Below are 139,225 nucleotides of genomic sequence, written 5' to 3' on the forward strand. Positions count from 1 at the left end.
AATTCAGAAGCCTCTGCACTCCGCGGACGCCTCTGCGCTCCGCTCCCGCCCCGCGCGCTCCTTGTCTCCCCTTCCTATCTACTCCGACACCTCTGGCCAGGGCTGCTTCAAGGAGGAGCACTTCGTCCCCGTTGCGCCGGTGGATGGAGCAAATCGTTTCTGTGCAAAGCAATCGGACTTAATACTGTACGTTTTGTGTATGAGGGGCGGGTGCGTTGTTACGTGTGGGAGCCTTCAGACTGCCATCGGCCCCGCAGCTCAATCAGCAGGAGATGTCTCCAGCTCACACGGAGGCTGTGAGTTTTTCAAAGCAAAATTCCGCTTTTACGGTTTCCTTACAAACCGTAAATGGAGTGTAAATTCACTCCATGCGCTGTTCTCTCCATCACGCAGCAAACCGGCTTTTCCAAACCCGTTGGTGACGGTGGACTTTTTTACGCTGCTTTTAACGATTGCTTTTAACTTGAAAGCTTCATCATATTGTAGCGGCGATCACGTGCACGTTGGGTCTAATGGCCCCAAAGGATTCTGGGATGCGGCCGGGCATGCGTGTTTCATTTTGTTGAACCATGACTGAAGTGTCTAAGACCTGAAGTCAACTCCATGCTGTTTGGCTGCTTAGAGGTGTGTTGAATATAAATGTCTTGTGCTTGGTGTTAGATAAAGAGTACAAACATTCACTGAGTTCAAAAGTACGTACATGGCGGCCGCTAATTAAATCCATAAATTAGCCGCGTCACTGAATAAGCCGCAGGGCTGTAAGCGCAGGAAAAAAGTAGCGGCTTGTAGTCCGGAAATTACGGTACATTTGGTTCAAATGGTCACATATTTGAATGTGACTATTTTTCTTACAAATTTTGGAATATAAAAGTAGCACTATGACACATGAGTTGAGTTTCTTGATTTCACCAAATTCAATAGTACAGAGTTTTCAGGACAAAAGCAATGGAAGAAATGATAGATCTGCAAGCTTTGAGAAGCAGCCACACAGAGGGGCGCCAGAGTTGCCCGGGAAGCTGTGTGGAGAGAATGAATGATTGCTAAACAGAGCATAGAGAAAAAATGTCTGTCCTCCTGATCAAAGTATGCATGTGGCCGGTGTTGATGCAGCACCCTGAATCTCTCTCTTTTGTCATCCTTTTAGCTGCAACAAGAATGTTTCTTCCGTCATGGCTGGTTTAACAGTGGATACTTAAGGAGCAGCATGAAGATTGGATGGACTATTTAATTGTTGATGTTATGTCTTTTCATCTTATTAACCAGTTATAACTTTTTTAGATATGCATTTTTAAAACAAGTAGCATGACACCTTTTTGCCAATTCTTTGCCTGCAGACAGCCCATATTTACCCATAATGCCAGTTGTGACAAAGGCACAACAGTCTGAAGTCTGAAGTTTTGTTTGCTCACCTTATGCACAACTCTTTCCTGAAAGTGGCTCAACAATAAGCTGGGTTTACTACACAGCTGTTACTGAAGTTAAGAAATGTTCCTGGACGGACTTGCCCACCTTTGGGGATTGGAGTCTTATAAGCATAGGCTTCTTCACGTCATGTGTAAACTTATTTTTTATTTAAAGTAAATGTTGATTTGATTTTAAATAAATTTGACTTAAATGATCTAAAAATAAATTAAGAGTTGGTTCCTTTGAACAGTGACTTTCAGGTTTAACAGTACAACACCCAAGTATTTAAATGTGTCCACAATCTCAATGTCTGAGCCCTGGATATGCACCGGTGAGTGTGATGGTGAGGACCTCCTGAAATCCAAAACCAACTCCTTTTTTCTTCCTGGTGTTTAGCAGCAGGTGGTTACTTTCACACCACCCCACATGAACCAACCATTAACATGACAACATGACAGTTTCATTTTATCTGGGCAAAGCAACAAAATAATAAAGGGATCACATACTTATTTTCTCCACTGTATACTGGCCAATTGTTTACTCAAATAGACGTGTGCTTGAAGACTTAATGAAAAAGCAGCTAATTTGTGCACTATAAATTTACTCTATTATTTTATCATTTTATAAGTTACTCAAACATGTTTTAATTTATTTTAAGACTGCACTTGTCTTTTGCTTATAAGACAAGGACATTGATCAAATGAGTTGGAATTGATGTTTTTTTCTTTTATCTGTACTAAACATCACAGATCATTTACAGTTGGATAATTTTGGATCTTTTTTTAATCTGTTGTCTTCATTATCAGTGTGTTCAGGTACCACATACACATCTTTTACAAGTTCCTGACCCTGCTCTATATTCTGGTCCTCGTCTCTATTAACATCTTTATTATCTGCATCTTGACTGTCTGCAGCTCCTTCCTTTTCTGTGTTTCTGCTGTTCTTTGGTGATCATTCAGTATTATTAGAGTAAGTGATTTCTTACTTTTTAGAGAACTAATCATTAAAGATTTAGAAAACTTAGTTGAATACATTGCAGTATTTCTCCTTCTCCTTATACTCTATGTTCAGTGTGGCACAAACCACCACAAAAACCTATCCATGTTAACTTATTAATCTTAAAAGAAGCAGATTTACAAGCTTAACTGTGAGGATTGTGACCTTTGGGTGTCAGTTTTAGTTCCTTGGTTATCCTCATGTTCTGTATTCAGCTTTTTCCCCTGTCAGTCACACCTATTGTCCCCATATGAGAACTGGGCCGAGTGAAAATGAGATCACCCATAAAAATATGGCTTACCTCCCATTTCAACTCAATTCAATTCAATTGCCATTTTTTCGCAATGTAGACGCCGCCATGTTGGAACCAGAAATAGGTGATTGGTCTGAGGTAACTGCTCTCAACAATCAGAAGTGTGCCTGTTTGAAGTCCACACCCCTACCACTTGGTAGAATCTGTCAATCTAATGTGACAACTGTTTGACGTGAGTCCACCTACTTTCATTGAGACACCTGATTGGCCAGTTTCTAACTTGAATGGCTTGCACTACAAGACATTATAAAACATTATAAATTAAAATTAGGATTAGCAAGAACATCCTAAAATAAATAGGTATCAGAGCATGAATGGTTATACTGACAAATACAATGACTGAGTAACAGCTGTTTATTTCTCTATAGAAGTCTATGGGATTTTGGCTTCTTGGATCCAGCAGGCACTTCCTGTCTGGAAGGCCAGGGGGGAGGAGTCGCTGTACAGTAAATGGTTCATGTTAGAAGTGGATTTTGCTATGGCAGTCTTGCTTTTCCTGAAGATTTAGAGGACCAGCTTTTAGGATAAAGAAGAAAAACCTTTTTGGGGATATTCCTGCATCAAGTGTGCCAAGAAAAAAAAAGTCATCATGCTTTAGAAAATGTATGTAAAGTTCACAGTTCTATAATTCTACAATAATAAAACCTGTATAGGTGATATTTCTAGTTGTTATTCTAAAAGAATTTCACAGAAATGTGTTTTCCAGTTAAAAAGTCTCCTTTTGAAATTTTGAGAAAGGTCTGAATGATTATTTTGTAAAAATATAAAACAATTTCAATTGATAATTGTTTTATGGAGTGTTTTGTGAGGGAAGGCAAAAAGTTCATTGTTCATTTTTTAATCAATATTTTTATTTACGATATTTCTGAAGACATCAGGGGTTTTAAAATAAACAAGTTTAGTAAAAAAAAAAAAATTCATTTAACTAAAAAAAAAACAGTTACAAATTTTTTTAATGGTTCCATGTAAGACTTTAGTTTGCATAATAATTTGGTGAATGAGCAGATATAGCTTCCTCAGTGATGACGTAGCTGTTGCACCTGCAAAAATTACAGCTGTAGTGTGCGTTGCCTTGACCAATAAACAAACAAACAAAAACAATAAAGTAAAGTGTAAGTAAGAACTGCATCTAGGGGTAGCTATGGGCTGTCTGCGGGCAAAAAATTGGCCAAACATTTTTGGGCACACAGTTGATCCACACAAATGACAAGGTCATACAGCACTCACTGAACCATTGAGTACAAATGACCAAGCAACTTTTTGGTGTCTGAGCTACAGGTCATACTAAAACTATTTGTGCAATACACAAGTGAAGGTAAGACTGAACTTGTTGAGACGCTGGCTTGTCGTACGTTTTTTAAATGTTTTCAACCCCTCCAAATCCTGTGGGGTGCACAAGTAGTCTGTTAGTGCTGTTCTCTAGTGTGCAGCGTGACTATTAGAAATGAGGAAATTACACAATGTAGTTTGTGTGGGAATCATACAGGAGTCCTATGAGCACACCTCATGCGTGCAGCATTTGTGCGTTGTCAATAAGGAAGCAGGACTCACACCTTACTACTCACTATAGAGTGTGGTGTAATGGCCCCTCACAACAGAACTCAAACAGGTCAACCCCCGTTTGGGTGCATGTTCTATAAATCTTTGATTATTAAATCTTATGGTCTACTAAAGCCAATGCAGAAGATAAATCCAAATATTGCATATTTTCCTCCTTTGGTAACCTATATATGTCATTGAAAACTCTGTCAAGATGAAAGATAGTTTAGGGCATCTTTGTATCATTCAAATCTTTGTTTTAGTATAGCTGCAAACCACTTTGAGTTGGTTTCTGGTTTTATTAGTAGGAGATCAAATTATTTAGTCTATATACATTACATTTATTCATATGGGTATATGTAAAAGACATTTAAGGTGAACAAAACCAAAGGCTTCTGAGAAATACAGAGATATGATGAGGATTTGGAAAGAAAGAAAAGCAGTTGTTTTCATTTTCATTTGCTGCATTTATTTAAATCTGTAAAGACATGAAGGCTGTTTCACTCAGTCAAGACAGCAACAAATCAAAAACATTGAAGTAGACATGTTTTCTTAATCACTTGTTGATGTATGCTTCCATCCCAGACTTTATCTTCCAGCAATAAGTCGCTGTATGACGAGAGCAAGTATTTGAGTCAGAGTGGAGGTTGAAGCTGTTGTTGCAGTCGTTGTGGCCTTAAAGCAATCAGAAAAACGTCGATCCAAGTAAACCTTCAGGACTTTGTTAGAGCAAGGGTTGCAGTTTTGGACTAATTTATCAGATTTGAAAACACTCACCTCATTTGAGTTGGAGTTTGAGCTCGACCGAGCAACTCTCTGATGCTCCATCTGTTGAAAATTCAAAGTTTTTAGGGTCTATCCTACTCTGCATAGCAAATCATTGGCGTCCAAACATGTGACGATGTGAAACATTCTCACTTACAGGTTGAGCCAGAGTGAGGCTCAAGAGGCATCCAAGGACAAGTGCAAACTTCAGCATGGTTTCACACCTGGAAACAAACATCGAGACTTTATCAACAGATCAAATATGTTAAGCTCAATAATAATAAAAACATCACTGCAGCATCACAAAATATACTGAAACCAATCAATTGTGATTACTGTTGTGTCTTTGCTTCCTCAGCAGAAGATCTGGAACGTTGTGATGCTTCTCTAACTGCTGACCTTCTCTTTTATATGATCAGAAAAACTGAGGTGTTGTGAAACTGTATTCTCTGGTAAATTCTGTGTAAAAAAACACTGATTGCTGATGGAAGCTGCACAGGATTATGGGGATTTGTACGTCCATGTAAACACACTGAAAAACAATGGTGTTGTCAATGATTTTAAACATATAGCTCAGTCACAAGTTACTGAGCAATATATCTTTGCTGTAATTACAGAGTTTAATGTGTGTGAGTTTAATGTTTAATGATATTTAACTAGTTAAGAAATATTTACTATGGACTTTAAAGCTTTTGAGGAACAATTCATTACAGAAAAGAGAAAAGCAACAACAATAAGCTATTATCAGTCAAGCAAGTAAATAAAAAAATACATTAAAAATACACTTACGGCTGCTCGAATGTGCTCCAGATCTACAAATCTATCAACAGAAATATGGTGAAAAGCATCCAAATTGAGTCTCACAAAACTGGCTCTAAAACATTTAGAGTTAATTCTACCAACTCCATCACCATATCAAACATTTTTTAAAGAAACAAGGGGTCGGTGTTGAAAACCCACAAATGTTAACTCCACCTAGAAAATAACCAGGCTGGAGAAACCTGCAGTGACGGGGCCAAATACTGTGCCAGGCTGTTGTTTAGTAAAAACTGATGACAATTCTCCATATTTAGCTATTCTGGTTAAAAAGTCTAGTCATCTGTTTTTTCACGGGTCACAAAATGAGTTATTGGTCACTTCATAAAGCTGCAGAAAAGATTTGATTGGTACCTGCTATTATAGTAAACTAAAATTCATTTATTTCCTGTCAATTTTATAAACCAGTGTCAAATTACTGAGTGAAACAGATATCAGCTCACTTGGTTGTTTGTTTTTTAATTTTTGCCTTCTCAAATGTTAGAAGTGGATATTTCTACAGCAGCATTTGCTTCCACTGAAGTTTTAGAGGACCACCTTTTAGGATAAAGAAGAACCTTTTTTGGGATATTCCTGCATCAAGTGTGCCAAGAAAAAAAATGTCATTATGCTTTAGAAAATGTATGTAAAATTTACAGTTCTATGACAACCTGCATAGATGATATTTCTAGTTGCTCTTCCAAAATAATTTCCCTAAAATGTGTTTTCCTGTCAGGTGTCGGGGTCGTCCTCGCACACCTGCTTGAGGATCCGGTCTCTCACAGCTGTTCAGCATCCAATCAGTGAACCTATTTTAGTCCATCTCGCCCTCGAGCCTTTGTTGGTTCGTCTGCTTTCATGAAGGGCTCACCGATCCGAGCCGAAGCCTACGCCGAAGCCTACACCCACGCCAAAGCCCACGCCAAAGCCCACGCCAAAGTCTCCAGAACCAAAGCCACCAAAAACCAAAGCCTCCAGAACCAAAGTCACCAGAACAGAAGCCACCAGAACCAAAGCCACAAGGACTCACAACCAACCCCAAAGAACAAAACCCAAAGAACCAAGAACCAAAACCAAAAAAACCAAAGCCAACATCAAAGAACACAAAGACCAACGCCAAAGATCCAAAGCCAAACCCCTTTTCATCCTACAATAAAATTCACTAAATCAAACTAAGTCCCTGTCTGCATTTTTGGGTCCAGCGACTCCAAACCAAACATTTCCATTTAAAATTTCCTTTTGGAATTTTGAGAAAGTTCTAAATATTTATGTAAAAATTTAAAACAATTTTAATTGATAACAATTGTTTTATGTTGTGTTTTTTGGGGGTGGCAAAAAACACATTGTTCATTTTCAATCAATATTTTTATTCACGATTTTCCTGAAGACATCAAGGATTTTAAAATTAACAAGTTTAGTAACTTTATTTTTATTTAGTAAAAAAAAAAAACAGTTTTTTTAGTGGTTCCATGTGAGACTTTAGTTTGCATAATTTAGAAGTTGGTGAATGAGCAGATATAGCTTCCTCAGTGATGACGTAGCTGTTGCACCTGCAGAAATTACAGCTGTAGTGGAGGTTGCCTTGAACAACAAAAAAACAAAAACAAAGGAAAGTGTAAGTCAGAACTGCATCTACGGGTGGCTATGGGCTGTCTGCGGGCAAAAAATTGGCCAAACATTTATGGGCACAAATGACAAAGTCATACAGCACTCACTGAACCATTGAGTACAAATAATCAAGCAACTTTTTGTTCTCCGGGCTACAGGTCATACTAAAACTATTTGTGCAATACACAAGTGAAGGTAAGAGTGAACTTGGTGAGACGCTGGTTTGTCGTACGTTTTTTAAATGTTTTCAACACCTCCAAATCCTTTGGAGTGCACAAGTAGTCTGTTAGTGCTGTTCTCTAGTGTGCAGCGTGACTTTTAGAAATGAGGAAATTACACAGAGTGTAGTTTGTGTGGGAATCATACAGGAGTCCTATGAGCATAGATGTTATAAACGCCATAAATGTTGTTGGTTCTTGCTGACACTTTTTACGGGACAACAGAAAAAACTGTGTGATGATACTTCCGTTTTACAAGTACCAGCAAAAGTAAATACTGAACGTTCTTTGGATGCAACTCTGCATTCTTTCTCCTCCAAATATGATGAGTAGAGTTCTTACCAAAAAGTTCTTCTCTGGTTTCATCTGACCAAAGGACATTCCCCTAATCCTGTTCTGGATCAACCAAATGCTCTCTTTAGACGGGCCTACACATGTTCTTGCTTTAGCAGGGGGACACATCTGGCACTGCAGGATTTGAGCCCGTGGTGGCGTAGAGTGTTACTGGTTGGTCTGCTCTCTGTAGATCATTTCCTAGGTCCCCACATGTGGTTCTAGGATTTTTGCTCACTGTTCTTTTCTTCATTTTGACCCCACGGGGTGAGACCTTGCACGGGGCCACAGATCAAGGGAGATTATCAGTGGTCTAGTATGTCTTCCATTTTTTAATAATTGCTCCCACAGATGATTTCTTCACACCCAGATGCTTACCTGTTGCAGATTCAGTCTTCCCAGCCCTGTGCAGGGCAATAATTTGGTTACTTTTGTCCTTAGACAGCTCTCTGGTCTCAGCCATAGTGGAGTTTGGAGTGTCACTGTTTGAGGTTGTGGACAGGTGTCTTTTAGATAAATAACCAGTTCAAACAGGTGCCATTACTACAGGTAACTACTGAAGGACAGAGTATTCTCTTACAGAAGAAGTTTTAGGTCTGTGCGAGCCAGAAATCTTACTTGTTTGCAGGTGACCAAATACTTATTTTCCATAATTTACAAATAAATTCTTTAAAAATCAGACAATGTATTTTTTCTGGATTTTCTTTTCTCCTTTTCTATCTCATAGTTGAAGAATACATATGGTGAAAATTACAGGTTCCTCTCATCTTTTTAAGTGGGAGAACTTGCACAATTGGTGGCTGACTAAATAGTATTTTTTCCCACTGTAAATGTTGTTAAAAAAAACAGTTGTTAAAAACTGGCAGAATGACCCATTAAAGTAAAAAAAAAAAGAAAAGACAATTCAGTTTGCTGATTAACATTTATTATAGTTGTGAGATTTTGAAGACAGCTATAATATCAGATTGATGTTCATTCTGAGCAACAACAAAAAATATTTGTCTCACAGGATTCTCACAAGAGCAAATCTTAGGAGAAGCAATGTCAACAATTCATTGAAAGTCAATTTTCCATGTCAGACTTTATCTTGCTCTGTTGAGAAGTTGCTGGATGAGCAGAATCAGCTGGCTCAGTGATGGTGTAGTTGTTGCTCCTGCAACAGTTGTTGCTCCTGCAACAGTTGTTGCTCCTGCAACAGTTGTTGTTGCAGTAGTGGTGGTTGCCTTGATAAAATCACAAACATTGAAGTTAAACATTAAAACAGACGACTCTCACAGGACTTTGTTACAGGATGTTATTTAAAAGTTTACTCAGAACAGAAAACACTCACCTCATGTGAGTTCGACCCAGAGTGATGATGCCCATGTTTGGAACGAGCAAATCTCTGATGCTCCATCTGTAGAAACATCAAGAAAACAATGTAATTATCTGTCTATTGTCATGAAAAATCCTTTGTTTTATCATAAATTTTAGCTACTTTCCATGAAACAGTTTGAAACAATCAGACTTACAGGTTGAGCCAGAGTGAGACTCAGGAGGCATCCAAGCACCAGAGCTAACTTCAGCATGATTTCCCTCCTGGAAACAAAAGTCAAATCTTTATCATCAGGTTAAATAAAGTCAGTTAATCACTGCTTCAGCGACATCACACAGAAAATACTGAAATGTAGTTACAGTCTAGTCTTTGCAGCTTCAGCAGAAGATCAGGAAAGTTCTTGTGATGCTGTTCTTGATGTTCATGTTTTCTTTTATACCTTCCCTGGATCAGATGTGTTGAGAAACTGTACTCTTTAAGACATCTTTACCTAGAAAGAGGAGTGACTGAGGATTGTGGACACAAGTTGCACAAGCTTTAAAGGATTTGTTGCACCACCAATAAAGATATTATTTCTATAAGATCATACAAATGGATTATTTTCAGTCACTAATGGCTCACACCTTTCCTCATTAATAATATGCTGATGTAGAAGCATAATAATCCAAAAAAAAAACTCAGTTTTAGCATTGCGTATTATATTTTCAAGGAATAATAAAATATTTCTGTCTTAAATAATGCCCAGTTTCCAAGAATTTATCCCTTTATGGAGGAATTTTCTCTCACATTTGGTGTCTATAAAACATTACATTCAACATGACATACTGTTTTTTCATAGATTACATTTGGTTCAAATGTTCACATATTTGAATGTGATTTTTCTTACAAATTTTGGAATATAAAAGTAGCACTATGACACATGAGTTGAGTTTCTTGATTTCACCTAATTCAATAGTACAAAGTAAGAATTTTCCGGACAAAAGCAATGGAAGAAATTTTAGATCTGCAAGCTTTGAGAAGCAGCCACACTGTCATGGTTTGAGTTTGTTTTGTCTTGGTTTTTGCTTTAGTTCCTGTTCTGTCTTGTTTGGTTCTGTTTCCTGCTTTATTTTGTAAGGGTTCCTGTCTTGTGTTGTCTTGAGTTGTACTTCCTTGGTCCCCATCTGCCCTGATCGTGTTCACCTGTGTCTTGTCTGCCCTGTCTGTACATACAGCGGGGAAAATAAGTATTGAACACGTCAACATTTCTCTCAAAAAACATATTTCTAATCGAGCTATTGATACGAAATTTTCACCAGATGTCGGCATCAACCCAAGTAATGCACACATAGAAAGAAATCCAAACATTTATGTCCATAAATGAAGTTATGTGTAATAAAGTGAAATGGCAAAGGGAATAAGTATTGAACACATGAAGAAAAGGAGGGGTAAAAAGGTCTGGCAAACCAAGAAAGCAGCTGGAGTTTGTCAGAATTCAGAAGGTTAACCTGCCCCCTATTAGTGCAAAGTAAGTTGACCAGGAAGCTGTGTGGAGAGAATGAATGACTGGTAAACAGAGCATAGAGAAAAAATGTCTGTCCTTCTAAACAAAGTATGCATGTGGCCGGTGTTGATGCAGCACCCTGAATCTCTCTCTTTTGTCATCCTTTTAGCTGCAACAAGAATGTTTCTTCCGTCATGGCTGGTTTAACAGTGGATACTTAAGGAGCAGCATGAAGATTGGATGGACTATTTAATTGTTGATGTTATGTCTTTTCATCTAATTAACCAGTTACAACTTTTTTAGATTAATATATATTAAATATGCATTTTAAAACAAGTAGCATGACACCTTTTTGCCAATTCTTTGCCTGCAGACAGCCCATATTTACCCATAATGCCAGTTGTGACAAAGGCACAACAGTCTGTGAAGTCTGAAGTTTTGTTTGCTCACCTTATGCACAACTCTTTCCTGAAAGTGGCTCAACAATAAGCTGGGTTTACTACACAGCTGTTGCTGAAGTTAAGAAATGTTCCTGGACGGACTTGCCCACCTTTGGGGATTGGAGTCTTATAAGCATAGGCTTCTTCACGTCATGTGTAGACTTATTTTTTATTTAATGTAAATGTTGATTTGATTTGAAATAAATTTGATTTGAATGACCTGAAAATAAATTAAGAGTTGGCTCCTTTAAACAGTGACTTTCAGGTTTAACAGTACAACACCCAGGTATCTAAATGTGTCCACAATCTCAATGTCTGAGCCCTGGATATTCACCGGTGAGTGTGATGGTGAGGACCTCCTGAAATCCAGAACCAGCTCCTTTTTTCTTCCTGGTGTTTAGCAGCAGGTGGTTACTTTCACACCAGCCCACATTTGATTTTGTTGATTTATTTCAAGCATTGTAGTCAAAGCAATAAAGAATTTAGACATATTCATCAAACTCATTACAGAAATGATGAAATGCATAGATTAAAAAGACAGAAAATAAAACAAAAATGTCACTTAAATAACATTTGCTTAATTAAATACAGTGATCATTAACTGAAGTATAAGTAGAGCTTGATTTATTGCTTGAAGAGGAGTGGGAAGAAGCAAGCTTATATAATCCCACCCCTACTGAGTTCATTCATTTGATAGTTTTACAGTGTTTTAAATCCGGTTGTAGATAGATTCTCTTGAAGTAACAAAATCCGGTACCTAGAAATGATTGATGATCTTCAGAAAACATTCATTCATGACTTCAGTAAACAGTAACGGTACCGATATGTAATAATAATTGATTATCATTAGAACACATGATAACATTAAACCAGAAAATTATTGCTACACATTGCAGATCAAGTAAACAAAATCAATAGCTTATGGATTGTAATTTAAACATTTCAGTAATCATTATTGCACATTACAATGTAAAACCCATTGGTTGTAATTAAACCAACCATTAACAGGACAACATGACAGTTTCATTTTAGCTGGGCAAAGCAACAAAATAAGAAAAGGATCACATACTTATTTGATCAACCCCCACCCCCAAACACTCTCATCACTGCACACCACCCCCATCCACAGCCGTACCATCTCTGCCCCACACCTCCACCCCCCTTTGCCTCACTTCTGATCAGGTGAGGAGGGAACTGAGGCGACTCAAGACCAGGAAAGCTGCAGGTCCAGACGGCATCGGACCTGGACTGCTCAGGGACTGTGCTGACCAGCTCTGTGAGGTGGTCACTTACATCTTCAACTTGAGCCTGAGTCTGGAGACGGTCCCAGCCCTGTGGAAGACCTCCTGTGTGGTTCCGGTTCCTAAGATGGCGCACGCTAAGGAGCCAAACCATTACAGACCAGTAGCCCTGACCTCCCACCTGATGAAGACCATGGAGAGACTCATCCTCAGCCACCTTCGCTCAGTGGTCAGCACCGCAACGGACCCACTGCAGTCTGCCTACAGGCCGAACATCGGGGTGGATGACGCTGTCATCTACCTGCTGCACCGGGCGTTGATCCATCTGGAGGACACCGGAACCGCTGTGAGGGTCATGTTCTTTGACTTCTCCAGCACCTTCAACACCATACGGCCAGCTCTGCTAAGAGAGAAGCTGGAAGGGGCTGGAGTGGACGGACGACTGACTGCATGGACGACCGACTACCTCACCAACAGACCACAGTATGTGAGGCTACACAACTGTGTGTCGGAGGTGGTGGTTTCCAGCACTGGTGCTCCTCAGGGGACGGTGCTCTCACCGTTCCTCTTCACCCTTCATACCTCGGACTTTACCTACAACACCGGCAGTTGTCACCTCCAGAAGTTCTCTGACGACTCGGCCATTGTTGGCTGTGTGTCGGGGGGGAACGAGGTGGAGTACAGGTCAGTCATCAAGGACTGACCTGTACTCTGACTGACCTGTGTGAGCGTAATCACCTGTGCTTGAACACCAGTAAAACAAAGGAGATGGTGATTGATTTCCGGAGGAGAACACCACAATTCACACCGATGAGCATCCAGGGCTCGGACATTGAGGTAGTGGACAGTTTTAAGTACCTGGGTGTTCACCTCAACAAGAAACTGGACTGGACTCAAAACACCGATGCCCTGTATTAGAAGGGCCAAAGTCGCCTCCACCGTTTGAGGAGACTGAGGTCCTTTGGAGTGTGCAGGCCTCTCTTAAGGACATTTTATGACTCTGTGGTGGCCTCTGTTATCCACTACGCCGTGGCCTGTTGGGGAGCAGGCAGCACAGACCGAGACAGGAAGAGACTTAACAAGCTGGTCAGGAGGGTCAGTTTTGTCCTGGGCTGCCCACTGGACTTTGTGGAGGAAGTGGGTGAAAGGAGGATGTTGGCCAAGTTAACATCCATCATGGACAACACCTCTCACCCACTACATCAGACAGTGGAGGCACTAAACAGCTCTTTCAGTGGCAGACTGTTACACCCCCCATGCAGGAAGGAACGGTTCCGCAGGTCATTCATCCCAACAGCTGTGAGATTGTACAATGTCACAGTTTAAATATGCATGTAAAAACCGGTAATCATACATCCTTAGCTCATCTGTATATTCTGTGTTTTTACTTTTTTATTTAATTTTATTATTAGGCATAACATATGTTATGTCGTAATAGTGTACATAAGCTCTTACTTACTTTTTCTATTTTTGCACATTTTTGTATTTGTATACTTGCACATTTTGGAACACCCCTCACTTTTGCACATTGCTGTCACTTTTCTCTGCTTTTTGGAACTGCTGTGACAATTAAATTTCCCCAATGTGGGATCAATAAAGAATATCTTATCTTATCTTATCTTACTACTGACTATAGAGTGTGGTGTAATGGCCCCTCACAACAGAACTCAAACAGGTCAACCCCCGTTTGGGTGCATGTTCTATAAATCTTTGATTATTAAATCTTATGGTCTACTAAAGCCAATGCAGAAGATAAATCCAAATATTGCATATTTTCCTCCTTTGGTAACCTATATATGTCATTGAAAACTCTGTCAAGATGAAAGATAGTTTAGGGCATCTTTGTATCATTCAAATCTTTGTTTTAGTATAGCTGCAAACCACTTTGAGTTGGTTTCTGGTTTTATTAGTAGGAGATCAAATTATTTAGTCTATATACATTACATTTATTCATATGGGTATATGTAAAAGACATTTAAGGTGAACAAAACCAAAGGCTTCTGAGAAATACAGAGATATGATGAGGATTTGAAAAGAAAGAAAAGCAGTTGTTTTCATTTTCATTTGCTGCATTTATTTAAATCTGTAAAGACATGAAGGTTGTTTCACTCAGTCAAGACAGCAACAAGTCAAAAACATTGAAGTAGACATGTTTTCTTAATCACTTGTTGATGTATGCTTCCATCCCAGACTTTATCTTCCAGCAATAAGTCGCTGTATGACGAGAGCAAGTATTTGAGTCAGAGTGGAGGTTGAAGCTGTTGTTGCAGTCGTTGTGGCCTTAAAGCAATCAGAAAAACGTCGATCCAAGTAAACCTTCAGGACTTTGTTAGAGCAAGGGTTGCAGTTTTGGACTAATTTATCAGATTTGAAAACACTCACCTCATTTGAGTTGGAGTTTGAGCTCGACCGAGCAACTCTCTGATGCTCCATCTGTTGAAAATTCAAAGTTTTTAGGGTCTATCCTACTCTGCATACCAAATCATAGCGTCCAGACATGTGACGATGTGAAACATTCTCACTTACAGGTTGAGCCAGAGTGAGGCTCAAGAGGCATCCAAGGACAAGTGCAAACTTCAGCATGGTTTCACACCTGGAAACAAACATCGAGACTTTATCAACAGATCAAAAATGTTAAGTTCAATAATAATAAAAAAATCACTGCAGCATCACAAAATATACTGAAACCAATCAATTGTGATTACTGTTGTGTCTTTGCTTCCTCAGCAGAAGATCTGGAACGTTGTGATGCTTCTCTGACTGCTGACCTTCTCTTTTATATGATCAGAAAAACTGAGGTGTTGTGAAACTGCATTCTCTGGTAAATTCTGTGTAAAAAAACACTGATTGCTGATGGAAGCTGCACAGGATTATGGGGATTTGTACGTGCATGTAAACACACTGAAAAACAACGGTGTTGTCAATGATTTTAAACATATAGCTCAGTCACAAGTTACTGAGCAATATATCTTTGTTTTAATAACAGAATTTAATGTATGTCACAATAGGTTTAGCCTTAACTTATTTAGAAATATGTTGTTATATACTTTATAGTTTTTGAGGAAAAATAAGTCTAAGAAAACAACATCAACATTCTACCCTCAGTCAAGAAATTAAAATAAACAATTGAATAAGAGATTTTAGGCAAATGTTCTGCTTTAAATTGCAAATCATTTGATAAAATATAGTGAAAAGCATCCAAATAAATTAACTCAAAACTGGCTTTTCCACCATCAAACACCCTGTGAAACATTTTTGTCAGACTGTGAGAGGATCCTATTATTAAAAAACCCACACATGCAACAGGAGGAGATGCAAACTCCACTCACAAAGAAAACCATTAGTAAAGAGGAGAAACATCTGTGCCAGCCTGGATGTAAATTCTAATTAGTAACATTGTAACGTAATAACTGTTTATAGTTTAATATTATGAGTGGATTTCTACTTTAGCATCTATTCATATTTATCTGGTTTTATTGCAGCTTTAGAGAACCAACTCTTCTGAAAAAAGAAGGAATATTATATTTAGGATGTTGCTGCATCAAGTGAGTCAAGAAAAAGTTGAGTACGGTAATATAATTTTTACAAAAAATAGGGGAAAAAATTACAATTATGTAAAAACAAAACACAGATAGTTAACATTTATCAGTTTTTCTTTCAATAAATAGGTGTAAAAATGTGTGTTATAAAGTTTATTTTAAATTGGTTAAATGGTAAGTTTTTTGGGGGCAAAATACAACAATTCACTTTTTAAATTAATTTCTGTATTTAGGAATTTCCCTGATATATTAGCGAGAAAAAAATTAACATCACCACAGAAAATACTGAAATAATGTCAAGTCCTTGTAGATTCATAAAAAGATCAGAGAATAACCTGTGATGTTGCTTAGAATCTTGACCTTTTGTTTTTAACCTTTGGAGGAGAAAACTTGTTGAGAAACTGCATTTACTTGGAAATCTTTTTTTACAAAGAGTACTTGTGATTAAAGACAAAAACTGCACAGGATTATAGGATTTACCACCACAATCAAAAACAATTGATTTTGAAATAAAGAAAGAGGAATGAGTAATAATTGTGGTAATTCTGGAGAGAGTCTGTACTGTATTTTTGACACAATTAAAATAATTTGAACAATTTTAATCTGTCTAAATGAGAAGTCAGCATTGTTTTTTTCTCTATTTTTGTGATGTAGTTTCTCAATATACCGGAGTTGATCACATCTGGATTCTTAGGACACATCACTCCTGTGTTTTTAGATGCTACTCTGCAAAAATACCTTGATTTTAATGACTGCATTTAATGATGGGGTTTGTCAGGTGGCTTGAGCAATGCAACATGCAATACTTGTCAGACAATGTTGGCCAGAAAGCTCAGCAAGTAAAACACTGGTACTCCACAAAGGGATTATTGTAGAGGCATATACATGGTGGACCTTTTCAAAACTTCAGCTGTAGAAAAATTCAGTGTGAACAAGGACCAATAAACCGGCTCAGATTACACACTGGTTTAAATTTGACTCCTTTATTCGCCCTCTGATCGGAAGATTGCAGGTTCGATTCCTGCCTTGCCCACCCATGTGTCAAAGTGCCCTTGGGTAAGACACTGAACCCCACTTGTCTCTGGTGGTTATAGGTTGGCACCACTGTTAGGCAGTGGAGCCGCCATCAGGTTGTGAATGTGTCTTTGAATGGGTGAATGAATGGGACTGTGACTGCTTTGGGCCTTTGAGGAAGGTAGAAAAGCGCTATGCACATATACGCTGTTTACTTTAACCATTTTTTAGCCTGTCCATGTACTTCAGAATAGATAGAGTTACACTTTTTAAAATGTTTAATGGGTCTTTCTTCTTACTTATCAGATCTTTTTTTACATCCTTAAGGATGCTTTTACAGTAACTGATGTTGAGGTAAAATTTCATGGCGCAGCATTTTTGTCTTGTTTTCTTTACTTCAACAGCCAGCAGAAGATCCTCAGAGCTGCTTGTCTTTTCTATGCCTTTCAAATTAACTTAAAAATAAACATTTTTATTAGACATTTTGCATATAGCTTTTTATTATTTAAACTGTATTTTTTGTCTTTATTTGTTTAAATGTCATGCGTTTTAATTTTCTATTCCTGTTTTATTTTTCTTCCTGTCATCTTCCAGTGTGTCCTTCAGTCAAAGCATCTGCTTCCACGAGGTTTATGGTGTTTCATCGCTGCCATTAATTGAACGAGCGCAAAGAAAACTGAGCGAGTGTATTCAGGAACAGAGTGAGCGAACCTTACAACCGCGTAAGTGCAATTCTAACCGAGCGACCCCGCATTTTACAACTGCATCGTTGCAATCTTAACTGAGCGGTGATCCTCGCTGGGCTTGCATGCATGCGTTAGCAGGTGTTTTGGTCACTTCTTTGGATGCAACTCTGCATTCTTTCTCCTCCAAATGTGACGAGTAGAGTTCTTACCAAAAAGTTCTTCTTTGGTTTCATCTGACCAAAGGACATTCTCCTAATCCTGTTCTGGATCAACCAAATGCTCTCTTTAGACGGGCCTACACATGTTCTTGCTTTAGCAGGGGGACACGTCTGGCACTTCAGGATTTGAGCCCGTGGTGGCGTAGGGTGTTACTGGTTGGTCTGCTCTCTGTAGATCATTCCCTGGGTCCCCCCATGTGGTTCTGGGATTTTTGCTCACTGTTCTTGTGATCATTTTGACCCCACGGGGTGAGATCTTGCAGGGGGCCCCAGATCAAGGGAGATTATCAGTGGTCTTGTATGTCTTCCATTTCCTAATAATTGCTCTTCCCAGTCTTCCCTGTCTTCCCAGCCCTGTGCAGGTCAGTTACTTTTGTCCTTAGACAGCTCTCTGGTCTCGGCCATTGTGGAGTTTGGAGTGTCACTGTTTGAGGTTGTGGACAGGTGTCTTTTAGATAGATAACCAGTTCAAACAGGTGCCATTACTACAGGTAACGACTGAAGGACAGAGTATTCTCTTACAGAAGTTTTAGGTCTGTGAGCCAGAAATATTGCTTGTTTGTAGGTGACCAAATACGTATTTTCCATAATTTACATATACATATGATGAGAATTACAGGTTCCTCTCATCTTTTTAAGTGGGAGATCTTGCACAGTTGGTGGCTGACTAAATACTGTTTTGTCCCACTGTAAATGTTGTTGAAAAAAACAGTTGTTAAAAACTGGCAGAATGACCCATTAAAGTAAAAAAAAAGACAAGACAGTTCAGTTTGCTGTTTAACATTTATTATAGTTGTGAGATTTTGAAGACAGCTATAATATCAGATTGATGTTCATTCTGAGCAACAACAAAACATGTGTCACAGAATTTTCACAAGAGCAAATCTAAGGAGAAGCAATGTCAACAATTCATTGAAAGTCAATTTTCCATGTCAGACTTTATCTTGCTCTGTTGAGAAGTTGCTGGATGAGCAGAATCAGCTGGCTCAGTGATGGTGTAGTTGTTGCTCCTGCAACAGTTGTTGCTCCTGCAACAGTTGTTGTTGCAGTAGTGGTGGTTGCCTTGATAAAATCACAAACATTGAAGTTAAACATTAAAACAGACGACTCTCACAGGACTTTGTTACAGGATGTCATTTAAAAGTTTACTCAGAACAGAAAACACTCACCTCATGTGAGTTCGACCCAGAGTGATGATGCCCATGTTTGGAACGAGCAAATCTCTGATGCTCCATCTTTAGAAACATCAAAAAAACAGTGAAATTATGTTTCTAATGTCATGAAAAATCCTTTGTTTTATCATCAATTTTAGCTTCTTTCCATGAAACAGTTTGAAACAATCAGACTTACAGGTTGAGCCAGAGTGAGACTCAGGAGGCATCCAAGCACCAGAGCTAACTTCAGCATGATTTCCCTCCTGGAAACAAAAGTCAAATCTTTATCACCAGGTTAAATAAAGTCAGTTAATCACTGCTGCAGCAACATCACACAGAAAATACTAAAATGTAGTTACAGTCTAGTCTTTGCAGCTTCAGCAGAGGATCAGGAAAGTTCTTGTGATGCTGTTCTGGATGTTCATGTTTTCTTTTATACCGTCCCTGGATCAGATATGTTGAGAAACTGTACTCTTTAAGACATCTTTACCTAGAAAGAGGAGTGACTGAGGATTGTGGACACAAGTTGCACAAGTTTTTAAGGATTTGTTGCACCAACAATTAAGATCTTATTTGTAAAATCTTACAGATGGATTATCTTCAGTCACTAATGGCTCACACCTTTCCTCAATAATAATATGCTGATGTAGAAGCATGATAATTTAGAAAACCTCAGTTTTAGGATTGTGTATTATATTTTCAAGGAATAATAAAATATTTCTGTCTTAAATAATGCCAAGAATTTATCCCTTTATGGAGGAATTTTCTTAACAGGTAGAATTTCCTCTCACATTTGGTGTCTATAAACATTACATTTAACATAACCCACCGTTTTTACAAAGACAACATTTGGTTCAAATAGTCACATATTTAAATGTGACTATTTTTCTTGCAAATTTTGGAATCTAAAAGTAGCACTAAGACACATGAATTGAGTTTCTTAATCATTGTAATTTCACCTAAATCCTTAGTACAAAGTAAGGATTTTCAGGACAAAGGTAATTGAAGAAATTATAGATCTGTAAACTTTAATAAACTGCAGTTCTAAGGCCTCTTAATGATGGGGTTGTTCAGGTGTGCTTGAGTAAAGGCAACATGCAATAGTTGTCAGACGATGTTGGTCAGAAAGCTCTGCAAGTAAAACACTGGAACTAAATAAATGGATTATTGCAGAGAGATATACATGTTTGAACTTTTCAAAACTTTACCTGTGGCCAAATTCAGTGTGAACAAGGACCAATAAACAGACTCAGATTACACACTGATTTATATTTGATTCCTTTATTTGGTCTCTGATCAGAAGATTGCAGGTTCGTTTTCCACCCTTCCTGCCGATGTGTCGGGGCATCCTTGAGCAAAACATTGAACCCCATCCTGTGGGAAATTCCTTTATTTATTAGCATTAAGCTACTAGACTTTGGCTTTTGCTGCTGTTTTGCGTTGGATCACTGGAAAAGGAAAGGCATAAAAGATCAATCTCTACTTTTATGGATCGATTACTGATTTAAATTTATATTGATTCAGATCAATTAATCGATTTTATCAACCCAGCCGTAGTTGTTGGTTCTTGCAGACGCCTGTTTCTAAAGCAGACCACTGTCAATTTTTATACAGTAACATCCAACTACTACAATGTGCTTCACAATGTTTTAACATTGACGTCAGACTAAACTGTGCAATATTACATCCGGTTTATATAGGTTTATATAGACCAGCAAAACTGACTACAGAGCGCTATTTAACACTAATCTACGTGAATGGTACATGTTGGTTCTAAATATGTTTGGAGAGTTTTGGTTTCTGTTGGTTTTATTGCTTTTTATTTTTTGCTTGTAAAGCAATCAAAATTGTTTTTTTGCAAAAATTTTAAGTTTTGTCAATACAGAGAAATTGGATCATTGCACATTAAACAGTCAATGATGAAAAAGCATTTTCAATATGACTACACCACTCATAAAAATATAACAAGAGGAAAAATGACTAGCAAAATATAATAATCAATGGACCTCAGTGGAGGTTTGAAAATGTTTTTTTTCAGTATTTTATTAAATACGTGTTCATGGTTTCAGAAAAATAAATAAAAAAATAAAGGTTTATTATAGTAAAAGTTTTAAGAATAGAAATAATGTTTGATTGTATTATAAAAAAACATTTTTTCATTATTCAGTGTATCAAAAATATTTTAGTTTTTGAAGACTCCAATAATTCAAGAAAAAAATATTTTTGCAAGAAAACCTTGATTTTAATTTGTCTTCACAAATTCTGAACAATACAGATCAAGTGCTAAACAATGTCAACAATTCATTATAAGATGATTTTCTATCACTCCTTGATCTCTCGCTCCATGTCACTTTTTTGCATTTTTAAGAAGTTGCTGAAGGAGTAGTAGTAGTCGGTGGTGTGGTTGTTGCAGCTGCAGTGGTAGTAGTTGCAGCTGCAGTGGTAGTAGTTGCAGCTGCAGTGGTAGTAGTTGCAGCTGCAGTGGTAGTACTTGCAGCTGCAGTGGTAGTACTTGCAGCTGCATTGGTAGTACTTGTTGCAGAGGTGGTTGCCTTAAAGAAAAAAGTCAATCAAGAAGCTGAAGACCCTGCATGACTTGTCTATGTTAGAAAGTACCAACCTCATGTGAACTCGACCCAGAGTGGTGTTTGTGTTTGGAATGATGAGAAGGATGATGACCCTCCATCTGTGAAATGTAAAAAAAGAAAATTTAATAAGTGATGTGTTCATCTGCATTTACTCAAAGTACATGTTTTTTTTTGGAAAAAGTAAAAGAGACTGGTGTTTATCCTGGTCTACAAAGAACAAATGAAGGTGAAACAATCCCACTCACAGATTTAGCCAGAGTAAGGCTCAGGAGGCATTCAAGCACAAGTGCTATCTTCAGCATGGTTTCCTTCCTGGAAAAAAAAGGAAATGTTTTGTTCACAAATACTATTAGTTGAGTTAAAATGAGATTCATAGTAACACATACTAAAACCCAGTAAGAACAATGTATTTACAGTTGACTCTTAGCAGGTTCAACAGAAGATCAAGAAGGTAGTTGTGATGCTGCTCTGAACGTTCACTGTCTCTTTTATACCTTTGCAGATGCAACAATGTTGAGAAACTTCTTTCATTGGGAAAGATTTTCCTTGAAAAGGAAGTGACTAATGTAATTGGACAGAAGCTAGACATGATTGCAAAAGCTTTTGACTTAATTAAAACACTTTAAAAATGAGAAATCTGTTGTCAATCCATTTTTATGGAAATGATTTATTATGTAGCTTATCAATATATTATACCAGAGATTCTCATCATTGGTCCTTCAAACCCACCACTGTTAATGTGATTTTTCATGCTACAAAATTTACTTGGTTTTAAAGACTGCTGTCATAAGGTCTCGACATAGTTCAATAATGGGCTAATGGGTTTGTTTGAGCAAGGCAGTGTAGAAAACATGTTGTTATGATTTGCTTGTTTTGTTGATCAGTTTTTCTTCTCTTGGGTTTCTGTACAGGCGGGCTGTGACTCCACCCATTTTCCTGTGAAGCAGTCACAGCTGCCTGCACTTTGCTTATCAGCCACATTGACCGGGTTCCGGAACCGGAACCCGGTTCCGGGTTACAGCAGCAGGACGCGTGGCGTGCCTCTCTGCGATTACAACTATCTTCAAATTACTTAAAAAGTTGATTTTTCTCCAAAAAAGAGAGCTGACCATGCCCCCGAAGAAACCCCAGGAATATGAAGAACTCAAAAAGTCTCTTGACATTATTCAAGAAACGCTGAAAAGTTTTATGGATCAAGTGTCGGCTAAGCTAACACCGCTCTGGGATATGATGGAAGAGTTCCGAAGATTTCGGGCTCAAAACGAGCAGCGAGAAAACCAGGTCGGGATTCTGGAGAAAAGACTGGACGATGTGGAACAGCAAGTAAGGATGAATAATGTCATTCTCACTGGATTACCGATCAAGCCTCAAGCCAGCACTGCTAATGCTAGCGCTAGCGTAGCTGGCAGTGCTAATACGGAGGTCAGTGGAGAGTCTCTGGAACAGCAAATACATTCATTTCTAACATCTAAAGGGATTTCCCTGGATCTCAATACCATCGAGACCTGCCACCTGCTCCCCAGGAGAAAGGAGACGGATAAACCAGCGATCCTCATCAGGTTTGTGAATCACAAACACAAGCTAGCTCTGATGAATCTACGCAAAAACCTCAGAGGATCTACTGTTTATCTGAACGACCATCTGACTAGAAGGAATGCTGAAATCTCAAAACATGCACGGCTTCTCAGGAAGCAGAACCAGATTGAGAACACTTGGGTTAAAGGCTGCAGGATTTATGTCAAACCACTCGGTCCAGAGGACCGGACCAAGGTTCTGGTCGTGAACACCATGAAGGACTTTGAGAAGTGCTTGATTACGGTTGTCTGAAACAACGTGGAGTAATAAACCAAAGAGCCAAATAATTTCAAGAAATATGACACCAGGAATCATCACTTTCTCTGTATGTCTGACGTCACCTGAATAACAGCAGAGTTCTGACCTGCAGACAACTTGACCTCAACTTTCACCGCAGCTGATATCAGCTGAAGAAGGATATGGACCTGAATCTAATGTCTGCAGTCATAACATCGAAGAGAACTATAAACTCTGTTTTGAACCCAGGAGATCAGCTGTTATCAGTAAAAGAAGAAATACCAACCTTGGACAATCGACACTTATGGACCCTTTTTATTTTTCCCCAACAGCATTACTTTATTATAAAAAAAATAAAAAATAAAAATAAAAATATATAAAAAGAGTAAAACAAATGATTAATCACTTTTGAAAATTGTTAAATTGATTGACTTTTGATGATATTACTTCACTAGCTCCTAAAATTGATAAATTGATTCAAAAATCTTTCCTAATGTAGCATAACTTTGCACATGTTTTTAACTTTTGATACTTGATGAAATTTTGTTATGACAACTCCTGAAACAGTGTTGTGTCTATTTTACTGGTATAGTATTATTTTTTAAAGCATATGAATGATTTTTAAAAGTAACATAATTTGTATATATTTCAGATGCTGCATTTGCCATGTTAATTTCTAAAATAGTTATTTTTGACGTAGTACTTAAGTAATTCATCTTTGGCATGTGCCTTATTGATACCTTATGATTCTTAATTCTGTCTGATAAAACCTAGGAACCAGATATTGATAAATCATGTAATAAAATGGTTATAGTATAACGGGGTGGAATTATATAAGTTCGCTTCCTTCCACTCCCTTTCAAGCAATATTTATTAATTATGTCTAATTATCCTAAGTTTGATTAGTTACTGTATGAATGTATAACTGATGTTTATATTGCTTTTGTGTATAACTTCTATTTGATTGCTTGAAATAAACCATTTCAAATCAAATCAAAAATCAAATCAAATTTCATGAACTGTCCCTGAGCCTTCGATATTGGCTTGTTTTGTGAGATATCCAGTTTGCTGTGGTTATGGTCTTATTTTTTGTAAATAAATCCATGGGGATTTTGCTACATCTTTGTGTGTAGTTCTTATGTGCATCAGGGTTCCAACCTGCTTGCCTGACTGTAACACGTGTGGGATTGTGTGGCTCAGAAAAAAGGGCAGAGTGTCCCTTAAGAAGAGAAGATTGTCAAATAAAAACAGCATTTCCCATTTTAAGCTGCTGCAACATTCAGCTGCACAAAAGCATACAAGACCAAGTTTGAGTTGATTCTCTTGGTTCCCTGTACGCTTCAGGTATGCTTTTATCACTTTTTTTTTAGTAAATCCTTGAGTTTTTGAGCAAAAGCTTTTAACAGTCCCTGGAGTTAAGTCAAAAACACATGGTCAGGCATTTTCATAATGTTTTCCTCTGCATTTAGTAATGAAACGCCCAAAGCGCTGTCGATGTGTTAAATATTCATTCACTCCTCATAACCCAGGCATGGCTGCCAGTTTGCACCTACGGTCCCTCTGATCATCAATGGGACATTTATGCACATTCACAGACCAGTATAGCTACAATGGAGGCAGTGTAGATTATAGGGTGCAGTTTCAGTTATGGATGCTTTTTCTGTATTTGACACATACAGGCGCATCGGGTTTTAGGGCGCGGGCACGTTAAAACATCCCGGTAAAACGTTCACGCTACTGTGTGTTTTAAAAAGGCAGCGGGAGCAAAACTGAGTTGGTTGTGATTTATTTTTTATTTTTTCAGTTATAAATCAGCATCCAAAAATCCATCAAAGTCCTCATCTTCTGTATCTGAAATGAACAGCTGGGTTACATTTCTATCAAACAGGTCAGGTTCCCTTTCGTCATTGTCAGAGTCCGCCTCGTTTGTGTGCGGCTCCTCATGAATGATTCAGGCGCGTGTGTGCGCTCCTCCCGTGTTTCATGATTTGCTGTTGTGTTTCGTGATTTTACTGTTGTGTTTCGTGATTTACTGTTGTGTTTCCTGATTTGCTGTTGTGTTTCCTGATTTGCTGTTGTGTTTCCTGATTTGCTGTTATGTTTCCTGATTTACTGTTGTGTTTTGTGCTTTGCTGTTGTGTTTTAGGACTCTGTAATATTTTTCCATAATTTGCTGTTGTGTTTCAGTATTTGTTCATTTGTACAGGGATTTGTTGTTGTTTCTTAAATGTAAACATGTCTTGCACCTCTCGGCCACTGTAACAAAGTAAGGATTTTCAGAACAAAAGCAATGGAAGAAATTATAGACCTGCAAGCTTTTAGAAACTTAAAATGAGTAATACATTCTTTAGCTGTTTATTATGTACATTTTTTTCATTTGGTGGATTTATTTTTATATTTATCTTGTTACAGGTGTCTCAAGTCTGCCGGATGTGTTGCAATGATAATTTGCTGCTGGTCCTTATGTTTCAGTGTGACTTCAGTTCTTTAGGTTATGTGCTGCTTTCTTTTATTTCTTGGATGTTTTGTAGGCCAAAGGTTTGTTTTCCACCACATGTTAATGGTTGCTTTGTACTGGGCGCCGTTGGAAAGGACCCCTTACTACTGCTGAAATGGAGCTCTGAGCAGGTACAGGACTTGGACTGACAGCTCCTGGGACTTACTGTTGGTGGGCTGCGCAAACAGAGAACTGAAGGTGGACAGTGCACCAGAAGACGGGAGGTAGCCAAGAGAGAGCTGAAAGCTGACTGGCAATGCTGAGAACGCAACGCAAGCCTGGTGAAATGGGAGGCAGCAGCCACAAAGAAGGGCACCAGAGTTGACCGGGAAGCTGTGTGGAGAGAATGAATGACTGCTAAACAGAGCATAGAGAAAAATGGTCTGTCCTTCTAAACAAAGTATGCATGTGGCCGGTGTTGATGCAGCACCCTGAAGCTCTCTCTTATGTCATCCTTTTAGCTGCAACAGGAATGTTTTGTTTGCTCACTTTGTGCACAACTCTTTCCTGAACATGGCTCAATAATAAGCTGGCTTTACAACACGGCTGTTGGTTAAGTTAAGAAATGTTGCAGTACGGACTTGCCCACCGAAAAGAAATTAATTGTAGGCTCCTTTGAACAGTGAGAGATAAAAAATCAAGAAATGGACTTTATCAAATTCATATACATTTATTTGCACTTCATTGGGGGAAATAAGTATTTGATCCCATTGTAATAATCAAGAGTTCTGGTTCTTACAGACTAGTTAGACTCTCCCTGTAACCTGAGTTAAAGACAGCTGTTTGAACTAATCCCCAGTATAAAAGACAACTGTTCACAGAATCAGTCAATTAGTCAGACTTCAAACTCTCCAACATGAGAAAGAGCTTTCATTGGATTTCATGGAGACCATTATAAACCTATAGATAAAAGACAAGAATGAACTAAAAAAAACATCAGAAAGACGCTGAGGGTTAGGGTGAAAACTATTGGTGGAATTGTCCATGACCATCAATCGACCTATCGGTCTAGGGCTCCAAAAAAGATCTCACCCGGTGGGGTTTCCATGAGCTTGAGAACAGTGAGAAATAGCCCTAAAATGACATGGCTGGAGTTAGTTGATCCCTAAGCCAGCGGAGACCACAGTCACCAAGAAAACCATTGGTAGTACTTTGCACTGCAATGGATTAATTCCTACAGTGCTCCCAAAGTACCCCCTGCTTCAGAGGGCACATGTGCAGGCCCGCCTGGAGTTTGCCAGTGAACACTTTTATGATTGAGAAAGATTGGAAGAAGGGGCTGCAGTCAGATGAGACCAAAATTGAACTCTTTAGCATCAACTCAACCCATTGTGTTTGGAGGAAATACAAAGCACAGAGGTGGAACCATCATACCTCAGAGGGTTTTTCTGCACAAGGCCACTTCACCATGTCGATGTCAGGATGGACCAGATTTTATGTACCTTCAAATCCCTATAGTGAGAACCTCCTACTTCCACCAGGAAGCTTAAAATAGATGGTGGATGGATCTTCCAACATGATAATGACCCAAAACATACAGCCAAGGCAAACAAAGAATGGTTTAAAAAAAAGCACATAAAGGTCATGAAGTGGGCCAGCCAGTCTACGGACCTCAATCATTTAGAGAACCAATGCAGAGGCTCTAGCTGAGCATCAGCCACCAAATCTGACAATTTAGAAGTCATTTGCAAAGAAGAGTGAACCAAAATTCCTTCTGATATGAGCAGAAATCTGGTCATCAGCTACAAGAAGCATCTGGCCTCTGTACTTGCTAATTAGGATTTAACCAAAAAATAGAAAGTCTTCTGGCAGAAGGGTTCAAATACTTGTTACCTTCAGTGAAAGGCATACGACATCAAATAAATGATATAAAGTTGATTTCTTAATTTACTCTGTAATTTTATATCGCTCACAGTTCAAATGAACCAACCATTAACATGACAGACTGTTAATGACTGTTAAATAAGAAAGGGATCACATACTTAATACTCCACTGTATCCAGGGCAATTGTTCACTCAAATATGCTTGTGCTTGAAGACTTAATAAATTAGCAGCTAATTTGTGCACTATAAATATACTCAATTCTTTAATCATTTAATAAGTTACTCAAACATGTTTTAATTCATTTTAAGACTGCATTTGTCTTTTGCTTATAACACAATGACTTTGATCAAATGAGTGGGAATTGATGTTTTTTCTTTTATCTGTACTAAACATGACAGATTATTTACATTTGGATAATTTCTTTTTTTAATCTGTTGTCTTCATTATGAGTGTGTTCAGGTACCACGTACACATATTTTACAAGTTCCTGACTCTGCTTTATATTCCGGTCCTCGTCTCTATCAAAATCTTTATTATCTGCATCTTGACTGTCTCCAGCTCCTTCCTTTTCAGTTTCTGTGTTTCTACTGTTCTTTGGTGATCATTAAGTATTATTAGAGTAAGTGATTTCTTACTTTTTAGAGAATTAATCATTAAAAATTAAGAAAACTTAGTTGAATACATTGCAGTTTTTCTCCTTCACCTTAAAGTCTATGTTCAGTGTGGCACAAACCTCCACAAAAACCTATCCATGTTAACTTATCAACCTTAACAGAACCAGAATTACAAGCTTAAATGTGAGGATTGTGACCTTTGCGTGTCAGTTTTATTTCATTGGTTATCCTCATGTTCTGTAGTCAGCTTTTTCCCCTGTCAATCACACCTATTGTCCCGATTGAGACATCTGATTGGCCAGCTTATAAGTTGAATAACTTGCACTACAAGACATTATAAATAAAAATTAGGATTAGCAAGAACATCCTAAAATAAATAGGTATCAGATCAAGAATGCTTATACTGACAAATACAATGACTGAGTAACAGCTGTTTATTTCACTATAGAAGTCTATGGGATTTTGGCTTCTTGGAGCCAGCAGGCACTTCCTGTCGCGAACACCAGGGGGAGGAGTCACTGTACAGTAAATTGACACAAAAGGTTTAGGTTGTCAGATATTCACTGCTGTCTTGATTTGTTTTGTGGTCCCCAGAGAATTCAAGCGTCTGGTTTTCAATTCTTCGTTCTTAGATCATCTGTTTTCTCCTCTATTTCATGGTTTTTGTCAACTTTATTTAATTTGTATGTGTCCGACACTAAACCTGATCTCCTGCATTTGGGGTCCTACACCACCAGTTCCTGACATTGAAGACACCAGTTATGTTTGAAAACACAGATTGGTGTAACATGTTGCATGTATTTTCAAAATCATTTCTGAGAGGAGCTTTACTGCTGTAAAAAACTGTTTAATCATTTTGTTTTTTGAAAATATTCTGCTAAACAAAACGTAAAACACATTTTCTTTATTAATTTGTTATTATACCTTGTCTTTTTTAACATTTGTGAGTTTCAGTCTGTTTTTTAATCTACTGTTTTATCTAGTGTTTCTCACTTGTAAAGTAATACAGTCAGTTTGTTGACTTGTTCAATTCAATTAGTTGACTTTTTAAATTCTTTCAAACAATAAATTAGTTTCTCTTGATTTAATGATGAGATGTTTGACCAAATTTCTTTTATGATAAAGCCACAAAACAATACCACCAAATGAAGGATTAAAGATGAATTTTATTTTTATTGTTTAAAGACAAGCAAAAAACAATTGAGGCCTGGTCAGAAGGAAGGCCATACCAAATTAAATGTTTTTTAAGCATTTGCTTAATTCTGACTCCATGACAGACTTAATTTCGCCCCAGTAGGGCCAGCAGTTGAGCAATAATCTGGACTAATGATAGTGCAGTTGTTGTTGTTGTTGCTCCTGCAACTGTAGTTGTTGCAGTGGTGGTTCCCTTAAAAGAAAAGAAAAAGGTAAGACAAAATAAAATTTATATAAATGATTTGTAAGTTGTCAGGATAACAAAACACTTACCTCATTGGAGTTAGACCCAGAGTTGGAGTCCGAGCTGGAACGAGCCAATCTCTGCTGCTCCATCTGTAAAAAAAAAAAAAAAAAAATGTGTGATTTGAAGCTTGAGGTGTCTTTCCTGTTTCCCACAATCTAAGTATCGCTCCCTAGACATTTAATAACAAGACACAATCACACTTACAGGCTGAGCCAGAGTGAGGCTCAGGAGACATCCAAGCACAAGTGCTAACTTCAGCATGGTTTCACACCTAGAAACAAATTTCAAGTCTTTATCAGCAAGTTAAATTAGCATCATCTCAGAAAATACTGGAAGCAAGTGGAAATATGATTACAGTCAAGTTTTTGCAGCTTCAGAAGAAGATCAGGAAAATTTTTGTGATGCTGCTCTGAATGCTGACCTTCTCTTTTATACCTTTTACAGGAGCAGTTATTGAGAAACTCTCTGTCAGAAAGAACAGTGACTAATGTGAGTCAAAAGCTGCATAAGAATTGTAATCACGTGTTACACCTTCAAAACTCTTACGTAAAAATTATTATTTATTTGAAAACTTTAGGTGTTTGTGGCCTAATTATTAAAGAATCCTTATGATGACATGGATTAACTCAATGGTGTTTTTTAATTTACTTTATTTGTCGCGAAAGTGTAGAGTTTAACATTATCTAATGAGGTATTGAAAACCCTTTAAATACCCGCCGTACATCGTAAATGACTATTTTGATTCTCACTGGTAAAGCTAAATTCATTGCAGTTCCTCTATTACCAATGAAATGCTTTAGTCTCTGTAATAAAATAATGAGATACCTTTGTGTCAAATGCAGCACATAGAGTCATGAGGAAACATTCAGTCTTGAATAGATCATTTCTGTTCAGGTGGTCAGAGGCTTTTCCTAACATATACATGCCTATACAGTAAACCCTTGTTTTTCGCGGGTGTTACGTTCCAGAAAGAACCCGTGATAGGCAAAATCCGTGAAGTAGAAACTTCTATTTTTTTAACAATTAATATACAATTAAATACTCTATTATACATTGAAAAGAAAGAACAAACCATTTTACAGGCTCAAGCATTTGTTTCACAAATCAAAGTACTTTAAAAACGTTTTTTTTTCAACAAATATCTTCTGTACTGTACTGTCAAATAATAATTTGAATCATCAATGTGAACAGAAGGCTTCAAATCGCGGAGATTAGCCCCGCCCACCGCGAACCGAGAGTAATTGAATTAAACGGGAGAAAATTTAAAATGATCATGAAAAAAATACAAAGTACAAACGGACAAATAGTGGCTCAGGTGTATTTCAATGCTCTTCAGTCTGAGAAGCTGCAGTGTTTTCTCCTTCTCAAGGCAAGCCCGCGGTGCAGCTGTGTTTGTTCAGGAGAAGAAACATAGTGATTGACAGTTGTTGTCGCTCTTTTTCTATGGGTTTTAGAGAAACTTGAAATTGCAAGATGATTTGCATGTACGTAATTTGGAAAGCTGATTTACGTACGTGTACATATTAAACTGCAACATTATTGACGCGCAGGTAGAGAAGAAGCGGGGTGACTTTTTTAGCCAATCAGAATGCAGAACACAATGCACGATGCAAATCCGTGAAGTAGCGAAACCGTGAAAAGTAAACCGTGTTATAGCGAGGGATCACTGTACATGATATTTCTTTAGCGCATTTCTGCTTTTGAGTATTTTGAACAAATCATTTGAACCAATATTCTTTTTATAGGCATGGGCGTGGGTTTATAGCCAAAACGTGTGGAGGGTGTGCAGGTGATACATAAGTGCTCGTAAGATGCCTGTAGGATGCCCACACAAATTGTGCTCTGATTGGTTAAGTTCCCCATTTCTAACGGCCAGTCTGCACATAAAGTGCACACTTATCACTTGAACAGCGCTATTGGCGGTCAAAAAAAAAAAAGACAAATCTATACAACATACCTCCGTCTCACCTACCTCCTCCTTACTTACCTTGCCTACGTGTTCACACCAACCTGACCCCTGCATCATGCCCATTGACAAAAATGGACATGAACATTTTCGTATTTCATTAAAAATCTGTGCCCCCCCACCCCGCATAGATTTGCCCATCTTTCACCTGTAGACAGTCCATAATAACCCATAGAGGCAGTTGTGACTAAGGCTTAAGTCTTTGCAGCTTCAGTAGTAGATCAGAAAAGTTCTTTTGATCCTGCTCTGAATGTTGACCTTCTCAATTATACTTTTAAATGAAAAAACTGTTAATAAACTAAATTGTTGAAGTCATCTCATAATAGAAGGAGCAGTGCCTAAAGTCACTAAAACAGAAGCTGCATAGGATTGTGACAGTATACAAGACGGAATATTACACTAGATTTTGAAACTCCAGTTTTTTTTTTAAACCTTAAGTTGCTGGATTTTTATATCACAATGGTCTCTTTCTTGTAGCCCATATTTACAGTATTTCTCAGTCGCTTTAGTACAATTCTCAGATCAGAATGAAATTCCCAAAACTATTTGTTCAATCTTCACATCATGATGTCACTTGTGCACATCATATAAGCAGTTTCTCACTTCTTTGAACAAGTTGCAATTGCTTTGGTACATCCATGCAAATGATTATGTACAATTCTCTGCTCTACATTATCAATTGTTTGTCATGTTGATCAAAATGTATTATATAGTTCAGTGTGCAATAGTCTTACTCCTCAAAACACCTAGTTCATCGTATAAGTCATTAACTGCAAAATGGTTGACCAAGTTGTCATAATGTGACAAACATATTTCGCTGCATTGCAAGAGAGGATATTCGCTGTGATGTGGATGAGAATTTGTGTCCTAACATACAGGAACGACAAGAGGTGTAGGAAGACCACACCAATTCCTACTGCACTGCCTGTACTGTTGTACAGAATAATGTCCTATCTCCCTTTGTGTTACTGTTTGCAGTGGGTTTTTTCTATGTTGGTATGACATGGTCTGTCAACAAATTACAAAATGAACAATAAAAGTGTAAATGTGAATCTTGTCCAGTTTCTTGCAACCAAACAAAAAAGGTGTAACTTACATTTTACAATAATTGTCATCCAAACTTTAGCCATAGTTTACATCAGAACCTCCCTCTAAAGTACACAGTCATATTGACAACATGACTAAGTAATTTGACTGTCTTGTTCGTAGACAATGACACAAGGACTTGACATTCTGATGGCACTGACACGTTCAATGACATAAAGACTTAGTTTTGAGAGATGAACTAAATATTTTGAGTAAGTTACAGGCTTTTGCAAGAAATCCATAGTGTTTTGCTGTTTGTACAAATTGTTTTGAAAAATGCACACACGTTTTTGCAACTTCAATTCTGATCTGAGAATTGTACTAAAGCGACTGACAAAAAATGTAACCAAATAATTAAGTATTACCAGACTGAAAAACATAATCATAACATAGTCTCAGTCTTAGAAATCAAAAGGTTTTGCAGTTTGAAAACACCCAGAGAGGCATGCAGAACTCCCAAACCTGCCTTAAATTTTTTAAATTATGATGTCCTCCTGTGGCCTCAGCTCTCTAAATACATTCAAAGGGTCTTTCATTTATAACAACAACATATTCTTAATAGACATTTATTGCCAATTTTGTCAACAACCTGTACGTCACATCACCCCCAAGCATTAAGAGGTGAAGGGCTAAATTTCATTTTATTTCTTAACGTATTTGTTGTTGAATTTGCTTCAATGTTTTTCATTTTTGTTTTAGCCCTATAACCTCAATATGACACTTTTAGGGCTTTCTAAAATCATTTCAGTCAAACCTCGGAATAAAGCTGGTTTCTCCCAATACTGTACATTTTAAGTCTAAGAAGCTATCATTGTGCACGGAACATCTCTGCTTTGACTTTTCAAATGAAGAGCTATTGCTGTCAAAAGGCTTAGTGTCAGGACACCAAAGGGAAAATATCTGTATTCTTTGATCAACAGAACATTTTCTAAGCTGCAAGAATTGTCCAAATTTTAAATTCAGTAAAAATAATATTATTGTTTTTTTCAAAAGGGATTCATATAAAACATGCTTACCATTGAACAGTGGTGCATGATCTTACAAAACCTTTAAGCCAGAGTCAGTTAGGGCTCTCCTTGATCTAATGTGTTTCTGTCAGACTGCGCAACCTTACCAGTGTGTAGCCACCCACCCTAAAGAGGTGTGTGAGTTTGATCATGTCTTAATAAAAGGAAAGGCAAACGATTGTCTGACTGATGACCACAGACTTGAACCGCATCTTCTTTGGAGGCTGATGATAATGCAAAGTCATGAGATAAGATGAACATCAAAAGCAAATTGCATGTGTTGCTGCTCACGCACACACGCCACACAGTATCCACACAGCAGCTTACAAGTATTAAGTGTATCTATACTAAACTTACGGTGCTTAGAGGACTTATGTCACAGATCGACGTATATTTCCTCATGCGCACAGACAGACAGACATAGGATTACATATCCAATGTTCTTGGAGACAGGTCTATAAAAAAAACATTCACCATGCCTGTGTTCGTATAAATTGAATGATAACATTGAATGAATTGAATGATAACATGGATAACATGAAATCCTCTTCACCTTTATCCACCTTTGTTATAGTAGGGAGAACACGTCAATGTAAGGGTGGGGTCACCTAAGATAGCACAAGGGTTACGTGGCCATTACTATGATAACAGCTTTAGTTTTGTTCAAAGTGAACACTTCAAATCTGTTTTGGCAGAGAAAGACATTTTCAAAAGAAAAGTGCGTTTTATGTGTGATGAACTTAGGTTTATCAGCAATAGTTGCCAAAAACTGTCTACAGTTTAATCTGCAACTTTCACACTGACCCCCTGAGACTTGACTTTTCTGTGGGAGCCTTTTTGTTTTGTTCTAATGCTTGGTCAATTTTGTAATAAGGTTCATTTCATACTGTCAGTCTCAGTGTCAGTCTTTGATTTAGTGAAACCTCCACAAACCGCAGCTATTTTCTGATATTTTACTTTTTTTGCTCTTTTCCATTTAATTTTTTTTATTTGTTTTTGGAGGCGGCAGTCACTATTTTCCACGCTGTGTGGTGGCTGCTGAGGTTTTAAGAAAAAGTTAAATTTTAGAGAGACCGAACGATTTTTTGACATCAGTTAGTGGCCGCCCATTTCGAAGTCACGCAGGGCAGTCCAGTTTCCATTTCGAAGTCACGCAGGGCAGTCCAGTAACAGGCAGGTGACAGGAAGACCACAGCGTGATAATTGACTGATCTCCAACATCCCCAAAATCGTCTGATGTTCAACAGATTTCAGATTTCAGCCGTCTGGCCCACGAATCAGAAGGTAGCTGAGCGGGAACCCGACGAGGGCTGTCGACATGGGTCAGGGGCCCGGCGATGACCAGATGTCAGTCTGACAATCCGGAGCGCTGTGGGTCCAAATGTGGAGACGGCACTGATACTGCACAAAACTCTTCATGGCATTATTCATGGCACCACAACGACTCTGAAACCTGCGTGTTGAGGAATTGCAGTTGATGCTGAGAAGAATACGAAGACAGAACATTGTGCTTTCTTCAAAATTTGTAAACTGCCAAGATTATAATGTGTGCTCAAAATCTGTAATTGTAGCTATAAGGCCTGCATGCTTGTTAGATCTATATTTTAAAAACTGGTCTTGGTGCCTAATGTCATTGTTCAAAAAAGTATGAAATGCTAATATTTTATGTAAGACTTTTGTTTTGAAAACTGTCAAATATTGGGCTCTTTGGTAGGAAGTATAAACACTGCTGTGCTTGTGTTAAAACTTTAAAAATCTTGTGAAATTCCAAATTTAAAAAAATGTTTGAACAAAACACTTATCAGAATCAGAATCACTTTATTTGCCAAGTACAGCGCACGTACAGGGAATTTGACTTGGTTACTTGTGCTCTCGTGCAAACTAGCAAGGTAAAAAAGAATAAATAATAAAAGATAGATAATAAAAAGAAGGTAGTTGTAAGGTAGCTGTATGAATAAATAAACATAACTAAATAAAGGAATGTGATTGTACAGTGTCCCTGAGTAGTCCGGAGTCAGGAGTTCATAAGAGTGACAGCTCGGGGGAAGTAGCTGTCTTTGTAGCGAGTGGTTTTGGTTCGCATTGTCCTAAAGGAGGCTGAAAAGGCGGTGTCCAGGATGAGAGGGGTCTTTTACGATCCTGCCAGCCCGCTTCCTGGCTCTAGATCGGTACAGATCCTGAATGGGGAAAGGCTGGAACCAATAATCCTCTCAGCAGATCTAATTATTCTCTGTAGTCTGTTCCTGTCATGTCTGGTAGCTGAACCAAACCAGACCGTGATGGATGTGGACAGGACAGACTGGATTATTGCAGTGTAGAAGATGGTCAGCAGCTCCTGAAGCAGGTTGAACTTCCTGAGTTGTCGCAGGAAGTACAACCTCTACTGAGCCTTTTTCCGGACCAAGTCAATGTGAGCGGTCCACTTAAGGTCCCGTGAGATGGTGGACCCCAGGAACCCGTGTGAGTCTGTTGAGGGGACAGTGCCGTTGAGAATTGTGAGTGGGGGGGGAGTGGTGGTGGGGTTCCTCCTGAAATCCACTGTCATCTCCACTGTTTTAAGTGGGTTCAGCTCCAGGTGGTTCTGGCTGCTCCAGAGGACTAGCTGCTCCACTTCTCCTCTATATGCAGTCTCATCACCGTCACCATGAGCCCAATGACTGTGGTGTCGTCTGCAAACTTCAAGAGTTTCACAGGGGGTTCCTGATCTGCAGTAAGTGAAGCGACCCAGTTTCACCTGCTGCCTCCTATCCGTGAGGAAACTTGTGATCCACTGACAGGTGGGAAGAGGCACGGCAAGCTGGGACAGCTTGTGGTGGAGGAGCTCTGGGACGATCGTGTTAAATGCAGAGCTAAAGTCCACAAATAGAACCCGTACGTAGGTGTCTGCAGAGTCCAGGTGGTGCAGGATGTAGTGGAGAGCCATGTTGACTGCGTCATCCCCTGCCCTGTCTGCTCTATAGGCAAACTGCAGGGGGTCTAGCAGAGGCTCTGTGATGACCTTCAGGTGGTTCTGCACCAGTCGTTCAAAGGATTTCATGACTACCGAGGTCAGGGCGACTGGTCTGTAGTCATTTAGTCCTGTGACTGGGGACTTCTTGGGGACTGGAATGATGGTGGAGAGTTTGAGACAAGCAGGGACCACACACATCTCCAGGGAGCTGTTGAAGATCCTGGTGAAGATGGGAGCTAGGTGGTCAGCACAGACTTTCAGGCAGGAGGGAGAGACTCCATCGGGTCCTGGAGCCTTCCTGATCTTCTGCTTCTGGAACTGTTGACGCACATCTCGTTCACAGATCATCAGTGCGGATGAGGGGGCAGGTGTGGGGGAGGTTGGGATTGCAGGTGGCTCCTGTGTGATGGAAATGGTGGCTGAGGGGGAAGGTGAAGGTGATATTCTTTCAAACCTTGAGTAGAAGTCGTTAAGCTCCTCAGCCAGGTGGTAACTGTCTGAGGGGCGGGGGGATGGTCTCCGGTAGTTGGTGATGGTCTGCTTATGATAAATATTTTTCGTTTTCATGATTTAAAGTAATTTTCAGTTAAGTGTTTTCATATTTTTTTGATTTGAAATGGTTTATTTCAAGCAATTAAGTAGAAATAATACACCAAAGCAATATAATCATCAGTTGTACATTCATAAAGTAACTAATCAAATGTATGATAATTAGACATATTAATAAATATTGCTTGAAAGGGAGTGGAAGAAAGCGAACTTATATAATCCCACCCCGTTATACTATAACCATTTTATTACATGATTTATCAATATCCGGTTCCCAGTTTTTATCAGACAGAATTAAAAATCATAAAGTATCGATAAAGCGCTTTTTGATCGTAGCTTGAATATCATCAAGGGTCTTTTTGAGGTCTTCGTATTCCTGGGTTTTCTTAGAGGCCATGGTCAGGTCTCTTTTTTGGAGGCAGAGAGACACGCCACGCGCCCTGCCCGTAACCCGGAACATATTTGAACCATGTAGGCATTATTTTGGTGAGCGTCAGTGCAAGCTTTTTGACTTGTTGTTCTAACTGTCAAACCATCACCTAATTGAAATTTTCATGCATTTTTTTACATCAATGTTGTTTAAAAGCAGGAAAAAATACTTCATTCACAGTATTTTGCATTGATATTTTTTATTTGATCATAAATCCATAAAACAGCAACTTGATTTTATGTTCAATGAAGTAGAATGAAGAGTGTTGAGGCACTTTGGTGGAAAAAAGCTCCATCTTCATTCTTTAGTAGATATTTCCATTTTATGTTGCTGCCCTTGGAGTCGTGGTTGTTGCAGTGGTCGTAGTTGCAGTTGTAGTTGTTTGTTGCAGGAGAGCAAGGATGAGCTGGAGCAACACGTTATTTATGGAAGACGTGTTGGAGGACTTCATGTGGACGGAGACATTAACAGACAGAAAGAAAGAAAAGATTCACATGAACTGATGTTCATGAGCTCAAACTGAAGTGGACAAAGAAAACACTCACCTCATTAGAGTTGGAACCAGAGCTTGAGCGGGCAAACCGCTGATGCTCCACCTATTAAAATAAACCAGATTTCATGTTTCACTTTAGTGTGACATGTAGATTATAATAGTAAAAGAAAGATTTCTGCAAACACAATCAAGTGCAGTGATAATAAGTTGGTCAAACTTACAGGTTCAGCCAGAATGAGGCTCAGGAGGCATCCAAGCACAATTGCTACCTTCAGCATGGTTGATTTAATGATCACACCTGTTGAAAGAATTGATAATAAAAATTAGGTCTGAAATACACTTTCAGCATTATACTCTGTAAAGTCAGGTCCTCACAGCTTCAACAGATGGTCAGAGAAGATCCTGGAGGTTTCTGCAGTGCTGAACTGACTGGTAGACCTCTCTTATATACACGAGCAGAGCTGTTAGGAAACTGTTACCATTGCCAAATCCTCCAGTGTCACACCCGGCACTAATAGTTAGACAAACAATGATACACCTTCCACGCAGTATTGCACGGATGTGTTTAACAAATTATGCATAAACACTGTTGCTGCAAACATTTGTTTGGACTTAGAAGGCATTTGTAGATTTTGTCTTCTCTTTTTGGAATTGTTAATCAGACAAAAGCTCACAAATGCCAGATGCAATGATTACAATATGTGAAGTAATTTGAAGACAACACCCAGTTTCCATGCAGAGGAAACTTTTAATAGCTACAATAAACCAAAATTTTTTTGCATGTGCTAATGGTTCATTGTCTTTCTTTTTTTATTTTAGATTAGTTCCACAAGAAAACTCAGAATTGAGATATTCCATCATCTTTCCGTAATGTGTGACACGATGGTAATTTCTTTTTTCCAGAAAAAGTAAACACTTTTCTGAATGAATACAAAAGTGTAACTTTTCAACTAAACACACACAAGACTTTAAAAAAAAATCATCTTTACCCAATAGATAGAAGAAGAAAAAAACGACACAGAAAGAAATGCGTTAATAGTCACATAAGGCTAAAAACAGAGGTAACCATAGACTCTTTGATAATAGAATATAATGTATACTGTCTAAACCAGACCAGTAAGTAAGGATGAAGTTGGTGAGACGCAGGTACGTCGTACGAATTTTTCATTTTTTCATCCCCACCAACCATGTTTATTGATGAAGGGGCCTGTCAGTGCAGTTTAGGTGAAAAGTGTAGTCTCCTTGCCCACCCTTGTGTGCCTGTTGTGAGCTTCTTGTACGCAGCCTAATGTTAGAAATGAGGAATTTAGATAATCAGACTGTAGTTTCTATGGGCCTCTGACGTATCACCTCCACACAGCATTTACGTGTGATCAGTAAGGAGCCAGTACACCCTGCAAACGACTACAGTGTAATTTAAGGGCACCTGTACGTCATGAGTGCACGCAACTTACACTATTTAAACAAATACGTCACAATACACTTAACACACGCATGATAATCGCATGTTCCATTTTCATGAGTTCCCTTCAGATGGCCGCACAAGCCTAAAGGGAACTTTAAGACAAAAATGACGGGTGAATAAACTTCTGACAGTTGAAAAAAACATTAAAGACCCACTCTAATGGAAATCTTTTGGTGTTTTTAACATGTTTTGGTAGCATTTTATTTTTATGATGGAGAACGTATATAAAGATAATAAGATTAAAACTGTGTCTCTGAGTATTTCTTTATTCAAATTGTTGTGAATCAGGAGCAGACAAAAAATGCTGCATAAAAAAGCTTAAAGTTGTTTAGTATAAAATACAATGGGCAGGCCAAAAGCTCCCTGCCCCGCTCTATTCTGATGCATCCGTTTGCAGTCGACTGGATACATGTACGTCTTTGATCTCCTCGTCTGAGCTGGTGTCTGGCTCAAAACTGTACAGCTGAAGGGCTCTGATGTTGTTTGCCATTTTTGTTGCACTGTTAATTTTAGGTAGAGGCTTTTAGGGGCTGTAAGTGTGTAAACAAACGGAAGATGGGAAGTCAGGCAGTTATTCTGTGCCAACACCCACAAGTAAGAGGTGAGTTTCTACTGAACTCCTGCCACTTTGCAGAATCTGTCTTAGTTGATGGCAGGGGTTTTCCATGAGCTAAAAATGGCATAATGATCATTAGAGACCACTGGGATTCCATAAAAAATAGATTAAACGATGATTGGAGAGGGACTCAAAGGATAACTTAAGTGTGACTGTAACAAATGTTTCAGGCATTTTAAGTAAATGATTTCTTACATTTGTACATATAACAAAAAAGCAATGCTATTGCAGCAAGAGTGTGGAAAGCATTTAAACTTAATGTTGTGAATCATATTTTGTCAGAACATCTTACTTTAATTAAATTCAATTAAATTCAATTTTATTTGTATAGCCCAAATTCACAACGACAGCCGTCTCGGAGGGCTTTCAATTCAATAAACTTTTATTTAAAATGAGTCTAAAGAGTATTTAGTCAGCCACCAATTGTCCAAGTTTTCTCACTCTAAAAGATGAGAGAGGCATGTAATTTTCATCATAGGTGTACCCCAACTATGTGAGACAAAATGAGAAAATAAAATAGAGAAAATTACATTGTCTGATTTTAAAGAATTTATTTGTAAATTGTGGCAGGAAAATAAGTATTTGCTGCGACAGACTGGCAATCTGTCCAGGATGTTCCCTGCCTTCGCCCACCATTCTCTGGGGCTGGTTTTCAGCAAAGGAACCAGGACGACTGATCCGTGAACAGATAAGAATGTGTTAGAGTGTGACAAATGTCACTATATGCTTTGTTTGGGAACTATTTTATTCAGTGCAAAGTTACGTGTCAGTATAAATAAAGGCAGAGCCTCCTGCCCCTTGTTCTTCATGGGTGTCTTAATGGCTTCTGGAAAAGTGTCTGCAGTCTCGTTTTTCACTGGGTAACCTGTAATATTCTGTGAAGATGTCTGTACCAGAGAGCACATGTGAAGGTTTGCGTGCAGCTCCAGAGCGGTCCGCTGCAGAAGAATCAACACAATGAATGGGGCAGAGTATCGTCAGATTTTGAGTGAAAACCTCCTTCCATCAGCAATGGCATTGAAGATGAAACGTGGCCAGGTCTTTGAGGACATCAACAATCCCAAACACACTGCCCGGGTAACAAAGGAGTGGTTTCGTAAGAAGCATTTCAGGGTCCTGGAGCCAGTCTCCAGATCTGAACCCCCTAGAAAAATCTTCGGAGGGAGTTGAAAGTCTGTGTTGCCCGGCGATAGCCCCAAAATATCACTGCTCCAGTGGAGATCTCCATGGCGGAATGGACCAAATTATGAGCAACAGTTTGTGAAAACCTTGTGAAGACTTACAGAAAATGTTTGACTGATGTCATTGCTAACAAACGGTATAAAACAAAGTATTGAGCTGAACTTTTGTTGCTGACCAAACACTTATTTTCCACCTTTATTTACCAATAATTGTTTTAAATATCAGACAATGTGATTTTCTGGATTTTTTTTCTCATTTTCTCTCTCATAGTTGAGGTATATCTTCTATGGGCTTCACTAATTGTACAAGACATAAAATCAGTTATAAAGTATGTTGGATGCTTGCTTAACTAAACTAAAAATAACAGTCATTTAAATTTCATCTACACAACATGAACTATTGTAGGAATGATTTAGTCCAGGTCTCAGGCTCATATCAAACCACTGACACATTTGAAATGTTGTAGTGTTGGTGGGTTTATTTTTATAGCAACATGGTTTTAAAAAGAGGGGGGGGGGAGACTTAATTCAGAGTATTTTGCATCAGTGTTTTTATTTGACAAGAAAAATCCATAAAACATTGACTGTGGTGGAGAAAAAAGACTTGATCTTCATTTGTCAGACCATTTTACGTGCTTGGAGCTGGTGTGGCTACAGTCGTAGTTGCTGCAGCGGTTGTGGCTGCAGCCATTTGTTGTAGGAGAGCAAGAATCTGGAGCAACACCTCATAGATAGAAGATGTGTTGATGGACTTCACGTGGACGGAGACATTATCACCTCATTTGAGTTGGAACCAGAGTCAGAGCTGGAGCGGGCAAACCGCTGATGCTCCACCTATTAGAATACACCAGATTTCATGTCTTGGGTTTGTCTAAACTTAACTTTACTACAACAACAGAAAGCGTTGTGCAAAACTTAAACTTAACCTTAAAACCTAGCTCAGCCAGAATCAGGCTCAGTGTGCATCGATGCACAATTGCTACCTTCAGCAAGATCTTACCTGTTGAAAGAATTAATAAAAAAAATTAGGTCTGAAATCATGTCAGAAAAAATAAAATCGGTATAGTCAAGTCCTCACAGATGGTCAGAGAAGATCCTGGAGGTTTCTGCAGTGCTGAGCTGTTAGACTTCTCTCATAAACAAGAGCAGAGCAGTTAGGAAACTGCAACCATTGCAAAATCTTCCAGTGTAACACCCGGAACTAATAGTTAGACAAACAATGATACACCTTCCACACAGTATTGCACGGATGTGTTTAACAAATTATGCAAAAACACTGTTGTTGCAAACATTGATTAAAATATGTGAAAAATGCCACTAAGTCTTTGGTTTATTTGGGATTCTCAGCTCTGCCTTACAAGCCCATTAACCCTTATGTGGTGTTCATTTTTGTGTGTTTTCATTTTTTATCAAAAGAAAAATGATACAATTGATTAAGTTTTCAAACTCAGACTCACTGGCCTTGGCTCATTTTCTGTGAAGAACATATATCAGAATACATTTTTAATGACCACACACCGTATTGCCCCCCAACACATTTCTATATAAGATGTTCGGGTCCACTGGACCCGGGGCTAATAGAAGTGTGGAAATTGATGTTTTATGTACCTACACTCTGTCCTCCACCTGTCTGGGCCTGCTGTGTGTGTGTGGGTGTGTGTGTGTGTGTGTGTGTGTGTGTGGGTGTGTGTGACCAGTGAGAAAGACAGAGAGAGTGGCAGAGAGAGAAAGATTCACTGTAAATGTGAGTTCTGTTTTTGCACCTGCGGTTCCCGCACAAGGTTGCAACATTGTTAGAATAATTCAAGCATCAACTCTGTTTGCTCTCGTTCTCCCGCACATTTGACCATTTGACTTTCTTGCGGGAATCTTTAATATCTTGCTCTTTATCTGCTACAAATTGGAGGCGGGACACGTTAAATATAGCTTTGTCAGTGTGGTTTCTTATCACAACTGATCAAAATGGCCAAAAGACTTTCTGCGCAGAGGGTCCTGGAATTGATTTTAGAAGAGAGAGACTTTTTTGATGATGATGTAGAGGGAGACGATTCAGAAGAGGAGGTTTCAGAATTAGAGGATCACATTTCTGAAAATTCAGAGTCTGACAGTGACTCTGAAGAAAATGATTAGATTGGGGTGGCCGTGGAGCAGCGGTAGGGCGGTCGACCCATGATCGTAAGATTGCAGGTTCAATTCCCGCCTTGCACGCCCATGAGTCAAAGTGTCCTTGGGCAAGACACTGAACCCCACCTTGCCTCTGGTGGTGGGCGGGCGCCTGTGTTTGGCAGCGGAGCCACCACCAGGGTCTGAATGTGTGAGTGAATGTGTGTGTGACTGGGTGAATGGGTCTGTGACTATAAAGCGCTTTGTCCTTGTAGGAAGAAAGGCGCTATATAAGTATACGCCATTTACCATTTAGATTGAGCATCAGCCAGTTTCAAAACGAAGCCATCAGCACCCAGCCACAGGACCAGGCCGTCAGCAGCCAGGACCATGTGTTGTATAGACTAGTGGCTAGAAGGCCATGTGTTCAATGGGGCTGATGGGTTGTCTTGACTAATAGGTTTACTCTGTGTTCAGCTTGTGTTGTGCACCTGAATGGGTTCAGTTTCTGTGTTCAAATAAATAAAAGTCAGTAGTTTTGAAAACCCTTGCTTCACTTGAAAATTTGTTTCCACTCATATCTTGATTTTAAGTGATTTTCTTTATCACGTTTTAAATAATGAGTTATGAATGTGATCTAACAAAGGTAAAGGGCAAATATTAACCATATATACTGATTGTAGTTGGATGAGGTAAACATCTGTCGAGTATTTTAACATCAAAGTGTTTGATTGTGAGGCATTAAAAACCACAACATGCAACGGGTCCACCAGACCCACGAACACTGGCTGAGTAACAAAAATATGAACACCACACAAGGGTTAAAGAAGACTTTGGTAGCTTCTTCCCCAATTCTTCAAATTGAGAAAATACACATCTAATATATATTTTTGCAGTTGAAGAGATTCATAAGAGTTTAAGGGTTTTTTGTATTTTATTCTACATTTTACACACCATTGACAATAGGACCCTTCAGAATGTTGTTTTGCTCCATATTTTGCCTCGATTGTAGATCAGCTAAGGTAATACTGTTTTCCAAATGATCTACTGTTTTTACTGTTGAGTATTTTCTTATAGCTACACATTGTACTTCAGATTTTTTTTAGTTTGCAGCTCAATTTTTGTGGCTGTTCTGTGCATGTCTGGATTCTTTTTCTAACTTTTAAAATACTTTGAAGACTCACACCAATAAAAACTGTGGTTTTGATGTTTAAACATGTTCGTGTGGCATTTTTATCACAATTTAATTCAATTCAATTTTATTTGTATAGCCCAAAATCACAACAACAGTCGTCTCAATGGGCTTCGAAGTAAAACATGAACTTAAATGGATCATGAATACAAAGAGTTCAATAGGAAAATACTAAAATTAACTAACAAACTGACTAAGCTATGCTGGCATCCCTGCCCTTAGACCCCCCTTCGCGGTAAGGAAAAACTCCTAAAAAAACGGATTCCGGAAAAAACGAAGAAACCTCAGGGGTGCCCACATGAAGGAGGGATCCTCCCCCAGGACGGACAGGCGATTTACCAGAACTCTGAGAGAAGAATTAACTTATCTAACGCTACAACTACTACCACAATGGAGGACATGTATAAAAAATGCTTTTCTGGGTTTGCTTTTCAGATTTTTCTATAGAAATTCATTTTCTATATTTTGCATCTGTAGACTTTGTGCCATTTTAATTCTTGAAGCATTTACAGAGCCTTTTGTAAGAAAAAGGTTTTACATGATCAACTCATGGTTAAGGTTTTGGAAAAAACAGGTATACAGTACACCTTTTTCAAGAAAGAAGGGTGTTTAACTATAGTTGGCTTTTATTCATAAGTTTTAGCTTTTTATTTATTCATTTACTCTTTTGCATTTTATTCAACATTTTACCCATGAAAACGTATAGAGTGTCTGATTGTTTATCTTACTTACTTTGAGGGTGACTTAGCGTGATATGACTGCCACTGGCATTGCCAAAAAGAAATTTGCAGAGACAGAGACACTTGATTGGTTAGAATCTGGCCCAATCAGCAGCTGTTTGATGGCAGCTTGTCACGTCAAACCGAAACTTAACTCAGCAAAGATAGTAAAAAAGTGAGATGACACACAACGCATGCCAATTTCCTTTTTGGCGATGCCAGTGGCAGTCATACCACGCTAAGTCACCCTCAAAGTAGTCAGCAAAATCAAAGATAAAACAAAAGCGAGATTTGACACAGCGCACGCAAAAAAATGTGTTTTGCAAATGCAAAAAACTTTTTTGAAAGCAAAAAAAAAGTTGTTGAAAGCAAAAAAAATATATCAAAGCATAATAATAAATTATTGAAAAGCAAATATTTAATATTTTCACCTGCAACTTAGAAAGTTTTGTGTGCAACTTAGAAAGTTTTGTGTGCAACGTGGTGGCAGAAATATCACTCCATAGGTTTCTGTTCATCTTTGTCGGGTCATCTGCTCTGTTGTGTCACCAGTTTGGTTCTCCCCATAGTTTTGTCATGTTTCAGTTTGTTTATTTAATTTTTATTTCCTTTCACCAAGCCCGGGCCCCTGCATTTTGGGTCCTCCACCACCAGTTCTTGACAAAATGTATGCAAACATAATTCATATAAATAAAGTTTAGCCTCAAATACAAAATGGGTTTATACAATTATACACAACTTGTGTCTGATTCAAAACCTCAAAAGCATTCAAGTTGCATTGTCATTGATCATGAGCATTTTACAATAAATACATTTTATTAATTTAATTTTTCTTGAATCCACCAATCCCTGAGTGTATTTTTTCTATATGGACCTAATCCATTCTTTTTATGGTGTTTTGTTGTTATATCTGCATATACCTTTGTGGTTACTAAGTTATCAGGTCTAATGTTACATTCAAGCCTAAATAGAACAGTGTTGTAGCTGAAATAGAAGAATCAGCAAATTAACTCCTTTATATGTATACATTTCATTACATTACTGCTTCTTAATTGGATTTTTTTAATTTCTTTGAGGAAAAAGGTGAGCTTGGGTTCATTGAATGCAATGAACAGGCACAGTATTAAACACCTACCCCTGGACTGTTGAATGACAAAGACCCCCTTTGTCTTGTTTTTATAACTTTGTTAATTAAAAAGGACGTTTTTGGCTGTAGTTGGAGCTCCGTTCTGCTGTGCTCTTTTCATACATTTTTATATGTTACAACTTTTTTTTTTTAAGACAACCCAGCAGTTCCTTTAAAAGTATTTGTTTTGTTTCTTTGGTGTACTGTTGCTTAATGTTAAATCAATTATTTACATTTACAGTAATAGTTTTCCTATTTTCAAAATATAAAGATGTAGATGTTTTTTAAAGTATTTTTTATAGGAAACAAAAATGCACCAAATTACCAGACAAAACATGCTTTGCATTGAAATTATTTATTTGACAAATGACCAAAAAACTGTGACATTTTTCCAATCAAATGAAGATGAACAAAGAGTGCTCAATCTCTCTTAAAGGAACAGAATGATAATCATTTTAGAAAGAAATCACAGATTTCCATTTTATGCAGTGGTGGCTGTGGTTGCAGTCGTGGCTGTAGTTGCAGTAGTGGCTGTAGTTGCAGTCGTGGCCGTGGTTGCAGTCGTAGTTGTTGCAGCGGTCGTAGCTGTAGCATACTGTTGCAGCAGGTTGAGGAGGAGCTGAAGGAATGTGCTATCCAATGCTGGTCTAGTTGATGTAGTTGGTCTAGGAGCCTTCATATAGTGGACAACATTAGCAAACATGGATCAGGAAAACAATTCACATTGACGGATATTTTGAAGCTTTTTTTTAAAAGAGGAATAACTCACCTCTCCAGATTGTGAACCGCCCCTGTTTGGATGGGACACCCCGTGGCCTCTCTGTAAAAACACAACCGTTTTTATGTTTTCATATTAGATTAGCCTAAATTATTTAACAACAATGACAGAAAGAAATGTACAACTAAATTCTGCTGCAATAATAATAAGTTTTTTCAAACTTACAGCCTGAGTGAGGCTCAAGAGGCATCCAAGCACAAGTGCTACCTTTAGCATTGTTGATTTAATGATGACACCTGTCAAACAAATGAGAAATTTTAGGAAGATAAAAAACATATTAAAATGTTTACATAATGAAAGTCAAGTCCTCACAGTTTGAACAAATGGTTAGAGAAGATCCTGGAAGTTTCTGCAGTGCTGAAGTGGCTGTTAGACCTCTCTTATATACAAGAGCAGAGCTGTTGAAAAAAGTACAACCATTATGAAATGTTCCAGCCCCATACTAAAGCTTCTAATAGTTCAACAAATCTCTGTCATCTACTTACATCAGCCGCAGAAGACATGTTGAAATCACAAGCATTTGATTGGAAATCAAATTCAGTTCTTGAATAGGAAGCAACACCCACTAAGTTGAAGAGAAAATCCTTACATCAGAAGATGTGGAATTCATAACTCCGTAAGAAATTATCTATAACATATATTTTATAAAATGAAGTCAGGCTGGCTATGAGGAAAAAAATCAATAATAGTAACATTTCCTAACAATTTTCCTGACCATAACAAATATCGTAACCTTTTAACAACCCAACTAAGACAAAATCATTACAAATAAATGTTTTTGCCTTGGGGGAGTAATACAATCAATGTTTTTATTAATAGGTTTTCTGAATGTGCTTTCCTGTTTACCTGAGAAGGTATGTAAAGGGTTAAAATAGTTCATGCTAAGTTTAACTATTTAAACTAAGAGGGTTTCCTTCCGATGAAGCACCAAATCCAAAACTCTACAATCACAACAGAAACAAAAGAATTTCACGCGAGAGATCATTGTATAAAAAAGACGCTGCTATGCATCCAGAGATAGGTCTCTTTTGGATGCATGGTATGTTTTTTAGTACATTATTGTGATGGGAAGCTTGTGTTCATTTTCCATTTTTCCATTTTTCATTTATTTGGTTTGCTCTCATTAGTTTGTTTCTTTTTACAATTAATTGAGTTTGTATTTGTGTTTGTTTTTGTTAATGCTCACACGCTGTAGGGATTTTACAAGCTGGTTCATTCCATGTTAAATTTGGCACAAAAATTGTAATTTGGGAAATGCTTATATCTCTTCCTGACCTCACCTTGACTTTCTCACTGATGACACCTGCACCTTTAAATCTTGTCTTTTAACAAATATTAAAGGTTTGTGAAAATTTGAAATCCAAATCTTTGTTTTATTATATTTATTGTTTTATCTATTTACAATTGTGCAAGTTTTCCCACCTACAAAGATTAGACAGATGTGTACATTTCAGGTATTTAGGTAAACCTCAACCATGAGAGACAAAATGAGAAAAGAAAATCCAGATAATCCCATCGTCTGATTTCTAAAGAACTTATTTGTAAATTATGTGGGGAAATGAGTATTTGGTCACCTAGAAACAGGCAAGGTGTCTAGCTCTCACAGACCTGTAACTTCTCTGTATATGAACTTCTGTCTTCCACTCATTACCTGTAGAAATGGCACCTGTTTGAACTAGTTATCTATATAAAACCTCAAATAGTCACACTCCAGACACTCCAGTGAAGATGAAACGTGACTGGGTCTTTCAGCATGACAACGATCCCAAACACACTGCCTGGGTAACGAAGGAGTTGCTTCATAAAAAGCGTTTCAAGGTGAATTTGAAGAGTTTGGGATTTCTGTGTGTGAATTTGCCCATAAATCTGCTTCAGACGGTTGGTAAAAATGTATAAATGAATAAAATAATTATTTAAATGTTTAATCATAGCTCAAAGTTACTGCAAGAAAACCTATCAGTAAAAACTGCATCACAAAACTGCATCAAGTCTATAGAAATGAGAAAATCCAATCCATTTAAGTACTTTCTTTGGTGATGATTAAATAGAAATTTAAATAGGAATTGCCCAACTGCTTTTGCAGATTCTGTTTATGCTCTTTGTTTCAATAATTTTTCCAATTACCGTGCTGACCAGAGAGTTGTTTTTTTTTTGTTTTTTTTTTAGAACTGTCACAGTTTCTTTAAAGTCGTCATATAATGTTGGTCAAACAACAGATCATAAATGACCAAGAGAACTTCATCTGACAGAAATGTCTGTGAAAAATCCCCAAACTGTGATGAAATTTAATAAACTAATGTGTCTGCCACGTCTGCTCATGGAACCAAAGTCTCAATATTATTTAACACCCGACAGCTTATGTGTCATTAAAACAGTTGCAATACTGTGTGGGACTGATACATTGAGACATAAGCTAAAACAACTGCAATAGTTAATCACTAGAATAACTAACGCCTCGCTTGCCACGATGGATTCTGAAGTTTTGGTTTTGTCAAGCAGCTGTTAGTTTGCTGCAAATAAATAAGCGAACGAGTTCGCCTTTCAGGAAGGCAGACTCTGCAGTATTTTGCTTCGGTCCCCCCCCCCCCTCCCACCCCCAGGGCGGGTAGTTAATTAACTCACCTGTTCAGCGTCCTATTTAAGTCCAGGTGTGCAGCCGTTCATTCTCTTCCTTACCGCAGCGCTGCATTCGTCGCCCCACCCTCCTCCCTGGCTACCACCTGTAGGGTCCGTTCGGGGTTATCACCCAAAGGTTTTATGGAAAAATTATCTCATGGAATTGTACGGAGCCTTATGCCAAATGAAAAGATTGTGAATGCCAACTAAGAATGTGAAACTAAGGATGTGAAAATAAATATTTTACTGCATGAGTTTGTCTGACTGAAAGATAAAAAACTGAAAGAGGGTCACATTTTGAGAATTTATAGTACTGCATGAACATAACACATAATCAAATGGCTGTCCAGGCTGGACCAGATTACCTAAACAACATTCCACAAGTAACCCATAGCCAGGGCAAGGCAACATATAGAAATGAAAACTTGTCAAAGACAAAATAAATTAAAAAAAAAACAATCAAATAGGAAAATGTAAATCAATAGTTTTAATTAAAGGAAAGTACAATGATCAACCAACTGTCTAACTTCAGAATACTTCATTCATCTGCTTTAGCTTTCAGCTGTTCTCTTTAGAGGTCGCCGTGGCAAATCATTCATCTCCATCTATTATGTTATGCCTGTAAAATGTCAGTATGAGGAATATATGTTATATATGTTTGTGTGTGTTTTGAACAGTTTGGAAGATAAAAAACAGATATTAAGATAACTAACTATGTTGTTTCCCTTTCGGCTTTTCCCATCAGGGGTCGCCACAGCGAACAAGTCGCATGGTAAACTTGGCAATGTTTTACGCCGGATGCCCTTCCTGACGCAACCCTCTCAAAGCATCCGGGCTTGGGACCGGCACAGAGGTAGAGAAGGGAACAGGGAGCAGCCCGGAGTCGAACCCTGGTTTCACGGACGGAAGGTGCCGCAAACCAGCATGAGCTAAACCGGCCGCAAGATAACTAACTATAATACACTGTAAAGATACTTTAACTATTAACTGAAAAAATCATAAAATTAAACAGTTTTTTTATTTGTTTTTATAAGAAAAGAAAGAATTCAGAGGTGGACATGGGTTGTGTTTCCTGTGAGATATTTTTCCCTAATTTAAAAAGCTTCATAATGTGCTGCTTGGATGGCATTTTATATTATCCAATGTGTAGCCAGTGATGATAGGTCTTAATTTGAATTATGCAGAGTTACACTTTAGTATTACCTTAAATAGAAAGGTCTTTAAGTTTTTTCTGTCATCTGGAGATAAATCAAGCAGCATTTAGACTGAAAGGGAAAAAAAACGTTTGGGGAAACATTAAGATTCAAGATTTGTTTGTTGTCATTTCACTCATTGTATTTGCAGAGGAATACACACAATACACAGGTGAGTTGTTGTTCCTCAATATTATGACAGTACAAAAAAAGAAAGCAATAAAATAGAATAAAAGCAGAGAAAAATAGCAATCAACTAGAATAAAACAGCAATAAAATAAAGGCCAGCATTCAGTATTAAAGCCAGTCTTCAATCAATACAGTGAGTATGTACATTCAGCAGCAGTCTTTTATGAGAGGGTTGGTTGTGAGGGTCCATAGGCATATATTGTGTATCTGGGTGGTGTGGATGGTGGGGTAATCTAATGGGTCTTATTGCGGTGTGGAGTTTGTGAGAGCATGTATGAATGAGGACAACAGTAGCTGTAGCAGCCTCACAGCTTGTGGAATGACGCTTTTTAACATCCTGCTAGATCTGCAGCTGATACTCCTTAACTTCTCCCCTGATGGCATGAGGGGGAACAGTACACGAGACGGGTGCTGAGGGTCCGTAAGGATGGAGGTTGCTCTGCGTATGCAGCGCTGCTCGTATAACTCCCCCAGGAACAGGAGAGGTGCACCAACAATGTTGCCCGCAGACTTAACAATCTTGCTGAGCCGTTGTTTGTCCTGAACCTAGTAGCTGCCAAACCAGGATGTAAAGCTCTGTGTCAGAATGTTTTCAATGGCGCCCTTGTAGATGGTGATGAGTCTCTGGAGGAGATGGAGGGGCTTTTGTTTTTTCCTGATGACCATTGTGGAGTTGGTTGAGAAGAAAGACAAGCCATTAGTGAGTTGCACCCCTAGAAACTTGACACTGTTGACCTTCTCCACTTCTCAACAGCAGCTCCTTTTATGGTCAGATATGTGTTGTGGTGATTGCCAGATGCCCTGAAGTTGATCAACATTTCTTTTGTTTTGTCCACGTTGATCCGGAGGTTATGGGATTTACACCTCACTGCTAGCTGCTCCACCTCCATTCTTTATGCAGACTTATCATTGTTGTTTATGAGACCGATCACTGTTGTGTCATCTGCAAACTTAACAATGCAGTTGGGGCTGAATCACAATCGTGCGTGAGCAGACTGAGCTGCAGTGGGCTTAGGACACACCCTTGTGTTGAGCCTGTGCTCACTGAGATGGGCCTTGATGTGTGTCTTGAATGTCTTCAGCCGGTCTGTCCGAAAGCTCAGTGTGCAAATTGTAGATTGCGATTTCCACACTAAGTAGCCTCAGCTTCTCCACCAGCTGCTGTAGAATAATCATGTTAAAAGCCTGGCTGAAATCGATGAAGAGGACTCTAGCACAGGTTCTTTTCCTCTCCAGATGTGACCAGATGAGAGTGGTGGAGATGGCATCTTCCGTGGATTGATTAGCTTTACATGCAAATTGTAAAGGGGTCCTTATTGATTGAGAGAATGTTCTTGATGTGCTTTAGGACCAAGTGCTGTAGACATTTGGTCACAACTTGTGTGAGGGACACGGGGTGAAAGTCATTTGGGCAGGCTGGATTTGACTTCTTTGGGACTGGAGTAATAACAGCAGTTTTCAGACAGGTGGGCACAAATGCCTGCCTGAGTGATGCGTTAAAGATATTGGTGGGGACATCTTTCAGTTGCTCCATGCAACCTCACAGAACCTGTCCAGGGAGTTTGCTTCTGTGTGGATTGACAGTGGAGAAAGCCTTCCTCACCTCAGCAGTCAGCAGCTGCAATGCTGTGTCGCTGGATGACAGCGGGAGCATATGTGTTGTTTACCTCAAACTGGGCGTAGAAGTTCCTCCAGTAGAGTGAGATTATTCTGGTATATTGTTTTTGTGTATACAGCTTCCTCACCTCTCTAATCCCCCGTGACAGGTTTTTCCTTGCCAGACTATATGCTGCTGCATCTCCTGATTTAAATGCCTTGCCCCGGACTCTCAACAAGGAACGTACTTCTCCTGTTAGCCATGGTTTGTAATTTGATTTCTTCCTGGTGGTCTTGACCACTGTCACGTTATCCACACATTTCTTAAGCTAGTCAGTGGCAAACACCGTGTATTCCTACAGGTCAGTGATATCATCACCAACCGCATTATTGAAAGCCTTGTGTTTTAAAGGTGCTATTCAAATAAACTTTGATTTAAGTTGATTTGATTATCGTAAGTTGCTGCTTTCCTGAAAATGTCCCATTGTGTTGTCTCAAAGCAGTCCTGCAGTGCTGAACTAAAAGTTTTGGTTTGGAGTTGCTATTAATTAACTAAAGACAATCAAATATCTAAGATGTCTTGAAGTTGAGTCATAAAAGCTGGATTTAATGTTTTCCCTCCTTGCAATATTTTGCTACTCATCCAGGCAACATGGATGAAAGTAACAGATGTCATGGCTCAAATTCAAGACAGTGTCACCTGGATAACTGAGAATCTTTATTGACATCTTGGCAAGATAGATTTTCTTTCTGGTAATTTTTGGCTAAGCACGTTTTGGTCCAAATAGCAGCAAAACTCACCTATATAAATATGTTGATAAGGATGCTGCAAGGAATTTACATGGCTGCATCTTTTTTATGTGTTCATGTTATTAGCTACATTATGAAAACAAATGTTATCCCTACAAGAAAGTATAATACTCACACACTATTTTTTTTAAACAAAGTCAAAAAGGAACTCTATTGTTGTTGTTTTCAGCCACCAGCAACAATTTCAAAACACAACAGGTACTTGAAGGGCAGACTGTCATGTTACTCATGGCAGCAACCAAACAAAACCTAACTTTACTCATTTCAGCCATTCTTATCGTTTAAATGTACTAAGGAAACGCAGTCTACATTTTCATGTACTTGTTATGTTATTATGTTTTGCTGCAACTCAAAAACATCCATAAGATCATTTTTTATAGTTTACTCTGCTTTTTATATAAAAAAAAAGACAGAAACATAAATTGGTCTGGAAGATGTCAGTGAAGGGTTTTAAATTCTACCAAACAATTTTGGTTGATGAGTTTCCTGTACCTGTTCTCAATATTCAATCTAAAACTGGTTGTGGACTCTGTCATTTGTAATGTCTGCGCAGATGAGGCGCATGCTCTGGCACTCCCCACCTCTCACTGTTTGAGATCCAAGATGTAAATGGCGCCCCCTTGTGAGATTTTTTCAGCTCCACACTTCATACTTTCCATTCTTCGATTTTTCTATACTATCTACAGTATTCCAGCTGATATCTAAAAAATAACCAATGCTTTTGGTAAGTAAAAAAAGTAACAAATTTTGGCTAATTTGACAACATTCATAAAACTGTGAGCTCCTTTGGGAGAACTGAGGAGGAGCAAAAATTCAACAGAATTGTAGAAAAGTAGCAGGCTCGAGTTTTTACTGTGGGGATTGTAACAAGAACTGCCAGGAAGGATTAGCCTTAAACTTTAGTAGCAAACCTAAAAGGGTTAAAGGGCCAAATAGGAACACAGATTTCCAACTTGCAGTAGTCACCAGTCAACCTAACAGGACAAGTTTTGAAAAGAGGTGGTAAGCAGGGAAAACTCATACATGCATAGAGAGAGAACATAAACCTCGGTGTCCCCAGGTGGGATTTGAGGCAAAATGAGACTGCTTGCAAAAATCTGTGCTATCCTTAATGAGCAGAGTTAGATTGTTGGGTTGCACTGCTGTGACTGCTGCTCACTCTGCCAGGCGACAGTTCAAACACTGAGAACAGGATTCCCACACCCACACAAAAAAGGTGAAACGTTGTTATAATTTGAATTTATGTCAACACAGATATTATGATTCATTTTGTTGTAAAAGTAAAGTAAATAAAAGTCTCTTAACTATTAAGACAATAACTGAGAAAGTGGAATAAATTTGTTTTGTTGTGTTTTTCTTATGTATCCAGCTTGGGGACGAAGCAGCCTACAGGAGGGAGGTGGCCAGTCTGGTGACATGGTGTGAGGACAACAACCTCACCCTCAACACAGACAAGACAAAGGAGATGATAGTGGACATGAGGAAGGAGATAAAGAACCTTCATCAGCCGCTTCTTATCCAGGGTCTGGAAGTGGAGAGGGTGAGCAGCTTCAAATATCTGGGGGTCCACCTCAGCCAGGACCTCACCTGGACACTAAACACGTCACAGCTGGTGAAGAAAGCTCATCAGCGGCTTTACTTTCTGAGGAGGCTGAGGAGGTTCGGCATGTCCCCAAAGATCCTCAGCAACTTCTACAGCTGCATGGTTGAGTCCATTCTGACCAGCTGCATCACAGTGTGGTACGGCAGCTCTACCGCCATGGACGGCAAACGCCTGCAGAGAGTGGTGAAGACTGCATCCAAGATCATCAGGACTCCTCTTCCATCGCTGCAGAGCATATACAAACGTGGGGTCTGCAGGAGAGCTGCCTCCATAGTCAAGGACCCCACCCACCCGCAACAAGGTCTGTTCACTCTCCTCCCCTCAGGACGGAGGTACAGGAGTGTGAAGTGCAGGACCACCAGACTCAAGAACTCTTTATTTCCCTCTGCCATCAGATTCCTTAACAGCTGACAGGAGTCTGAAACAACAAACTGCACCTTGCACACCCTTGCACATCCTCACCGTTCGCTACTGTTATTATCACATTTGCACATTTGCAGTTTTAGAATTTGCCACTCGACATCTTGTGTTTTTGTGTGTATGTTGTGCATGAATTTTCCTCTATACTTTTTGGCATTCAGAGCAGACAGCAAAGAAAGAATTTCATTGTGCAGGGAAACCCGTTTCTTACTGTGCATATGACAATCAACCCTTTAAATCTTGAATCTTTGAATCTTGAAGAAATGCCTAACATTTTGGTTTATAATTTTATGATTATAAAAAAAAATACTGCACACACCATCATATTTGATGACATTCTTTATTATATATATTAAAAGCATGCAGTTTCCAGTAAGTCTCAGTCAGGTTTCAGCATTTGCTTTATGCTTCACTTGTTTAGCAGGTTTCCTTTATGGCTCAAACAGGAAGGGGAAGTTGACATTGCCCTGGTGAGGGGAAAAAAGACAGCTAAGTCAAAAAAAAGGAAATACCTTCAGAAAAAGAATGAGACTTTTTTTCTGTGCGAATATACCTCATCAGTCCCAGGACCAGTTGCGTCACCTCGAGGATCAGGAGGAACTGTAGAGGACTCTTTTTGTGTCCCGGCGGGCCATGTCTGACAATGAAATAGAATTTAACCATGTTGTAAAATAGCAGGATAGTCAAACTGATAAACATTCTTGAGTTTTAAACTGTCCATCAGTTGGTTGGTTTGAATTACAACGCAAGTTCAGTCAAAAACTCACCCTTTCCGTCTGTAGCTTTGGCTTGGAACCCTGCTAAAATTTATGAGATGCAAGAAAATATATGAAAAACAAACACATACAGTCAGATGCAGACACAGCACTGATGCATTTTAAATGTTGATGTTACTACTATTTCTGAAACTCTTCACATTCGCCAAATTGTCTTTTGGTTCAGTGATAAAAGCAAAATTTCCAAACTGTTGGAATTTCCAAAAAAAAAAACATGTTGACAGGCTCCGGTAGCCTCATGACCCCAAAAGGAATACAGCCACTTCATAAAATGAATGTAGGGAGGAAAATTTTGAATGCGCGAAAACTCAAATGACAAGGATGCTTCAAAAGTAAAGTAAACTAACGATCCAGACCAATAAAGATTTCAGCTATGATATGCAAAAATATTATAATGTAAATATAACTAGAGCCAGTCTGAGAAAATAGGATTGAATGTATTGTTAAAGTTAAAAAAAAAAGTTTAGTAAGCATAATTTATCACTGTCAAAAATCCAGGAGCACCACAGAAACCCATGTTGGTGTTGTTATAATAAAGAACTGCCATTGCCATCACTGCTTTATGAGTCAATGTCCACAATTACAGAGTATTACTATCCCGTGGTCAACAATTTGACTCATCATCGTGTTCAGAAACTCCAAAACATGAATTAGGTCAAAGTCAATGTACTATTTTATTTGACCCTTTTCATCACTAATATCTGTATGTTGATTAAAAGGACAAAAAAAAACATTGAAATCTTTGATTTTCAAACATTCATGGTCTCCTTTATGTCTGACCTGCAGGGGGAGCTGAGGTCTCTGGGTGGTTCTGTCCAGGTTCTGCTGTCCGTTGTTGGGTTGGAGCATGGCAGGATTCCTCTGCTGCGGATAACCGTAAGATGGAACAAAATAGCGAAAGCCCTGCGAATGAAAGGGACCAACATCAGTGATGAACTCTCTCAAGATTAATTTTTGTATCCCCACTTAGTGTGTAATTTACCTGCTGTCTGGGAAACTGAGGGAACCCAAAAGATGGGTACTGAAATGATGGGTACATCTGAGAACATGTCAAATTAATTTTGGTTAGCTTCAAAGCTCCAGTCACAGTGTAGGTACAAGGTATTGTTTTACAATCATGGAATTTATTACCTGCACTGGGTTCTGGGCTTGCTGAGGGATGTTGGGATTATTGGGATCCTGCTGAGGTCCAAGTTGCTCCTGCTGACCGTTTGGAACAAACACGGATGTCACCTGCCCGCCCTGGTTCGGGAGCAGCAGCTGTGGACCCTGGGGACCAAATGGACCTGCTATCTGGGGGTTTAGATTCAGCATCTGATGGGTCAGCAACAAATCAGGCTGCTGGAGAACAAGTTGGGGTAACAGGGATGATGCCTGAAAGAGGAGCACACAGGTGAGTTCTAAGATCTGAGAGAAGGCATCATGCAGAGAAAGCATGCAGTCTCATACCTGAGCTTGTCCAAGAGCTGCAAGGGTTAATCCATTGAGTCTCAATATCTGAACACACAAATGGTTTAGATAAGAAAAGGGAATCTGACTTTTTTGTATGCACATAGTTAGAAACGAGGGCTTTAATAGTGATAGATACTTTAAAAATTACCTCATTGCTATTGCTGGCAATAAGTACCTTGAATAAACATCAACAAGTTAGTCGATCTGTACAATGACATGTCAAAATATGCACATGCATTACGTAGAAATATAACTTACAGGCAAAGGAAGGCTTGCTCTGAAAAGGCAGATCAACAGAAGGGCAGCGTGCAGCTTCATGATGTCCTTGAGAAAGTTGAAATAAGAAACTTGTTTCAAACAAATACTATGAAAATTCTTATCCAAACTGCAGAGAAAAAGATGCTTTCTCTTGCTCTATGAGTGTTAACGAACCTATCTTAGGGTTGCTCTGGCTCTTCTTTCCTATTCTCTCTGCCTCCTCATCTCGCCTGGATGGCTTTTAAATTCTCTACACGACAGCCACTCAAGTTCACCAACAACTCATCCAGACAATGTGCGGTCAGAGTGACAGACAGTCCTTAAAGCAGCAGACTCAGACACTTACAACACAGGACAGGTAAGTATGTTATTATGCATAAGTCATGTCTCCAAACATCAAGTCATGCTCTGGGCCAAGTTATTCCCAACTCTGCTGAAAGACTTTAAACTTGTTTCCAGTGTTGGTGAAATTAACAGATTAGCATTGTCCTTTTACCAGCCCACTTAGTGCAATAACTAAAGGTTGTAGACATGTTTCCATGTGTTCTCCTCTTAGCAACAATCAGTTTTGCATTTCTAACAATTCAGCATGTAATTATAGCCATTAGAAATGTTGACATGTCATGAGAAAAACAGGAGCAAACTTGTGATCAGACACTTGTCACTGCTTTTTCATCATACTTAGACTGATGTTGAAATCTAATTGGACTGAATTGATGCAAATGATGATAGTTGTCCTAAGCAGCTTTGCACCTTGCTTCAGCTTCAGTGTGGGGTTTTTGTTACACTGCGTTTTGTGACGTTTGACTTATCGTTCAGCTTTTTTTAAAACAGATTTGTGAAAAAATGCTATCTGCTACGCACAAGTGACTGAAAGTAAGACGTTTTTGTTTCAAATGTCAAAAGTAGAACATTAAAACACAGATACATTTTTTTAAATACTTTAATTTTATTTCCCTGTACATTCAAGATATTATACACAAGAGTCCATAAAGGCTGACGCCTTAAAGGCTGAATCAGGACATGTTGGATCTCAAAGTAAGACGATGCAGGAGAAGTCTCCCAGCATTTAAGCAGTGAAGCTGTACTTTAGAAAAAGTAACTTAAAATGCTTTTTGTGAGTTTGGCTGACTACATAGGCAAAGAGTGTGGTTTAGTGTTCTACAACCAGAGCAAATATTTGTCTATCAGGTCCTGCATGATGGAAAAGTTAGAAAGAAGTCATATCTCATCAAAAAAATGTATACAATCTTATTTATAAAAATGACCTGCATTCCAACTGTGGGTGAGCCTGGTCATGCAAGTTTTCTATGCTTCTCGGGGACCACCACCTGTCTTAGGTGTCCACCTCATGGGCAGAGGTGGACGGTCCCTGCCTTGCTCTCTTCCCGACCTCCCATGAAGTGGGAGGGTGGTTGCCTGGAGCCTGGGGCGGGTCTCCTGTGGATCGTTAAGGGGGGGATTGCCCGGAGCTTCGGGGTGGTGGTGGGCTGCTCGTCTGGGGTCGGGGTCCCATTCTGGCCCCTCTGGCGGGGCTGAGGGATGTCCTCCTGGCTGGGCTGGGACCTGCACTCTTCGTGCTCCTGTGCCTCCCTGCTCTTTGGCATTGGGGCCCTTTGTGGTGGTCCTGCTGGCCCTGGTCCGGGGTCCAGGTTCCCTCTATCTGGTAAACCAGGGCTACCTGGCTGCCTCTACCGCTTTAGCGGGGGTCTTGGTGTGGGGACTGCTGGGCGCTCTCCCTCTTTTTGCATTCTATCATCCACCTCAGCAGAACATAAACACCCACCTGAGCAGAGGCGTCAGCTCACCTTATATAAATAGTATATGTGACAGATTGAACTGCTTTACATGTGTTGGTTTGTATGTACATGTTCGTGTGAACCTTAGTTTGGTTAAGTACATGTTGACATGTTTGTATGCGAAGGTTTATGGAGCAAGCAGGTATGCTTGTAACACTTGAGTATATACGTGGACAGACCCCGCCCCTTTTGACTTACACTTACACCAGACAGTAATGATGATAATCCTCCAGCATATTGCTGCTTTATGATTTTACCCTCCCCACCACCACCTCTGTAATCATCGTACAGACTTCCTTTTCAGCCTTTTCTCCCTTTCTTCTGTGCCCTTACCCCCTGTTTTCAATATCCCTCCCTTTTTTCCTCTTTTTATTTTCCCGTCCGGTCCAACAACAAAAAATGGAAACAAATGTAATCAATATAAATAAAGTTTAGCCTAAATCACAAAAGGGGTTTATACAAATACACACCAGTGTGTTAGAAGATCCAGAACCGCCTGTTGTAACAGTAAAATATGTCCAACACAACAGTCCTTCAGCTGCTATCCGTGTGCTCAGCTTTTGGACAGGACAAGTTAAAAAAAGGAAAATGAGCTGCATTAATATGTACATGAACCACCAGGAAAAAAGAGTAATTTCGGGTGACACCTGAATGTGTCTTTGCTAACTATTTTGTTTATTTAAAAATATATCATTTTATTTTATTTTTCATGTTTTAATTTATTATACTGTATTCATCCCACATTGGGAAATTCGTGCTCTGCATTTTAGACTGTAAGGCACTGACTGCCTGATGGGTCTAATAATATGTTAGGCATTTGATCTCTCAGTTTTAAATTTCAGTCAATTTGTTTCTGTTTTAACATTTTATTTGTGTTATACTTTAGATGATTGGACAGAGAGACATACATTTATCAATCTTTTAAACCTGCTTGATTCCTTTGGGGGTCACTGGGTTGCTGGAACCTATCTTGGCCGTTGTTGAGTGAAAGACTGAGGGTGACAAACATTGCGGATTCAATCATAGAAGTGCAAAGATCTTTTTACTTGTTCAAGCCAAAATTAACTTATTTGTCTTGAGGAAAATTAGAACTCCACTGCACATCTTTAGACCCACAATAGTTCTAGCAGCACTCCACTGGCTCTGGGTTAATTTCAGATTTCCTTTTAAAAAATGTGTTTTCTGGAAAACCTGCGGGATCCCTGGAGTTTGACACCCCTGTCATAACCCTTGTGCTATCCTAGGCACTTTGACATTGAGAGGTGGGTCATCTAGACCCACTAGACAGTGCACTGAACTTTTTTTCTTCAATGATTTGTGATCTTCACTGGTGTCCATGGATTACATGAAATCTTTCCACCTTTATCCACCTTTGTCATGGTAGAGAGAACACGTCAAGGGTCATCTTGACCCCATAGGATAGCACAAGGGTTAAAACCTCTGGTCAAGTTTTATTAGTTGTCCTCCACACACATTTTAAAAATAGACAAATGCATTTCATGGAACCCATTTGTCCTAATCCTCAGTTGATTTAGTCGAGGTTTTTAAAACACAACTAAAGACCTTTTGAATACAGCAAATGTTGGTTTTATATTGACAAGATTTTATGATTTCAGGTTTTTATATTTACCGGGTAATAGGTTTTTTTTCTTGTTTTATCCTGTTTTTGATGTTGTTTTAACCTGTTATGTTTAGCACTTTGTGATTCTTTCTGGGAAAAGTGCCATATAGATACACTTTTCTTACTTGCTTAACCCTTGTGCTATCCTAGGCACTTTAACATTGGGAGGTGGGTCAGCTAGACCCACTAGACAGTGCGCTGAACCTTTTTTCTTCAATGATTTGTGATCTTCACTGGTGTCCATGGATTACATGAAATCTTTCCACCTTTATCCACCTTTGTCATGGTAGGGAGAACACGTCAATGGTCATCTTGACCCCATAGGATAGCATAAGGGTTACAATTATTATCTGGGATGATCTTGAGTGAGTATTTTTGAGTTCTCGTGTTCATGTCTATCATGATTTGTTGTGACAATTTGTCTTGTTTCCTCGCTGTCCTGTAGGTGGCAGCAGATATCAAATTTGGAGTGCATTTAGTTCAATGAGACTGTTCTGAGCATCAAATCAGAGAAATCCCAATTTTTTAATTAGATTACTAATTATACAATAAGCAGAAGACATGGTGCAATCAGAATTTTTATTATGCCCAAAAAATCCATAAGCATTGAAAGTACATAAAGAAAGTCATAAAAAAATGCTTCCTTGTGATGTGTTGAAGAAGCAATTCTAGTTCATTGCACGTTTTTCTTCAACACAGGGTGGTGCTGTGGCCGTTGACTCAGCGGGAACCTCAATCTGAGATAAAGAAAGAAGTCAGTAGTTATTTGTCAATAGAGGTCCAATAAACGCACTTTAACCTCACTCACTTGATCTCTGCACGTGTTTTTCAGTCTTACCTGAGGATCCACGGTGGATCTCAGACTATTTTGAGGTTTGAAAGTCTGACGCTGGAAACAGACAGGAACACTTAGATTGTATTTGTGGCACATGCAGACTGTCAATTTTTCAGATTCATCACTTCTTACCCTGAATCTTCTCAGTGGATCAGGCTGAAGGGGAAGCTGCTGCTGGGCGGCACCGCCTCCCATTACCTAAACGAACAAAACAAGAGAACGAGTCTGTCTAACAATTGTAAAATCTCTAACTAGTTATAAATGTTGTGACAGAATAGGTACCATCTGAGGCTGCTGAGGTGGGTTCATTTGGGCCATTTGACCCATTTGAGGCATTTGGGCCATTTGACCCATTTGAGGCATTTGGGCCATTTGACCCATTTGAGGCATTTGGGCCATTTGACCCATTTGAGGCATTTGGGCCATTTGACCTATTTGAGGCATTTGGGCCATTTGAGGAACACCCATGAAAGGAACCTGGTAGATAACAAAAAAGGCATGAAGATTATTTTCAGTTATTACTTTTCTGAGACAGTTACACCATTACAAGTGACATGGATGGAAGTAATTTCTATTAAAGACCCCATTGACTGCTGCAGGGAACAGATTAGGCACAGGACCACGGAGGGCAAAGGTGGGGAGTCCAGGAACAAACTGAGGAGACAAATTGTTGCAAATGTGTTCTTATTTGATTTATACATCAAGAATCTGTTTTCCTGTTTGAGTTCAGATGACAACATCTCACACTCACCTGAGCGAACTGGGGCTGTCCAATGAATCCCACTCCACCGCCGGCCACCAAAGGGGGGTTCAGACCTCCTGCCATCATGTTATTGAGCATTCCTGCATTCATGGCTGCCAAGAGTCTTGCCGTCTGGACAGACCAAAGAAAAAAGTATGTTTTTCACATGAAATCATTTAAAATCCTGGGCAAAATATAAATACATTCACATTGATCTCACCTTGCCTGCATTAACCTGCAATAAAAAAGGAAATAAAACAAATTATACCATCAGCAAGCGAGGATGTAAAGAAACGCAAATACTAATATGTAAATTATACTTACATAGCTGATGGTTGCTATGAATGCAGCAAAGAGAAGAAACTTCATTCTGCCACTTGGGATCAGTCAAATGTGCTCTCGCTTCAAACTTTTGAAAGAACACGGTAACTCTCTGTATTCGGAACAGCTTTTTATCTGTGCAAGAGATTATTACGAGCCAATTAGAAAGAGCCTTTTGGGACAGTGTGTTTGTCACCTGCATGTCAGAGGAATTTTGTTAGGTGACATCTTAATTTTTAACAATAAGAGCATTAAAGGACTATAGGAGTGTAAGCTGTCTTTTACCTCATAGAGATAAAGGACTTCTCCACATCTTACACTAATCTTTACTCAGCGAAGAGACCACAACTAAATGACTGAGTGAGTCAGTGTCTTGAGATTTGTGGTTAGAGGGATATGTGAAACTTACTAACCAAAAACCTACAAGAAGCCTTAAAACGGTGTGGATTGTGGTCATGAATGGCTAGAAGCTGACATCATTATTATTAGGTGCTTTCTGCTAATGACACAATGAAAGGCAAAGGGCCAACTGCTTGTGACATTTCATAATATTATTTTTATTCATGTCTGCAATGCAAGAAGCAGGTTGACCCTTCGCTAACTACAGTAGAGATTAATTTTAATCTTATTCAAGAAATTAGTCATTTAAAAAAAACATTTATTAAGAAACATTTTTACTTGATTATTAACCCTTGTGCTATCCTAGGGACTGTAACATTGGGAGTTGGGTCATCTAGACCCACTAGACAGTGCTCTGAACCTTTTTTCTTCAATGATTTGTGATCCTCACTGGTGTCCATGGATTACATGAAATCTTTCCACCTTTATTCACCTTTGTCATGGTAGGGAGAACATGTCAATGTAAGGGTGGGGTCATCTAAGATAGCACAAGGGTTAAGTACAGATGTTTGAATGAAAAACAAGTGAATTAAGAAACATTTATACTTAGAATAAAACCAGACTATGTTCATGTAATAGAAACTTCCTGGATTGATCAGTTTTTGGAATTTTATTAAGTGTAATTGTGTTAACAATGTAAGTAACACAGGGGAACATAAATTACATTTTAAAGCCTTACTTAAGATAAGATAAGATAAGATAAGATAAGATAAGATAAGATAAGATAAGATAAGATAAGATAAGATAAGATAAGATAAGATAAGATAAGACTTTTTTTCAGCCCACAATGGGGAAATTATTTTGTCTGCAAAGTGACAATAAATAGTACAACAGTACAGAAGAACATCTTTAACTTACACCACAATTAAATTGAATTAAAATTAAAATAATGACCAAACAACAACACCAGTTTTTGATACCAGAAAACACAATAATCTTTATTAGCTTTATTTTCTGGTATTAAATTTTGATTTTGGCTTCTAAAAGTCTGAGAACCACAAGAGTTTCACAAAGTCACCAGATAGAAAAACAAGCCTGCCAGCAGGTAAAAATCATCACTAAACAACACTAAAATATTTATAGCAAAGAAAAAAACACAGGGTAATATAGAGGTGACCATGGATGAGAAACCTGATGTGTTTTTATAAGGAAGTGCAAATGGGTTTAATGACTGATCCCACCAAACACTGAGGTTAAATTTAAGCAAAAATTAAATGATTCATTGACTTCCAAATACATATAATAGTTGTTTCTGTTAAAAAGGCACAGAAGCTACTTTCATACAGATCCAAGAGGTTTTTGTCAAGTTGAGGGTGGTTTGCCGAGGAGAAAATTACAGGAAAATTAAAGAGTAATGAGGAAACGTGATTTAACACCGTGAATGTTCTGAAACATGACTAATAATCTATGTACCTTCCATGCCCACTTAGTCCTGTGCAGTGTCAGCTGCAGGAGTCTATCCCTTCTGGGCGAAGATGGGTTACACCCTGGACAGTTAACCAGAACATCACGAGACGCACACAGTCACACCACCAAAGGACGCCATTTGAGTTCCCAATCAGCCCATGAAGCATGTTTTTGGACCGTGGGAGGAAGCCAGGGTGCTGACAAAGCCTATCCTTGCTAATGGACAATACTGTAGAAAACCTCCACAGAAAGAACCCACCTGTGATTTGAATCAGGGGCTTTTGCTATGAGATGAGAGTGCTAACCACATCCTGAATCATGACAACAAGAACAAAAGTAGGAGAAAATAAGATTTAAAACCAGATCCACAGAAAATAAAGAAACAAACTCATTAACAAAATTAGAAGGAGCTGCTGAGATTGACAAATCAAACCAGTTCTAACCAAGACAAAAAAGCAGAGTGAAACTAAAGTCTGATTAATAATCTAAACTTAAAAAAAATAAACGTGAAACAGTCTGATGAATAAAACCAAAGAGAAGAGAAATGAAAGCGTTTACACTTTTTGTGTTAAGAAATTATACCTGACATAGAGTATGAGCAGACATCATGATTTCTTAGTCTGTGTATCTACCTTGACTCATATTTTGAGCATAAGTGTCGAGGCTGATGTTTGAATTTTGAATGTCAAAGTTAAAAACAATATGATTTATGTTAAAAGTCCCACCAGTTGCAGATACATCTTTATCTTTAAGGGTTTTGATAGAAACAGTAGTTTTTCAAAGGAGCTGATTATTCTAAAAGCTTTAATGAAAGTTTGCTTATTTTCCTAATAGCTGGTGACCTGTCCGGAGAATGTGAGGTGTTTCCAGCCATACACGTCCTATCAACAGGTTTTGAAACACTCTGAGTGGTTGTCTCATTATTTGGTCTGTGGAATGGTTTTTCAGCTGCTGACTGAGCAGCCCACAGCCAGGCAGGTAAACACTACGTGGGAAGTCTGGTCTGGAGCTTTAATTGTACACTGTCATGCTGTTCCAATTAGGAATCCCATTTTTTTCCTGTAGAAATCACACCTTTTTATTTCCTTTTTCTGTGCTTCATAATACAGAGATAACGATTTGTTATTCATTTTTTGTTATTCACAAGCTCTAATAAAAACCCTTTATTTGCTAGAGAAAGCGAGGAAGTCTTATGTAAACATGCTGCAAGGTGGCACTGAGCTGTACGTAGAGGCTTGTGCGTCTTTTCTCTCCTCCATCCAAAATAACTGCAATCTTTGGGGCTGAACCCTCAGTGGGGAGGGATTTTATTTAAGATTACATGGTTTATCCTTCTTAGATAGATATAATTTTAGTGACAAATGGTGTATATGTTCAGACTGAAAGAATAAACAAGCAGTTTTAAACTGAAATCATCAATTTATTTATTTATTTCTTGTGTCGATGACAGTAATTTCCATGTAGTTTACGAACAGCACAGACAAAACTCATGGGACACTTCTTGGAGTTGTGTGGTCTAGATTCAGATGCTTCTCCTCTGGGTCCATCCCAGAGCTTTCTTCTTCATCGTCTTTTTCTTCTTCGGTGGCTGCTGTCTTCATCAGTGGAGACTGCGTCCTCCTGAGACGGGTTGCCACCGAACGTTGGAATCTCAATCTTCCTAACGGTTGCCCAGCAGCAGCCGCACCCCCTGGAAGTTGCTGGTTCCCTGGCAAAGCCACTGGAATCATCTGCATTTGCCGAGGGTCTATTCCAGCATTGTTCTGTGGCAGCACACCAAACACCATCACAGGTCCCCCGCCAGGTTGTCCAGCCATCTGCCCCTGTAGATTTCCATTGGCCCCACCTTGCTGGAGAGCTGTAAGGGGAATTAGCTGCTGCAGAGGAGCCTGGCCTCCGGGGTTTCCGACTGGCTGGATGAACAGAGACCCGCCAAGTTGGAGAAGGCGAGCAATGGTTTCACCAATGAGAGGAGCCCCATTCTGAGCGTTGACACCATTGCCAGCGGCTGCTGCTCCCACAGCTCCTCCATTGTTTTTGGCTGCTGCTTTCGCAAGAGCCTCAGCACTCCCTGAGGATACATCGGCCTGCACCACAACGACAAGAATCTGGAAAATAATCCACAGTATGCAGTACATGTTTGAGCTTTGTGACAGCACACTACCAACAGGTGATCTTCTGCTTCTTTCCTCACTTATATAGAAAACAGGTGAGTCAGTGATCCACCAAAGGTATCCAATCAGAACAGCAACAAATCCGAGTAATCTCTCTGACCAAGCTTGGAGATATTTTTTGCTTTGCAGCTTTACAGAGCGCCATTATCCATTATGAAGTGGCAAACCGACACCACATATGAATGACTTGCATTTTCAAACCCATGATTGCAGATTGCATTCATATCATGGAGGCATTCAGAAACGACCTATGACAATAAAGCATTTTAACAAACCAGGTGGATTTTTCAGTGAGCATTTTGAAACACAAATCTATTATTAGACAAGCTTTTGTTTTCCATGAAACTTTTAATGTCAACTACAGTAAACAAGATCACATCAGCGTTTAATGAAGCAGCACCATTTTTGAATCACAGAAGTAGAGAAAACACAGATTTAAAATTAAACTAATCTGTCAGGAGTTACAGGGTAATTCTGCATGTAATACAACAATCCTAGCAACTCAAGTCAGGGTACAGATAACCGAGGTAAATGTCTAAGCTTAACCTAACCCACAACCATAATAATTATTTGTATATCAGGAGGTGCAGTCATGTTTTTCGTCTGAATTTGTGTGTTGTGACATGACAAGAACAAGATGATTCATCCAGCAGCTATACAGTTTTATGAGGGGCAACAGGTCCAGAATCCATTTTTAGAAAAGTAAGTTGGGATCCATATCATCTGCAAAAAAGAAAAGGGGGTTGAGGACAGAGAAGATAGTTTACATCAACATGTAAGCGAAAAAATATTGTTGTGACGACCAATGAAGGTATATTCTGAAAGGTGAACAACAACAAACAGCTGACATAACACCAATCATGAAGAGGTGCTCAAGAAGCACTGAGATCCTTACCATTCCTCCAAAATGCACATGTCAAATGACTGAGCAAAATGATAGTAACAGGTTTGATCTACTGTCAGAGTGGTTTACTCTGTCTGGTCGCTGTAAAGAGACAACGTTCTCAATGTGTAATTGCAAATAAATCCATTGAATCAAGATACTATTTGACACATGTATTTTATTTTGGAAGGAGCACGTGTGTCCTGCTGTCAATAGTAATATAATAGAAATGCAACACTTTTATAACTCAATTATTTCAAATATTCATCAGCCATATTTTACAAATGAAAAGCTTAATGGCAGCAAAAAAATTTTTAAACTGTGAGGTGGGACTTTGCAGTTCTTGCTGCTTTTTGATCAGCAAGAAGCTGGACCAAATGGCTCATCCAGCATTAAAGGTTGCAGACCCCTGCCGTAGTGGCACATTAGTTAATTAGAAAGTCCCGTTATTTGCTACTCACCATTTTTGATACCAAAGCAGGAGGTCCACTCTTTGAAGGAAACCTGTTTATCTTTGTCAGCATCACACTTCTGGAAGAAGTGCGAGGTGCAGTGCTCCATTGGTACCAGCGGGACCCTGAGTGGTGCCAACTCTGAGTGGGTCAGAACCCTGTGTTGTTTAAGCAAAAAGAGAGTCACGATTAATCTAGCTACATCCCAAGAAAATTGTTATCATGAATCAGGATTGACTTTGTATTACATGAACTCATTTAAAACGTAGTAGGAGTTGTTAAAATGTATTTTTAACTTTTTTAGATTAATTTCTTTGATTACCAATCTCATTAAGGTCTCAGTTTCAAGGAAATATACTCTTTAATACTATTATTTTCAAGTACAGGATTTAAATACCTTAAAGATTCTTAAAGATTTTTTTTTAAAGCACTTTCTATATGTAAAAAAGCAAAGACTTTAGATTATAACGTCTGCTGTGGTTCTTTAATTTGAAGTTGGTGACCCAGCTTTCCTAGATAAACAAGTATTTTGGTGTGTGAGCACTTGTGTCCAAGACCAACACTTTTGCAAACCTACAGCGGAGAGTTACAAAAAAGGAAAAGAAATGTCAGCCTAAACACAGACGAACAAATGTACCTGTCTGAAGGGTGCTGGTCCAGCTGAGCAAACTGCCAGTGGACAGGATAAATGTACATGTTGTAGTTTTTCTCAAAGTCCTGTGCAAGCAGCTGTACAGTGTGGTTACCAGGATGAAGGCGTCGCTCATTCTCAAAGATTTTCTTGACCTGCAAAATCAAGAGTTTGTTTTGACCTTTTAAAGTTGTAAATCAAGTAGAACGTTACATGGTTTCGCAAAACTTGGAATTTGAAAAACCTTTTTTTAAATGTTCAATACAAATCAAAAAACATCTGGTACTTTAAGGTGTTTTATATGATTATTTCTCAAATAACCCTTGTGCTATCTTAGATGACCCCACCCTTACTTTGACATGTTCTTCCTACCATGACAAAGGTGGATAAAGGTGGAAGATTTCATGTTATCCCTGGACACCAGTGAAGATCACAAATCATTGAAGAAAAAAGGTTCAGAGCACTGTCTAGTGGGTCTAGATGACCCAACTCCCAACATTAAAGTGCCTAGGATAGCACAAGGGTTCAGACCAACCTTCAGGAGGTAATGTAATATTTGCAGATCAACAAGTTACTTAGTCAAATAACTTTGGATTTCTATTTTGATTTCTTTTTTAGGTTCAGTCATTAAAATCCCATTAAAAATTCATTTTTGTTTACTCAAACCAAACTGAGAGAGCCTCTCTCTCAGTTTGAGAGCCTCATTTCTTTGTTTTTATATGAAAAAGGCTCTTGATTTTTTTTTTTTTCAGATTTATTAGGTGGATTGCTGTATCCCAGGGTGAAAAAATGATATCTACTTACAAGTACTGGACCAAACAGGAGAGTGTGGTGTACTTTCATAACACAAAAAATGTGTGTCATGAGTCTTACTTTGAAACGCTGTTTTGGGGTGAGGTAGCCAGGTGACATGGAGTCAAGCTCATACAACTGCAGAAGCACGTTTTTCAGCCAGTCCCTCATTCTCAGCGGAAACTGGGAAAGTTCATTCTCCAAACATGGAGGTATCACTGAGGGACAGCAGGACAAACAGACAGAGCAGTGTGAAAGGTTGATCCTGAACAATGAGGTTAGTCAGTGAAACAGCTGGGTCTCACGTTTGCATGGACCACTATAGTCCAAATGGAGCCTGTGGCCCGTCTTAGTCCCATCCAAGTTACATTTAGTAGCAAAGAGATGGCATGATGTATCGTAAGTTCTGTTGTCCGTTCCACAAACCTGAAAGGAGTGGAATAGATATAAGCAAAATTCTGAAGTTCAGTCACTGGCACTTTTCTAAATACTCACATTATCAAATGTATTAGTGCTGGCTGGACATTCTGCCGGTTCTTGGCAGGCACAATGTGGCTTGTTGTCTGCATCAAGCTTACAGGTTTTTCCACGCTTGCAACGGAAATTATAACATGGATCTAAAAGAAAAATAATAATAATAAAAAGGACTTTAACTCTGACATTGTTACATTACAGCATTACATTAGAAAAATGAAAGTTTTTTTCACTGGTTGTTTTATTCCCTTGAGTGACCATGATTTATGAACGCTCCACATCATCTTCCACATTCCTCTGTTGGAGCTAGTGCGGTGTTTAAATTCAGCATGATCTCCCTTATTCACTCCTTAAGCCTGCAGAGCTGTGTTTTGGTAGTGACTGTAAAGCAAAGCGGGCACTACTCATGCGGAAGTTTTAGCAAAATAACCTTGTCAGCAAATTCCCTTGTGGGACTGTTGGGATAGTGTATTAGTGGTCAAAACTGCTGACCAGACTCTACTGAAGAACCTTCTATTATTACAAAACCCAAAAGAATAACCCAAAATACACAAACACATTGAAATCTGAGGTATTTGATAGTATTTGTAAATGTTAATTCGATAATTTACTAAGTTCTGGTGATAAAAATTGGTGTCGTTCACTTATATTGTTATTATAAGAGGAGCTTGTTATCACAGCAATTTTCATTTATTTTTATTTTTAAAGTTTCTATCAAAAAAGTCAAAAAGATAACAAATGTGTCAATTAAAATCAATAAAATCAGATTTTTTCCATCAACTTTCAATTCTAACCAGTAAGGCTTTCTTCAACGTATATGTCTCCTGTGACGGATGGCTTTGACTGAGGGTGCAGATTCACTGAAGATCTGATCTGCACTGGATTCAGTCCCACCAAATGACCCTGAAGAAGAAGAAGAGAAACACATTTTTGTTTCTAAAAGCAATACTTTTTGTTGTTTTTTTAACATTTGGACAGTCACACATCCATGATATTTAGAGACAAGTTAATATAAGAAATACTTTCAGCCAGACTAATACATTTACTTGACTTTGGCAACTCCAGAGTTTTTCCATTGTCTTCATTAAAGACTCAGTGGGTCAGTTTGAAAAAAAAAGTTTAATTCTTTAAATGTTTAAGGGGCAGCTGTGGTTCAGTGATTGAACGGTCAACATCTGATTGAAGGATCATTGGTTTGGTTTCCTCCTTGCCAGTCCATGTGTCAAAAGTGTCATTGGCCAAGACACTGAACTCCAAATTGCTCTTAATGGTTACAGGTTGGTGCCAGTTTTGGACAGTGGAGTGTGTGATCAGTGTGATCAGTGTGTGCATGGGTGGCTGTGACAGTAAAGCACTTTGGGCCTTAAAGCAATGTGGAAAAGTGCTTTTCAAGTAACCGCTGTTTTTTCTATAGCTATCAAAACCATAACAAAAGTTAGATTATGGAAAATATCTGTTTAAGAAAACTGACAATTATCTTGAACAATTTGACTCTTGCACAGCTGCATCATGTTAAACACACTCCTTGTCCTAAGTTCACCTTGCCTTCAGCTGAACAAAGCTGGAGTTGGCTCCTGTGACCTCGAGGAACCCATAAAGGAAACAGCAAGTTCAGAAACGGATGGGTGGATTAAATATTTACCCATTTTTCTGCCCTTCTCCGCTTTGCTTTGTTAAGTCCGCCTCTGGTGCCGGGTTCCTGAGACTCCTGTGGCTCTTGTTCGCTCTGTGTTTGCTCAGGATGCCCCTCATCCTTCTGTGGAGAATGCTTTCTTGCTCGCTGGTTTCTCCTCTGCATCCTTGTCTTTGCCTTGGTTTGAGCTTTGCTGTCATCCTTGACTGCCTCTTCCTCTTTCCCAGGGTCGATATTTGATTGAGGTTCTTCCTGCTTGGTGCTTTTTTCTTCAGATTTGGCTGCAGTGTCGTCATCGTGCACATCATCGCTGGTGGTTTGCATGTCTTGCTGGAACTCTGCCTCATGATCTTCTTTATTTTGATCATCGGATGCATCTTTTTTTGCAATGGACTGGATTTCATGAGCAGAGGTGATAACTTCAGCTGATACAGTTTGCAAAGGTCGGACTACTCCACTGTCAGCAGCATAATCAAGATCTGCTATGATCTCTGATTCTGTGCTGCTCTCTGTTTCCTCTGGTGAGGCCACCTTCTCTTCTCTGCCAGCAGGATTTTCCACTTTTTTCTCAAGAAGCATCTCCTTGACCCCCTCCTTCTCTTTCTCTTCCATGCCCTCATCCCTCACTTCCTCTTCATCCTTTACCTCTGTGCTTTCCTCTGAGATTTTCTTCTCACCTTTACCCTTGGTTTTCTTCAGCACCTTGCTAGTATCTGCCTCTTCATCCTCTAACTCTTTCACTTCTCCATCTTCCTCTTCTTCTTCTGACTCTTTCTTCAGGAGATCAACTAGTTCCTCCTCACTCATCAGGACTGCCGTGCTCTGGTCTGTCTTTCCATTCACTTCCTTGATCTTCTGTGCACTGGTGTTACTATCTGAGCTTGGTTCTCCATCTTCCTTCTCCATGCTGCTGACGTCAAAGGGGACTAAGGTGGGGGACACTTGTGGGTTATTATCTTCCTCCGTGATCCCATCCTTAACAGGAGAGGGAAAACATTGATTTAATCATGTGGAATTTTACCAATGTACGTCTGATTTAGTGACAAAATAGCTACTTTCCACAATGTTTTTGACAACATAGTTTGGTTACATTTTTTTGCATACCTTTTCCTTGATTGAAGTCTTTTGTAATCCCCTGTGTCTTCCATGATGTTTGCCCTTCACCTAAAACACAACAGCAATCAATGAAAAATCCCCTTAAACTCAAAAACCTTTTGTTTTTGTAGGTTTCAATTGTCAATCTTGACACTCACAGACATGGCAAAGGTTGCTACCAGGAAGCAAATGAACACCAAGCAGGTCCTCATGCCTGCTTACAGAGAAATACAGAAGGCATTTTTTAAATACATGACACTCAAAGCCAAAAATTGTTGTTTCTGTATGCTTCCAGCACATTCATAAGAAAAAGCAGAGCTGTGATAGTAGCTTGTTATCGGGGTTACAGACCTCAGAGATGTGTCCCTCTCTGAAAAGTCACAATCAGGGCTAAAATCAACAACTGAAGTTACCAGACTGGAAAAAGTTGGCTATGTCCACAAACGTGTCGCTACTCTGGACAAAAACAATACAGACAGTGGGGTTCTGTCCAGCAGAATAATCACTAAACAAAACAGCAAAATGCATATTTTATGGGAATGGGTATCCAAAAGTTACCTTAATGTCACAGTCAGACATCCATCTTTGAACTTTTGTAAAATATTGGTGCTTAAAAAAGCACGCATATCATGTGACAGCTGAAATGCATGTTTTTCTTTCTTAATTTTCAAAAATGACATTTTTGCTCTCTTTAGTTATAGGTATCAAAGTCTTGTTTCATGTAAGAATACAAAACAAAAGTAAACAAATGCAGTTAAAACCATAAACAGTCTATTAGCTATGTCATAACATATAAAAAAATAATATTATGTGATATTTACTGTAGCGACCCCTAAAGAGAATAACCCATTAAACAGCAAAGTAGAATATAAATGTACATAACTATATATGTCAAGAGCAGTTTCAAAGACTGCAGTTTCTCGCAGATTTGTATGCGCAAATATTACAAAGTAGAAAGATTTAAAAAAAAAAAACTACACCAGAAAACATTTTAAAAGTTTGATTAGTCAGTCTTTACCTGCAGTTGGCAGTCACAGGAAAAGAAAAGAGATTCCTTACAAACACCAATGTGTGCCAGTGTTGCACCTGTGAGGATGAGCTTTTGTATTCAAGGCCAGACAAGCACTCCACACAAACTGGCTTCTGAACACACAGGGTCTGCGATGTCACTGCTAACTTTGGGAGGGTCTTTGGGGTAAGGCATAGACGTAGAGACGTATTTCAAACCCCTGTTGGTTTTCAGTTGAATTCAGTTTAATTTGAATCAATGAAAACATTTTTTATTTTTAGAATAATATATTTTTTTATGAAACGAGAGAAAAAGGAAAGAAAAAAAAACAAGAATCATCCCTAAATTCACAAAATACTATTCAACTAACTTTTTGCTTCTTGAAGATATTAAAATGTCTTTTGGCCGTTACCGGCTGCATCCTGCCTCTTCAAACAAAGCGATAAAAACGACACTGTTGTGGCCATTAGATGTCACTCCATCCAATGGAGTAATAACAGGCCTCTGTCAATGTAAAAATCGTAATTGCTGTACCTAAGATTCTAAGTGTTTCTACTGACAGTATTAGATGGTTCTGACTTGTAACATTGTCATTTAAAAACAGAATTTTGTACCAAAAGGCCAATGGAATAGGATATAAAACAGAAGTTTTTTTCTATTATAAATAGTATTTCGTCTCATATGATGTTATGCTTTAACATGATCTCCAATCTGGACATATTGTGAAATAAATTTTGTGTCTTTGGCCTGTGTGTTAGAACTTGACTGCTGGCTGCCTCGTCTTTATCGTTTGCTGGCATAGCCTGTAAATCCCCCACCACAGTAGCCATCTAGACACATTTAGAACAGAATGGGTTTCTGCTTTAGACTAAATAAGTTTGGTTTGGTCACTGATGGTCTCTGTAACAGACAAAAGAAAACTCCATAAAAGCACAGACTGACCCTTTCAACTGTGGTTTGTGGCTTTCTGCAGTGGAATAAATAAAGGTTTAGAAAATAATGTTTTTAATCAGCCAAGTTTTGAAAAGTGCTTGTCATGGAAAGGGCAGTTTTGGTTTGAGAGTAAAGTTTACATCAGCATCTGTGACAACATTTTTTTGTTTTTTCTTCTGAGCAATAAAACATTTGACCCAAAGAAAACCTTTGTGTGACCTCTTCTGCAATTAGAATTTGATTTATCTGAATAGATTTGATTTATTCATTTATTTCAAGCATTGAGAATATAATAATGCAATAAAGAAGATACATCAAATCGATTTCAAACATTGAGTCATACATTGATTGGAAAATAAAGAAAATATACAAAGATATTTGATGATAATACCATCTTCTTGGCTGTAATTACTCACAAGCATAAATATAGTACACACAAGTCACAATGTAATAACTAAATACAAGTATTGTCAAATAGACTTTGATTTGTAGCTTGAAACAGAGGGGGAAGTAGCAAATTTATGTAATCGCAACTCTATTGTAAAGCGTTTCTAAAAACCGTACGTAACTCAAATATCTGAGAATCTGAGAACAGTGTTGGGATATTTTTAAAGGATCTGCTTTAATTGAGAAGGTAAAAAAGGATAAGCATTTCCCCTCCAGTGTTATCTGTGAAAAGGCATCAATCCATCTAAGTTTGTTCATTTTCTTTCTGATTGTTGACTATTTTTTGTTAAGAATCGTGTGTGCATCCTCTCAGATTTAGTGATTCAAGGCCTGACCTGGGATCCGTGTTTCCACTCTCTTCTGTTTGTGACATTTAATGTAGAGAAACAGAAAGGAAAACTCCTCATCCAAAAACAAAAACAGGTAATCTGCCGTCCGGCTGAAGGGTTCAGTTTAAAGTTAAAACTTGAGTCACTTTGGAGTGAATGTGCAGACACAGTGTTCCCCAGCCAACATCCATCATCCTTCCCTTACTCCTCCCATGTGGTTTTGGTGGATACCTCTGGACTGGCGAACATCCAGACTAATTACAAGTTTGTTCTGCTTTGTGGAGATCCAGCGTGGGATTAAACAAGAAATTCTGTCATCTTATTTTGGGTTTGACCAAATATGGACATCCAGGAAGCAATTATAAGCATCGGGGAGGGAAACTGGAAGTCTTCAGTTAGGATTTTTACTGTATATGGTTTTTCCTTCACTAAGGAATGAGGCTTATTTACAATAACAACTTCCTTGCTAAACCCAGTGGAAAACAAAATAAGTTCTGCACAGATTTTAATTGTAATTTTGTTAAACTTTGCATAATGATCAGACAGAAGGAGGTTCCCATAAGTTGTTTTATTTTATTTAAAGAATTTTGTTGTGTTTGTGTGCTTTGTAATTTATTTTTGAATGATGCTGAACAGAAATAAAAGGAAAAAATAATATGTTTAATCATTAACTTTACACAACAGCCGTGTGCTTTTCTTGACCTGAGTATCTCTCGCTTTCTCTCCAAGTGGGTGAGTTTGTTTTTTCAAGAGGCCACAAACCCTATGGTTTAGTAAGCGAAGCTATGTTTCCCCTAAGGCTTGAGAGGGGTGGAGAAAATATATGTGAGAGTGAATGGAACTGTGGGTGTTTGTGTGTGCCTTCAATCATCATCGTGCCAGTGTCAGTTTGTTTAAAAGCAGACTTTCAGGGAAAAAATACACCTTCATGTGTTGGCAGGAGACAGACATCCAAAAGGAAATGATGCAATTATCTTAGCTGAGGTCACTTACGTATGTATATATAGAAGTATTTATACCTATATATACATATGTAAACTAGTCGCTGAGGTATTGTGCAGCATTGCTCTTCCACTGTTTTAAAAGTTTGGATTCTAGTCTGGCAGCAGACAACATCGTGAGACTTCTTCAACAGGAGCTGTGATCCTTACAAGGTAACTGCTCTTGTGCTTTATTTTGTTTATCTCATTTTTTTACACAATAACATCAGATGTTATGTATATGTAACAGCTGTATCTAACATCCAAACAGAATGATCAATTCTGTGTTTCATGTTTAACTCCACATGACTGCATGATGGGATTCAGAACAGTGTCTGAAACAACACACTTGTTGCATTTTGGTTCTTTTTTTTTAAATTAATTCATAGTGATGCAATTTAACAAATAATCTGAAATAGTCAAATTGACCTTATTTAAATATTTGTGTACTTTGTGTTACAGAATGAAGACTGTCATTATAACAATTTGCCTGATTGGTTCAGTTTTTGCAAACCCAGTAAGTATACTTTTAAAAAACAACATAGTTTTGTAAGTGAATACTGAAAGCAAATGGGTTTCCCCAGGCACAATATAGCAGAATAATAATATCGATGTGGTTTTTTTTTGTTTGTGTATTTATACTTTTGTTTTATATCACGTTCAACAAGTTAAAAAGTATGTGGATTTTAATGTGTTCACCATTTTTCTGTCCTTTCTGACAGATTTTGCACAATGTGTTGGTTTCAAATGAGCAGGATTCCAATTCAGTAAGTACAATCACATTTTATATATCAAAAAATTCTCCATCAATGCATTAGTTATTTCATTGGCAATGCAGCAGTAGAGTCAGCAAAAAAACAGTAATAAAAAAAAGTGGTGTGGTATAAAACGCAAAACATCTCCTAGACTATTGTTTGCCCTACTGTATGTTATCTCCACACATCTTTGGAGAAAGTACATTCACCCAAGCCTGACTTGACATAAAAACATCTTAAATGGATGTTGTGGGTATAATTAAATCGACTGTGCTGTGTGCTTAATTTGGGGTTTTTTTGCAGACAGAAAGTCTGTCTGTTTCACAATCTTCTGAAAACACTTCGGAGCTTCAGGTAATTTCTCTGCAGTATCTGTTTATCCCAGCACATTAAGAAAGACATTTTGTTTCTAACTTGTGATTCCTTTTGTGCTGATGTTTACCAGTCATGGGCAAATGTTTCCTGTTTTTATGTTTCAGAGCTCTGAGGAAGTTGCCTCCACACAAGTAAGTTAAAATACACAAATTGCTGTTGAAAATTGAAGACGAGTGCAACTCTGTCAATAATGCATTCATTATTATTTGTTGAAGAGTACAGAGTCTGAATCGTCTGAATCTGCTTCAGAGGACAAGGTGGGATATATAAATACAGGCTGTTCTACAATGCAGTTTGTGTAATAATTATGCTTAACTTATATTGATTTTAAAGTTTTTTTTCCTTTCTGTGAAAACAAAAAGACCTCAGAGGAGAGTGATAGCCAGTCAGATGAGATAATCGAGGTAAGATAGATAAATCCATTTATTTGAACTTTTTTTTTTAAATTGCTCCATCAAATTAAATAGTTCTTTATAGTATGGTTCCTTTGGCTCATATGCTTCACAAATATTTGCACAGATTGACACTATGCTTGAAACCAAAGATGACAGCATGGGCAGCGAAGAGAACGTCCGCAAAGTGGTGAGTTGCTGCACACTCTTTGACCGGTGGCCTGCTTTAGCTGGAGCTAGCCCTAACTAATGCTGTTTGTTTCCCCGCAGCAGAGTTGGGTAAGGGTGTTTTCCAGCGTTGGTCATGTCTCAAGCACTGAGGACAATACCAGCAGGGAGGTCGAAGGTCATTCAGAAGGTGTGAGCAAGGAGCTTACTCACATCTCAGTGACTGCTGGCAGTCGTGCAAACCTTCCCCTGCTGGAAAAATCCATAGACAGCAGCAGCGACAGCACAGATCTTGCAGCTGCCAACAGCAACAGCACTGAGAGCGATAGTAGTGAAAGCCAGGAGAGCGAAGAGACCAGCGACAGCAGCGATGCCAGCAAGAGTTCAAAGGAAAGTGATGAAAGTGACGGAAGTGACAGCGCTGAGTCTGAGCAGTTCAAAGCCAAAGACTGTGTGAATGGTACACAGAGCTGTGAAAGTGAAGAGTACTTTGTCCAGAGCGTAGGAGATGATGCACATTTCTCTGTCCACGGACTGATGACGCCAGATGAGGAAAACATGGAGTTAAGACTGAGGAGATGATTGTTTTTCTTTGTGAACAAATTTATTTTCTAAACCTCAGCACTAATTGGAGACGGCATTTTTTTTTATTACATCCAAACAGTAGTTTTGGCTTAATGCAACTTTCAGTAATACAAAGTTAGATATTTACCATTGTAAAATAAATAAATTATGTACTTTTTCTATTAAAAACTGAGCTTCAAAAAGTATAACAAAGCAGGAATGTTGTTAATAATTGATTTTTATAAGATATTTATGCAATTTTGCACAAATTCAATAAACAAGTGACCGTGACAATACACATATGTGTATTATTATGTATTTTCACTATAACGCCGTCAAGTGGCCGGTTAGCTCAGTTGGTTAGAGCGTGGTGCTAATAACGCCAAGGTCGCGGGTTCGATCCCCGTACGGGCCATCAACCTTTTAACGAGTTCGTTAATAGCATTTAGACACCAGTTCCACTATTTACAGCAAAAACTTTCTTGGAACCGCGCTTGTGCTTTCGCCCTTGTGCTATCTTAGCTGACCCCACCCTTAGATTGACGTGTTCTCCCAATACCATGATAAAGGTGGAAACATTTCATACTGTAATCCATGGACACCAGTGAAGATCACAAATCATTAAAGAAAAAAGGTTCAGCGCACTGTCTACTAGTGGGTCTAGAAACTGTAAAAGTGCCCAGGACAGCACAAGGGTTACAGTGGCGCCACCAGGGGGTGGCCAGGGGTGGCCATGGCCACCCCTCTCCGACACCTGGCCACCCCAGTGGCCACCCCAGTAGCCACTATAAGCTGTGGTAGCATCAGTTGTGCGTTTCATCCCAAATGCACAGCCAGCAAGCGGGCAAGTCGCTCTGATCACCTAAACCGGCCCTCACCCCCTCCCCTCCCTGCTGCCTTTGAGTGCGCAGACATCTACAGAGGAGCCGCTGGACGCAGAATGAATAAGACGCGTGGTTCACTTCCGCGTTCGAACCCTCAGATCCTCTGGGCCGGTCAGACAAAAGAACCAGTCTCAGTCACTAAAGATGAACTTTCTTTATTACTGTTTCCTTAAGTCCAAAACGGGCGACTGACCGCGCGTGTATGCGCTCCACACCCTCACACGCGCTCTCCCCCCTCTCTTCCTGCATCGCGCGAGCACCGGTTTCAGCACGCACACACACGCGTGCGCGCGAGAGCGCACGCACGCAAACACAATCACACATCCCAAAATGCTACGTTTCTTTTCCTGTTAAATATTTTCCGTGGGTCTTTAACAATCTGTTTACTGTACTTTAGATCTGGATAGATAGATAGATAGATAGATAGATAGATAATAGATAGATAGATAGATAATAGATAGATAGATAGATAGATAGATAGATAGATAGATAGATAGATAGATAGATAAGATAGATAGATAGATAGATAGATAGATAGATAGATAGATAGATAGATAGATAGATAGATAGATAGATAGATAGATAGATAGATAGATAGATAGATAGATAGATAGATAGATAGATAGATAGATAGATAGATAGATAGATAGATAGATAGATAGATAGATAGATGACTTTATTAATCCCACAATGGGGAAATTTCATTTATCTTGGCAGCAACACGACATTCAGAAATAATCTATATAATATAACATCAATAAAGGACATCACAAATGACATTTATATTAAATAATTAAAAATATCACAGAAAATTATTATGAAAAATTATTATCAAAAATTAGATTCTTATTAAATAAAGAAATAAATATTAAATATTAAATAAATACAGCTGCAAAGGTGTAAAAAACATGCGGTCTGCAAAACATGTAAACCCAGTGTGCAAATACTTGGTGCAAATACGCCACATCATCAGCGGCGGTGGATGTGTCATTACTTCTTATTAATAAGTAAAAAAAGGATGTCCCTGTCACAAGCCACTCATTTTCATGGCACTATTTAAGCACTGGTTGTTGTGTTACCGCAACATTTTGATGTGTTTTTGTTTCCACAGAGTTACCTATAGTCATTAGTTGATGCTTGTGTCTGTCCATTTTCAGAGAATGAAGAGAAATTCAACATATATTCTTATTTTAAGAATAAAAGTGCAGCAGAAGGAGTGAAAGAGATGGTAGGGGAGCAACAGAGGAGTAGTGAGGAGGAGGAAGATGAGACAGAGCAGCATGAATGACAGAAGAGAATAAGGAAGACAAAGATGAGACGGCATCAGAGGAGGGACAGTCAGCATCATTGGTCAGAGAAACAAGGCAGAACTCAGCATAAGCAGGGGCTCCACCTGTTCCTGGACCAACTGGTGAAGTTAGAATTATGTTACCCTAATAATAAAAATGTTTCATGATTATAAGTCTGAATAGAAATGTCTACAGATATAATTAATAATTAGAAGGATATTTTTATTATTATTTCAGAACAACAGATTTCATTTTTTGTTTATTGTAGATATCTCTCAGTCAAGAGCCGAACAGCCCAAGCAGACACACCTAAGCATTGAATATAAACAAAAAATATATATATATATATCAGTAGTAGTATCTACTAATGGTATCTACTAGTATCTATTAGTTATTATACTAGTAGTATCTACTATAAATTCATGTTCTACAAAATATCAGTAGGCATTTATCTTTCTATTGGTTTTCTAAAGGTTGTTTTACTACGTTTGGTAGAATGAATTTTAAAAATATAGCTCATGGTTTTTGTGTGCCACCCCAAGATTTAATGTGGCCCCCCACTGGCCACCCCCATGAAAAATTTCTGGAGGCGCCACTGAAGGGTTACCAAAATACATACGGTTTAAACCTTCTCTTACCCTTATAACTTAATTCTTCTGATTGAACACTAGATGGTGACAGAGTTATTCCATTGACACGTCTTTTGGTTCAGTACAGTTTATTCACTAATATATATTATTTGCTGAAAATCACTTAAGTCTTTCAAACTCAAAACGGTTGTTTGTTCACACAAAACCATAAAAAATGCTTCACAGTCAACACTAACCAAACAATAAAGTCAAAATGCTTAAAAGCTAAATTTGGAAAAAGGAGAACTACGTATTTAGATAACAATTATTGCAACATGTAGAGTTTTTTTATTAGGCAACTCTAAAGAATGTTGTGACATGTGATGGATAACAAGTATTTCTGAAGAATATCTGGGTATTTTGACTTCAAACTCCAACAGACAGAAACCCTGAAAAAATAATGTTCCCGCTCTGAATTTTCTAGAAAATGAGCTAACTTAGAGCAAAACAGCCCAGAATAAAAAAGTCCCACGGTTATTTAGAGAGGTGGTGCTTCAGGTGCTCTTTCAGGGCAGGAATGGTGGGACACTCTTTGTGACACACGTGACATTGGAGAGGCAATTTCAACAGCTCACTAGTCCCATCCTTCACAGAGACGCTCCCATCCTTTTCAAGCATCTGAATGACATCTAAAAAAAGAAAACGCTTGATTTTACACACAGCACATCTAAATCAATCAATAACATAAAGTCTGCTCTTACTTTCAGAATCTATGAAGTAATCTGTGGTAAAGGAATTCCAATGCTTCTTGTTCTTCAAACAAGGAGAGTCAAAGTCTTGACTGATCACGTGGAGGTGGATGTGACTGAAGAGTGTAAACAGAACGGTTCATTAGTGGGAAAATGTCAAATTCAGCCGAGATGTCCTCGTGTAACACTACTCTGATGATTTATTGTGCTCTGAAAACAAACCCACAATGAGCACATTTAAAGCAGTAATACCTTTATTTATCCAGGTAGTGATGCTTCAGCACAAGCTCTCAGGGGAATCGTTGCATCCCTACTGCATATGTTTGCATATGTTTATGTTGAAAGTAACAAATACGAGCATTGTGCTAAATTTAATATAGTTTTATCACATTACACCAGGGTCATTATAAGCAAACTAAAGGGCTTTGTTTACTGTTACTTGCTTTCTAGATAATAATAAATAAATAAAAACCAATTTTTTTTTTATTATTATTTTGTTATACACATGTATCAAAGTGAAACAACACTGTGACCTGAAAAACCAGAAAGTGAATTGTTGCATCTCTTCATTATTCTTTATTAATTTTCAACAGTATGGGGAAATTTGAGGCTGGACGGTGGGGTAGTGGTTAGCGCTCTCGCCCCACACTGAGAAGGCCCTGGTTTGATTCCCAGCAGGGCCCTTTCTCTGCTGAGTTTGAACGTTCTCCCGATGGGTTTTCTCCAGGGCACTCTGGCCTTCCTCCAAAAGCATGCATCATAGGTTTACTAGGTGACTCTAAATTGCCCCGAGGTGTGCATGTGTTTGTGTGGCCCTGCAAAAGACTGGCAACCTGTACAGGGTGTTAACCGCTTTTCCTCAGCAGTAGCTGGGACAGGCTCCAGCAACCCCGAAAGGGATACAGCGGGTTAAGAAAATGGATGGATGGTGTACTTTAAGGAGTAACAGCCCAATAAACACACATAATAAAGACTTACCTCATGCTTGGGATGGCGTGATAACCAGTCCGGAAGCTAAGTGAGCTGGATTCTGGACATTGCTTAATCATGCGCTCAGCCACCTTCTGCATGTGTTTCAGCAGATCGCAGTGTTCTGCCTTCAAAGCCTTCAGGCTGGGAATCGACTGCCATGGAAGAACCAGCCAGTGGTAACGAGCTTTGGGATACTTGTCTTTGATCACTACAACTGTATCGTCCTTGTATATCTAAAAAAAAAAAAAAAAGATCAATTAAAACAGAAACAAAACCTAAATTTAGTTTCAATTTAGACGTACGTTTATCAGTAAGTAATGTTGAGTTATAGCTACCTGCATTTTGGGGTCTTGCATTGAAGTTTTCAAGCCTTGACTCCAATGCCCAGAAATTCCCTACAAAATGTCAGTTAACATGAATTATGAGAATGAATATTTAAATAAAAACTCTCCAGGTCTGCAACAATAATTTGTATATTAGGCATAAATCACAGATTGTAGATTTCTTTGTTTCTCCTCACACTAGTTTTTGTGGCTTCTCCTGGAATGACAGCTGCAGCGACTTTTTCTGTGAGTTGTCCAGCTTTCAGGCAGTCTGTCTCTCTTTGGCTTCCTCCATTCTCTTTGACTGGCTCTGGTGGTCTTTTGGTGGCGCCCTGGCTCCCGGTGGTGTCCTCTTTGAACTGCACGGTGTATGGATAAAGGCTGTTGACCACGAGCAGCTGCTCTCCAGGCTTCATTTTGACCTCATTGCCTTTACCCACCACCAAGGAGCCGACAGAGGTGGGGTTTAACCCCAGCTTAGGGAGGGGAGAAAAAAAACAGGTAAAAAAAATAGAACAATAAAAATAATACAAAATGTACAGCAATAAGGCTTTTTATTTTGTTTATACCACTGATCATTCTTGTGAGCATGTTACCTGCTTCACTTTGACATAACCTTTGTTGCATTCAGCTTTCAGTTCAACTGATGGGAAAGTCAGGAACATTTAGACAGGTTAAAACTTTGCATTTCGTTTTACAAACATGAATGAAAATAACTTGATGCTCAAGTCATTCAATTCCTGCTGTTTTCTTAAATGTATTATCCCTGAAATCACTAAAACAATAACAGATTATTTTCCTAACATTCTTACTGAACTCACAGGAAATCTAGAGACTGTTTTTGTAGGTAACATCGTTACCTTGATGCCGGGAGCATTTTTTGTCTTTGATAGTAGTTTCTGGGCCTCGACCCACGACAACTGTCTGTAAATGAGGCAGGTGAATGGGTTTGTGATTCCCCTCTTCACTAATGAGCCAGCAAATGGGCATTTTCTCATTTCGTTACGCTTTTCTCCCTAATATTTAGCAGCGGGACACGTTTGAATGTTTGTTCAACTTGTCGCGGAGTGATGACGAACGAGGGTGCGACCGAGGAACAAGGTGGGGTGGGAAGTTCTGTCTCCTCCCAGAGTTCTTCACTTTGCGAGAGCGCGCAACAACAGCAAAATTGTGAACGACATAAAAACGTGTTTTCTTGTATAAAAATGATATCTTGTAAAACAACTTTTTATTTTTTTTTATTTTTTAGTTGTTGCTTTTTAATTTTTTGGTCTTTTTTCTTCTTCTTGGTTGGTTGGTTTGTCAATGAATGGACATTAAATCATAGCAGTTTCAGAAAATTCAACAAGGCTTGGCTCTTTTTAAATAATATTTAAAATATCACTTTTTTGTATCTAAAACTTTTATTATGACTGACTTTCTGAAACGTGATTGTGCTGAAGTTAGATTCGTTCTTTTTTTCATTTAGGTTTAAATTTGTGGGTTTCAGTCATGTTAATATTGATATCTTTTGGGAGAAAGAACATAACTCGACATGGTGCGGTCACAAGTACCAACAGTCGGGTTTAGCTGTCGACGCGCGTTCCCGCGAGGTGGACGTAGATGTCTGCGCTGCGCGCAGACAAAACTCGACACCACACCAGCAGTCGGCAGAAAGAGGGCTGCAGGAAGATTCTGGAAGAGCCGTTGTGAGCTGCAGTCTTGTGAGGGTGCTAAGCGTGGTCTTCGTTTAAGGTTGGAAAACCACTAATTCTCGAAACATGTTATTAACAACAGCCCACACGTGATTTGTTGGCTAAAAAAATTGGCAAAAAAGCCACCATGTTGATGACATACATAGCTACGACATGAGTAGCTAAATTAGCTACAAAGGCCGAATCATTGTGCCCCTCTACGCAGAGAAATCTAACTTTATCCACAGATAATGGAACAGTAGTAAGCAGAACACCAATGTTAGTCGACATGATGAGCCTGTCGGACTGCATTATATTTTCGGTGTTTTTCTAAATCCCTAGAAGCTTTCAGCTATGATATTGACCAAATGAACAGACTCTAGCAAATAACCCGTTTGCTGCTAGAGCTTCTCGGGTAAAACTGACCTGAGGAACAAAAAGTCTCAGCATTGTTTATTTGTTTTTTTCTATTAGAACAATCTGTCCTAACACACACAGCTACCGTCTCTGTTTTCTCACACAAAACAACAGAAAATTTCTAAGCCAAAAACTCCCATCATGCTCATTTACATGCCTGAAAAAATGTTTTTTTAAACAGCAATGCTCAGATCTGACGTTGTTTAAATATTTTAGTACATAATCAGATTGCTTTGTTAGCAAGTAAAGACTTAAGACTCTTTCTGTTGTTGCTTTTTTCAGCGTCTGGTTGCTTATTGGTCACATTTTAGTCAATCTTAGAATTGGGCAACACACAAGTAAGAAAATTGGACCTCATTCACCTTTGTTTATCATTTCTGAGAAAAAGTTGGCTTTTCTGCTGTAAGCTTCATCCCTTCTTTTTTTCCCTTTCACTCTTGCAGTAACTGCTATTTATTTTGTTTTTCTTATTTAGGTGTTTGTTAAAGTTCCCAATTTTGTTAACTGTCATTAACAGATAAGGACCATCAGATTAACCAGATGAGGATCAGATTTGTTTAGTGTGTGTGTGTTAACACACTGTTATTGTTTTTTCTTTAGGACTGGCCTATAAAAACCTATCATGGTCAAGGAAATGGGATTTTATGACACTTTGGGCGTTCAGGCTAACGCAACACTTGACGAGCTGAAAAAGGCCTATCGCAAGCTCGCCCTGAAATATCACCCTGACAAAAATCCTACAGAAGGAGAGAAGGTACCACATAACGCAGCTGCCACAAACGTCCTTGTTTTTCTTTTCTTTTCTTAAACGATTTGTCTTTAAAGTTCAAGCAGATCTCACAGGCGTATGAAGTGCTGTCAGACCCCCAGAAGAGAGAAATCTATGACAGGGGAGGCGAAAAGGCATTAAAGGAAGGGGGAACTGGTGGCGGCGGCGGTGGCGGTGGCTTTGCATCACCCATGGACATCTTTGACTTTTTCTTTGGTGGAGGTAGTCGGATGCAAAGAGAGCGAAAAGGTAAAATAAATAATGAGAATACAACAAACACACTCTGGGTTTTGTTTTGAAGTATATAGTTTATGGTTCCTCTGTATGTTCCCCCGGTCCGGACTGTACCAAGTCCAACACTGACAAGCAAATGTATTTTTTATGCTCTGAATGAGTTAAAGTGTCGTCGTGTAGGATTTAAACATCACTAACAGTATTTTTAGTTATGTTTCTATAGATGTTAATCATAATATTGTATGATTCTTGAAAAAAAGTTGTCTTTTTGTTCATTCACAGGAAAGAATATGGTGCACCAGATCACTGTATCTTTAGAGGAACTTTATAACGGAGCAACGAGAAAACTAGCCGTGCAGAAGAACTGTATATGTGAGAGGTGTGAGGGTAAGTCTTTCGCCGCTCAGTTTTTTTGAGAATCTTCTGTGCCGCAAAGACACTACTTCTACGTTTCTGCAGAAATAAATAGATGGGTTTAGTACTTTCAAAATCAAATGTGCTAAATATTTACCAAGAATTCCCGATGTTCACAGCAGCAGGAATTCTTTTTGTCCCAAATATTTTTAATATCCACTCTGATAAAAATGCGTTTTTGTTGTCTTTAACATGTTCTAGTGGCATTTTTCTGATGATGGATGGCATATATTAGGGGGAAAAGCTTAAAATTGCATTTCTAAATATTTATTTATTTCAAATTGTTGAAAAAGTGTAGTTGTGATAAAGAAAATATACTGGACGGGTTAGACTGTTTAGTTTAGCCATTACCTATTAATTTTTATAACTTTATGTTCTTTATGATTTCATGTTTACTATACAATTACCGGTATGAAGCCCATTGAGACGACCATTGTTGTAATATTGGGCTATACAAATAAAATTCAATTGAATTTTTTAAAACTTTGTTTAACCCTGGAACTCTTTCGCTATCAAAAGTTACACACCATCACTTTTGTCGGGTAATTTTTACCCGGAATAATATACCCAACAAAAAGTACTTGTCAAAAAAAATAGATCAAAACACGACAACACATAATAAATTAAAGTTTTTTTTTTCAACTGTAGTATGTGTAACAAAATGAAAAACATAGGAAGTTCCTAAAAACATGCTAAAAAAATTACTGAAAAATTAGGAATTTGAAAACAAAAAATTCATTAAAAAAATTACTAAAATGACACTAGAAAGTTGGTCTTTGGTCCATCCATACCTGGGACACGTGAGACTTCCCTGTGAAGGCACGGACGGCTTGACACGCCACATTGAAATTCATGTAAATAGTTTGGCTCAGGTGAAAATCCCCCGGCGACAGTGCTCCAGAGTTTACTGCAGTAGCTCAAGGTAGAGATGTTCCTAGAAATGTTTTCTATCCGTCTTCTCAAGTAATGACTGGGAGATTCTAAATTCATTTCTACAATTTGTGTTTTCCAAATAAAACGTTGAAACCAGAGTCATCAGTAGTATTATTACTGGAACAGATCAGGGTAACGCATCGCTGAGTTGCATATTTACAGATGAAAGCGATTAAAGTTTCTGTTTAGTATTTGGTTGATAGTGAAGCGTTCAATGAATTTCATGCTTTTTTGTTTTGTTTTTTAAGCATGAAGTAGAGCTGGCCTTAAGGTAGAACTAAGACTTTCCCTAAAAGCACAGGTTGTCAGATTGAGTTACTGTTCTTTTATCTTTCCTCACATTGTTGAGTGTTAATGTGACTGAATGAAGGTTTAGTTCTAGACCTGCATGTTCGTTTTGTTCACACCCACATTCCAAAACATCCTCCAGTCCTTTAAGGGGCTTTACTTAAAAAGCTTCATAATCCAACTCGTATAAGAGTCAGGATCAAGTTAAAGCAGAAGATCAAATCAGATTTAAAAAACCCTTTGATTCCTTTTTCCCCTTTAGCCTGGAAAACTAAAGCTGGCAGTGTGATGCCAGAGCTCCCCCAATAGGCAGCACTACACAACTGTAGTGCGAACACAAAAAAATGTATGCAAACACAATGTATGTATCATATTTAGAGTCTAAGCTCCGACACAGTCAGGTGTCAAAGTTGTTTCGTTTTCCAGTAGCATCCTTTTAGGACAGGAAAGTGCAAACAAGCCAGACAATGATTTTGTCCAACAATCAAATCTAAGGATCAGGTTCAAGTGTTTTTAAACCAAGATGTGCAGACCGAATGAAACCTAAAATCAGCTCTTTTCTTTACATTTTACAGTCATGATGTAAGGTTAGAAAACATTTGAAAATGTTTAATTGGATCTTTTTTCATTTGTCTCATCTGTTGTTGTACGGTGAATTGCTTCTGAATCTGTGAATGTTCTTAAATCTAATTTAAGGTTCCCTGAAATCCCCGGTGCCTGACTTTTATTACAATAACACGATCTTGCATTTTTATAAAATATGGTTTAAATTTTGTTTTATAGAATAGCTCTGAACTCAGGAAGTCACATATTTCAGTTCACAACACTGTTCTTGGTTTTGAGGTCACTTCTTTTTTTTAGCGTGATATTTTTTATCGCTTTGGAGTCAGATCTGTTTAGTTTGCACCACTGCAAGACATGTGAAACCTGAGAAAAGACTCCAAGAACCAGTCAGTCACTTACACATGTTAAAGAAATGATTTTAAAATTGGTCTGCATTTAGGAAAAGACCCGATCATCTCTGTTGTCCCACCTCAGCAGTAACTAGTGTGTCGCTCTGATTTCATTTGTTGCTCTGTTGTCCACCGTTCTGAGGTCTCTGTTCTCTTGCAGGTCGTGGAAGTCGTAAAGGAGCGGCACAGGTGTGCATGTCTTGCCATGGAACGGGAATGCAGGTCCGGGTTCACCAGCTGCTCCCAGGTATGGTTCAGCAAGTGTCCACTGTGTGCTCCAGCTGCCAGGGACAAGGACAGAGAATCAGCCACAAGGACCGCTGCAAAGCATGTGGAGGCCGGAAGATTCTGCGGCAAAAGAAGATCTTGGAGGTCCACATCGACAAAGGTGAGACTAAAGGGAGAACTACCACAAGTCTTTTTGTCAATGTGTAGGAACGGCCACTATTTTTAACCTTTGAACGATTGTGTCCAGGAATGAAAGATGGTCAGAAGATAGTTTTCCACGGGGAGGGAGACCAAGAGCCCGGTCTAGAACCAGGTGATATTATCATTGTTCTGGACCTGCGTGAACATTCGCTTTTCACAAGGTGAGAACAACAGTTCGTCTTTTGTGGAAATGTTGGCACAAGAGCAAGAATTTGTACTTTACATATGACAAGATTAATTGTGATTGCATGTAAGGAGGGAAATAGTTCAACTTAAAATGTCTAAGCCACTGAATCCTTTCATTATATTCTTTTGTTTTATTTGGAAAATGCTGCTGTTTTTTTAGATTATGCTTCAAAGTTGTCTTTGCTTTTCTTCCTTTAAACCTGTTCAGGAGAGGAAGTGACCTGGTGATGTCCATGGAGTTGCAGCTGGTTGAGGCTTTATGTGGTTTCAAGAGGCCCGTCCAGACGCTGGACAACAGAACTCTGTTCGTCACATCACATCCAGGTACCTCGGCTCAAAATGCAGCTATAGTGGGTCTTTTAAAGACCAACTCCAGTCCTCTTCTGATCTATTGTCAGAGTTCTTTTAATCATGATTTAGCCGTGTTTAACCAAAAAAACAGTCGTTTTCTAGGACGTAGTTTCTACAGAGTGGCGGTGGTTCATTTAAAGCCTGGGCTGAGTTGTAGGTTTGTCTGGATTCCACAGAGAATTAATGAGAAACATTTCCTCACAAGCTTCTGATCTTGTGAAATATTATCAGCTCAGTGATTTTGACATTTTCAGTAAACGTCCTTTGAAGCAGGCAGACATGTTTTCATTTTGTTTGGTTTTTGGTCGATTATTAGTTCTCCACCTTATACGGAGGTTAATAGATTCATATAAAATCACACTTAAAGCACGCCTACCTGCTGTGTTTAAAACACTGTTGTAATAATAATCAGTTTATGTTGTTTAAAATATTCATTTTTTATTCACAATTTAAGAATTTGTTGCTAAAGGCCTATTTATTATCAAAGCATTGCTTCTTTTTATGTAAGCTGAAACATTTTCACAGCAGAGATAATTTTGTCATCAATCAAGCTTGAAGATTTTCGAATGAATAGATGCTTGAATTTGGTTTATTATCTTTTGTATGAAGATGTTATAAACCGTTCAAAACTCCAGTTATTTGGTTTTGACTTGATTCCATTTACATAATAAAACACTTTGACTGCTGGCTGTAAACCTGTCAAAACTGGATTTAAATACTTTTAGGTTTTTTCTTTGTTGCATCATATTGGCTTTAGTTTTTATTAAAAAATTAAAAATCTGTTAACGTCTATTAATTTGAATGATTTTCAGTTTTGTGCTGCTTAAAAATAACTAAAGATTGTAAATGCGTATGCTGAGTTTGAATAAATTGCCTTAAACATGGACAATATTTCAGCTCATTTAGTTTTACCTAACGTAAATCGGGAAGGTAAACAGGATCTAATTGATTGTGCATTTGTGAAATATTAGTATGTTTGCTATGATACAAACATTTCAATTGTAACACTGTAGCCTGTCTAATTGTTTTATTTTTTACTCTTTTCTAACCACAGGAGAATTAATAAAGCCTGAAGACACCAAATGTATCCTCAATGAAGGGATGCCCATTTACCGCCGACCCTTTGAGAAGGGACTTCTGGTCATTCACTTCTCAGTAAGTACTTCAAAGAAAGACTTTTCCATCCTTTGCAGTAGTGTGGAGCTATAGACGTACACAAAACGGCTGCTTCCTCTGTTCAACACACGCGTCTCCATCAGGTGGTGTTCCCGCCCGCCAATTTCCTTCCTAAGAACAGACTGAAGGACTTGAAGCGCTACCTCCCAGAAAAAACTGCAGCGGAGGAGCCGGAGAGCATGGACGAAGACCTCTACATCTACGCCGAGCTGGAGGACTGCGACTTGGAGAGCCGGAGGCGGCACCGACGTCAGTATTACTACATGGAGGAGGAGGACTACGCCAGCACAGGCGGCGTGCAATGCCAGACATCCTAATGAACTGTTTCCCAGAATCCTCCTTTCTCATGACTTGACCTTTTTTTTTTTAGGTTTCTTTGCCTAAAAACATTTCACAGTAAGTTTCTAATTTATTTCACAGATTTAGATCGATGAGCAGCGTTTGTCACACGTTTAGGACTTGCAGGACTTAATGTAACCACTGGGACCAACTTTGATGGTTTTCTTTTTGTTGTTGTTTTTTTTAGCGATCACACTGTGATTACACAGATTAGCATCAATCACTAGAGTCTCAGAGAAAAGAACTCTTCCTCTATTTTTAGTGCAATGACTTGGATTCAAATTTACCTGAAAACAAATGTCTTTGGTGTTTTCCTAATGCAATTTCTAAAGGCTTCCATGTGAATCGTGAACGTTCTTAAAGTTTAGACGTGAGCATGAAGAAATGCACATAAAAACGTATGTATGATATCAAAACATCTAGGCAGGGTTTCCCTTTTAAGGGCTATTTTCTAAACATCGCCAGATCCTTTTGAACAGAGTGACCCGACCCAGGAAGCATTTAGGCTCAGGCCGCCAAACTACACATTCAGAAAGGTCATTTTTGACTTTAGCTTGAAATTTTACTGCTTTGTACTCGTCAAATGTAAAGAAAGTGTGTTCCACGTTTGAGAAATATGGATTTCCCTTTTTTTTTGTAAGTGTAATAAACTCCAAAGCACCTGGATGATACTTGGCTTCTGTACACCTTAAAAGATTTAAGAAGTGCTGTTATCTAACCCATCTTATACTGTGCCAAACTGTATTTAAATTCTATCAAGAGGAAAAGCAGAAAAAAAGGTATTTGTATAATATTTAAATTGATTAAGAAAGGTTAAAGATGGACAGTTTTAATACCCTGTTGAAGTGTTTACCTTTTTTCAAAGCTTGATCATGACTTAAATATTCCTTTCTGTTGCCTTGGACTTTCTTTGGATGTTGCAACACATGGAATCACAGAAGAAAGTGCTGATTTTATTTTAAACAATGTGCATTTCTTAGTCTTCAGACTGTCAGAGGACTGAGCTACAAACGAAAGGATCTCAAGGTCTAAACTGAACTTTTGTTTTTTGGTTTGTTTTTTGACCAAGATTGTCTGTGCTCATGTTTTTCTTAATAAATAAAAATGTCCTAATTTATAAGATTACTTTAATTTTTTTTCCTTGTATTAGCAACAAGACCATTAAGGCTATTCTTGAGGTTTTCCTTGAAAGCTGAAACATTTTTCTCAAGTGGAAACTTTCCGTTAGCAGAAATTGACATCTTTTGACAGAAAACTGATAAAACTTTTTTAAATCTGAGCTTGTATTTATCTACAACCATAACTTGTCTGGGCTTTTTTTATTATGTCTTAATGTACAAAAATATTTAAAAAAAAATATTTTTTTTAATCTAATCTCATTTTCAGACTTTGTACTTTAAACTTTACCTTTATAAAAAAACTGACAATTTGAGATTTTTTTTTTATAATTTAAATTTTCACAGATTATATACTATAGTGAACATTTACTTTGCTTTGAAATATACCACAACACCAGATAGTGCAATACAATTTTTTATTTTTCATCTGCAGGCATGTTTATCCACAAAAAACACCAATGTGTATAAAAAAAAATAATAGCACAAGCCACAGTTATGAAAGCACACAAAAAAAAGAAGTTTAATCCCCATGCATATACTAGAAATTGTATACGTCAGCATTCAGGGAATTGAAATAACATGCAGAGAACACTCAGAAATCAGTAAATTAAAAAGAATTTGGACCAGAAAAGGTATAAATTTAAGATAGTAACTATTTAAATATATGTCTTTTGAAAAAAGATGAATTTGGAGGGAAATGGCACCACTGAGATTGGATGTACAGTATGTGGAAGACTGCATAAAGCATGGAAGACTGCGACGCCACTCAAAACGGCATAATATCCTCAAAATGTGTTGTAATATAAGCCAAAAACAGTTTCAAGTTCCTAAATGGATACATTTTATGGAATTTCATTGGATAAAAAAGAGAAAGATAAAACATATCAAAGGCAAATGTCTGTCATTTACCATAAAATATGATTTAATAAGATTATGGCTACAGATTATAAGTGATGTTCCTCAACAGTTTGCGATCAAGTGGTTTGTTGTTGTGTTTGTTTATACGTTGTTCTAAAAAAACTCCGTTTAAAAACATTCTTTCCCACAGATGCAGCTGCCATAAGCTACTGCCTCCCATCCTTAAGGCTTCCATAGCCTGAGCAGGCCGTCCCCGCCGTACGTGGCGAGCAGGTTCTCGTGTGGGTGGTGAGCAACGCCGATGACATCTTTCTCGTGAACCTGTGAATGCACAACAACAAATGTTGACATTTTCCCATCAGCCTCTCTGTCCCCAGCCTGGCAGCTGACTAAGTGAACAGGCAGGACCAATGGTTGCTGCTTCCTAAAGATAACAGTTCTTCATCAGCGGCGGGGCTTACAGTCAGCGTTTTCTCCAGCCTTCCTGTTGAGTATTTGAAGCAGTACAGCACGCAGTCCTCGCCCACACAGTAGATCCACTCCCCCCGGGGTGACGTGGTGCAACACACAAAGTTTACTGTCTGTGACCGGTCAGGAGTGAAGGTCTTCACAGTCTGAGGAGGAAGAGGGAAACACTGTGAGCTTTCAGTTACTGTTTCTGCCCTCAAGGGTCACGTATGCATGTAACCTTGGGTGTATCACACTTATAATTTCAGAAAAACTGCCTAAACATGTAACACTTTCACTTTCATTTGTGAAATGAAAGGGTGAATGAAATGAAATAATTGACACCTGTCCAATCAGACCAACCCAATTACTGAGCTACATAGACTTTAACAAAAAAGAAAAAACCTTTCTTCAAGTGCATTTTTGCCTCTTTAATAAAATTCTAATAAAACCTGATGATCCTATTTCCAGTTCAGAAGCTTTAGGTTTGAGCTTTGTATTCAGCAAACAAGGCTTGAAAAGAAGACATATTTTAACACGTTTTAATTGTATTTCTTAGCGTTTAGCCAGTTTTAATGAAGACAGAAGTGATGGAAGATTTTCTTCAGCAGAAACAATTCAATTAGTTCTTAACTTCTTTTTAAGCCAGTGAGTTGAATTAACACATTAATGACCTGCAAGATTTTCCAAATATGTGTTAATTTGTATGTTTTTTAATAGATAAATATTTCAAAGCTTTTTTGAGGAACAGTAATTTCCAAGACAATCTTAATGTTACAAAAATCCACTTTTTGCACTTTTAGGAGTAAATCAAATAAGTCATTTAAATGCTTTACAACTTTCTGGCATTTTTTAAGACAAAATCGTTCTCACTTGGAGTTACTGGCTGCAGGAGACTTACCTGACCGAGCATGCTCATGACTGCCACTGTGCTGGACTGGTTACAAACCACAAAGTGCTGGGGATTTTGGGGCAGAGGAATCACGTTGTTCACAGGAATACTTGGCGCTGCTGACAGATTACTAATGCATTCACAGGACTTTATGTTCCAAATCTGAAAAAAAAAGAAAAAAAGATACCTCTAAAATACAATACCTAAAACCTTAAATCTAGTACTTTTTGTCTGTACATGTAATCTAAGATTTTACAACAGGAGCAAATGGAATTTCTTCACAAAATGAGTTTTAATTGAGATAAAATCATAAAAAACAACGGATAATTACTTTTCCTGGTGATTAACTTATCATTTTTAGGTAGTTATCAGTAAATTTTACAGGAGATGTTACTGCGTAAGACTCCTGTGTGAATTGTACCTTCACGCTGCCATCAGATGAAGCGCTGATGATGTGAGATCCATCTCTGATGAAGGCTGCATCATTTACAAATGATGAATGACCATTTAGTTCCTTGAGTGTCTTCCCCGACCTCAGTTCATGAATTCTGCAAATGACATGGTTGAAAAATGGGTGACACGGAGAAGGTTTGAAAAAAACACAAAAGAAAATGGTTCTCTGGAAGAGAAGAATTCTCTCGAGATCAGACAGACCCCGCTGTTATTTTTAGCTGGTGGTGTGTTTGGGTGCAGATTGGCTAATCCGTGACAAAACGCCTCACAGATTCAATACATCTGTGCGCAGACGATTTGCTGTTTGTGCAGGAATTCTGACTCTAGAGGAACACGTTGCAGCTTTGTGCCTGAGCACATGGTGTCTGAGCTGCACCCACACAGCACATGTGCCTCTGACGGAGCAGCCCGCACCCCCAGGAGTCAGAAACAACATTTCAGGTGAAGGAGATGCACTGTGTGTGCACACGAGAAAACATAAAGATGTATTCTTGTACTCATCAGGTTTGACCAAAAAAAGATGCAAACGGAAGACAATGGATGTTAATAAGCTTCATAAATGACAGGTTGTGCTATGAGGAGGAAATCAATGTAAAAAATATATTTAAAAGGACTTCAAAGGGACATTATGACTTCTTTTATCAGGCATCCCATTCTTTATTTTTTAAATGTAATATTTAAATCTCTCTTTTTCTACTCTTTTAATACAAAAAAACTTAGGTTCCAGAAAAAGAGGGATCCTCAAACATTTACAAAATTACCCACAAAAAATTAAATTTTCCCCAAAACAAGCAGATGTTTTTAAACTATTTTTGAAGTCATTTAAACATGGAACACTGAGAATAAGCTGAGTCAAAAATTATAGTTACGTTTGAAAATGTAAAAAGAACACATCGAAGTGAAATCCTTGGAGAAACAGAAAATCCAGAAAACTGTAGTATACCAAATTATATATTTGTTTATTATAAATTATATATATATATATGATATATTTATAATATATATATATATATATATAAATATATATATATATAATATAATATAATATATATATAATATATTATATATATATATAATATATATATTAATATCAGGTTTTACTTCTGTGTGGTGGGAAATAGATCTATGAACAGCTTCCTATCAGCTGTGAGTCACAGCAGGGATCTGTATATCTCCTGTCCTCCCACATGCCTTCTTATACAAGTAAAAAATACTTTTTGTTGTCATTTTCCTTTACTCGCTTTACTTCTTTTTTTTTTTATTACATGATCATTAAAATCATCCTTCATAGTATTTTTATAAGAACCAAAATCTTACTTTTTTGTTTTAAGTTCTCCATGTGTATAAAGTTCATACATGTTTCCAAACACCTTCCCAGTAACAAATTGCTGAGACGGATCTTGAATAACTAGCCATGCAGCTGCAGTCTATGTCATTTCCTTCATGGTGTCTCACCTGAGGGTCTGGTCGAAGGAACCACTGAGGATCTGACTGTTGTCCTTGGAGAAGCTCAGACAAGTCACACCTTTGTTGTGAGCGTGCTCAAACCTACGCAGGCACAGACCACTTTGGATTTTCCACACCTACTCAGTCAACCAACACACACACGCACGCAGACACGGGAAATTATTTCAAATGAGCACTTTTTTCTGTAATATCTTTTACACTGTATTTCTTTTTTTAGCAATGTTTGGAAGAAAACAAAGGCACATCAGAGTAAACTAACCTTTATTTTGCCGTTCTGAGCTCCAGTGGCCAGCATGTCTGTATCTTGACTGAAGCACATGCAAAGCACGGCGTCGTCCATCATCATGAAGCTGTCCTGGGCCTGATATTTCAGGTCCTACAATTACATCCGCAACAAGAAATTGGTGAAATAATATCTTCCATCATTTGAAGATATATATACTTCATAGACTGACAACTAAATTTACCTTGTTAATTTTTCCTGTGTTGAAATTCCAGACCTCAATAAAGCCATCCACTGATCCTGTTATCAAGTACCGTCCATCAGGTGAGAAACGGGCACATCTCACATGTGAGTGGCGCCCAAACTGTGCAGACAGAACACATTTGGAAATTAGTTTTTAGAGGAAAATTTTGAAATATTTGTCAATTCAAGAAAACATCAAGCAACGTCAGAGAAACAAAGGTCATCAGTCGGCCTCTGCAAGTGGGGTGACCATTACTCTTCATCAGTTTTGGCACAGAGAAGACATAAGGAGTAATTGTGGCTCCATCCAGAGGAAAATGACTAAAGCACAGCAGAAGTGGGTTCTTCAGGTGAATAAAGCAATTCGTTTTCAGTGTTTGTGTCTGGCAAAAGTCCAAGAAAATACAAACCAACAAATTAGCACATTCAATTAAATGACTGCTACCCTAAAGCTTTGATTTTGTCCAAATACTAGTTAATTTTTATGTTTCACAGACTGTGTTTTCACCTTTATGTGTCTGTACAGCTGCGTTGGAAAACTGTCTTTCTCCACATGTTGCTCCTTCTTCCCCGAAGAGTCGACGATCATGTCGGCAGAGATACAACCCGGATTCTGCTGCCGTGTCATGCACTGTAACACAGATTAGTAACAATCGTCACACACTCCCCTCAATCAAGTCAGAAATCGCCTCACAAACTCTATTTTCACTTCTCATGCTATCAGTTTTGACTGCCAAGTCAATAACTCAAATGTATTTAAACATTGTCTTGAAATGTTATTTATTAATTTTCCATGTATTAATATGGATTTGAGTTCATTAACTTGAACTCAACTTGTTTTCTTTTGCTGAAAATGCTTGAAATAAACCAATCAATTTATCAAAATTATTTTCTCAAATAGAAAGTTGCAGCTAACATGAAAAGAGTTTTCTGCAGACATTTATTAATTTTTAAATTTTGCCTCTGACTTAAAAGCAGGAAAAAAAATGGAATGAACGATTGGAACCAGAGAATTCCCAAAAATTCAGACTTTTTAAAAGTGAAGCATGAATGGATTGTAAAATGTGAAAAAAAAGACTTAATGCTCCAGTAAACAAGGATAATTGCAATTTCTGGTTGCTCTTTTTAAGTAGTTAGTAAAATCTTCCACATCTGATTGTGCTTTAGTTATTCCAGCTGAAAGTAAAGATACCTAACTAACTGAAAGCTATTATAATTTGCAAGCTTATATTTGATTATAGATTATAGAATGCAGTAATTCAGTATTGGCTGCAGCTTTGTATTTGCAGTGAGTATTAAGAAACTGAGAAACTTCTTCCCACTTTATCTCCATACTCACAGTGACTTGTTCCAAAAGCCCGATGAGGCGAGAAGGTGGCACCACGCAGACCTCCCTCATTAGAGCTTCAGCCAGAGCTCTGCGCCGCTTTTCCTTGCTGCTGCCTTTAGGGTACGCCTGTGGTTTAAAAGAGAGCGACTTGTAAAAACACCCCCACCTATAGAGCATTGTCAGGACCCACAAACAAGTGGTTTTCTCACCTCCCGGGGGTCAAAGTAAGGCTGAGTGAGCAGCTTCTCCAGACGTGAGTACTTCTCAGGCTGGGTCTGCTTCAGCATGATCATGGGATCAGTCTGTCTGAGGAGAGCGCGAGCGGCTCCCACCTCCCTCATTTCTATGAGCTCCATCACCACCTGTTGAGGACATTTGAGCTGAACGGAGGTTTCTGGACGAAGATCAACGCTGAGATACGCCTCTCCAGAAGAACCAGGCAAACACTGACCTGCTCATAGAGGTCAGTGAGTATGTTGTCAGGCAGCTTGAGGGACTCGATGGCCAACAAGACAGAGTCCCAGTGACCCCTGTTGATGTCTGCAATGAAGCTTTCAAAGCTTTCCACTGTGTTGAGTGAGACGGTGGTTTCTTCTTGCAAGGTGCTCAGCGTGCGGTAGAGGTTGTTTTCCTTCAGGTACTGCATTATGAGGCGGATCACACTGTAGAAGTCAGAGCTAACTGTTAATGACGTTTGGTTTTTTTTTTACGTTGTCACACATAAATTTGCGCACCAATGTTGCCCCAATGTGGCTTCCTTCTGGGACTGACAACATTAACTTAGGGGCTTCAAGAAAGCAATGAAAAAACAGAATCTCATCCTTGGCACCAGCTGGATGAGCGTGCTCAGTGCAACAAGCACAAGAAATTGAACATCTTGTGTAAGGTAATAGAAAACACAGCTTGGAAAAAATGCCATTTTCCATAACAACCCACAGTATTCTTAAAATAGCACATCAGAGGAAAGCTGCAACCAGAAGGCTCCATAATAATTATTCATTCCAAATAGTAGTTTGAAAATTATGCCCAAAATGTGTGCAGCAGAGCCACTTCTTCAAGACAAGGTCCAGCATTTAATGCTCTCTCCAATGATGTCATTTCTTCAATCAATGCCAACCAATCTAAAAGACAAAAGTTGGGATTTTTCTGCCTCTGCAAAGTGATCATGGAGAAAATCAGGAAAATCTGAGTTTGCACTTACTCCGTGGGCTCCATCTCCACAGCCATGGTATAGTGATGTTGCGTGCTGCTGTTGCCGCACCGGACTGACGTTGTGGCAGCTGGAAACGGGGCTCTGTGTTTGCTGGGGCCACGTGAAAGCCATGTGCAGGGGACCACCCACTACACGTGCCTCTTTCTGTGACTCGCACATGAGGGTCTCATGTGCGCCTCATCCCTGACGCACACCGAGTTGACGCTTCGCAGCACGTTGCGCGCCGCGGAGGCGGGCTGCTGCGGCTGCAGTCTCCGCCACAGCCGCAACATCAGCACCACAGACATCACACCCCGTGTAGCAGAGCGTGCGCAACTGTAGGAGCCCCGTGCAGGAGGGGAAGCATTATTATTCTAATGGACCTCTGGCGAAATGTTGGTGCGTCAGAATGAAAAGCAGACACAGGATGCGTCTGAGCCACATCTGCAGACATACCAGTTCATGCCTTAATCCATAATGTTACTGCTTTCTTTGGTTTACTGCCTTTTATTTGCTTATTTTTGATTGGAATGAACCTCTGTTTAGGCATAAACCTGTCTTGTGCTGCAAATTGGTTTCAGAAAAATGAAGCCCAGCAAAGAAAAAACATTTTATGACAAGATTATTTTATTACAATCAAACCACAAATGGCATAAATAACAGTAAGAACCTCTGTGATAAATCATAGATATATACGTTTAACTGGAACAGTCTATTATATTTAACAGCAGAAAAAAAATCAAGATACAGATTAAAGTCGTGTGGGAATTACAACTAATGTTAAGATGATCGAAATATTTACTTATACCTAATCATTCAATATTAAACTAGTAAGGATTTAACTGAACAGCAAATAATATTAATAGAATTCTCTTTGCCATATATATACAGTCTTTCTTGGCCCAATCTTGTTGATTTAAGCGTGGCCAAAAAATATTGTTTAGTCGCTTTTGAGATTTGTAGCCTATAATATTCTAAACGTGTCAAAACTCGTCCTTCTTTAAAAGCTGTTGTGCTGATTTGGCCTCAGGTGAGCGCTAATTGATCAGCTGCCTCATCCGGGTATTTGGGCGGGGCCTCACCTGTGAGGCGGCTTGTTTTGCCCCACGCCTTGATGGTTTCTTCGTGGGTCTTTTCCCGAGCAGGTTAAGACAAAACTTTTGGCTGCAAGACTTCTATTTTTATGTTCCAGAGTGCGCAAAAGATGCCCTCAAACAACAATAAGGTGAGTGCAATGCAGTAAAAAATAAGTTTATTTGCTTCTTTGTTGGACCCAATTCTTAAGATTTAAAATTCAGACCACGTTTTATTTTTATGTTTTTAATCGTCAGGAAGCAGTGAGTGCAGCTGCCAGGATGGCCAAGCTGCCTGCAGTTCGCTCTGCTTGTGCAGCTCTGTCCATTCTGTACAAGGACGTAAAGGGCAGCAGCCCCGGTGTGAGGGTCCTGTGTGAGGCGCTAGAGAGCAGGGTGGGCGCTCTGAGCACCGAGGCCTGCAGCCGAGCCTCACCGCTCATGGACAAACTGGAGAACCAGAGTGAGTACTTTTATTTTGAAAGGGTTCTTCCGGTAGGGATGGACACTTTGCCTAATCACAAAATAAGTTTCCAATGTCAGTTTTGGGTTGTAAAACACATTTTTCTCCCTTAAAACTTTGGTATTTTTAGTTTTAAATCTATAAATTTATTGTGAAAGGATTATTTTCAAATTGATAAAACCCCATTTCTCCAGTTTCCCTTGCAAATAATGTTGCATGCAAAAGTTTGGATTGGCTTGAAGCATCTTTCCCCATCATTCAGTCGCCCACTGATCAGGTAACATCCCACCTTCAAACCTCTCAAGACAATCAGACCAAGCAGGTTAACGCCTCCTCGTGTCACAGGTTGTGGCCTCGGCCAAAACCAAGATCCATGAGATCCGGGGAAAGGTGAGCATCGCAGCGTCTGGAACTGTGGAGTGTCTCCAGCACACAGTGTCCTGGATTGTGACCAGGATGCTTCCGGCTGATGGAACGACCCAGTCTGTGGCAGAACGGGCGCTCTCCCTGGCAAATATGGGCCTGGACTTTTCTGAGGCTCTGCTGGACCACGTGTTGCCTCCAACTGAAGAGGAGAACGGTAAGAGGATCTGGACGTCTCCCGTGAGGCAGCTTGGAGTCAGTTTAAATGCAGACTTTGTTCTCCTCCTAGAAGCAAAAGCCCACTTGGTTGAGGGGTTTGAAGGCGGGAGTGGCAGGGAAAGATCCCGGATCGTTTCCCTTTCTGTTAAACTGTATAGGAGAACGTACCACGTTGTCATCTGCAAGGTCCAGTCTTTTCAGGTGTGTTCAGTTCTGCTGCACATGGTAGAATGTCTCACATGCAGCATTTGTGCTAAAGAACTTGTCAGAATTCTCTAACAAAGCTTTCACACTTCTAATCCATTAAGATATGAAGCCGGAATAGCAGATGTTGCCTATTTTTAAATTTTCTTCCAATTTTCAAATGTTTCCAAAAAACAGAATTTCCTCCTTGGTTCAAACTAGCTGAAGTTCACCTTGGAGGCGGGAGTTGCCATAAACCACCCACCCCCCTGTAAAAAAAAAAAATTAAAACTGCATCTGCATTGACCTACATCTTTGCTTTTAAACATGCTTAGGTAAGCATTTTCCATGAAATGTTTCCAACTTTTTGCAGGATCTTCAAACCACCTGGAAACTTCAAGAACTGCAAAAATACATGCAGCACCTGGCCGTCAGCGCATTTTTCTTCATCACTCAGATGTACAATTTAGGCCATCTGTCCCCTGAACGGAAGCAGTCTCAAAGCAGAGGTCATCCTATGGTCCTGTCCAAACCCTACAAGAATACCTGCTGGAAGACCACACCTGCTCTCCGGCTGAGACCTGCCCGAACTTCCGCGCTGCACAACGGCTGCTGAGAAAATGTGACTCGCTGTTGACTACTTGTTCCTAGAAAACTGTCTAATAAAAGATTCAGATTTATCAGTGGTTCCTGCTTATTGCTCAACATAACTGCTTGCTGATTTTCCTAAAGGCATGCATTAAGCAGAAGTGTTCAGTCCTTTGAGGATCAGGCTTTGTTGAGGTTTTCCCAACAATAAAAGCCTTAAGCTGTGTGCATTCTTGAATGTTTAGCCCATGTTTACACGGGACTGTCGCTATCCATTACTAATGTACGTTCGTCGCCTAGTTACTTTGACTAGTTGGAAGACTGGAGTGAAATGTCAAAGTGGGTAAAATGTCATGAATCTTGCTCCAGGTGTTTCAACTATTCATGTAGAATACTTGAGTCGTAATTCTGGCTAGTTTACCAATTCTTGGCACTATTAAAAAAGGTCATCCATTTGTCACCAAATCGGACCGATTGGTCAAAGTTGAACCTGGTTTACCTTCCAATGTGCGTCCAATGGTCATGTCTTGTACGTAGAGCCTGAAAAGTCAGAACTTGTGCGGCTGTTTGTGGAAGCTTGGAATGTGCATTTAGACTTCATAGAAAATGGCCTTTTAAAAACGTTGAGGGCGGTGTGAATGTAGCATAAGCATTAGGAATAATAGTGAAGCAGCCACAAGTTTAAGCTGCAGTTCCAGTGTTTCCTTCCTTTGAGTCTTGTGACAGTTGCTGGCATAAAGCTGCTTTTGAGCTTCAGAATGTGCTGGAATTCCATTAAGGTACCGTAATGGTAAAGTTACAGTAAGTCAAAGAGCACATGGTTTTTGCTGTTATGACAGCTCAGACATTAAATAGCAGGCTACCCTCCCCCACCACAAAGAACAACATAGGTGTTCATTTCAATTCTTTATTGTGACATGTGTTCACTTCTGGCTGGACTCTGACTTGGATGTAGATGCTCTTAGAGAAGAGAGGCGACGTCTCTTGGCAATCTGTTCCTGCCGCTTCTCCTTGGCCTCCTGTGAAAAAGTAGGACATGTTCAAGGAAATCAAGGGTCTGCATTTGTTGCTAAACGAATTGAATATTTTTTTAAATATGTTTCAACATTTATAAACCTAGAGTTAATGTCTACAGTTAACAGTGAAATGTGACATTTTGTGCATGCATGTGAGATTAAAAGAGCATGACAGCAGGTCAGCAATACTGATTTTCAATAACCAGCTTAAAAGACAAACCTTCATCCTCTTTGCCAGCAACTTGGCATACTCTGAGGCCTCCTCCTTGTTCTTCTGGGTGCGCTGCTTCTTCAGAGCAATGCGGCGGCGTTTGTGCTGCAGCACACGTGGTGTCACCAGTCTCTGGATCTTGGGAGCCTTAGTCCTGGGCTTCTTGCCTACCAGAATGGAGGAGAGATGCTGTCACACAGAAGCAAACAACCCACTACCAATTGGTACGCTGGTTTAGAAAAACCTTGAGGGTTTTACCCCCTATGGTCACCCTAAATAACATAAAGGGTGGCTGCACCCGTACTTATCAAGAGCAGTAACCGTCTGCTGAACTTTGCTTAAAAGAACCAAGAAAGAATAGAACATTAATCAAAGATTTCTTGGTGAAAAAGTCAATGAGAGATTCTTTTTACCAAAATCTGTATTGAAACACTTAATGGAATTTTGTAGGGGATCCAATTTGGCAAAGACTTTTTTTCTAAAACAGACCAGAGTGCACTCCAGTACAGTCTAACAGTAAAAAACAAACAATTACTTTCCAAGGGATGACCCAAGGTTTCTGGTTAGACTTATTGAACTCGAGTTTCAAATTAGAATTAACTATAAGATTTGTATTTAAAATGAAACAGTACTCGTCTCGACGTGCTTAAAATAGATGTTTACCTCCCCATCTTTTTTCCACAGCAATATAACTTTAAAAACATTCAAATGTGATCAAATCATACACTGTTTTAGTTAATCATCAGGTTTGTAGCGATCGCACAGTGTTTAATCTTACTGATCATGCTGAAGAGCTATATGTTAAAGATTCATGCACCGGCTCAGCGATAAGGAAGAAGAGCTTTTTTTGTTCACCAGTTACATGCATTGGTCTTGTTGGTTTGCCACATTTTCAATCGTACACTTTATTCCATCAACTGCGCAAATACCAGCTGCTGCATTTTTTCCTCTTTACAAGGGTTAAAAAAAACCTAGACGGATTTCAGCGTGTCCTTGTTTTTGTAGCAGCGCGTCACAGATATTAATCCGAACCACCGGCTCCTCAATCAACAATAAGTTGGTGCCTAATTATAGCATTTTTACGATGACCGTCTTAGCAGCAGTGTCTCCATTCCTCTGGAACTCCCTTTCTCAGATCTGTAAACATGGCGTTTTCTTTAAAAACAGCTTAAAAAAATCTCTTTAAAAGGCCTTCTCCTGATTCTATTTTTACTCAGTGTTTTACTTTGTTTTTTTGTGAAGCACCTTGTGATTTCCATCTTAAAATCTGCAATGTAAGGACAATTTATTATGTATCATAATTTAGAGACAAACCACATTTCAAATTATGGAAAAGTTAAAAAACTGAATTCTATGCAACATAAAATTCTACTTTAGTCCTAAAAAGCAAAAAACTTAAAGAAGTGCATTAAAACAAAACACCTGGATAAATGGAAGAAATTACATTAAAATAACCTTAAATTTGCTTGAAGCACTAGATGATCTGTAACCAATGAATCACTGAACTGTAAACACACCTCACTCCTTCAGTTTCACCTTTTTTTTAACAATAACCCTCCACACACACTTTCAGCAATAATCCAACAGAAATAGAAAATCCTTCAGGAAGAAGAAGGATGATTACATAACTTGGATGTGTACTGGAAGAGAGTTCAAGCTCCAAACTAACCTTCTTTAGTCAGGGGTCTCCGCACAACATACTGCCTCACATCGTCCTCCTTTGCCAAGTTGAACAGCTTGCGGATCTTGCTGGCCCTCTTAGGACCAAGGCGGCGAGGAACAGTGCTGTCTGTCAGTCCAGGAATATCCTTCTCACCTTGAAGGTTTTTTTAGGAAAGGAGGAAGGAAAAAAATTTATAATTTACTATTAGTTTTCTTACTTTACTTAGTGTAAAAATTAATAAACATTTGTTTGAAAACAGAACATCATTTAAAATGTAGATGAATAAAAAATGGGAGAGCAATGCAGTTCAACCATCCACTTTATCAAGACTGGTCGCATCTGGAAAGCAGCTCTGCAGTTACTGTAGCACATACTGTCCCCCCTTTTTGACTACGAAACAATCAAAAGGGTTCCTAATGTGCTTTCACAGAAACCTGGAGAAATCACATTCAAATCTTTTAATCCTCCGTTAAAACATGCAGCCCAATAAATGAAAGTAAGTCACACGTCATCTATACCAATGCCCGTAGAAATCATGATCACCAAGTTACCTTTCTTGATGATGACCAAGTTGAGAACGCTGAGGTTGGCGTCAACAATGCACCCACGGACAGACTTGCGCTTGCGCTCACCAGTCCTGCGGGGACGGTAGCAGGAGTGACCCTTGCTTAGAAGCAGACGCACACGGCCTTGAGTTAGAACGCCCTGCTTCATGGGAAATCCTTGCTTGTCGTTACCTCCGCTGATGCGCACCACATAACCCTTGGAAAAAGAAAGAATACAATTTATTTCAACACCGTTTGTGCGTGAGGTAATTTAAACAAGCTGTCATATCCAGTCTTGAGCCAATTAAGTTCATTTAAATATCAAACATCCTTCAAATAAAAATCATAGACAACGGCTTCTTGTCACAAAAATAATTTGATAGTTGCCCTTGATACGTTCTGATCTTTAAATTACACATGCATATACAGCAAGTCAGCAGGGAGAAATGAGAGAGCACTTCTGTTTCAACCAGCCATGGTCACATGGGCTGGTCGCATCTGGTAGGATGCTCTGCAGTTGTTTTGGCACCAATGTCTCCCCTTAGCAACTACCAGTCAAGTTTACCAGGGTCGAATGTAGGTGCAACAGCCATTTCAGAAATGCCCCCCCAACTAGAAGACAAAAAGAGTATAACTAAGGAATCATTTACCTTCCACTCATCACCCAGAGGGTCAGCAGCCACCTCAGTGGCCATACGCTTCTCATAGAAGGTGCGCAGCTTCCTTTCATCATCAACTTCTATCAATTTCTGGCAGCCAGTAGCGGGAAATGAGATGTTCAGCTACAGGAGGGAAAAAGAAGGAGGGTGTATATTAAACAAAACAATGCATTTGTCTGATCGAAATGTCCTTTGTGTGTAGTAAAGTTGACTAAAAGAGTTAGCTAGTCCACTTCTGCAAGCTAGCTACTTCACACCGTGAAGGCTAACAGGCCCCTGCCGGCTCCAACATTCAAACTTAGCCAAGACGGTAGTAAACGACTTCTGGCTTTTAAAACGATGGTTAAAAAAGGTGTAATAACAAAAACGAGGAATTAAACCTCAACATACATTTAAAAGTATTTACAGTAGCACAAGTATTTCTCGCTGTGCATATTTCGCGAAGGCTTCACTCCCGATACTGCAAGCACTCAATCACACCTCATCCGCAGCATGTAATCCACATTTTAGTCTTAAACTACACAAACTAATAAGTGACCATCATGGCGTACTTTATGTGATTATATTAAAAAGAAATTCGATTAGATAACAAATATAATCCCAAAATCTGTATACCTTCATTGTGCTAAACCGACCAAACGGCTGGTCCACCACGGGGAAAGAGGCTGAACTTCCGCTACGTAGTCTCAGATATTACGCGCAATTCTCGCGATATCTTTTTTTTTTTTTAAATCATGAATTACATGTCGGTACAGTCGTAAAATAATGAAACAAGACTTACAAGTAAAGCCAGTCATAAAACTCTACAGGAATAGTATGGAACAAAACATCATCAAATAAATACATGACAGTATGTAGTCGAGGGCGGACTAACCATAGGACAAAAATAGGTGGTTAACTGGGACGCTGAGTTTCTGAGGGCCCCATAAGTAACTTTCATACACTCATGATTAATACACTCATATTTTAATACACTCACTTATTTGTGGCAATAGTTATGTCTAGGACCAAAATCGTCTCGCTAAAATTTAATGGAAGCACATTTCTTATCGTAGTATGTGTGGGTCTCTCCACCCTTTTTTATTCATAATATTGAAACAGTCCATCTTACTGCGCATGTGCAGAATCGATCCAGGAAGACAGTTGCAAAACGCAAACAAGCTGCACGTAAAAGGAGGTTCCCCAGAAGAGAAAAGAAAACACAGAATTTTTTTTTTAAAAGCTAGTTTAAGAGAAGGATACAATAAGAATAAAAAGGATCAAGCAGGGAAAAAAAGTTAAAAAAAACGTGGCAAGTTTCTGCGCTGCACCCGCGGCAGCAGCAACCCACAACCTGCAAGGAATATCATAAGGGAAAGCAATTCAATTCAATTTTATTTTATTTGTATAGCCCAGAATCACAACAACAGTCGTCTCGATGGGTTTTGTGCAGATAGAAGTAGGGTAAAACATAAAATCAAAATGATCATGAACACACACAATTCAATAGAAAGATTCTAAACTGAACTTACTAAACTCTGAGCATTAACTTTACAGATTTATGTTTAATGGTGCGGTGGGGAAGCTTGCTTTCTCCATGCTCCTGTAACCCCCTGCTCTCTGGCATTGGGGGACCCCTGTGGCAGACGGAACTGCCACAGGGGTCGCCCGGTGGGCAGATTTCCTCCTTCTGCTAACATGTGTGGGTGGCTGGGGACCCCGGGTACCAATTCAATTGAATTTTAATTTATATAGCAAATTCACAACAACAACCGTCTTAGTGGGCTTCATACCGGTAATTGGAAGGTAAACATACAATCAAAAAGGATCTTAAATGCATAGAATTCAATAGGATAATACCAAAACTTTAATAAACAGACTAAACTGGCATCCCTGCTCTTAGACCCCCCAATCAATCAAAGACCACAGAAAAAGACAGGAAGAGAAAAATTAGAAAATAATAAATGGAGAGTAAGGTAATGAGTAAAATGGTCTGGAAGTAAAAAGGGAGAACGGCATGTTAAAATGGGACAGGAAGAGATGCACAACAAGTAAAAACAAAGTATATCTTTAATGTTTAAAATGCATCTGTATAATTGACTTGTTGTTTTGTTTCTTCTACTTTCAGCAGCACAGCTTCTACTGGTTTGCTGCTAAGTTGCTATTCGAACCCAAATTTGAGCTGTGTAAAGGTAAACCTTCTCCGTCACTTGTACAGTCTAGAAATTACAATTTATCTGGTGAAATCAGTAGCTCAAGAAGTAGAATTGGTCGTCCGATAATCAACGATTTTGCGGGTTGAATCCCGTTGTCTCAATTCGTAGTGTCCTTGGACCAAAAAATCAATTCAACATTTGTGATCCATCCAAAGTATTCTATCAGAGAACCCTATAGTAAAAATGATGCATGTATATCATGTTAATTTGTATATATCTGTACAATTGACTTGTTGTTTTGTGTGTTGTCTTTTCACTTCATGCCTGTCTTGGCCTCTGGGCCTTAAATTTCTTAAATTAGCTACAGGTCCAGGCTGGTCCTTCAGGATTAAATCCTGGTCAACATTCATGCTTAGGGGTTTTCCGTTAGCTTCAGATTTTTAACAGCTCATTCCGCTACACCTCCGCCTTGAGGAAACACTGGGCACAGTGATTATACTCTTTTGAAATGGTTGTAAACTGTATTTTTGGTTTTAGTTTTGTTTTTTTATTTTTCTTTGTTTATTAATTAAACTCCTCAATATATGCTCGGCGATCGGCGCGCACCGTCCTTTTTACTGTCTTATTGGCTTCTCTGTACTGCTGCTTGTGTTTTGTTTGGAGTCTCTCTGAACGGGTGTTAAGAAGCTGATTCTTAAGATTTCGTCTGTCTTCAATGGCGTTCCATGTTCTCTGCTCAATCCATTCCTTAGACCCTTTCTTGGTTCTAAATCCAAGACATTCTTTTGCGCTCTGCTGGTAACCAGTCTTGATGTGTTCATATGTTGAGTTGATCATGTCAACACTGACTTCTGTGTCCAAATCTTGAAGTGCTTGGAATCTGTTCTTGACTTGTAGAACAAAACTACGTCTTATCCAAGGGTCTTGTAATTTCTGAACATTGAATTTTGTTGGAGCATGGGCCATTTTTTGAGATTTCCTCAGTTTCAGTTTTATCATTGCCGTAACAAGTTGATAGTCGCTTCCAACATCTGCTCCCCGCTTGACCCTAACATCTATTAATGATCTTCTCCACATCCCGTTGATCATCATGTGGTCTATTTGGTTTTTGTCTCTGTCATTTGGTGAGTACCATGTCAGCTTGTGGATATCACGATGTGGGAACAATGTGCCCCCCACCACAAGATTGTTGGTATTATAGAAGTCAATCAGCCTCTCCATTCTCGTTCATTGTCCCACATCCATGCTTGCCCATTGCTCTCTCGTTGTTACTGTTGTCTTTTCCAACTTTTGCATTTAAATCTCCCATGATGATCAAAACATCATATCTTGGTGTGAGCTTAACTTCTGTATCTAGCTGTTCATAGAAAGAGTCCTTTGCTTCTTCCTCACTGTCATTGGTAGGACTGTAGCACTGAATTATGGTCATGTTCGTATGTCTCCCTCTCATCCTGATTTTAATCAATCTACTGTTGACAGGTTTCCATTCAATTAGACTTTTCTCTGCTCATTTCTTTAAAATGATGGCAACTCCTTCTTGATGCTTACTATCCTCTCTGCCTGAATACAGTAATGTTTCTCCTGTTGATGTTATGACTTTGCCGGATCCTATCCATCTGGTTTCACTAACACCTAAAATATGAAGATTATATCGACGCATCTCTGATGTCACTTGTGCCAATTTTCCTGTTTGGTACATTGTTCGTACATTCCAGAATCCTAATCTGGTCTTGGTTTTAGTGCTCAAGACTTCCATCCTCCTGTCAGTGGGTTCCAAGGTTTGGCTTTTACCATTGTCATTCATACAAGTCTCTTGTTGTGACTCTGGAGGCCCCTTGCACTTTAGAGTGGTTTTTGATCTTGTTGCTGTTTCCGTAACCATCTTAGTTTTATAGGGCCGGGTGGTTAGCCCTGTGCCAAACCCCCAACCTGGAAGGCCAGTGGACTTATACTCTTTTGAAATGGTTGTAAACTGTAGTTTTGTTTTTTGTTTTGTTTTTTAATTTTTCTTTGTTTATTAATTATTTTTATAATGTATGTTGTATCTGTCTGCTTTTATCAACCGCATCTGAGTCTGAAATAAAGTGAATTATTATTATTATAATAACCATTTCAGCTAATTTCAAAGCAGTTTTTACTTTTCTCATATACTTCATTACAGAAAACAAAATACAGAGTTTCTTATGGTGAAACAACAAAATTTGGTGTACATTTTAAAAATCCATTCTTGTGAATAAAACACGTTTCCTAGAATCATCATTGAATAAATTGGCATGTCATACTGAGCATAGGTCTCTTTACAATAAAACCTAACCATTCATTGTTTAATTTTATTGCTGGAACTAGCATCCATTTGGATAACCAGTTTTATATATTGTCCCAAAATGTTGTGCCATACATACTCCAAAAAATGTTTTTGGGTGTATCAACACATTCTTAACCAAAGAAAAAGTTATTGTTTTGAAAACCAAATCGATTACAAAGGAAATCAGCTGAGGGATCTATGTCATTAAGAATCCTACAATAAATCTTTGAAGTTATGCAACTTCTGCTTACATGAAACATTGCTAATAGACATAGTTCTTTGTTAAATAAGCTTAGAATAATAGGGTTTTTAAAACTAGATTTTATGAGACCATAACCACTTACCGTAGGCAATGTAAAAACATGGCTGTAAGTTAGTTTTGCATAAATTAGATGCCATTTGTATTACTGCTGGAGGTATGGACTTAACTACTAAGTTGTATTGCTTTTTTTTGATTAGTTATGTTGAATTTAGACCATAATTACAGACCATATGCCCTTTTCTAACAAGTTTAAGAGTATAGATTCACGTTTATAATACATATCGAAAGTTTATTATTGGGGTGCTGTGAGGACTGATATTGGGTTTGTAAAGCATGTTCCAACATAATAATATCTGTTAATGAAATGAGGAAAGTTTTAGGGGAACCTTCTTCAGATCCAATTCATTTCTAAGTAACAATTCAATTCCACAGAATGTTATACAAAAGTTATTTTGTTCTATAAAACCAGATTTTATTTTGTATTTTTAAAAAATGCCTTAGCCAATTAATTTTCAATATGCCATTTTGACATTTAAAATCTATTGACTTTACACCCCCTTCTTCATACGCTTCTATAATAGTGTATTTTTAATGTAATATGTTTTCCCTTTCCAGGTGAAGTTATATTGCTTTGATTGTATCTTTGGATATGGATAAGGTGTAAAGTGGATAAAAAATTGCACTCCATTCTCACCAGGAAAATTCAACCAAGATATTTGTTTGAACCCAAGAGTTTTGGTGTGGTTTCTTGTAGGTCGTTTCTAATATTCACTTTACTTAGTTAGTTCAAAGTTATGTGCATTACTACACTAATTGTATTATTCATAGTATGTTATTTTAATAGATATGTTGTGAATAGCTGACAGATCAATAATAGTTACTAAGACTTAAGGAGGAAATTGATTGACAATAGTCAACAGCCAACCAGGATGCATTGCAGTGAAATAAAAAAGAAGTATCTTCTTTCTCTTTCGGCTTTTCCCATCAGGGGTCGCCACAGCGAATCATCCTTTTCCACCTCACTCTATCATGAACATCTTCTACCCTAACATTAGCCAACTTCATGTCCTCTGTTAAGACATCCATGTATCTCCTCTTTGGCCGTCCTCTTGCCCTCCTGCCAGGCAGCTCCATCTCCAACATCCTTCTACCAATATATCCACTATCCCTCCTCTGAACATGTCCAAACCATCTCAGTCTGGCTTCTCTGACTTTGTCCCTAACACAGGCAACATGAGCCGTCCCTCTGATGTACTCGTTCCTTATCCTGTCTAACCTGGTCACTCCTAAAGAGAACCTCAACATCTTCATCTCCGCCACCTCCATCTCAGCCTCTTGTCTCTGTCTCACTGCTACCGTCTCTAACCCATAGAGCAGAGCTGGTCTCACCACTGTCTTGTACACCTTTCCTTTGAGTCTTGCTGACACTCTTCTGTCACACAACACTCCTGACACTTTCCTCCACCCGCTCCAACCTGCCTGCACTCGCCTCTTCACCTCTTTTCCACACGTCCCATCACACTGAACTGTTGACCCCAAGTACTTAAACTCCTGCACCTTCTTCACCTCAGCCCCCTGTAACCTAACGCTTCTACCTTGATCCCTCTCGTTCAGACACATGTATTCTGTCTTACTACGACTGACCTTCATGCCTCTTCTTTCCAGAGCAAACCTCCACCTCTCTAGCTGTTCCTCCACCTGCTCTCTACTCTCACTGCAAATTACAATGTCATCCGCAAACATCATTGTCCAGGGAGATTCCTGTCTTACCTCGTCTGTCAGCCTGTCCATCAGCATAGCAAACAAAAAAGGACTCAAAGCTGATCCTTGGTGTAGTCCCACCTCCACCTTGAACTCCTCTGTCTGACCTACAGCACATCTCACCACCGTCATACTTCTCTCATACATGTCCTGAACTACTCTGACATACTTCTCTGCCACTCCAGACGACCTCATACAGTACCACAGCTCCTCCCTCGGCACCCTGTCTTACGCCTTCTCTAAATCTACAAACACACAATGCAGCTCCTTCTGACCTTCTCTGTACTTTTCCATCAACATTCTCAAAGCAAAAATGGCATCAGTGGTGCTCTTACGGGGCATGAAACCATACTGCTGCTCACAAATCTCCACCTTCTTCCTAAGCCTGGCTTCCACTACTCTTTCCCACAGCTTCATTGTGTGGCTCATCAACTTTATTCCTCTATAGTTGCTGCAGTTCTGCGTGTCACCCTTGTTCTTAAAGATCGGAACCAGAACGCTTCTCCTCCATTCCTCGGGCATCTTCTCACTCTCTAAAATCCTATTGAACAACCTCGTTAGAAATTCCACTGCTGTCTCTCCTAAGCACTTCCATACCTCCACAGGTACGTCATCAGGACCAACGGCCTTTCCGCTCTTCATCCTTTTCAGAGCCTTCCTAACCTCATCCTTTCCAATCTCTGCTACTTCCTGCTCCACAACAACCACATCTTCCTCCCTTCTTTCCCTGTCATTTTCCACGTTCATCAGCTCCTCAAAATACTCCTTCCATCTTTTCTGTACACTCTCCTGGGTTGTTAGCACCTTTCCATCTCTGTCCTTTATCACTCTTACCTGTTGCACGTCCTTCCCATCTCTGTCTCTCTGTCTGGCTAGTCTGTACAAGTCCTTCTCTCCTTCCTTTGTGTCTAACCTGTCATATAGCTCATCATAAGCTTTCTGTTTGGCCTTTGCCACCTCTCTCTTCACTCTACGCTGCGCTTCCTTGTACTCCTGTCTACCTTCCTCAGTCCTTTCTACATCCCACTTCTTTTTAGCCAACCTCTTCCTCTGGACGCATTCCTGTACTTCCTCATTCCACCACCAAGTCTCTTTACCGTCTTTCCTCTTTCCAGATGACACACCTAGCACCTTCCTACCTGTTTCCCTGATAATCTTTGCTGTAGTTTCCCAGTCCTCTGGAAGCTCATCCTGACCACCCAGGACCTGTCTCAACTTCTGCCTAAATTCCTCACAAGTTTCTTCATTCTGTAGCTTCCACCACTTGGTCTTCTTTTCTGTTTTCCCTCTCTTCTTCTTCCTGACCTCCAGAGTCATCTTACACACCACCATGCGGTGCTGTCTGGCTACACTCTCTCCTACTACCACTTTGCAGTCATTAACCTCTCTCAAATGACCTCGTCTGCATAGGATGTAGTCCACCTGAGTACTCCTACCTCCACTTCTGTATGTCACTCTATGTTCCTCTCTCTTCTGGAAGTAAGTGTTGACTACAGCCATTTCCATCCTCTTCGCAAAGTCCACCACCATCTGTCCTTCCAGATTCCTTTCCTTCACACCAAACCTGCCCATCACCTCCTCATCACCTCTGTTGCCCTCACCAACATGCCCATTAAAGTCTGCTCCAATAACAACTCTCTCTCCTCTGGGAAAACTCTCTATGACCTCATCCAACTCACTCCAGAATCTCTCCTTCACTTCTAACTCACAGCCAACCTGTGGCGCATACCCACTGACTACATTCACCATCACCCCTTCAATTTCCAACTTTAGGCTCATCATCCTGTCTGAGACTCTTTTCACCTCTAGAACCCTGTTTACAAACTCCCCCTTCAGAATCACTCCTACCCCGTTTCTCTTCCTATCAACACCATGATAGAACAGTTTGTATCCTCCTCCAATACTACGTGCCTTGCTGCCCTTCCACCTTGTCTCCTGCACACACAGTACATCTACCTTCCTTCTCTCCATCATGTCTGCCAGCTCTCTGCCTTTCCCTGTCATTGTGCCAACGTTAAGAGTCCCTATTCTCAAACCTATGTTCCTGCCTTTTCCCTTCTCTCTCTGGCCACGGACCCTTCTGCCTCCTCTGCCTCCTCTCTTTCTTCGACCAAAAAAAAATAAAAAAGAAGTATGCACTAAAAAAAATTAAAGAACATGTGTGACCAGGACAGGTAAATAGCAGTATAGCAAGGGACCAATATATGTGTTATAGTTGTTGAGCAAAGTGATTGATCTTCATGTGTCAATTGGTTTTGGATTCTTACTGGGTTTAAGGATTGTGGTAAATACCCCTTGTTTTATTGTGTTTGGTAAAATGAGTGCTGTAGAAATTTTATTTTAACATATCGTACATTAAATCTTTCAGATAGCCCAGTAGTAGAGGCTACTCGTTCTGAGTCTAACTTTATTTACTTTATGATTTGAATTTCAGTCTAAATCCTATTAGAAACTATTTAATTTGGAGAATTTGTTCTTTCATAGAGTCAAAGAGAGTTTGAGTTGTTGTTAACTTGGGCCATGGCAGATCCAGTATGGAAGATCTGATTAGAATTCTCATATTTCATTAAATTTTACATCAGATGGCCTTTCTAACTGCCCGCTAGATTGTGGCCCTTTGTGTCTGCATTAATACGGTCAGACTTGTTCATAAGTAATGCATTTAATTGGCTTTATGCGTAAATACCTAACAGAACACTGTGGCTCAGACACATTCAGAAATAGTTCTGATTGAGAGAGATGTAATGTTTGACGTTCTACTAATAAAGTTAGGGAAAAAATAAAAATAAATAAAGAGTCAGCAGCGCTAAGCATAAATGTAGATTTTAATACTAAAAATATATAAATGAATGAAAATAAGAAAGTGATTATTCAGCCGAAAAGAAGTTGAGAAAAAGAGTTCACTTCCGGGATAAACCGGAAATGCAAATTAGAGCGAATCATCTTGGCAGTGCAGTCTTTGACGGCCGAGCAGCTGTGAGAGGAGGAGGAGGCTTAGCGTCATGACTAGAAGGAGGCTTTGTCGAAGAGAGGACGGTCAGAAAATGCAGTCCATCAGCTGTTTCGGACACCAGCTCAGGCGTACAAAGCGCGTGGGGTCTCAGACACGGAATTCGATCGTTTAGTCACCGAGTTGATATCTTTGAATCCCTTATTTTTATGTGCCAAACCGCGCCGGAGGAGAGGAGTGCTGTATTTATCTGTCTGTTGTGGACACTCCATCAACAGAACTAGCCCAGACATGGGTAGTGTGAATGTGGTTTTCTGGGACCAGTTGCAGGCTGGCAGCTCCGAAGTGGACTGGTGTGAAGGCAATTACCTTATTTACCCCGGCATCGCAGAATTTTACAACACGGTCAGTTACAGTGAAAGTCTCACACCGAGACAACAATGATGCAATCTTGTTTACATCTTCTTCTTCATGATATTGTTCCGCCGTCTTGAAACTTTTCCATCCCACCTCAGTTGAAACTAACGTTGTTTTGCAGCTGTTTACGATCATTTTCACAGGCCCAGTCCCCCCCCCATCCCCCGCATGACTGCACAGAATCAACACGTTTGCTGTCCTCTCCTCGCGCGCCGCTAGCGCGAGCTCTCCTCATGGCTCTTCTTTGTTTGTCATTCCAGATCAGCAACATACTGTTTTTCGTTTTGCCGCCGATCTTGATGTGCTTGTTCCGCCAATACGCCACGCATTTCAACAGTGGGATCTACCTCATCTGGATCCTACTGGTCGTTGTCGGTGGGTGACACTGACTAAATGAATGTCTTTACTGTCATCCAACACTAGTTAAAGGAGAAGTTGACATGTACGTTGACTTGTTGAAGGAGTCCAATATAGAGTCATGGTTGATGCTCAGTTTTCACATTGATTGATCTGGCAATTTACTAAACAACTAGTCAATCAACATCTATGGGTTCCTTCCTTTTTCGGGGTTAAATTGTGGTGGCCAGTGTTGACTTCAACACTGTGAGTGGCTGTCCTTCACAGTTGTTAACAAGTGATTATGTAACAATCTAACTGGCCCACTTGGAAACCTGCCTGTTTGGATGCAGAGGTTTGTCACACATTTTCTGCCTCTGGCACAGTTCTATGCTATCTGGATTCAGTGAATTCTGTTAAAAACCACTGGGTTTTAGTGGTTTTTACCCTGTATTTATGGAGAATTGCATTGTTCTAAGTAAATTCAAGTAGGTTACTTTAGTTTTTAAATCTGAAAGTCCCACTGCTGTCCTCTTTTGATCTATTGTAAAAGGATTCCCAGTGGTATTTTAATTATGTTTGTCGTTTTCTCCAAAATAGTTTCTGCAGAGCAGCAGTTAGAAATTCACCTCCGTTGTTGTGGCCGGTACTGTTGGCCAAGCCTTCCACCACGATTTGAATGAAAAAATACTCAGAAATGTCTATCATGACAAAAATGCCACAAGAACACCAAATGTGGGTCGTTAAACTTTCGTTCACTGAAAGTTAACCGTAGTAGGTCGACCTTGATTAAAGAACATGCTTGTAACTGTCTTTTTCACCTGATAATTATTTTGTCAAAATGATCAATTATCCGTCTCCTTTCTAAAATGCCTTATTCTCTACCGTGAAGTGTGGTTGCACACTTCTCAAAGTTCTAAGGACCCTCCAGTTTTGTTGATAGAAGTCACGACTTCCTTTTCAGTCTTTAGATGACATTTCCACTGACTTTAACAGTAGTCTATACTAAGAAGATGTACTTTCGAATAACTATTTTACTGTATTCATTTAGTTTTCTGATTTATTTTTTAATCATATTTTAAAAATCTAATTTCTGGCTCCTATTGAATCAGACTCACAAGATGTAAACATGAGTTGCTGCTACAAGTACTGGATAGACAATTGGTTATAAAGTATACAGGGGGGGGGTACTTTCTTTTAATTATCAGTTAATGTTATGGTATTCTCAAAAATCTGTGGATGCACAATTAAGTTTTTTTTTTTGAGTAAGAGATGTGGTATAGGTTTAAAGAACACGAAAACATGTTTATTTCACCTTCTGACAGTTAAAAAAAAATAGGCGTGAGACAAAAAAAAACCCACAGATTATTTGCTTATTTAAACATTTTTGTCTAACTAATGGTAAATTAACATAGGAAAGTGAAGGAAATTCCTTTAACGCCTGTTAAAATGACAACAGATGATGCTGATACTTCATGTCTGCTGGACATTGATAACAGTGGGGCACTGACTGATCCATCCTGTGTCTGCGTTTGAGTACATCTCGTCTCTCCCTTAAGAGGCTGTGGTGCCTAAACTTCTGATGAACAGAAACAGATTAGATTCCGCCGTTCTTTCACAGAGATTAACAGACTGGTTTGGTTAAAGAAGATACTCTATCATTCTAAAACTTTTTACACAGAGTTTAATTGTCGAGACTTGTGCGGTAGATAAAGCATCGGCACAACATACTAAAGAGTTATTTCATGCAACCACAACTTTGAAGCTTGTAAAAGTTGCCTAAATCAGTTGATGCAATGTTTCAAAAGTGTTAGACTGTAGAAAATGGCACAAAAGAACAGTCTGGCTTCTTTATCATCACAGCGAATAAGCTCATTGGTCTCATTGGTTAGAAGATACAATACAACTTTGTCCCAGTTGTTCTCAAGCATGAGTAGAAAACCCTTTTTAGAGACAACATGGCTGCAGATGCATGCATAATAAACACCTGAAAAACCCAATTAAAGCCAAAAAAAGGTCAGGGATGTTGACGTTTGGTGACTGTTTTGAGTCCTTTGACTTTTTTTTTCATAATTGAAAAAGCTGTTCACTTCTTTTGTTCCTAATAAATATTCATGGAGGCTAAGGATTCTTCCTGTCTTTCACTGCAGAACTTTAAAATTGTTAGCTGTCTGACAGTTTTGTTTTTACTTTTGTTTTCTTTTAATCTGAAATTCAAAGGAAAAAAATCCACAGACAATACTTTTGTCATTTTTTTAAGTTATTTACACTTCTTTCCAGCCCAGATCCAAAACCTAATTGTCCTGTGGTTAAAAAAATATAAGTTGTGGCCTTTAAAAGACATTGACTTTCTCTTGTTTTGTAGCAGATAGTTCCTGATCATATTTTGATCAAACACGTTTCTGATCTCACAGACTAAAGCTCCAGTGTCTCTCTTTCTCCCAGGAATAGGATCCACTTATTTCCACGCCACCCTCAGCTTCCTCGGTCAGATGCTGGACGAGCTGGCCATTTTATGGGTGCTCATGTGTGCCATCGCCATGTGGTTTCCTAAAAGATACCTGCCAAGGATCTTCAGGAGAGATCGGTATGCACACTTAAGTGATCTTTCCTCATAATTAGTTGGGAGCCAAAAGATTTGGATATAAGTTTTTAAACATGTCGTTCCTGGAACTGATTAAAAAATAATCATAGACTAGAAGTGTTCTAATGTAGTTGTCTTTGTTTTGGGAAATACTGGACACATTTTTAAAGCAGAAGTAATAGCAGCTTTTGGTGTTTGAGTTTACTGTGGGTCAGTGGTTTGTCGCATGATGTCCCCACTGCCGTGACTCTAATAATAGACCTGTCAAGGATAGCTGACACCAGTAAATGGCTGCATCACATGTCGGTACTTCTTTTTTCATTGTCACCCAGCTGCGATGGCCGTTCCACCACCCCCCTTTGAAATGAATTTTTAGACTTGCTCAGTCTTTGCTGAGCTTTTTACTTAGTTTCTCAAAATTATGTTCTTTGGTTCAGTCCGGAAAGAGTCTTAAGTCATTCTCTTGTTTCTTCTGCATTTCTACAACAAGTTGTAAATATGTGTGTGCTTGCTTCCCTGTGCAGGTCCCGCTTCAAATTGGTCATTGGTATCTTGTCGGGAATCACTACCGGGCTGGCCTTCGTGAAACCCGTCATCAACTCTCTGTCGCTGATGACTCTGGGCATCCCCTGCACGGTGCTGCTCATATCAGAGCTGAAAAGGTTTGTAGAGTTTGAAACAAGAGACTTTAAACTGATTAGAAAGCTGTTGTGTCCGCCAACACACCAACTCCACAGCAGAATATTTCACTCTCCATCTCTTGCAGCTCAATGGAACAAAACATATTAAATATATTTCCATTGGTTTTAATTATTAAAAAAAATGGGGCTGCAACCGATCATGGCTGATTCATGATCCGTATGGATCACTAGCCATGGTTCGCACACACGTGTCCAGTGGATTGCCACCGGGGAAATCTGTGATCTGTTGCACCGCTAAGTAAAAGGACAGTTTATGTGCTTTTTAGCAACCATCATGCTGCGATTATCCATCCATCCATTTTCTTAACCCGCTGGATCCCTTTTGGGCTCCCGGGGGTGCCGGAGCCTGTTCCGGTCACAGTTGGGTAAAGGCAGGGTACACCCTTCGTGTGTACCCGTCTACTGCGGGGTCTCACACACATACACATACACACACATACACACACCAATGGGCAATTTAGAAATACCTATTAACTTTTTGGACTGTGTTTCACTAACCTCTATTCCACCATGCCGCCCATTGCTAAATGTATTTATCTATTTATTTTGGTTGAGTGAGTCATCTTATATCTGTGCCAAATCAGAGGCTACGTCCACACAGCAGGGCTTAATGCTCAATTCCAATTTTTTGAAATTAGATTTTTTGCAAGGCCTTTTGTGATCTCCTGTGTGACCGTGAAATGACCCAGAAGGGACCCGCATACGCAGAAGAGTACTCAACGGTGAACGACGTCACTCGTTTGCGGATGTATTTTTATTTCTATTTTTTGCGTATGTGGCTAACGTTAACAATGGAATGTTATGTTCAATAAAGCTGGGGGGAAAAATGTTAACAATGGATGTCAACAATAGTGTTGTCAACAGCAGAGCTCTTTTTGTATTATTAAATTTATTTTCACAAAGGAGCCAGCACAATAACAATCTTCTCATTTGAAGAAGAAAATTATAAAGGAGGACAGCAAGGTTTTTGAACATGGTGTTTTGTGGAGCAGTGTTAGCAACGTCGGTACAGAGAAACATGTGGGTGCGGAGTCGCAGCCAGGAGTGGTGGAATACTGATGTGAGTGGCTTCACTGATACAGTTGCAAGAGTGTCTAGCCAGGCTGGTCGAGACAGCTTCGGGACCCGGGCTCTCCTCCTCGGGCTCCTCTTGGCCAAAGCAGCTGTCCAACAGTTCTAGTGGCTGAACGCTGGGCTTATCCCCCCAAATGCGGTCCAGCTCTTCGTAAAATGGACAGGTGATACGTTGATGGCCACTCAGTTTGTTCCAGTCTTTAACTTCCTTGTATTTGGCTCATAGGCTTTTTATTTTTCGCTGGCATTGGAGCCAGGATCGTCTTTTTCAAAAACCGCCTGGTTGCGATAAGAGCCCTCGAGTTTTGCCTGAATAGAGCTGTCACCCCGAATGTGAATCAAATTGGTGACCTCGCTTCCCTTCCACTGACTGGTCTCAGCAGCATCGTCCGCCATGGTTGATGTTTATGTTTTCGTTTCCGCCTACTTCAACGCAGAAGTATGACGTTTGAAGCGTATCAATGACGTACGGGTTGGATAAATGTGGCCTGGCCGTTCAGACGGAGGTCGCATTTCAAAAGATCGGATGCGTATCGGATTCAGGACCACATACCCAATTGGCCTGGGTCGCATTTGAAAAGATCAAAAGATGTGTCGTTCAGACTGTCATGAAAAGATCAGATTCAGGTTGCATAGGAGCAAAAAAAATCTGAATTGGGTTGTTTCAGCCTGCAGTGTGAACGTAGCCTGAGACCTCTTTTTTTTTTATTCCCGGATACAGAAGGTAAACCTTTTGAGTGAATTTATATATATATGTAGCACAACATATACAGGCTGCACGGTGGCGCAGTGGTTAGCGCTCTTGCCTCACAGAAAGAAGGCCCCTGGTTGAAACAGAACATCAATGGGGGACCTTTCTGTGTGCAGTTTGCATGTTCTCCCCGTGAATGCATGGGTTTTCTCTGGGGACTCCGGCTTCCCCCCACTGTCCAAAAACATGCTTCTTAGGTTAATTGGTCACTCCAAATTGTCCATAGGTGTGAATGTGAGTGCGCATGGGTGTGTGATATGTGTGACCCTGCGACAGACTGGCGACCTGTCCAGGGTGTCCCCTGCCTTCGCCCATAAGTGGCCGGGATAGGCTCCAGCAGCCCTATGACCCCGAAAGGGACAAACGGTAGAAGATGAATGAGCACAAAATACATTTATAGATGTTTTCTGTCAACATTTAAGTAGACAGAAACGAAAACACAGTTTTCGTTGGAGAGTTTTTAACATGTTCCAGGATTTTTCTCATTATGTATAAAATAATTTAAAATTAAAACTACATTTATAGGATTTCTTTATTCAAATCATGATGGATCAGGAGCAGATAAAAAGCCATAGTTTAAAAAAATCTAAGTTGTGATGCAACAACTGAAATAGGAGGGCCAAAGTCTCCCTGATCCACTCCAATTCTGATGCATCCGCTTGCAGACCCATATACTTCTTCATTGTCCAGGTACGAGCTAGCATCTGGCTCAAAACTGTACTTCTGGATAGCTCCGATATTGCTCGCCGTTTTGGTTGCACCACTAATGTTAGCTTGGGGTTGTAGTAAATATAGTTGGAGTGGAACTTTAAGCATGAATTACTTTACCTTTAAAGGAGCATGAATGTTTCTGCCAATATAGTGTCATATTAAAAAAAAATGGGGAAATGTTTGCACAGCCAGGCTTCTTTTTTAGAGCTTAATCGAGAGAATTACTAGAGAAGAGGCAGTATATTGTTATTTTTTTTTTTTAGGAAAAGCTTTTAAATGTTCTTTTTATCCTAAATCTACATAAATATAAAATAAATCTTACCACATTTAACCAATAGCTTTGTTTGTGAACTATGTGCTTTGAAGCTGTAAGATTTTTGTTTTGACTTTACGGTAGAAGTCAGTTTAGATCCTTTTCTTAAGACTCTATTTGCTATTGTTTTGGTATTATTAAATAAAATATTTAATAATAATATTAAATATATTATTATATAATTATATATTCATTATATTTAATATAATCACTATTAAATATAATAGTGATAATAGTGATAATGAATCAGCTCTTATAGTCATTAGTTGCCAACATAACAGAGGAGACTTTAAAGAAATGACTGCAGTGAGTCACCTTTGACCTTAAGCTTGTCCGTCTTTTCCAGGCAGAGCATCTTATTTTTCTAAAGAATGTTCCTGGAACCACTTTGCCCGCCCTTCTTTGTCTTTGCGAATGAATGTGTCAAATGTTTTTCTCCAAGTCTTGAGAGTGTATGATGTGTTTTTTTTCTGTTTCCTACAAGCCTTTACTCCCGTACCCTAAAACCTTAAGTCATCTATTGTTTAACTTGTGCATTATTCCTGACACGATGGCCTTGCTCGTCATCGTTTGAAGCTGGTTGTTTTTGTTCTTCTAAATGGGACACATTTCCTGTGTTCCTGACTGATTGACTTCCGCCCCCCAAAAGTACACAATATTTTGCTGTTGTTTGCTTTTTCACATCACGGACTCTTGGTTGCTTTTCAAGCGCCTTCCAGCTGAACAAAAACAGTGTTATGAATGTAAAGAAAAATATATCAAATAGAATAAAAATTTCCAAGTTTACCAAGCAAAGTACGTGGGAAATTTCTGCTATCATTTGTGGTTTCCATTCATCATTGTTTTTCATGTTTAGGTCATGGGGTCAGTAGTCCAAACGACCCCTACTTTTAATAGTCTCTTCCCAATCAGACACAATGCTTCACCACAGAGATTCGAATGAGTAGAATCTCCATTCTGAGTCCCCTTCCAAATTGTCTCCCTATAAATAACGGAGCCCCCCGCCTCCTTGTGAAGAAAACTTAATGTTGGCTTTGTGAATTTATGATCTGAACTGTTCCTTTCAGCCCAGCTCATGGCTGTGGGTGGGGGTAGGAACAGAGACTCTCCGGTAAATGGAGAGAGCCATTTTGACCTTTTTCTTGGACTCTTGGACTTGGTTCTATAAACGAATCAAATGTGTCCAGTCTGAATACAACCTTATTCAGACTGTGCTGCCACCACACCACCTGAACCCTGTCCAAGTCTGCTGGACTTATCAAATTCTATAAACCCACTGTGTTGATGGGTTTATTGTTCTCATCTTAAAATAACAAGTCTATCTGTGATTTCAACAAGTTATCTTTTTATTCTTTCTTCCCTTTTGCCCCATAAGACATCATCAGTGACAACAACTATAATCAAAACTGTGAGTCAGATGTTTTTCCAAAGGAAAAAAAATGAAAACAAGGCTCTTGTTTCATTTCTTTTAGTGCAGTGACAGGATTGGAGCTGTGCGTTCAAAGAAAAGTATCCGGACTCTCTTTAGCATTAGGAAGCAGAAAAGGTTTATTTTGTATGACGGGGAAAGTAGAAAGCTTGTTTTCCAATCAAATGCTGGGATTTTGAGATGCACTATAGACTACAGTATAGAATACAGTTTGAACCACTTGAAGGCGGGAAAACCTGTTTTAATGACCACACTGACAAAAACACAGCAGTTGATGGTTTTGCACGCACATCTAAAAATAACTTCATTGCGGTTTCTGTTTTACTTTGCAGAATACAGAACCTATTTTTCAAAGTAGAAACTTACCAGACCCACTTTTGTGTTTGCAGCCCGTTGTGTCCTAATTGTAGCCACATTTATTTTAAAAAAAATAGCTAAAAAGGAAGCCTATTTAGATTTGATAGCAGATTTGTTTTTCAGAATTGAAGTGAAAAGTCTCCCATTTTTGTGAACCTTTTTAGGATATTCTATTGTAAATTAGCTATGCAGGTTATGTATTACTAATTTTCTTATCTTTTTCAAATACACTGGTAAAGTAATTGCATTCTACTTAGTTCATTGTTTTTTATGCTAAAGTGAACTAAAAATATCTACTCACCAATGCTATTATATCATCCAAAGTTCACAATTTTCTGTCCTTTATTATTTCTTTGCATGATTATTTTAAATAAAAATCAAACTAATATAATAACAATGCTTCCTTTTCATGGTTTAGATTGAAATAGTTTTCCTAAGATTTGCAAAAATGATGACTTTAGCCTTTATTTTGCTTCCTTTACTGAAACCATAAATCTTCTCATTGTTTCTTATCAGAGGCGTGTCTGTAATTTCTGACTGAATTTTATAATTCAGTGCTGATTTTTTAGCAGGAAGGGATGTTGATTGACCTACAGGCAGAAGCTATAAGGAATTTAAGGCGGAATGACTTGAATGCCTGGACTGCAGACTGAAACCTCACGTTGCTCTATGACGACCGTCTACAACAGCTTAACGACCCGCTTTCTTTCATTTCCAGACTTCCTGCTACTAAGGAGAAGCAGCGACACTTTTCCTGCCCCCTTTCTGGATTGGTTATGTAATCCGGTTTAGGAGTTCATCTCACTAGGACATTTATTGTAATGGAGCTAAGGTTTTAGGAATCTAATGCTATCACTTCCAGTTCTTTTCATTAAACCCACCGTGAATATTTACATCTGAAGACTTTTGCTGTTTGTGTTGCTGCTGCAGCTCACTGACATAGAAGCTAAATCGATTAGCAGTTGTTGTGATCTCCGCCCTGCTTTGCTGAACTTTGTAGGTTAGTTTTGTTAGAAGTTAAAATTTCTTTGCTGGGATTGTAATATGTACTAGAATGTGTACTTGTGCAACTCTCCCGCAATATTGCTAACTTTTTTCCCCCCCAGAGTATCCAATTACCAGAAAGTCAAAAGTTATTGGGTTAAAGGTATCTGGAGCTTGTTTTTCCTGTTTTAAGATTTGAACTTTTACTTTTTTTCTATTCGGTTTTGGGGAAAAAAGCAAGTTTTCCTGCAAATAGCAGATTGTAATAGGCGGCCTGTGTCATTTAAACAGTTAAGGGTGCTTTTTTAAGTCATTTTGTTGACAACAAAGAGTTGGTTGGTGATTTTGTGTTGTGTGAAAGGTTTTTAAAATTTTCTTCAAAATTCACCTAAAGCTTTTTTAGGACTTTTTTAGGACTCCGACCCGTAGAATTGGAAAAAAAACATAAAACATTAACACCATTTTTTCTTTGAAGACATGGCAAAAATGTTACTTTGCAGAGATTCAAATTCAACCACAGAGGTCAGCATTTCTGATTTTTTTTCAGTATTTACAATTTTTTAAAATTAGGCTATAATTGGATTTTAAATAAAAGCTAAAGAAGTCATTTTGGAGCACAGAAGCGTCATTGCTGCCAAGTTCAATAAATGAATTGAATGTTATTTTTTTCCCCTCAGTTTGTAAAGGTCATTAAGAAATCTGTTTTCCAGAAGAAATCAGCAGACAAAACAGTGAGAGTCTGTTGGAACGGGCAGTTTTCTTTATCACTGAAAAACTGTGCAGGCTGTGAGCTCGAGGCTCTTCCTTGTAGCTGAAGAAAGCTCGCTGTTTCGTGCAGCTCAAGTCCTCCTGGAACTTCAAGGTAAAGTGGTGCGACTTCATCAGATGCACGGTCTGAAGGGAAGGTGACACCTTGTCAGAACGAACGCAGCTCTGCATGGCTGTTTACCTCAACTGCAGTCGGTAAGGAGGACAACACTAAGAATAGCTTATCAGCGGCCCTCTGGATTAGCATATCTTTGTAGGTCAGCGGGGTGTTGATTTATGGAACACTCTGCATACAGAGTCTGTCAAACATTTAAGTGATGCTGTTTTCCAGGGAGGTCTGGGTGTTGTGTAGCTTCAAAAATCCTGAAAGGTGAGAGATTAAAGGTGCAAATCCTGGATTATTGTTGGATATCTGTCTGAATTCTTTCATCTTCAAATTGGTAACATAAAAAGTTTGTGTTCATATATCAACCAGTGGAAATAAGGCACTTTACTCTTCATTTTCTGGTGGTATAACTTAGGGAAAAAAAGTACAACTTGTGCGTATATTTTGTCAAGTTTCTTCTGTTTCTTTGTCTGGGCAGGTGTGAAAACCCACGTGTGTTCAAGCTGGGCTTGATCTCGGGGACCTGGTGGGCACTGGCTCTACTCTGCTGGATCAGCGACAGGATATTCTGTGAAATGTGGTCATCTGTTAACTTCCCCTATTTGCACTGCGCCTGGTACGCTCAAAGTCTGCTGGGAGAAATTGTTCTGGCAGAAACATCTCAACAACTCGCTAGTACACATGATTTGTTTGGCTGTATTTGAATTTTGGTACTCTTCTGGAAATGCTGGTTTATTTCTAAAGCATGTGAAATATATGGATTGTTCCAAACATGTTACTTTTTTTGTTTTAAATATTGGGAGGTTTCAGTTTCTATTCAGGAAAACATTTCGACATCAGTGTAGACAAAAAAAATGTAACCCCCTCCTGGATTTTTATGTAATTTTTGTTCCCTTGTGGCTTTCTACATTTCTGATGATTCTCTTTCTCTCACAGGCACATCCTCATTTGCCTGGCGTCTTACTTGGGTTGCGTTTGTTTCGCATACTTTGATGTTGCCACAGAAGCACCGGAGCGAGGCCCCGTCATCATGTTCTGGCCAAATGAGAAGTGGGCTTTCATCGGCGTGCCATACGTTTCCTTCCTCTGCGTCCATAAGAAGCCAGTCGTCAAGGTCACCTAAAATCGGCCAGGGTTGGACTTTTTTGACCACTTCAACAGCAGCGAGACACCAAAGCACCTGTTGGAGCCGTGCGTCCTCCACTGCTGCTTTCATGGTTTCAGGACATCTACGATGGTCCACTGTCAGCTAAACATGAAAAGATCCCTGCCCTCATCTGGGCTTGTGTCATATTGGTCTGAAATGAAGCACCAAGTCTGTTACATTTATTAACTATATAACAGGGTTGCACTTTAAAATGGTGTCAAAGGTTAAAAAACTCCTTTACAGTGTTATTCACCAGCTCTCAGGCTTTACATGAGAAATCATGGAATCTCTATTGAGTATTCCTGTTATGCATTTACTCCTTTGTGAAGCACAGATTTAGCACACTTTGTGATCACCAGAAATGTTCAGTACAAGCTTTAAAATATCAGCACCTCATTGATCCAGTTTTGTTTAAATCCCCAAAACTGGTGCACTGGAATCATTTCTTGTATTTGAGGCTTGACTCACTATTAAGCCAATTATGCAAATCTGTGAATTTATAGATTTATTTCGATGTTCCTCCAAAGCCTTAAGATCACATGCAACTGCCCTTAACGATAGCATTTTTTGTCTTTCTTTCTTCCGTTGAAGATGTACTTTCAGCAACTGTGATTATTGAATGTGAGAAAACATGCTTTAATATATTTCAGTGTATATTTTTAGCAACATAATACTTTCTGAACACAGAAATGTTTTCCTTTTTTTTTCTAAATGATGTGGTACTTTGTGGTTGATGCCTAAAATGAACCTTTAGAAATGTAATTTTTTTATAAACATGTAAAATACATTACTTTGATTAGTACAAAGCCTTTATTCCTTTATCTGTCTTAGTTATTTTATTTTTATTTCTTTTTTATTACCGGTAATTCTTCAGTTTATGAATAAATATTCAAAAGTCTTCACCAAACAATATAAGAAGGGACTGCATAAATTTTATAAACTTACATTTTTTTTATTAATTGCTTTACATTCAACAAAGCAAGTCTAACACCTGCTCATTGATGAAAGTCATAGGTATATGAACCAGCTGAGGAACTAATGGGTAGTTAGTGCAACAAACACGTTAGAATTTAGATGATTTCATGTCCAATGCCTTTGCATTATGTGTCATAGCATGTCAACCTGTTTAGAATATCTTTGTAATCAAAACAAATATTTCTTGTGAGACGTGAATCAATGTGACTTTAAAGGCTTTGGTATAGAAAAGCTTTTTCCCTAACATTGTGTTGACATTGGGCCTCAGGTATTATATTTCCTAACATCTATTTCTCTAGCAATGTTGAAAGTACTCATGATTTGCACAGAAATATTTATTTTTCATAAGTTAGGCTCTTTTGTATACAGATATTTGTAAAAGTATGGACGTTTTGATATTATATTTTGTTCAATAAATGTATCCAATAGCAAATGTTTCTTTTTCTTATTCTATGAATAAAGATGCAGGTACCTTTTGCTGCCACCAGGGGGCAATATTATCACATTTTCATATAGTTCCAAATACTGAACTGCAGTTGGTGCTTTTGAATTTAGCCATGGTCGGCTGCAGACAGTTAGATACTAAGTTTTATTGACTATTGCAGCAAAATCACAGACTGATTAATAACTATTGCGTAGATGTATCTAACTTTAGTGAATATTCGGCAATCTTATTACTAAAATGAAGCTTAGCCAGCCTGATTTTTTTTTATCTGCTCTATTATATTTCAAAAGATATTTGGGTTTCTACAGAAGAAAAAAAACACAGCAAGACGGCCACAGTTCAAGTCCTGGCTGGGGGACCTGGAACAGAACATCAATGGGGGACCTTTCTGTGTGGACTTTGCATGTTCTCCCCGTGCATGTGTGGGTTCTCTCCGGGATCTCCGGCTTCCTCCCACCATCCAAAAACATGTTTGATAGGTCATTTGGCAACTCTAAATTGTCCATAGGTGTAAGAGTGCGTGGGTGTGTGATTGTGGACATAAATGAAAAAGAGAAAAACAAAAACCACTTATAATTTTCAAAAACAGTTTCTTTAATGTAGTGTGATGTACTGTAGTTTAATTTGTCACTTTTGCCTATTTTAATGCAATATTGTTTTATTTCTTTTACATATGGGATCGACTAGTCGTTACCTCAACTCAGGAATTAAAATACAAAATTCCCTCCAAAAAACGGGATTAGTGTTTAATTTTCAATTGTAGGCACCTCACTTCCCCCTATCGCTATGCAGCTTAGTTTACTTCTGCATGCTGATTGGACCAACAAAAGCACACAGTCGGCCCTCCTTCTGGAATTTTCCATACATGACTGCCACAGACCAGATGCTAACAGGTTTGTGATCGTTTATGTGAATTTCTGCTGCAGACAGTGATGTTAGCTTAACATCATTCATGCTGTAAATGTGGCGCTAACGTTTGTTTAATCTTCAGACAGAATCTTCGTAGAAAACTTCACAGATAAAATGTGGGATTTTATTACATGTTTTTCTTTTTAGCCAGGAAAAAAATGTAATAATAGATGCCATAAAAGTATTTATAAGTTGTTGTTTTTTTTGTAGGAGAGCAGTGAACTTAATTAAAATTTTAATCTTAAAGTTTTTTTGTTCTTGTTTTGTTTTTCAGGTGCAGTTATTTTGGCCTTTCCTGAAGGACTATAGTTGATAAATATGATTAAACCAGTGTGTGGCCTAAATCAGGTTAAGGTGAACTGTGACATCATCAGATATGACATCATTACAATCTGATTACACTTAATTAAATTGATGTCACAATGAGTCACAATGATGACATTAGACACATCATTGATGTCATATTAATATTGTGACATCATTACATGTAATCCAGTGTCAGAATTTGACAGAATGACATCCTCTGATAATAGTTAAAATTCTACATATAGACCTTCTGGAAATCAATAAAAAAACATTTTTTTTATAGGTGCACGCGCAATCCCTCACACGAACAAAGAAAAACATGGAGCCAACAAATGCACATTGCTACAAAGACATATATGGCAATGTCCTGTTACATATATGTCGCAAAAATGAAGGAGCACATTATAGACCAAGGCGGGTGGCACCTGGAGCAGGGGTTCAGTTGACAAGGAAAAAGTTTTCTGATGAAGAGCCTTGTTCTGAGAAGGAACATCAACAGGGCCCAAAGGAATTCCTTCATCAAGAGAAACTCGATGACACCAAGAGAAAAAGAGACAGTGGTGTCATGAAAGGGGGAATGGGAAAGACAAAACAACCCTTTCAGCTAAACTTGTCAAAACCTCCAACTAAACAAACTAAAAGGGATGCGACAATTCAAACAAGTTGTGGAACTGTCACCAGAGCAGAGCACAGAATACAAACGGTGGTACACAAGAGACCTACCCCTGTTAGGGACCCGTATCAACTGCCTTCCGTACAGTACGGAAATCCAGCCCGCACTTCCTATAACCATAGAAAGCTCACATATCCACAAACCAGCTCCACTGGCAAAGACCCAAAAGTGTCGGTAACAGGAATGAGTCAGGACACGTCACCTCTGGTGTGTATAGGGAAAAGAATAACTCTAGCGGACCCTGCTACAAAACCACCCAACCGGCTTTCTATCTTGGCATCCATGAAGCGGGCAGGGAACCTTAAAAAATTAGCCAAATAAATGTACCGTTTTTAGTTGTAGGCCAGTTAGGATAGTAAGTTTAGACATTATTATTAGAAAAGTAAAAAAAAAAAAAAAGGAGAAAAAATATAGGGGATCGCGGTGTTAGAGCATAAAAAGTAGGAAGGACTAAAGTGAATGAAATCATCAAATTGGTTTCTTGACATAATCCATTATGAAAAACAAGTCATTTTTGTATTGATTGTAGGTTTAGTTTTCAATGCAAAAATAATGTGTGATCAAAAAGTAGGAAGGGGTAGAATTAAAAACAGACAAAATCTAGTTGCTGGAAGTTTTTAATTCTTTTTTTTAAGTTCATTAGTATTATTTTAACAACTTGTCATGTCCAACAGCTGAGAAAAATTTAAAAGCTTCGCGATATAACATCAGACATGGGTCTAGTTTGCAAAACCGGAGTTTGGAGTCATTATTGTCAAATCTCTAGGGGAAGTTTGTTCTAGTGCGAGGCCTGCAAATGCCCAAAATAAAGCAAGAATGACATATTTACATCTAAATATGTCATTGAATCAGAATCCGAATTACTTTATTGATCCCACACGTGGGAAATTTGTTTGTTACCATAGCAACTGACAGCAGAGGGAAAAAAAAAAGACTAAGAACAATATAAAAAACAAGAACAAAGAAAATGTAGCATAAATGCAAACAACAAGGTAGCATAATTTAAAAATCTATTTACATAACAGTGAAGGTAAAAAGATGTGCAAAAGAAATGTTCAAAATGGAAAAAAAAATAAATAGGTAATAAAAAAATGTGCAACGGTTATTACAGGGTTATTGTATTGGGTATGAAGGATTTCTGGTACCGGGCAGTCTGGAGCGGAGCTGTCTGAGCCTCTTAGAGAAGGAGCTCTGCTGTTTGTCCAGAACAGGGTGGAGAGGATGCTCTGGGTTGTCCATGATTGAAAGGAGTCTGTTCAGTGACCTCCTATCCATCACTGCTTCAAATGTTTCCTGTTTGCAGCCAATGACAGAACCCGCCTTCCTGATCAGCTTGTTCAGTCTGTTGGCGTCACTGACTGCAATGCTGCTTCCCCAGCAGACCACAGAGGAGAACATGGTGCTGCTACCACAGACTAGTAGAAAATCCCCAGCATCTTGCTGCACACGTTGAGTATGAGTAGAATGAGTAGAATCTCCATTCTGAGTCCCCTTCCAAATTGTCTCCCTATAAAGGGAGACCCCCGCCTCCTTGTGAAGAAAACTTAATGTTGGCTTTGTGAATCTATGATCTGAACTGTTCCTTTCAACCCAGCTCATGGCTGCAGGTGGGGGTAGGAACAGAGACGCTCCAGTAAATGGAGAGAGGAATTTTTACCTTTTTCTTGGACTTGGACTTGGACTTAGGGTTACTTTGGTGAGTTTTCAGGTATGTTACAGGCCTCAAAAAGGTGACTCTTGTCGGAAGAATAAAAAGAACAAAACTGATAATAAACATTACAGATACAATAGGGTCCTTGCACTCCGTGCTCGGGCCCTAATAATAAACATTATAAATACAATAGGGTCCTTGAACTTCGTGCGTGGGCCCTAACAAACATTACAAATACATTATGGTCCTTGCACTACGTGCTTGGGCCCTAACTATGTCAAATAGAGCATAAAATACCCAAGTATACCAAGCCAAGTAAATGGTACATTTCTGAGAGTGGAATTTTGACCTTTTTCTTGGACTTAGGGTTCCTTTTTCTAATCCCAGCTCTTTCATACACTCCAGTGAGAGGTGGAGGTCCGGGCTGGAGGAAACCATAGAAGCATATTATCTAAGAGCAACGAAGACAGGATTCCAAACCCTTCTGCCACGAATAGACTGAATGACAAACAATAATTATAAGTCCATGTCTGATTTATCGCTGGCAATGCAAACCAAACTCCTCCTCTGTTTGTTTTGCTCCCAAAAGCAGGCAATGAATCTCCTACTTCCAAAGCATACCTACCAAGAAACCCTAAGGGGCAGGCTCAAAAAGCCTTTTCAAATCTGCCAAACACATGTGAACTGTAAACTTTCAAGATCCTTATAGGATTTCTGCATTAAGAGAGCTCTGATCCACGGCCAAAACAGACATAATAGCGCTTCTCCTAAAAGTGAGGTATGGACCGTCCAACCAATACTGCATACACATTAAGCCAGGGCCAGGAAGCTGAGAGCAGCTTGAATCCCCTGTCATTAAAACACACATCCTCCTTTTTAGTGAAACGTGATGTTATAGAGATACATTAACCAAGATAGTCGTGCAACATCCTGAGATTTCAAAAACCTTTTAAGTGTAAAAATGGAAACATTGTCCTCAGTTTTTGCTGAAAACATGAAAGCTTTCTACCCAAACAAACAATAAAAAACATGTAGTCTAGCTGTCAAAACCCCAATTGTTTTTCCATCACATGGTTGGTGCGTTTTATTTCTGTTTTATCTTCCAAACCAGCATTTAGTCATTTAGTCATCATTTATAAAACTTTAAAAGTGGTTTCTGGTCCTGCTTCAGGGTTTTCTTCTGTGTATTCAGACTGGAAATTTGTCATGGATTATCGAGGGAAAGGAACTCTGGTTCACTATAAACGAATCAAATGTGTCCAGTCTGAATACAACCTTATTCAGACTGTGCTGCCACCACACCACCTGAACCCTGTCCAAGTCTGCTGGACTTATCAAATTCTATAAACCCACTGTGTTGATGTGTTTATTGTTCTCATTTTAACATAACAAGTCTCCCTGTAATTTCAACAAGCAATCTTTTTCTTTATTTCTTTCCTTTTGCCCCATAAGACATCATCAGTGACAACAACTATAATCAAAACTGTGAATCAGATGTTTTTCCTCTTTACCACGCCTTCAAAGTTCTCGTTTGAACATTTGCTACTCCACCCGGGCTTGAATGACCAGATCTAAGCTATTCCTTACCTACCTTCTTCTCCAAGTCTTCAAATGGGTGGCCTCCAAAGGCGTAGAACACCGAATAGCACCCGCTGAGGGAATGCACAATACTTCAAGTGTTTTCTTACAGGTAGCCAAAACCAGGTATTTGCATTCATGCACTCTCAAAAACAAAACAAAAAAGAACTTTGATAATTTTTCTCTGTTGTTGAAAATAACCTTTTCACAGGTCTCTGAAAGAACATCAGACATCAGCAACATATAAGTCAGTTCACCCTTTGGGGATTCTTCACAGCTAACTGGAGAGCGTCAGCCCACAACATCATTGAAAAAAGGTTCAGCGCACTGTCTAGTGGGTCTAGATGACCCAACTCCCAACGTTAAAGTGCCTAGGATAGCACAAGGGTTACAAAAGCTTTGCAAACAATAAAAATAATTATTAACCTACTAATTAATGATTTGTGAACCTCACTGGTGTCCATGGATTACATGAAATCTTTCCACCTTTATCCACCTTTGTCATGGTAGGGAGAACACGTCAATGTAAGGGTGGGGTCATCTAAGATAGCACAAGGGTTAATATCTAGGTTTGACCAAAAAAATGAATTATTTACACCTGGAAACATATATTCCTGTTTATTTTGAATAGAAAACTTTGTTTAAATGGACTTCAAGGTAATATGAAATGGCTTTTTGCAGAAAAACACTGTGAGAGACAATACAGGGGATGCACAATCAGTGAGGTAGGCACGCACAAATGACTTTGACATAAAGATTTTCCCTCAATTAAAATCCTACATAAAAATTCAAACTGATTAAACTCACAAAAAAGTTTAGCGCAAACTGGGTTGTTTATTGCAGCAAAGTTCCCCTGTTATCAAAGTAAATCTTCCTTTGCAAAGAGTCTCCTGTGCTGTTCATCCTCGGACTGGACTGTGGCGTTAAGGATGGGAGTGGCAGAGAACTCCACAGTGCACGGCTGGGGATTGCAGGAAGCCCCTTCGAGCTCCAGGACGGTCACGTTGTTGGGTGCAGCTGTGCTGAGAAGGTTGACCGGCACAAAGAGTGTCATCTGAGGCCCTCGAGCCGGCCAGTAACGTCCCAAATTAACACCGTTAATCCAGATCTGCCCCTAAAAATAAACAGAATGAGTGGGATTCTGATTCTGTCATATCAAGTGTAAAATGAATGAAAAAAACAAACAAAAGAACTCAGAAATCATTATTTTCTTTTAACATTGACAACTGATTGACAAATCTTTATTCAGAGCTGCTTCATCCTTTGTCTATTAAGATGTTTTCTATCCTAAAAGACTAAAATAAACAAAGAAAACAAATCCTCTAAATACCCGTTAGGTACAAAGACTAGACTGAACATGCCTTCCTCCAGTTGGGCAGTTTGATGTAGGTGTCTTGGGGGAGGTCTGGGATGCCGTCTGGAATTATGAAGCTTCCTCCATAGAAGGCTGGTGTGGACAGAGAGGCAGGCTGAGGAGGGTTTGCCCATGCAGAAGGTGTTTCTCCAAGACGGCCCTGGCTGACAGCATCATCTATGCTGAGACCATACATGGTCCAGCCAGTGAGTGTATCCTTGCCCAAGGTCAGGTTGGACACCAAACCCTGACATCCGATGACAGCAGTTAAAAAATGGAAAAATTCTAATGACTATCTACTCACTTTTTGTCAGTTCAACAGAGGTAAAAGGCCATTCAGTGGATCTTTAGGCTTGAAAATGCATTTTCATGAACCTTGAAGTCGTTGATGCCTTTCCCGTAGTTGATCCGGCCCATGTTCTCTACCAGCATGTCCAGCTGACTGCCAGCTTTCCCGGTCACATTGATGCTTATGACTTTGTTCCTTTCAAGGATTCCTGCAGCCACCTTTGGAGCATATATTAAAAGAAAGAAAGTGCCTCAGAATTTCATAAATTTTAAAATACTACAAACTTTAATACCAATCGAAAATCCTTTATGTCATACAATATCTAAGAAAAGCATAGAAAAGCATTGTAAACATCTGATGGTGAAGAACAAGACTCACCCCATCTACAGAAACATACGCCCTGTCGTGAACCCCATTTAGAGGAGATGACAGGGGCGTGGGCTCACTGCAGGTCACAGGCAATGTGGTTCTGTAAAGAACATACCCATAAGCCTAGAGGTAGAAAGAAAATCATTACAAGCCCAAGTTTATTTATGAAAGCTGAAGAATAACATCTTTTTTAAGAATACCTGATTTAAATCTATGAAAGTCTGAGGATACGTGCTTTTGACAGGACCAGAGAAAGACAAGATTTCCAGAGCGTCCGCTACTGTCTGCAGCTAAAGGGACGGAGGATCATAGTGTAAGTACAAAGAGTAAGTACAGAAATTCGAAGCTAAAATGTTCAGGAACTAAATACCGGAACGGAGATCCAACCTTCTTCATGGTAACGGCCCCGTATGCGTATTTGGGGGTCGACGGTGGAACTGGTCCCTCTGGGATTCTCCGATACTACAATGAGAACATCTTTAGTGAAACAGTGTATCTGTGATGAAAATTGACTGTATATGACAGCTGGACTGAGTGACCCCTCCCCTCTCGTGTTCCAAACAGGAAGTACCCTCTGCTCAAAGCCAAAAAAATCCCACAGATTAAGAAATAAACAGCTATTACTCACTCATTGTATTCTTGTGCCAATAACTTTTTAACATGTCCTTGCTAATCCTAATATTTTTTCACTATATTTCTTCGGCAGTGCAAGTTATTCAAAGTATAAACTAGCCAATCAGATGCCTCAATAAAAGCAGGTGGCCTCACGTCCAACATTCAAAATGTTTGATTGACAGATTTCGTGAAGCCCCCTTTCAGTGGAAGGGGTGTGGACTTCCAACAGGCTCACAATTAATTGTCCAGGGTGGTTGCCATAGAAACTCAGACTGACGCGGACAAATCACTGCTTACTAATGCTGTTTGGTTCCAACATGGTGGTGACTGAACTAACGTCATTTCATTGGAACTGAAAATAGTCCGTTTTCTTTGCTCAGTCCAGTTCTCTTATACGGTCAATCATGCTGATAGATGACTGTCTGTTCTCACCATTCTGATGACCTCTCGGATGGCAAAGTATTTTTCGGTCAGGTCACCTGCCTCCGTCAGCGGAGCGTCATAGTCATAGCTTGTGGGCTGTGCACTGTAAGGTGAGTTAGCACCTGGAGGTGAGATAGCGGTGACCCTGTGGTAGGGGGTTACTTCAAACTCATGTGGTTTTTACGTACAGCACACTCACCATTCCAATAGCCAAAGTTTGTTCCACCTATGAACATGTACCTGTAGGAGAGGGAAGGCAAGAGGCTAAAATATACAAACATCTGTGATGGATGGAAAAAGCCTGGTTGCCCTAAATTTGTCAACAGGTTTTGAAAACACACTCCGATGAAAATGATGTTTGTAGCTTTTTTTGTGGCATTTTCTGACACATATTAGGACAATTAAGCTAAAATTACCATTTTGAAACATTTCTTTATTCCAATCGTTAGGAATCAGGAGCAGATGAGAAATGCCTTTGGAAAATATCGTATTTTTTAAGTAGAAAATGCAATTGGCAGGTCACAAGCTCCCTGCTTCGCTCCATTCTAATGCATCCACTTATAGATGACTGGATCCGTGCACATCATTTTTTTCCTCGTGCACGCTGGAATCCGCCTCAAAACTGTAGGGCTGGATAGCTCTGACATTGCTCTCCATTTTGGTTGCACCGGTAATGTTATATTGGGGTTGTGAAGGGCTGTAAGCCAGCGGGAGAGAGTGTAAAAAGATGGATGAAGGGAAGTGGGAGTAGGGTTTCAAAATGGATCAAAA

The 139,225-nt window shown here is 39.0% G+C and overlaps 11 protein-coding genes, 6 long non-coding RNA genes and 1 other non-coding gene across 28 annotated transcripts in view; 6 read left to right on the forward strand and 12 right to left on the reverse strand.

The window, feature by feature from the left end:
• Positions 1–14,501: 14,501 nt before the first annotated feature.
• Positions 14,502–15,335, reverse strand: LOC101160534. Its single transcript, XR_177310.4, has 4 exons — positions 15,156–15,335; positions 14,977–15,043; positions 14,833–14,883; positions 14,502–14,730 (listed from the first exon to the last, which is right to left on the reverse strand). It is a non-coding gene; the product is annotated as an uncharacterized LOC101160534 (long non-coding RNA).
• Positions 15,336–18,675: 3,340 nt separating this feature from the next.
• Positions 18,676–19,567, reverse strand: LOC110015140. The gene is made up of 4 exons (XR_002290255.2): positions 19,421–19,567; positions 19,258–19,324; positions 19,077–19,142; positions 18,676–18,969 (listed from the first exon to the last, which is right to left on the reverse strand). It is a non-coding gene; the product is annotated as an uncharacterized LOC110015140 (long non-coding RNA).
• Positions 19,568–21,279: 1,712 nt separating this feature from the next.
• Positions 21,280–22,232, reverse strand: LOC105354187. 2 transcript variants are annotated; one of them, XR_908861.3, is made up of 4 exons: positions 22,064–22,232; positions 21,895–21,961; positions 21,682–21,741; positions 21,280–21,613 (listed from the first exon to the last, which is right to left on the reverse strand). It is a non-coding gene; the product is annotated as an uncharacterized LOC105354187 (long non-coding RNA). The 2 variants fall into 2 exon arrangements; XR_002873581.1 differs by having other exon boundaries at positions 21,682–21,747.
• Positions 22,233–38,008: 15,776 nt separating this feature from the next.
• LOC101161034 lies at positions 38,009–38,795 on the reverse strand. The gene is made up of 4 exons (XR_177312.4): positions 38,695–38,795; positions 38,541–38,617; positions 38,372–38,422; positions 38,009–38,271 (listed from the first exon to the last, which is right to left on the reverse strand). It is a non-coding gene; the product is annotated as an uncharacterized LOC101161034 (long non-coding RNA).
• An 8,262-nt stretch (positions 38,796–47,057) lies between these two features.
• On the reverse strand, positions 47,058–47,900 carry LOC101161295. Its single transcript, XR_002291195.1, has 4 exons — positions 47,812–47,900; positions 47,665–47,735; positions 47,491–47,541; positions 47,058–47,394 (listed from the first exon to the last, which is right to left on the reverse strand). It is a non-coding gene; the product is annotated as an uncharacterized LOC101161295 (long non-coding RNA).
• An 8,347-nt stretch (positions 47,901–56,247) lies between these two features.
• On the reverse strand, positions 56,248–58,690 carry LOC101161536. Of its 2 annotated transcripts, none has more exons than XM_020703309.2 (10): positions 58,587–58,690; positions 58,413–58,478; positions 58,303–58,329; positions 58,152–58,199; positions 57,834–58,076; positions 57,685–57,741; positions 57,483–57,605; positions 56,694–56,723; positions 56,480–56,563; positions 56,248–56,393 (listed from the first exon to the last, which is right to left on the reverse strand). In XM_020703309.2, the coding sequence occupies exons 2-10, from the start codon at positions 58,470–58,472 to the stop codon at positions 56,358–56,360; spliced, it is 708 nt and encodes a 235-aa protein (XP_020558968.1). In that variant the 5' UTR covers positions 58,473–58,478; positions 58,587–58,690; the 3' UTR covers positions 56,248–56,357. The 2 variants fall into 2 exon arrangements, with proteins under 2 accessions (XP_020558968.1, XP_004065924.1); XM_004065876.4 differs by having other exon boundaries at positions 56,694–56,726; positions 58,587–58,689.
• Positions 58,691–62,394: 3,704 nt separating this feature from the next.
• LOC101161781 lies at positions 62,395–63,836 on the reverse strand. Its single transcript, XM_004065877.3, has 8 exons — positions 63,734–63,836; positions 63,630–63,644; positions 63,419–63,541; positions 63,250–63,321; positions 62,950–63,144; positions 62,800–62,865; positions 62,671–62,721; positions 62,395–62,569 (listed from the first exon to the last, which is right to left on the reverse strand). The coding sequence occupies exons 1-8, from the start codon at positions 63,776–63,778 to the stop codon at positions 62,501–62,503; spliced, it is 636 nt and encodes a 211-aa protein (XP_004065925.1). The 5' UTR covers positions 63,779–63,836; the 3' UTR covers positions 62,395–62,500.
• A 3,104-nt stretch (positions 63,837–66,940) lies between these two features.
• Positions 66,941–74,834, reverse strand: sparcl1 (SPARC-like protein 1). 3 transcript variants are annotated; one of them, XM_011475689.2, is made up of 11 exons: positions 74,689–74,834; positions 73,829–73,884; positions 73,680–73,739; positions 72,585–73,550; positions 71,737–71,845; positions 70,964–71,085; positions 70,774–70,894; positions 70,550–70,686; positions 69,683–69,831; positions 69,055–69,203; positions 66,941–68,433 (listed from the first exon to the last, which is right to left on the reverse strand). In XM_011475689.2, the coding sequence occupies exons 2-11, from the start codon at positions 73,880–73,882 to the stop codon at positions 68,405–68,407; spliced, it is 1,896 nt and encodes a 631-aa protein (XP_011473991.1). In that variant the 5' UTR covers positions 73,883–73,884; positions 74,689–74,834; the 3' UTR covers positions 66,941–68,404. The 3 variants fall into 3 exon arrangements, with proteins under 3 accessions (XP_011473991.1, XP_011473997.1, NP_001098371.1); XM_011475695.2 differs by having other exon boundaries at positions 73,829–73,887; NM_001104901.1 differs by having other exon boundaries at positions 68,095–68,433; positions 73,680–73,733; positions 73,829–73,887; positions 74,689–74,800.
• A 2,456-nt stretch (positions 74,835–77,290) lies between these two features.
• Positions 77,291–79,920, forward strand: LOC101168524 (dentin sialophosphoprotein-like). 2 transcript variants are annotated; one of them, XM_011475871.3, is made up of 9 exons: positions 77,291–77,542; positions 77,831–77,885; positions 78,091–78,135; positions 78,427–78,477; positions 78,603–78,629; positions 78,714–78,755; positions 78,861–78,902; positions 79,018–79,080; positions 79,164–79,920. In XM_011475871.3, the coding sequence occupies exons 2-9, from the start codon at positions 77,832–77,834 to the stop codon at positions 79,638–79,640; spliced, it is 801 nt and encodes a 266-aa protein (XP_011474173.1). In that variant the 5' UTR covers positions 77,291–77,542; position 77,831; the 3' UTR covers positions 79,641–79,920. The 2 variants fall into 2 exon arrangements, with proteins under 2 accessions (XP_011474173.1, XP_011474171.1); XM_011475869.3 differs by having other exon boundaries at positions 77,293–77,542; positions 79,161–79,920.
• Positions 79,921–79,963: 43 nt separating this feature from the next.
• Positions 79,964–80,037, forward strand: trnai-aau. Its single transcript has one exon. It is a non-coding gene; the product is annotated as a tRNA-Ile (tRNA).
• A 2,457-nt stretch (positions 80,038–82,494) lies between these two features.
• Positions 82,495–85,499, reverse strand: aptx (aprataxin). 2 transcript variants are annotated; one of them, XM_020703331.2, is made up of 8 exons: positions 85,269–85,499; positions 85,005–85,051; positions 84,849–84,884; positions 84,606–84,767; positions 84,421–84,480; positions 84,092–84,318; positions 83,126–83,229; positions 82,690–83,053 (listed from the first exon to the last, which is right to left on the reverse strand). In XM_020703331.2, the coding sequence occupies exons 1-8, from the start codon at positions 85,396–85,398 to the stop codon at positions 82,899–82,901; spliced, it is 921 nt and encodes a 306-aa protein (XP_020558990.1). In that variant the 5' UTR covers positions 85,399–85,499; the 3' UTR covers positions 82,690–82,898. The 2 variants fall into 2 exon arrangements, with proteins under 2 accessions (XP_004065926.1, XP_020558990.1); XM_004065878.4 differs by having other exon boundaries at positions 82,495–83,053; positions 84,606–84,884; positions 85,269–85,498.
• Positions 85,500–85,868: 369 nt separating this feature from the next.
• Positions 85,869–93,687, forward strand: LOC101162427 (dnaJ homolog subfamily A member 1). Of its 3 annotated transcripts, XM_011475892.3 has the most exons (10): positions 85,869–86,142; positions 86,781–86,836; positions 87,099–87,252; positions 87,324–87,516; positions 87,784–87,888; positions 90,250–90,477; positions 90,565–90,679; positions 90,913–91,028; positions 92,110–92,210; positions 92,315–92,548. In XM_011475892.3, the coding sequence occupies exons 3-10, from the start codon at positions 87,121–87,123 to the stop codon at positions 92,546–92,548; spliced, it is 1,224 nt and encodes a 407-aa protein (XP_011474194.1). In that variant the 5' UTR covers positions 85,869–86,142; positions 86,781–86,836; positions 87,099–87,120. The 3 variants fall into 3 exon arrangements, with proteins under 3 accessions (XP_011474194.1, XP_004065928.1, XP_020559016.1); XM_004065880.4 differs by lacking the exon at positions 86,781–86,836 and having other exon boundaries at positions 85,870–86,142; XM_020703357.2 differs by lacking the exons at positions 85,869–86,142; positions 86,781–86,836 and having other exon boundaries at positions 87,121–87,252; positions 92,315–93,687.
• On the reverse strand, positions 93,198–101,265 carry LOC101168770 (WD40 repeat-containing protein SMU1). The gene is made up of 12 exons (XM_023957139.1): positions 100,803–101,265; positions 100,053–100,263; positions 99,811–99,963; positions 99,611–99,727; positions 98,780–98,902; positions 98,273–98,392; positions 98,065–98,181; positions 97,794–97,921; positions 96,307–96,433; positions 95,895–96,047; positions 95,008–95,160; positions 93,198–94,867 (listed from the first exon to the last, which is right to left on the reverse strand). Exons 1-12 carry the CDS (start codon positions 100,826–100,828, stop codon positions 94,769–94,771), a joined length of 1,527 nt encoding a protein of 508 aa, XP_023812907.1. The 5' UTR covers positions 100,829–101,265; the 3' UTR covers positions 93,198–94,768.
• Positions 98,098–98,911, forward strand: LOC105354197. Its single transcript, XR_908872.2, has 4 exons — positions 98,098–98,209; positions 98,304–98,352; positions 98,461–98,621; positions 98,798–98,911. It is a non-coding gene; the product is annotated as an uncharacterized LOC105354197 (long non-coding RNA).
• A 584-nt stretch (positions 101,266–101,849) lies between the features above and the next one.
• Positions 101,850–103,774, forward strand: LOC101162661 (perilipin-2). The gene is made up of 6 exons (XM_023957148.1): positions 101,850–102,018; positions 102,125–102,329; positions 102,524–102,606; positions 102,675–102,909; positions 102,982–103,112; positions 103,468–103,774. Exons 1-6 carry the CDS (start codon positions 101,977–101,979, stop codon positions 103,708–103,710), a joined length of 939 nt encoding a protein of 312 aa, XP_023812916.1. The 5' UTR covers positions 101,850–101,976; the 3' UTR covers positions 103,711–103,774.
• Positions 103,775–104,575: 801 nt separating this feature from the next.
• rps6 (ribosomal protein S6) lies at positions 104,576–108,505 on the reverse strand. The gene is made up of 6 exons (XM_004065882.4): positions 108,392–108,505; positions 107,768–107,899; positions 107,124–107,334; positions 106,579–106,725; positions 104,919–105,076; positions 104,576–104,701 (listed from the first exon to the last, which is right to left on the reverse strand). Exons 1-6 carry the CDS (start codon positions 108,395–108,397, stop codon positions 104,606–104,608), a joined length of 750 nt encoding a protein of 249 aa, XP_004065930.1. The 5' UTR covers positions 108,398–108,505; the 3' UTR covers positions 104,576–104,605.
• Positions 108,506–117,177: 8,672 nt separating this feature from the next.
• On the forward strand, positions 117,178–130,275 carry acer2 (alkaline ceramidase 2). Its single transcript, XM_004065884.4, has 6 exons — positions 117,178–117,594; positions 117,867–117,981; positions 120,388–120,529; positions 121,051–121,188; positions 128,199–128,336; positions 128,657–130,275. The coding sequence occupies exons 1-6, from the start codon at positions 117,481–117,483 to the stop codon at positions 128,841–128,843; spliced, it is 834 nt and encodes a 277-aa protein (XP_004065932.1). The 5' UTR covers positions 117,178–117,480; the 3' UTR covers positions 128,844–130,275.
• A 5,750-nt stretch (positions 130,276–136,025) lies between these two features.
• Positions 136,026–139,225, reverse strand: part of glb1 (galactosidase beta 1) — a 6,756-nt gene continuing 3,556 nt past the window's right edge. For all 3 annotated transcript variants that reach the window (XM_004085465.4, XM_020700867.2, XM_020700868.2), the window contains 8 exons: positions 138,654–138,694; positions 138,464–138,576; positions 137,804–137,878; positions 137,617–137,706; positions 137,426–137,539; positions 137,134–137,265; positions 136,766–137,005; positions 136,026–136,518 (listed from right to left, as the gene is read on the reverse strand). In XM_004085465.4, coding sequence (XP_004085513.2) covers positions 136,264–136,518; positions 136,766–137,005; positions 137,134–137,265; positions 137,426–137,539; positions 137,617–137,706; positions 137,804–137,878; positions 138,464–138,576; positions 138,654–138,694 — 1,060 coding nt within the window. In that variant the 3' untranslated portion in view covers positions 136,026–136,263. The remainder of the gene's footprint in view (positions 136,519–136,765; positions 137,006–137,133; positions 137,266–137,425; positions 137,540–137,616; positions 137,707–137,803; positions 137,879–138,463; positions 138,577–138,653; positions 138,695–139,225) is intronic.

The sequence above is a fragment of the Oryzias latipes genome, chromosome 1 (genome assembly GCF_002234675.1).
Source record: "Oryzias latipes chromosome 1, ASM223467v1".
NCBI lineage: Eukaryota > Metazoa > Chordata > Actinopteri > Beloniformes > Adrianichthyidae > Oryzias > Oryzias latipes.

Coding starts and splice junctions, on each gene's coding strand:
- LOC101161536 (XM_004065876.4), bottom strand. CDS start 58,472: ATGAAGCTGCACGCTGCCCTTCTGTTGATCTGCCTTTTCAGAGCAAGC. Junction 58,200..58,302: donor TTGCCAGCAATAGCAATGAG/GTAATTTTTAAA, acceptor TTGTGTGTTCAG/ATATTGAGACTCAATGGATT. Junction 57,742..57,833: donor AAGCCCAGAACCCAGTGCAG/GTAATAAATTCC, acceptor ACATGTTCTCAG/ATGTACCCATCATTTCAGTA.
- LOC101161781 (XM_004065877.3), bottom strand. CDS start 63,778: ATGAAGTTTCTTCTCTTTGCTGCATTCATAGCAACCATCAGCTAT. Junction 63,322..63,418: donor GACAGCCCCAGTTCGCTCAG/GTGAGTGTGAGA, acceptor TTGTCTCCTCAG/TTTGTTCCTGGACTCCCCAC. Junction 62,570..62,670: donor GATCCACCGTGGATCCTCAG/GTAAGACTGAAA, acceptor TCTTTATCTCAG/ATTGAGGTTCCCGCTGAGTC.
- sparcl1 (XM_011475689.2), bottom strand. CDS start 73,882: ATGAGGACCTGCTTGGTGTTCATTTGCTTCCTGGTAGCAACCTTTGCC. Junction 73,740..73,828: donor TAGCAACCTTTGCCATGTCT/GTGAGTGTCAAG, acceptor GTTGTGTTTTAG/GTGAAGGGCAAACATCATGG. Junction 73,551..73,679: donor AGACTTCAATCAAGGAAAAG/GTATGCAAAAAA, acceptor TCTCCTGTTAAG/GATGGGATCACGGAGGAAGA.
- LOC101168524 (XM_011475869.3), top strand. CDS start 77,832: ATGAAGACTGTCATTATAACAATTTGCCTGATTGGTTCAGTTTTTGCA. Junction 77,886..78,090: donor GTTCAGTTTTTGCAAACCCA/GTAAGTATACTT, acceptor CCTTTCTGACAG/ATTTTGCACAATGTGTTGGT. Junction 78,756..78,860: donor AATCTGCTTCAGAGGACAAG/GTGGGATATATA, acceptor GAAAACAAAAAG/ACCTCAGAGGAGAGTGATAG.
- aptx (XM_004065878.4), bottom strand. CDS start 85,398: ATGCCCATTTGCTGGCTCATTAGTGAAGAGGGGAATCACAAACCCATT. Junction 85,052..85,268: donor AAAATGCTCCCGGCATCAAG/GTAACGATGTTA, acceptor CTTTCCCATCAG/TTGAACTGAAAGCTGAATGC. Junction 84,481..84,605: donor GAGAAGCCACAAAAACTAGT/GTGAGGAGAAAC, acceptor GACATTTTGTAG/GGAATTTCTGGGCATTGGAG.
- LOC101162427 (XM_011475892.3), top strand. CDS start 87,121: ATGGTCAAGGAAATGGGATTTTATGACACTTTGGGCGTTCAGGCTAAC. Junction 90,680..90,912: donor GAACATTCGCTTTTCACAAG/GTGAGAACAACA, acceptor AAACCTGTTCAG/GAGAGGAAGTGACCTGGTGA. Junction 91,029..92,109: donor GTTCGTCACATCACATCCAG/GTACCTCGGCTC, acceptor TTCTAACCACAG/GAGAATTAATAAAGCCTGAA.
- LOC101168770 (XM_023957139.1), bottom strand. CDS start 100,828: ATGGCTGTGGAGATGGAGCCCACGGA. Junction 99,728..99,810: donor CTTACTTTGACCCCCGGGAG/GTGAGAAAACCA, acceptor TTTAAACCACAG/GCGTACCCTAAAGGCAGCAG. Junction 98,182..98,272: donor ACACAGGAAAAATTAACAAG/GTAAATTTAGTT, acceptor ATGTAATTGTAG/GACCTGAAATATCAGGCCCA.
- LOC101162661 (XM_023957148.1), top strand. CDS start 101,977: ATGTTCCAGAGTGCGCAAAAGATGCCCTCAAACAACAATAAG. Junction 102,019..102,124: donor TGCCCTCAAACAACAATAAG/GTGAGTGCAATG, acceptor TTTAATCGTCAG/GAAGCAGTGAGTGCAGCTGC. Junction 102,607..102,674: donor TTCAGTCGCCCACTGATCAG/GTAACATCCCAC, acceptor CTCGTGTCACAG/GTTGTGGCCTCGGCCAAAAC.
- rps6 (XM_004065882.4), bottom strand. Junction 107,335..107,767: donor CTCTGGGTGATGAGTGGAAG/GTAAATGATTCC, acceptor TCTTTTTCCAAG/GGTTATGTGGTGCGCATCAG. Junction 104,702..104,918: donor TGCTGGCAAAGAGGATGAAG/GTTTGTCTTTTA, acceptor ACTTTTTCACAG/GAGGCCAAGGAGAAGCGGCA.
- acer2 (XM_004065884.4), top strand. CDS start 117,481: ATGGGTAGTGTGAATGTGGTTTTCTGGGACCAGTTGCAGGCTGGCAGC. Junction 117,595..117,866: donor TCGCAGAATTTTACAACACG/GTCAGTTACAGT, acceptor TTGTCATTCCAG/ATCAGCAACATACTGTTTTT. Junction 117,982..120,387: donor GATCCTACTGGTCGTTGTCG/GTGGGTGACACT, acceptor TCTTTCTCCCAG/GAATAGGATCCACTTATTTC.